The 115,170-nt window shown below is 41.3% G+C and overlaps 15 protein-coding genes and 1 pseudogene across 18 annotated transcripts in view; 15 read left to right on the top strand and 1 right to left on the bottom strand.

The window, feature by feature from the left end:
* Positions 1–2,192, bottom strand: part of LOC110002051 (disco-interacting protein 2 homolog C) — a 148,818-nt gene extending 146,626 nt beyond the window's left edge. Inside the window, exon 1 of one of the 4 annotated variants that reach the window (XM_065954442.1) lies at positions 1,895–2,192. In XM_065954442.1, the coding sequence (XP_065810514.1) occupies positions 1,895–2,171 (277 nt within the window). In that variant the 5' untranslated portion in view covers positions 2,172–2,192. The remainder of the gene's footprint in view (positions 1–1,894) is intronic. The other 3 variants (XM_065954443.1, XM_065954444.1, XM_065954445.1) reach the window with 3 other exon arrangements.
* Positions 2,193–3,912: 1,720 nt separating this feature from the next.
* Positions 3,913–6,359, top strand: LOC136179121 (tripartite motif-containing protein 16-like). The gene has a single exon (XM_065954487.1). The coding sequence runs from the start codon at positions 3,991–3,993 to the stop codon at positions 5,662–5,664; it is 1,674 nt and encodes a 557-aa protein (XP_065810559.1). The 5' UTR covers positions 3,913–3,990; the 3' UTR covers positions 5,665–6,359.
* Positions 6,360–9,718: 3,359 nt separating this feature from the next.
* On the top strand, positions 9,719–20,143 carry LOC109979348 (uncharacterized). Its single transcript, XM_065953379.1, has 5 exons — positions 9,719–11,516; positions 12,248–12,281; positions 15,001–15,209; positions 16,455–16,604; positions 17,637–20,143. The coding sequence occupies exons 1-5, from the start codon at positions 9,845–9,847 to the stop codon at positions 19,445–19,447; spliced, it is 3,876 nt and encodes a 1,291-aa protein (XP_065809451.1). The 5' UTR covers positions 9,719–9,844; the 3' UTR covers positions 19,448–20,143.
* Positions 20,144–22,897: 2,754 nt separating this feature from the next.
* On the top strand, positions 22,898–24,811 carry LOC136179125 (mammalian ependymin-related protein 1-like). Its single transcript, XM_065954492.1, has 2 exons — positions 22,898–23,144; positions 24,390–24,811. The coding sequence occupies exons 1-2, from the start codon at positions 22,913–22,915 to the stop codon at positions 24,581–24,583; spliced, it is 426 nt and encodes a 141-aa protein (XP_065810564.1). The 5' UTR covers positions 22,898–22,912; the 3' UTR covers positions 24,584–24,811.
* A 2,465-nt stretch (positions 24,812–27,276) lies between these two features.
* LOC109976259 (uncharacterized) lies at positions 27,277–39,263 on the top strand. The gene is made up of 5 exons (XM_065953378.1): positions 27,277–29,009; positions 29,741–29,774; positions 32,479–32,687; positions 33,922–34,071; positions 36,707–39,263. The coding sequence occupies exons 1-5, from the start codon at positions 27,338–27,340 to the stop codon at positions 38,566–38,568; spliced, it is 3,927 nt and encodes a 1,308-aa protein (XP_065809450.1). The 5' UTR covers positions 27,277–27,337; the 3' UTR covers positions 38,569–39,263.
* Positions 39,264–42,001: 2,738 nt separating this feature from the next.
* Positions 42,002–43,844, top strand: LOC109978289 (mammalian ependymin-related protein 1-like). Its single transcript, XM_065954494.1, has 2 exons — positions 42,002–42,283; positions 43,529–43,844. The coding sequence occupies exons 1-2, from the start codon at positions 42,052–42,054 to the stop codon at positions 43,720–43,722; spliced, it is 426 nt and encodes a 141-aa protein (XP_065810566.1). The 5' UTR covers positions 42,002–42,051; the 3' UTR covers positions 43,723–43,844.
* Positions 43,845–46,407: 2,563 nt separating this feature from the next.
* LOC136179120 (tripartite motif-containing protein 16-like) lies at positions 46,408–48,860 on the top strand. Its single transcript, XM_065954486.1, has one exon. The coding sequence runs from the start codon at positions 46,497–46,499 to the stop codon at positions 48,174–48,176; it is 1,680 nt and encodes a 559-aa protein (XP_065810558.1). The 5' UTR covers positions 46,408–46,496; the 3' UTR covers positions 48,177–48,860.
* A 2,584-nt stretch (positions 48,861–51,444) lies between these two features.
* Positions 51,445–54,588, top strand: LOC109979731 (mammalian ependymin-related protein 1-like). Its single transcript, XM_065953377.1, has 3 exons — positions 51,445–51,458; positions 51,701–51,909; positions 53,672–54,588. The coding sequence occupies exons 1-3, from the start codon at positions 51,445–51,447 to the stop codon at positions 53,863–53,865; spliced, it is 417 nt and encodes a 138-aa protein (XP_065809449.1). The 3' UTR covers positions 53,866–54,588.
* A 281-nt stretch (positions 54,589–54,869) lies between these two features.
* On the top strand, positions 54,870–61,210 carry LOC136178931 (uncharacterized). The gene is made up of 2 exons (XM_065953376.1): positions 54,870–56,667; positions 58,510–61,210. The coding sequence occupies exons 1-2, from the start codon at positions 54,989–54,991 to the stop codon at positions 60,449–60,451; spliced, it is 3,621 nt and encodes a 1,206-aa protein (XP_065809448.1). The 5' UTR covers positions 54,870–54,988; the 3' UTR covers positions 60,452–61,210.
* Positions 61,211–64,273: 3,063 nt separating this feature from the next.
* On the top strand, positions 64,274–76,342 carry LOC109976535 (uncharacterized). Its single transcript, XM_065953375.1, has 4 exons — positions 64,274–66,057; positions 69,580–69,788; positions 71,034–71,208; positions 73,706–76,342. Exons 1-4 carry the CDS (start codon positions 64,385–64,387, stop codon positions 75,648–75,650), a joined length of 4,002 nt encoding a protein of 1,333 aa, XP_065809447.1. The 5' UTR covers positions 64,274–64,384; the 3' UTR covers positions 75,651–76,342.
* A 2,780-nt stretch (positions 76,343–79,122) lies between these two features.
* Positions 79,123–81,097, top strand: LOC109977581 (mammalian ependymin-related protein 1-like). Its single transcript, XM_065954493.1, has 2 exons — positions 79,123–79,369; positions 80,615–81,097. The coding sequence occupies exons 1-2, from the start codon at positions 79,138–79,140 to the stop codon at positions 80,806–80,808; spliced, it is 426 nt and encodes a 141-aa protein (XP_065810565.1). The 5' UTR covers positions 79,123–79,137; the 3' UTR covers positions 80,809–81,097.
* Positions 81,098–83,559: 2,462 nt separating this feature from the next.
* LOC136179122 (tripartite motif-containing protein 16-like) lies at positions 83,560–85,968 on the top strand. The gene has a single exon (XM_065954489.1). It carries the CDS (start codon positions 83,603–83,605, stop codon positions 85,274–85,276), a length of 1,674 nt encoding a protein of 557 aa, XP_065810561.1. The 5' UTR covers positions 83,560–83,602; the 3' UTR covers positions 85,277–85,968.
* Positions 85,969–88,528: 2,560 nt separating this feature from the next.
* Positions 88,529–90,552, top strand: LOC109975952 (mammalian ependymin-related protein 1-like). Its single transcript, XM_065953374.1, has 3 exons — positions 88,529–88,542; positions 88,778–88,986; positions 90,232–90,552. Exons 1-3 carry the CDS (start codon positions 88,529–88,531, stop codon positions 90,423–90,425), a joined length of 417 nt encoding a protein of 138 aa, XP_065809446.1. The 3' UTR covers positions 90,426–90,552.
* Positions 90,553–93,182: 2,630 nt separating this feature from the next.
* On the top strand, positions 93,183–95,572 carry LOC136179123 (tripartite motif-containing protein 16-like). Its single transcript, XM_065954490.1, has one exon. It carries the CDS (start codon positions 93,204–93,206, stop codon positions 94,875–94,877), a length of 1,674 nt encoding a protein of 557 aa, XP_065810562.1. The 5' UTR covers positions 93,183–93,203; the 3' UTR covers positions 94,878–95,572.
* A 3,030-nt stretch (positions 95,573–98,602) lies between these two features.
* LOC136179119 (tripartite motif-containing protein 16-like) lies at positions 98,603–108,414 on the top strand (annotated as a pseudogene).
* A 2,790-nt stretch (positions 108,415–111,204) lies between these two features.
* On the top strand, positions 111,205–113,132 carry LOC109977386 (mammalian ependymin-related protein 1-like). Its single transcript, XM_029276058.2, has 2 exons — positions 111,205–111,437; positions 112,683–113,132. Exons 1-2 carry the CDS (start codon positions 111,266–111,268, stop codon positions 112,874–112,876), a joined length of 366 nt encoding a protein of 121 aa, XP_029131891.2. The 5' UTR covers positions 111,205–111,265; the 3' UTR covers positions 112,877–113,132.
* The last annotated feature ends 2,038 nt before the right edge of the window (positions 113,133–115,170 follow it).

Raw genomic sequence — 115,170 nt, 5'->3', positions numbered from 1 at the left:
CCCCCCCCCCCCCCCCCCCCCTGCAGTGGGTGGAAGGAGGAAAGGGATGATGCGTGGAAATCAAAAAATTAGGTCAAAGTCTGCGGGGACGCGGGAGAGCTTTGCATTCGGCTGCCGTCGTGCATTTACAACATCAGCTAAGCATGTAAATAATGCAACGGGGCATCTGACCCCATTCCCCCCCCCCCACCCCCACCACCCAGATGCACTTGTTTACATTCCAGCTCTGCTCAGCTTTTCACAATAAAACAAAAAAAGAGAAGGAATAAAGGAATGTGTGTCACCTTTCCCCCCCATCCTCCTCTCCTCTCTTTTCTCCTCCTCTCAGCTCAGATGCAGATCCCTCCTAACACCTACAGCAGCAGCAGCAGTGGAAACAGCAGAATGCAGCGTGTGCATTTGCAGTCAGCTGCTGAAATCACTTCCTCTCTCTCTCTCTCCTCCTGTGCCTTTTCATTCCTTCTTTCTTTCTTTCTTTCTTTCTTTCTTTCTTTCTTTCTCCTTACATGGCTGAGCTCTGCAAAGCGTCCAGACGGCATGAGAAACATGACACTATGATACTCTGCAGGCTGAGAGTGAGTCTGCAGCAATGTGACATATCAATCTGAAAAAGAAAAAGGAGGAGGAGGAGGAGGAGGAGGGCTAATGAGAAAATCAATAACAAGTCTGCTGTTCAGTATCTGGCAAAAAAAGAAGCCGACATGTGTTTGTGGAGTTATTGGAGAGAAGCTGGATTTTAACAGAAATCCTCCCCCCCCCCCCTCCACAAGCTGCAGGGTGTCATGTGAAAGCTGTGTCCCGCTAACAGCTGCACATAATCTCAGCAGCATGCATGCACGGTGCTCAAGCGGGAATTTCCAAACCGATCATGTAAAAACAGTAAAGCTCCTTATTGACGACCTGAAGAGATATATACGACTACAGAGCGCTCCTCTGATATTCCCACTGGGGGGCTTTAACGTCTCTCTGGAGCTCAATAGAGACTTCTTAAGTGTACTTTATGGGGCTGTTTATCTGCCATGATGGAAAGGACCCGAGTCCGCTGATCAATAAAAGCTGCTTAAATAACCAATTCAGCGTCAAATCTGCTAAATATTCAGAGTTTGGAGGTTTGCATTTGCTGTTTCATCATTTTATCTGAATACACTTGCCTCAGTTTTTCTAAGGCCCCTTAAGGTCCAAGTTTTTCTTTCTGATTTGGAGGACTCTAATTGACTTTTTTTCCAGGTTTGCAATTAGCAAAAAGAGGATTAGAGGTGCTCATTTGGGCTCCTAACAAGGAGACGTATTAGCAATGACTCAACAACAGTCTTTGATGTATCACAAAAAAAAGAATCCTGAGAAGTTTTGTGATTTTGTCCAGTACAGTGTAATGTTTGTAGGTTTGATTTCTGCATTGCATTGTAAAATCAGATGTGGAAAAAAAAGACTTCATAATGTGTCTCTAATGATGTTCTTGGAGACACACTGTGCAAAAGCTGCAGAGAACATCCAAATGTGCAACTGCAACATGACTCGCAGGTAACTTTTTCTTTCCGTTATCTCGACCTGAAGAGTCTTGAAGCTTAATTAGTTTCACTATCTCCCAAGATATACAAATAGAAAAAAGCATGAGAGTAAACTACAGCAGTACTTCCAAAACACGCCACATCTCCTGCATCCAAATCCCAGCTTCATAAAGCAGAGCAGGCAATGTGGCAGCATGTGTGTGAGTGTGTGTTTGACATGGAGACACACACTTGAACTTGAGCTGGTTGCAGAACCACCAGCACTCTCCCGTCGCAGCTCACACTCTGAGCCGGCTCGTCCGACCAGCAGAGGCCGAGCAGCAGCGACACAGACACCCGCAGGCAGCAGCGGGAGCTCCAAAACGAGGAAATCCAAGTCTACTCACCCTCCGATAACTCCAGCTCCAGCTCGGCCAGTCTGGCCCGCACCTCCGCAGGAAGCGGCACCGGGTCCCGGTCCGCCATTCCGCCGCAAGAAACCGACTTAAATCTCTGTTTCCCGTCTGTTTCCTCCTCTCTCCTCTCTCCAGGCTTCTCCTCAACCCCCAGAAATATCCAAAGTCGGTCAGACTGTATCCGTGTGTGTCGCACTGTGTGCGGCAGCGACGCTCTGAGCTCCCCGCTGACCTGCGCCAAGCTCTCCGAAGTGAGACAATTCTGCATCCGGTGTTTGAGTAAGACAATAAAAGCATCCTCACAGTGACGGAAGCAGAAACATCACACGTAGCTGTATCTGATTTTTAATTGTATGAAGATGATGTCTTCTTCTAACTTATCTCCTTTTTTTCTTCTCTTTCTCTTCTCCTCCTCTTCCACCTCCTTCTTCTGCTCCCAGATCTTTTTATTTCTTCTCATTCTTTTTCTCCTCCTCTCCCCTCTCCTCCTTCTTCTCGTCCTCTGTTTCCCTCTCACCCTCCTGCTTCTCCTCATCCTCCTTTTTCTTCTCCGTTTCCTTCTCACCCTCCTGATTCTCCTGCTTCTCCTGCTTCTTCTTCGTCTATGTCTTCATCTCTGTCATCTTTGTCTCCTTGTTATCCTCCTCTTCCCCCTCACCATTCTTTTCCTTCTCATCCTCATTTTTCTCCTTCTCTAATCTAAAAAAAACTGCTTCATGCTTTTATTTTGAAGGAAAAGTCAGCCGTCTTCCTCAGTGAATCTTGTTAAATATGGCTGACTTCATGCAGCTCGCAGGTGGAATTCACAATATGTGACTTTGGCCGAATGACAACATCTTAGACTTGACACTAAGAGGGATACAAAAAAAATGTAAATCCACTTTACAGATTTATTTTTCAGTGTTTATAGGCAAAATTCAAAACTGTGGATGATTTTTTCAATCTAACTGATTATATATCTGACCACCAGAGGGCGACAAATGCACATCTATCAATCTTTCTATCTGTCTGTCTATCTATCTATCTTTCTTTTGGTTAATTCAAATATACAGAAGCCTTATTTTGGCTTTTTTAAAGAGGACATATTACCCCCCTCCTCCACCTTTTCAAAGTCCCCTGTGGTCTAAATGAAACATCTGTTCTGTGCTTTGGTCAAAATATAACATGAATCAAGCACCAGAGGAGGTTTGTGACCCTGTATAAACCAGCTCTCTCAGAACGCTCCGTTTTGGTGTGTGTGTCTCTTTAATTGCAATGACCACCCCCCCCCCGCCCGCCCACCCTGTTGTAAGACCACAAACAAAGGACAAAAACACTGTACAAGTGGATTTTTCATAATGTGTCCCCTTTAAATTATTTTCAGGCATATTATTCTGTAATTGAGTCCTTTTTTTAACAGCATTTTTGTCATTATAAAGTTGACATTTATAAGTTATTTATTTCAAAACGATGATAATGTTGTTCAGCAGCAGCAGGATTGGATGAAAACGGGAAGCCTCTGCAGATGTGAACATGCTGCCATCTTGTGGATCTTCTCTCTCAGGACCAGTCGAGGCTGAAATTCTTTTTTAGGGTCAAACTTTATTTTAAAAGGTTTTTTTTACACTAACATGGCTTACAACATATAGTTCCAGTCAATCAAAATAAGAGGCTCTCTTATGATTCTCACGTTTCATACATCCAAACATTGAATCTGCATTTGATGTGTGTTTGAAAGTTACTTTCTAAAGATTGATTGAATTTGTGATTCTCAGAAAAGGTTCAAAGAAGAGTTCATCTTGTAAAATCTGAAAAGAGAAATGTTCTCTGTTGTAAACAAGTCTCTCTCTCTCTCTCACCGCTCCTCTTCCTGGAACGAAGCAGAGCTTGTTAACCTCTCCCTCTTCTTCCTGCTCTCAAACACAGCCAGCTCCACTCTGACTCTATATTTCCTTGTTCCCTCCCCTTTTGATCTACAAGTTGAGGATGGGTGTTACCAACAAGAGCTGACGTTCACTGAACAAACACATGCTGTGCAGATCAGAGGTGGAGCTAGTTTGATTTCTCAGGAAGAGAAACTCAGACAGTCGTTGTTACAGAGAGGAGAAATGGCACAGAAAGGAGTTCAGCTGGGTCAGGAAACCCTTTCTTGTTCGATCTGTCTGGATCTCCTGAAGGATCCGGCGACTATTCCCTGTGGACATAGTTACTGTATGAACTGTATTAAAAGCCACTGGGATAAAGAGGATGAGAAGACAATCTACAGCTGCCCTCAGTGTAGGCAGGACTTCACACCAAGGCCTGTCCTCAGGAAAAACACCATGTTGGCAGATTTAGTGGAGGAGCTGAAGAAGACTGGACTCCAAGCTGCTCCTGCTGATCACTGCTATGCTGGATCTGAAGATGTGGCCTGTGATGTCTGCACCGGGAGAAAACTGAAAGCCTGTAAGTCCTGTCTGCAGTGTTTGATCTCATTTTGTGAGAAACATCTTCAGCCTCATTATGAAATACCTGCTTATTCAAAACACAAGCTGGTGGAGCCCTCCAAGAAGCTCCAGGAGAACGTCTGCTCTCGTCATGATGAGGTGATGAAGATGTTCTGTCGGACTGATCAGCAGTCTATCTGTTATCTCTGCTCTGTGGACGAACACAAAGGTCATGACACAGTCTCAGCTGCAGCAGAAAGGAGCGAGAGGCAGAGAGAGCTCGAGGTGAGTCAGCAAAACATCAGGCAGAGAATCCAGGACAGAGAGAAAGATGTGAAGCTGCTCCAACAGGAGGTGGAGGCTATCAATGGCTCAGCTGATAAAACAGTGGGGAACAGTGAGAAGATCTTCACTGAGCTGATCCGTCTCATGGAGAAAAGACGCTCTGATGTGAAGCAGCAGGTCAGATCCCAGCAGCAAACTGAAGTGAGTCGAGTCAGAGAGCTTCAGGAGAAGCTGGAGCAGGAGATCACTGAGCTGAAGAGGAGAGACGCTGAACTGGAGAAGCTCTCAGACACAGAAGATCACAACCAGTTTCTACACGACTACCCCTCACTGTCACCACTCAGTGAATCTACACACTCATCCAGCATCAAGATCCGTCCTCTGAGGTTCTTTGAGGATGTGACAACGGCTGTGTCAGAAGTCAGAGATAAACTACAGGACCTCCTGAGAGAGAAATTGACAAACATCTCACAGACAGTGACTGAAGTGGATGTTTTACTGTCAGAACCAGAGCCCAAGACCAGAGCTGAGTTCTTAAAATATTCATGTGACATCACACTGGATCCAAACACAGCACACACACTGCTGTTATTATCTGATGGGAACAGAAAAGTAACAGCAATGAGAGAACGTCAGTCTTATTCTAGTCACCCAGACAGATTCACTGATTGGTGGCAGGTCCTGAGTAAAGAGAGTCTGACGGGACAATGTTACTGGGAGGTGGAGAGGAGAGGAAGAGGAGTTTATGTAGCAGTCACATACAAGAATATCAGCAGAGCAGGGCTCTCAGATGAATGTTTGTTTGGAGGTAATGACAAATCTTGGAGGTTAGATTGTTACAACAACAGTTATGACTTTTATTACAACAATGTCAGGACTCCTGTCTCAGGTCCTCGGTCCTCCAGAGTAGGAGTGTACCTGGATCACAGAGCAGGTATTCTGTCCTTCTACAGCATCTCTAAAACCATGACTCTCCTCCACAGAGTCCAGACCACATTCACTCAGCCTCTACATGCTGGACTCAGGTTTGTTTATGATGGAGTCTCTGCTGAGTTGTGTAAACTGAAATAGACAGAAGTCATTAAGGAGACAGATGTTTAACTTGCTGTGTTTTAAATCTTCAACTTGATTTTTATTCATGCTCGTTGCTGAGATCTGATCATCGTCACCTGTCAATCAAACTTTATGGGCGGTACTTTGACCTCTTCTCGTCTGTTCTGTCAATGTTTGAGTGTCTTTAAGTGACACTCCTTCCTGTGTCTGTTTAGCCGTGGACTCTTTCACTGCTCAGGATGACTTTTGTTCACCTGAACTGACATTTCTCTGAGTGAAAATATCAACTTCTCTCCGCTCTCCATGTTTGATTATTTGTATTCATACATTTATATGCTGTTGTTTCTGTTCTGATTCATGAGTCTGAAGAGAGAGAGCAGCAAACTTTTCTTTAATGTTGATTTTCTCTTCTCACCACTTTGTACATTTGTAGAAAATCTATAAAATCACACTTAAAGAAATGAGTTAGTCAGAATAAATGTTGTTGTTCATATTCAAAGTAAAGTAAAAAATGTCCTCTGAGGTGTTTTAAAAATGTAATCCTCCTGATTAAATCAATAAGGAGATAAATCATAGTTTTCTGTGAGTGGAGATCAAACAAACTGTGTGTATGAAGTGAATGTGTTCATGAAATGATTGAACAAGAGACATTGAACACACTTTACTTATTTGATGTGTAAACAAACTGAAGTTTGACATCCTGAATAAACACATGAACAAAATGTTTTCTTCTCGTCTTCATTGCAGGGTGTCGTAAGAAGCTGATGGAGAGTCAAACTCAGTCACTTTGTTCATGTGTTGGTGTTTAGAGCTGAAGAGCGTCCGTCACTCACTCTCTGTTCTTTCAGCTCTCCTCACTAAAAAAGATTTGCTTTTGAGGAATGAGCAGAGTTTTCTTTAACATTTTGACTTCTAAAAACATTTTGACAAACTTTTCTTTCCTATATTTCCAATGTGTCCTGAATGCAGCATCAGAATCAGAAGAATCAGAATCAGCTTTATTGGCCGCGTATGCTTTCACACTTAAGGAATTTGACTTCATTAAAACGATACTCTCAATGCACAAAAAGGACAACATTAATTTACAACAAGAAACACAATGTAAGCAAAGACTAACACGTACAAGGCTCGATGAGAGAATAGTGCAGTGTTGGGTCGAGCAAACATGCTGAGATAACTTATAATAAAATATATATATATGTAACAGATGGGTTAATTTACTTGAGGAAGAGTTGTAACAGTATTTACATTGAGCGGTGTGATTGATATCAAGGGAGGATAATAACACAGATGCCTTCCTGCAGAGAGTAGAAATCACCACAAGAGGGCGCCTTCATCCTGTTAACCAGAGATGTAAAGATCCACTTAAGCACCTGAACTCAGTTTGTGCAGAAGAGAGTGAGAAGAGGTCAAACTACTTAAAGTTATTCACTAATTCCCTCTGGTCTTCATTTATGTACATCTGTCCCTGGATTCTGCTGCCATTCTTCTCCATGTTACCAAGTGTATTTATGTCATTTCTAGTCAACAATACATTAAAAGACACAATCACCTGACAGGTCCAGAAAAACCTCTTCAAGATACAAAATAAAACCTGGATTGCTTTTAATCTGCAAAAATATTGCTGGTTCAGCAAGCAAATTTAACTTGTTGTAATGTTAGAAATATGAAGGTAGATATGTTGCAAAATAGGAGAGCTTGTAGAATGTGATGTGAGAAGTTGAAGGAAAAAAAAGTGAACATGTAAAAATGTTTACTGGTATAAAAAATCCACTACTTTTCTGTCGTGAATCTGCGCTGCTTGAGTTTTGCAACACATTTTGCGAGATGTCTGTAGAAAAACAAATTTGTACTTGTAGAAATACACAAATTCAAGGCAGGTAACGTGTGCATGTCCGTCCCTTAATTCCGTCGTAGCGGAAGCAAAACAAGGAACTTTAGTTCCACATAGAAACAGAAAGATTTTAACAGTGTTTTTAACCTTTTAGCTTAACATACATGAATTATTATTTATTTATTTATCAAATTCATGAAATGATGACTATATGAAATCATTTATGAGTCATGAACTTAAAGTTTTATGTAACAGCACTTCAAGTATAAACACTATAACGACTCAAGTTACTTTTAAGAAGAAACAAAATAATTCGCAAGGGATTGTGGGATAGGTAGTCAACAATAGTAGGACAAAAATTATGTATCAGTCTTGTATCTTTGCCTTTTTCTCAGTTTTTCGATGCCGTTTTGGCGCCGAATGAAATGTACTATAGTCAGGAGTATTGAGGTGGCTGGTCGTCTTGGTTTCAGTCACCAATCTCTTGATAAAATAATTTTGTGAAAAATCAATGGAGGATTTGAATGGGAAAATTTACTTCTGATTGGCCAATTCCCCCCACATGCAGACACACAGCGAGGGGAGGGGGGAGGAGGGAGGGGGAGGGGGAGGGGGCCTTTCTACAAGTACAAATTTGTTTTTCTACAGACATCTCGCAAAATGTGTTGCAAAACTCAAGCAGCGCAGATTCATGACAGAAAAGTAGTGGATTTTTTATACAAGTAAACATTTTTACATGTTCACTTTTTTTTCTTCAACTTCTCACATCACATTCTACAAGCTCTCCTATTTTGCAACATATCTACCTTCATGTAAAAGGTGTCATCAAGTCAAATTTGCATAAACATATTATTTTCACTTTTTACAAGCAGTTCAGACCTTTATTTATTTTTAGTTATATACCTTGAAATAAGATGTTTATCTGGACTTTTCAGGTGACAATGGTTTACAATAAGTGTATTGAGATACTTTGATGTTATCAGCCTTCTTAGTAAGATTTTAGTGTTAATAGAGGCCTCACTTGGAGACTGAACCAGCTTATTTCAGGCATTACAAAATAATATATTAAATAATTAAAAAGTCGAGTTTTCAGGGAAATAAAATACATTTTAACAAAATTAAACTGTGATAAAAGTAAACACAAAAAACTTTCATTCACTCAGGGATTTAGGGATTAGAGAGTCGCGTATAAGAAGTTCCTCTCTTCACTCAGAGCGATGGACGAGTGAGCGGCAAACCTACCGACATACATGAGAGAAAATAACAATAACCATTGTGACATCAACAGAAAAGACAGATGTAGATTGATAAAAGTAGAAATATAAGCTCAGAAAATGATAAAGAGTGAAATATAGAGTCATCATGGAGCGGTTATTTTTATATTTTAAATATAGCTAATAAATGTAAAGAAAAGGCAGGCGTGGTTAAAGCTCTCAACATGGGAACAAGAAGGTATGATTTAGAGCTGTAACATAAGCCCATCGTTCTTTCAGTAAGCGCCGGCTGTCACAGAAACAGCCTATGAGTCACTTAGTTACTGCTGGCTGCTGTTTTCTATTCTTGATTCTAATAAAATTTAATTCACTAACTAGTTACGACTCGCTTTTGCTGTTTGTGTGAGAAGCTTCAAATCAATGTGAGCATGAGAAGAATGCCAGTCTGTCCGTGGTCAGCCCCGCCCTGCATGCTCTGATCGTGACAGAGTGTGGAGGCGGGGAGCAGGCTTCAGTGTTGCATACATACAAGCAGAATATTTGAAGACAAGAGGAAGAATTGCATTTATCTGCACAGAGAGGGCTCATCGTCATCACAAGCTGCTTCAGAAAACACCGGTGGCAGCAAAGTGACGCCTGCACAGTAAGCATTACAAATACGATTCCCAGCATGCAACACAGACATTTATGAGTTTAATGAATGACTTTCATGAAGCCTGCATTGTACTTTCACAACAGAGCAACCTCTAGGCTGCTGTACAAACAACATGCAGTACTGGGGGCAGAAAGCCTTCTCCAAACCCTCCGATTCAAAGAAGAGTTCATCTTGTAAAATCTGAAATGAGAAGTGTTTTTAAAAGAGAAATGTTCTCTGTTGTAAACAAGTCTCTCTCTCTCTCACCGCTCCTCTTCTTGGAACGAAGCAGAGCTTGTTAACCTCTCCCTCTTCTTCCTGCTCTCAAACACAGCCAGCTCCACTCTGACTCTATATTTCCTTGTTCCCTCCCCTTTAGATCTACAAGTTGAGGATGGGTGTTACCAACAAGAGCTGACGTTCACTGAACAAACACATGCTGTGCAGATCAGAGGTGGAGCTAGTTTGATTTCTCAGGAAGAGAAACTCAGACAGTCGTTGTTACCGAGAGGAGAAATGGCACAGAAAGGAGTTCAGCTGGGTCAGGAAACCCTTTCTTGTTCGATCTGTCTGGATCTCCTGAAGGATCCGGTCACTGTTCCCTGTGGACATAGTTACTGTATGAACTGTATTAAAAGCCACTGGGATACAGAGGATGAGAAGACAATCTACAGCTGCCCTCAGTGTAGGCAGGACTTCACACCAAGGCCTGTCCTCGGGAAAAACACCATGTTAGCAGATTTAGTGGAGGAGCTGAAGAAGACTGGACTCCAAGCTGCTCCTGCTGATCACTGCTATGCTGGATCTGAAGATGTGGCCTGTGATGTCTGCACCGGGAGGAAACTGAAAGCCTGTAAGTCCTGTCTGCAGTGTCTGGCCTCTTACTGTGAGAAACATCTTCAGCCTCATTATGAAGTACCTGTCTTTAAGAAACACAAGCTGGTGGAGCCCTCCAAGAAGCTCCAGGAGAACGTCTGCTCTCGTCATAATGAGGTGATGAAGATGTTCTGTCGCACTGATCAGCAGTCTATCTGTTATCTCTGCTCTGTGGACGAACACAAAGGTCATGACACAGTCTCAGCTGCAGCAGAAAGGAGCGAGAGGCAGAGAGAGCTCGAGGTGAGTCGACAAAACATCCAGCAGAGAATCCAGGACAGAGAGAAAGATGTGAAGCTGCTCCAACAGGAGGTGGAGGCTATCAATGGCTCTGCTGATAAAACAGTGGGGAACAGTGAGAAGATCTTCACTGAGCTGATCCGTCTCATGGAGAAAAGACGCTCTGATGTGAAGCAGCAGGTCAGATCCCAGCAGCAAACTGAAGTGAGTCGAGTCAGAGAGCTTCAGGAGAAGCTGGAGCAGGAGATCACTGAGCTGAAGAGGAGAGACGCTGAACTGGAGAAGCTCTCAGACACAGAAGATCACAACCAGTTTCTACACGACTACCCCTCACTGTCACCACTCAGTGAATCTACACACTCATCCAGCATCAAGATCCGTCCTCTGAGGTTCTTTGAGGATGTGACAACGGCTGTGTCAGAAGTCAGAGATAAACTACAGGACCTCCTGAGAGAGAAATTGACAAACATCTCACAGACAGTGACTGAAGTGGATGTTTTACTGTCAGAACCAGAGCCCAAGACCAGAGCTGAGTTCTTAAAATATTCATGTGACATCACACTGGATCCAAACACAGCACACACACTGCTGTTATTATCTGATGGGAACAGAAAAGTAACAGCAATGAGAGAACGTCAGTCTTATTCTAGTCACCCAGATAGATTCACTGATTGGTGGCAGGTCCTGAGTAAAGAGAGTCTGACGGGACAATGTTACTGGGAGGTGGAGAGGAGAGGAAGAGGAGTTTATGTAGCAGTCACATACAAGAATATCAGCAGAGCAGGGCTCTCAGATGAATGTTTGTTTGGAGGTAATGACAAATCTTGGAGGTTAGATTGTTACAACAACAGTTATTACTTTTATTACAACAATGTCAGCACTCCTGTCTCAGGTCCTCAGTCCTCCAGAGTAGGAGTGTACCTGGATCACAGAGCAGGTATTCTGTCCTTCTACAGCATCTCTAAAACCATGACTCTCCTCCACAGAGTCCAGACCACATTCACTCAGCCTCTACATGCTGGACTCAGGTTTGTTTATGATGGAGTCTCTGCTGAGTTGTGTAAACTGAAATAGACAGAAGTCATTAAGGAGACAGATGTTTAACTTGCTGTGTTTTAAATCTTCAACTTGATTTTTATTCATGCTCGTTGCTGAGATCTGATCATCGTCACCTGTCAATCAAACTTTATGGGCGGTACTTTGACCTCTTCTCGTCTGTTCTGTCAATGTTTGAGTGTCTTTAAGTGACACTCCTTCCTGTGTCTGTTTAGCCGTGGACTCTTTCACTGCTCAGGATGACTTTTGTTCACCTGAACTGACATTTCTCTGAGTGAAAATATCAACTTCTCTCCGCTCTCCATGTTTGATTATTTGTATTCATACATTTATATGCTGTTGTTTCTGTTCTGATTCATGAGTCTGAAGAGAGAGAGCAGCAAACTTTTCTTTAATGTTGATTTTCTCTTCTCACCACTTTGTACATTTGTAGAAAATCTATAAAATCACACTTAAAGAAATGAGTTAGTCAGAATAAATGTTGTTGTTCATATTCAAAGTAAAGTAAAAAATGTCCTCTGAGGTGTTTTAAAAATGTAATCCTCCTGATTAAATCAATAAGGAGATAAATCATAGTTTTCTGTGAGTGGAGATCAAACAAACTGTGTGTATGAAGTGAATGTGTTCATGAAATGATTGAACAAGAGACATTGAACACACTTTACTTATTTGATGTGTAAACAAACTGAAGTTTGACATCCTGAATAAACACATGAACAAAATGTTTTCTTCTCGTCTTCATTGCAGGGTGTCGTAAGAAGCTGATGGAGAGTCAAACTCAGTCACTTTGTTCATGTGTTGGTGTTTAGAGCTGAAGAGCGTCCGTCACTCACTCTCTGTTCTTTCAGCTCTCCTCACTAAAAAAGATTTGCTGTTGAGGAATGAGCAGAGTTTTCTTTAACATTCTGACTTCTTCTTTCCTATATTTCCAATGTGTCCTGAATGCAGCATCAGAATCAGAAGAATCAGAATCAGCTTTATTGGCCGCGTATGCTTTCACACACAAGGAATTTGACTTCATTAAAACGATACTCTCAATGCACAAAAAGGACAACATTAATTTACAACAATAAACACAATGTAAGCAAAGACTAACACGTACAAGGCTCGATGAGAGAATAGTGCAGTGTTGGGTCGAGCAAATATGCTGAGATAACTTATAATAAAATATATATATATGTAACAGATGGGTTAATTTACTTGAGGAAGAGTTGTAACAGTATTTACATTGAGCGGTGTCATTGATATCAAGGGAGGATAATAATACAGATGCTTTCCTGCAGAGAGTAGAAATCACCACAAGAGGGCGCCTTCATCCTGTTAACCAGAGATGTAAAGATCCACTTAAGCACCTGAACTCAGTTTGTGCAGAAGAGAGTGAGAAGAGGTCAAACTACTTAAAGTTATTCACTAATTCCCTCTGTTCTTCATTTATGTACATCTGTCCCTGGATTCTGCTGCCATTCTTCTCCATGTTACCAAGTGTATTTATGTCATTTCTAGTCAACAATACATTAAAAGACACAATCACCTGACAGGTCCAGAAAAACCTCTTCAAGATACAAAATAAAACCTGGATTGCTTTTAATCTGCAAAAATATTGCTGGTTCAGCAAGCAAATTTAACTTGTTGTAATGTTAGAAATATGAAGGTAGATATGTTGCAAAATAGGAGAGCTTCTAGAATGTGATGTGAGAAGTTGAAGGAAAAAAAAGTGAACATGTAAAAATGTTTACTGGTATAAAAAATCCACTACTTTTCTGTCGTGAATCTGCGCTGCTTGAGTTTTGCAACACATTTTGCGAGATGTCTGTAGCAAAACAAATTTGTACTTGTGGAAATACACAAATTCAAGGCAGGTAACGTGTGCATGTCCGTCCCTTAATTCCGTCGTAGCGGAAGCAAAACAAGGAACTTTAGTGCCACATAGAAACAGAAAGATTTTAACAGTGTTTTTAACCTTTTAGCTTAACATACATGAATTATTATTTATTTATTTATCGAATTCATGAAATGATGACAATATGAAATCATTTATGAGTCATGAACTTAAAGTTTTATGTAACAGCACTTCAAGTATAAACACTATAACGACTCAAGTTACTTTTAAGAAGAAACAAAATAATTCGCAAGGGATTGTGGGATAGGTAGTCGACAATAGTAGGACAAAAAATTATGTACACAGTCTTGTATCTTTGCCTTTTTCTCAGTTTTTTCGATGCCGTTTTGGCGCCGAATTAAATGTACTATAGTCAGGAGTATTGAGGTGGCTGGTCGTCTTGGTTTCAGTCACCAATCTCTTGATAAAATAATTTTGTGAAAAATCAATGGAGGATTTGAATGGGAAAATTTACTTCTGATTGGCCAATTCCCCCCACATGCAGACACACAGCGAGGGGAGGGGGAGGGGGAGGGGGAGGGGGAGGGGGCCTTTCTACAAGTACAAATTTGTTTTTCTACAGACATCTCGCAAAATGTGTTGCAAAACTCAAGCAGCGCAGATTCACGACAGAAAAGTAGTGGATTTTTTATACCAGTAAACATTTTTACATGTTCACTTTTTTTCCTTCAACTTCTCACATCACATTCTACAAGCTCTCCTATTTTGCAACATATCTACCTTCATGTAAAAGGTGTCATCAAGTCAAATTTGCATAAACATATTATTTTCACTTTTTACAAGCAGTTCAGACCTTTATTTATTTTTAGTTATATATCTTGAAATAAGATGTTTATCTGGACTTTTCAGGTGACAATGGTTTACAATAAGTGTATTGAGATACTTTGATGTTATCAGCCTTCTTAGTAAGATTTTAGTGTTAATAGAGGCTTCACTTGGAGACTGAACCAGCTTATTTTAGGCATTACAAAATAATATATTAAATAATTAAAAAGTCGAGTTTTCAGGGAAATAAATACATTTTCACAAAATTAAACTGTGATAAAAGTAAACACAAAAAACTTTCATTCACTCAGGGATTTAGGGATTAGAGAGTCGTGTATAAGAAGTTCCTCTCTTCACTCAGAGCGATGGATGAGTGAGCGGCAAACCTACCGACATATATGAGAGAAAATAACAATAACCATCGTGATATCAACAGAAAAGACAGATGTAGATTGATAAAAGTAGAAATATAAGCTCAGAAAATGATAAAGAGTGAAATATAGAGTCATCATGGAGCGGTTATTTTTATATTGTAAATATAGCTAATAAATGTAAAGAAAAGGCAGGCCTGGTTAAAGCTCTCAACATGGGAACAAGAAGGTATGATTTAGAGCTGTAACATAAGCCCATCAATCAATTAGTCAAAAGAAATGAAGCCATACATTTTAATTAATTATAAAACATTCCAGATGTTTCAGATTTCAGCTTCTGAAATGCCAGGATTTCCTGATTTTCATGTATGATTAAATACTTTTTAGGTTTTGTTCTGTTTGTTTTGGCCAGAAGAAGACATTCAAAGATGTCACTCCTTCATTTTTCTCTTCCTCGGCTCCAGGTTCTTCGAGTACATCTTTTTGTACCAGAGCCTGGTGATGTTCCAGATCGACCAGAAGCCGAAGGACTGCTCAAAGATCGCTCTGACCGAGGCCTGGGATCCCTTCGACATCCCAGCCAACTCCACCTTCGAGGACCAGTACATCATCGGAGGCCCCGGGGACAACGTGGAGGTCCAGGAGTGGTCGGACAGGAAGCCGGCACGCCAACGTAAACCTGGTTTTTAAAATATTTTAAACACAACACCAGAAAGGACATGCACAGACAGAAAGTCATAATCAAAGAAATAAGTCAGTATTAACTGCCAGTGACAGGGATAGTCTCCCACTGTGAGGTGCATATGTGAACATCCAGGTCGAGAGAATATCCAGATCAGTCCTCCTGAAATGACGGCTTAGGGTGCAGCCAGCCTGACACCAAAATCAAACCTTCCAAATGACATAAAGTAGGTTTATCTGTGGTAAACACATTGTCACAATCCAGGCCATCAGTGGTGATGGCAATGGTGAATGTGTGGTGTTGTGGCTAAACAAAGACCACCAACCAAAGTGAGTGTTGACAAGAGAGAGAGAGAGAGAGACTAAGAAACCAGCTTATACACCAAGGCCCAGTCTGCCCAGGTGCATGACATCAAATGAACTGGCTCCGCCCCTTTCTACCTGAAGACAACCTGAGTGGGGAGAGGTACAAGACAACAGGAGGAGCACTGACACAGTCAGGGGTCGTCAGAACAGACTACGATCTTTTGCACTTCCATATCTGCTCAGTTTTTCAACACCTTGCGTTTAATGGAGGACATCTGTGTTAAAAACAGTTAAAGTCTTTCTATGTGATTATTCACACTTAAATATAAAATAAATCAAGTATCTGCTCTGAAAATAACTCTGTGAGTCATGACTGTCTACAATGGGTGTAACACCCGAGTCCCACTGTCTGTGATGTTTTCAGAGTTTTCAGAGTCCTACCTTCAGTTTGTTTACATCGCCGGGACGGCCGGCTGACTCCTCCCCTCGTGTATAAAAGTTGTTTAATTGAGGGACTAGAGAAAAGAAGAATAACATGCTGTACTCACTGCTTAACTGTGTTTCTAGATCACGCTCATTTCAGGTAAATTTACATGCAGTGTGAAGATACCAGCATAATAAAGATCGCTAGCATTAGCATGCTAACACAACAATGCAGCGCGAGTTGTTTTGGTTTCATGCTGGTGCTCAAGGGCGACACCTGCTGGATCAAAAAATCACATATAAAGCCTTTAAACATCTTTTAGATTCTGTGGGAACTTTAAAACACAAAGTGTCCGTGCTGCTTGAATCCAGTGTTTGTGTACGTTCTTCCTGAAGCTGCTTCACAATAAAAATGAAGCTTCATCAGATTTAAGGAGCAACTTCTGCTGGATATGAACCTCCAGTTCCTCTTAGAGCTGCTGTGACCTGTTTCTCGTCTCTCCACCAGATGAGACCTGGGTGGGCGTTTACACCCTGAAGGACTGCTACCCCGTGCAGGAGACCTACGTCAGGAACAGCAGCGTCACCACCTCCACCCGCTTCTTCAACCTGCAGCTGGGCATCAGCGACCCCGACGTCTTCACCCCGCCCAGCACCTGTCAATCAGCTCGGCCTGAGAGGATGTCGGAGTCCGGCTGCTGAATGCCCTCACCTTCAATCTTAGATACTTAAAAGGGATAATCTCGCTGAATTCTTCTGTTACATAAATGTCTGTGAGGTCACAATCGTTTGTCTGATGAGTTAACACAAGAAGAGTTTTTATTCAGCAAAGATCAAATTAATGACTTCTGACGATGAAACTGTTTAAATGCTCCTGTGACCGTTTGTTTTCCTGAGTTTGGAAGTTGTTTTTCCAGCTTTGGTGTGAATGCAGGATTAAACCAGTTCTTTCAGTAAGCGCCGGCTGTCACAGAAACAGCCTATGAGTCACTTAGTTGCTGCTGGCTGCTGTTTTCTATTCTTGATTCTAATAAAATTTAATTCACTAACTAGTTACGACTCGCTTTTGCTGTTTGTGTGAGAAGCTTCAAATCAATGTGAGCATGAGAAGAATGCCAGTCTGTCCGTGGTCAGCCCCGCCGTGCATGCTCTGAGCGTGACAGAGTGTGGAGGCGGGGAGCAGGCTTCAGTGTTGCATACATACAAGCAGAATATTTGAAGACAAGAGGAAGAATTGCATTTATCTGCACAGAGAGGGCTCATCGTCATCACAAGCTGCTTCAGAAAACACCGGTGGCAGCAAAGTGACGCCTGCACAGTAAGCATTACAAATACGTTTCCCAGCATGCAACACAGACATTTATGAGTTTAATGAATGACTTTCATGAAGCCTGCATTGCACTTTCACAACAGAGCAACCTCTAAGCTGCTGTACAAACAACATGCAGTACTGGGGGCAGAAAGCCTTCTCCAAACCCTCCGATTCAAAGAAGAGTTCATCTTGTAAAATCTGAAATGAGAAGTGTTTTTAAAAGAGAAATGTTCTCTGTTGTAAACAAGTCTCTCTCTCTCTCTCACCGCTCCTCTTCCTGGAATGAAGCACAGCTTGATAACCCCTCCCTCTTCTTCCTGCTCTCAAACACAGCCAGCCCCACTCTGACTCTATATTTCCTTGTTTCCTCCCCTTTAGATCTACAAGTTGAGGATGGGTGTTACCAACAAGAGCTGACGTTCACTGAACAAACACATGCTGTGCAGATCAGAGGTGGAGCTAGTTTGATTTCTCAGGAAGAGAAACTCAGACAGTCGTTGTTACAGAGAGGAGAAATGGCACAGAAAGGAGTTCAGCTGGGTCAGGAAACCCTTTCTTGTTCAATCTGTCTGGATCTCCTGAAGGATCCGGTGACTGTTCCCTGTGGACACAGTTACTGTATGAACTGTATTAAAAGCCACTGGGATAAAGAGGATGAGAAGACAATCTACAGCTGCCCTCAGTGTAGGCAGGACTTCACACCGAGGCCTGTCCTCAGGAAAAACACCATGTTAGCAGATTTAGTGGAGGAGCTGAAGAAGACTGGACTCCAAGCTGCTCCTGCTGATCACTGCTATGCTGGATCTGAAGATGTGGCCTGTGATGTCTGCACCGGGAGGAAACTGAAAGCCTGTAAGTCCTGTCTGCAATGTTTGATCTCATTTTGTGAGAAACATCTTCAGCCTCATTATGAAATACCTGCTTATTCAAAACACAAGCTGGTGGAGCCCTCCATGAAGCTCCAGGAGAACGTCTGCTCTCGTCATAATGAAGAGATGAAAGTATTTTGTCGGACTGATCAGCAGTCTATCTGTTATCTCTGTTTAATGGACGAACACAAAGGTCATGACACAGTCTCAGCTGCAGCAGAAAGGAGCGAGAGGCAGAGAGAGCTCAAGGTGAGTCGACAAAACATCCAGCAGAGAATCCAGGACAGAGAGAAAGATGTGAAGCTGCTCCAACAGGAGGTGGAGGCTATCAATGGCTCCGCTGATAAAACAGTGGGGAACAGTGAGAAGATCTTCACTGAGCTGATCCGTCTCATGGAGAAAAGACGCTCTGATGTGAAGCAGCAGGTCAGATCCCAGCAGCAAACTGAAGTGAGTCGAGTCAGAGAGCTTCAGGAGAAGCTGGAGCAGGAGATCACTGAGCTGAAGAAGAAAGACGCTGAACTGGAGAAGTTCTCACACACAGAAGATCACAACCAGTTTCTACAGGACTACCCCTCACTGTCACCACTCAGTGAATCTACACACTCATCCAGCATCAAGATCCGTCCTCTGAGGTACTTTGAGGATGTGACAGCGGCTGTATCAGAAGTCAGAGATAAACTACAGGACGTCCTGAGAGAGAAATGGACAAACATCTCACAGACAGTGACTGAAGTGGATGTTTTACTGTCAGAACCAGAGCCCAAGACCAGAGCTGAGTTCTTAAAATATTCATGTGACATCACACTGGATCCAAACACAGCAAACACACAGCTGTTATTATCTGATGAGAACAGAAAAGTAACATTAATGAGAGAACAACAGTCTTATTCTAGTCACCCAGACAGATTCACTAATTATCTTCAGGTCCTGAGTAAAGAGAGTCTGATGGGTCGTTGTTACTGGGAAGTGGAGTTGAGAGGAAATGTTTCTGTAGCAGTCACATACAAGAATATCAGCAGAGCAGGGCTCTCAAATGAATGTTTGTTTGGATGTAATGACAAATCTTGGGTGTTAGATTATTACAACAACAGTTATTACTTTTGTTACAACAATGTCTGCACTCCTGTCTCAGGTCCTGAGTCCTCCAGAGTAGGAGTGTACCTGGATCACAGAGCAGGTATTCTGTCCTTCTACAGCATCTCTGAAACCATGACTCTCCTCCACAGAGTCCAGACCACATTCACTCAGCCTCTACATGCTGGACTCAGGTTTGGTTGGTATCCTGGAGACTCTGCTGAGTTGTGTAAACTGAAATAGACAGAAGTCAGTAACGAGACAGATGTTTAACTTGCTGTGTTTTAAATCTTCAACTTGATTTTTACTCATGCTCGTTGCTGAGATCTGATCATGTTCACCTGTCAATCAAACTTTATGGGCGGTACTTTGACCTCTTCTCGTCTGTTCTGTAAATGTTTGAGTGTCTTTAAGTGACACTCCTTCCTGTGTCTGTTTAGCCGTGGACTCTTTCACTGCTCAGGATGACTTTTGTTCACCTGAACTGACATTTCTCTGAGTGAAAATATCAACTTCTCTCTGCTCTCCATGTTTGATTATTTGTATTCATACATTTATATGCTGTTGTTTCTGTTCTGATTCATGAGTCTGAAGAGAGAGCAGCAAACTTTTCTTTAATGTTGATTTTCTCTTCTCACCACTTTGTACATTTGTAGAAAATCTATAAAATCACACTTAAAGAAATGAGTTAGTCAGGATAAATGTTGTTGTTCATATTCAAAGTAAAGTAAAAAATGTCCTCTGAGGTGTTTTAAAAATGTAATCCTCCTGATTAAATCAATAAGGAGATAAATCATAGTTTTCTGTGAGTGGAGATCAAACAAACTGTGTGTATGAAGTGAATGTGTTCATGAAATGATTGAACAAGAGACATTGAACACACTTTACTTATTTGATGTGTAAACAAACTGAAGTTTGACATCCTGAATAAACACATGAACAAAATGTTTTCTTCTCGTCTTCATTGCAGGGTGTCGTAAGAAGCTGATGGAGAGTCAAACTCAGTCACTTTGTTCATGTGTTGGTGTTTAGAGCTGAAGAGCGTCCGTCACTCACTCTCTGTTCTTTCAGCTCTCCTCACTAAAAAAGATTTGCTGTTGAGGAATGAGCAGAGTTTTCTTTAACATTTTGACTTCTAAAAACATTTTGACAAACTTTTCTTTCCTATATTTCCAATGTGTCCTGAATGCAGCATCAGAATCAGAAGAATCAGAATCAGCTTTATTGGCCGCGTATGCTTTCACACTTAAGGAATTTGACTTCATTAAAACGATACTCTCAATGCACAAAAAGGACAACATTAATTTACAACAAGAAACACAATGTAAGCAAAGACTAACACGTACAAGGCTCGATGAGAGAATAGTGCAGCGTTGGGTCGAGCAAACATGCTGAGATAACTTATAATAAAATATATATATATATATATGTAACAGATGGGTTAATTTACTTGAGGAAGAGTTGTAACAGTATTTACATTGAGCGGTGTGATTGATATCAAGGGAGGATAATAATACAGATGCCTTCCTGCAGAGAGTAGAAATCACCACAAGAGGGCGCCTTCATCCTGTTAACCAGAGATGTTAAGATCCACTTAAGCACCTGAACTCAGTTTGTGCAGAAGAGAGTGAGAAGAGGTCAAACTACTTAAAGTTATTCACTAATTCCCTCTGGTCTTCATTTATGTACATCTGTCCCTGGATTCTGCTGCCATTCTTCTCCATGTTACCAAGTGTATTTATGTCATTTCTAGTCAACAATACATTAAAAGACACAATCACCTGACAGGTCCAGAAAAACCTCTTCAAGATACAAAATAAAACCTGGATTGCTTTTAATCTGCAAAAATATTGCTGGTTCAGCAAGCAAATTTAACTTGTTGTAATGTTAGAAATATGAAGGTAGATATGTTGCAAAATAGGAGAGCTTGTAGAATGTGATGTGAGAAGTTGAAGGAAAAAAAAGTGAACATGTAAAAATGTTTACTGGTATAAAAAATCCACTACTTTTCTGTCGTGAATCTGCGCTGCTTGAGTTTTGCAACACATTTTGCGAGATGTCTGTAGAAAAACAAATTTGTACTTGTAGAAATACACAAATTCAAGGCAGGTAACGTGTGCATGTCCGTCCCTTAATTCCGTCGGAGCGGAAGCAAAACAAGGAACTTTAGTTCCACATAGAAACAGAAAGATTTTAACAGTGTTTTTAACCTTTTAGCTTAACATACATGAATTATTATTTATTTATTTATCGAATTCATGAAATGATGACAATATGAAATCATTTATGACTCATGAACTTAAAGTTTTATGTAACAGCACTTCAAGTATAAACACTATAACGACTCAAGTTACTTTTAAGAAGAAACAAAATAATTCGCAAGGGATTGTGGGATAGGTAGTCAACAATAGTAGGACAAAAATTATGTACACAGTCTTGTATCTTTGCCTTTTTCTCAGTTTTGGCGCCGAATGAAATGTACTATAGTCAGGAGTATTGAGGTGGCTGGTCGTCTTGGTTTCAGTCACCAATCTCTTGATAAAATAATTTTGTGAAAAATCAATGGAGGATTTGAATGGGAAAACTTACTTCTGATTGGCCAATTCCCCCCACATGCAGACACACAGCGAGGGGAGGGGGGAGGGGGGAGGGGGAGGGGGCCTTTCTACAAGTACAAATTTGTTTTTCTACAGACATCTCGCAAAATGTGTTGCAAAACTCAAGCAGCGCAGATTCACGACAGAAAAGTAGTGGATTTTTTATACCAGTAAACATTTTTACATGTTCACTTTTTTTTCTTCAACTTCTCACATCACATTCTACAAGCTCTCCTATTTTGCAACATATCTACCTTCATGTAAAAGGTGTCATCAAGTCAAATTTGCATAAACATATTATTTTCACTTTTTACAACCAGTTCAGACCTTTATTTATTTTTAGTTATATACCTTGAAATAAGATGTTTATCTGGACTTTTCAGGTGACAATGGTTTACAATAAGTGTATTGAGATACTTTGATGTTATCAGCCTTCTTAGTAAGATTTTAGTGTTAATAGAGGCCTCACTTGGAGACTGAACCAGCTTATTTTAGGCATTACAAAATAATATATTAAATAATTAAAAAGTCGAGTTTTCAGGGAAATAAATACATTTTCACAAAATTAAACTGTGATAAAAGTAAACACAAAAAACTTTCATTCACTCAGGGATTTAGGGATTAGAGAGTCGTGTATAAGAAGTTCCTCTCTTCACTCAGAGCGATGGATGAGTGAGCAGCAAACCTACCGACATATATGAGAGAAAATAACAATAACCATCGTGACATCAACAGAAAAGACAGATGTAGATTGATAAAAGTAGAAATATAAGCTCAGAAAATGATAAAGAGTGAAATATAGAGTCATCATGGAGCGGTTATTTTTATATTTTAAATATAGCTAATAAATGTAAAGAAAAGGCAGGTCTGGTTAAAGCTCTCAACATGGGAACAAGAAGGTATGATTTAGAGCTGCAACATAAGCCCATCAATCAATTAGTCAAAAGAAATGAAGCCATACATTTTAATTAATTATAAAACATTCCAGATGTTTCAGATTTCAGATTCTGAAATGCGAGGAATTCCTGATTTTCATGTATGATTAAATACTTTTTAGGTTTTGTTCTGTTTGTTTTGGCCAGAAGAAGACATTCAAAGATGTCACTCCTTCATGTTTCTCTTCCTCGGCTCCAGGTTCTTCGAGTACATCTTTTTGTACCAGAGCCTGGTGATGTTCCAGATCGACCAGAAGACGAAGGACTGCTCAAAGATCGCTCTGACCGAGGCCTGGGATCCCTTCGACATCCCAGCCAACTCCACCTTCGAGGACCAGTACATCATCGGAGGCCCCGGGGACAACGTGGAGGTCCAGGAGTGGTCGGACAGGAAGCCGGCACGCCAACGTAAACCTGGTTTTTAAAATATTTTAAACACAACACCAGAAAGGACATGCACAGACAGAAAGTCATAATCAAAGAAATAAGTCAGTATTAACTGCCAGTGACAGGGATAGTCTCCCACTGTGAGGTGCATATGTGAACATCCAGGTCGAGAGAATATCCAGATCACTCCTCCTGAAATGACGGCTTAGGGTGCAGCCAGCCTGACACCAAAATCAAACCTTCCAAATGACATAAAGTAGGTTTATCTGTGGGAAACACATTGTCACAATCCAGGCCATCAGTGGTGATGGCAATGGTGAATGTGTGGTGTTGTGGCTAAACAAAGACCACCAACCAAAGTGAGTGTTGACAAGAGAGAGAGAGAGAGAGACTAAGAAACCAGCTTATACACCAAGGCCCAGTCTGCCCAGGTGCATGACATCAAATGAACTGGCTCCGCCCCTTTCTACCTGAAGACAACCTGAGTGGGGAGAGAGACAAGACAACAGGAGGAGCACTGACACAGTCAGGGGTCGTCAGAACAGACTACGATCTTTTGCACTTCCATATCTGCTCAGTTTTTCAACACCTTGCGTTTAATGGAGGACATCTGTGTTAAAAACAGTTAAAGTCTTTCTATGTGATTATTCACACTTAAATATAAAATAAATCAAGTATCTGCTCTGAAAATAACTCTGTGAGTCATGACTGTCTACAATGGGTGTAACACCCGAGTCCCACTGTCTGTGATGTTTTCAGAGTTTTCAGAGTCCTATCTTCAGTTTGTTTACATCGCCAGGACGGCCGGCTGACTCCTCCCCTCGTGTATAAAAGTTGTTTAATTGAGGGACTAGAGAAAAGAAGAATAACATACTGTACTCACTGCTTAACTGTGTTTCTAGATCACGCTCATTTCAGGTAAATTTACATGCAGTGTGAAGATACCAGCATAATAAAGATCGCTAGCATTAGCATGCTAACACAACAATGCAGCGCGAGTTGTTTTGGTTTCATGCTGGAGCTCAAGGGCGACATCTGCTGGATCAAAAAATCACATATAAAGCCTTTAAACATCTTTTAGATTCTGTGGGAACTTTAAAACACAAAGTGTCCGTGCTGCTTGAATCCAGTGTTTGTGTACGTTCTTCCTGAAGCTGCTTCACAATAAAAATGAAGCTTCATCAGATTTAAGAAACAACTTCTGCTGGATATGAACCTCCAGTTCCTCTTAGAGCTGCTGTGACCTGTTTCTCGTCTCTCCACCAGATGAGACCTGGGTGGGCGTTTACACCCTGAAGGACTGCTACCCCGTGCAGGAGACCTACGTCAGGAACAGCAGCGTCACCACCTCCACCCGCTTCTTCAACCTGCAGCTGGGCATCAGCGACCCCGACGTCTTCACCCCGCCCAGCACCTGTCAATCAGCTCGGCCTGAGAGGATGTCGGAGTCCGGCTGCTGAATGCCCTCACCTTCAATCTTAGATACTTAAAAGGGATAATCTCGCTGAATTCTTCTGTTACATAAATGTCTGTGAGGTCACAATCGTTTGTCTGATGAGTTAACACAAGAAGAGTTTTTATTCAGCAAAGATCAAATCAATGACTTCTGACGATGAAACTGTTTAAATGCTCCTGTGACCGTTTGTTTTCCTGAGTTTGGAAGTTGTTTTTCCAGCTTTGGTGTGAATGCAGGATTAAACCAGTTCTTTCAGTAAGCGCCGGCTGTCACAGAAACAGCCTATGAGTCACTTACCGTATTTTCTGCACTATAAGGCGCACTTAAAAGCCTTTAATTTTCTCAAAAAACGACAGTGCGCCTTATAATCCGGAGCGCCTTATATATGGATCAATTGGTTAATTGGTTGATCCATACTGGTTGTACACGGCGCTCAGCGACACTGACTCAGATAATGACGAGAGGGAGCCGGGCATGTTGGATGCCGTACTCGCCCAACTGTTCAATTCGGACACTGAAGAAGAAGAATTCGAGGGATTCGTGGACGGGGAATGAACTGAAAAAGTGAGCTTTACGTGTTATACGTAACTGAACAATGTTGAGTTATGCACTAACGCAGGGGTGCCCAACCTTTTTTGAACCAAGATCTACTTTTAAAGTTACCAGTCTGCCGAGATCTACCAGTCCACATAGTGAGCCATAGCCTTTACCAACAGCCTACAAACGCATTTAATACTCACACAACAAACAGAAAATAATAAATGAGAGTTCTGTAAAAAATAATGCAGACTACAGACTACAGCAGGCTGCTGTGAGATGATTTTACTTTTGTTAAATTAGCTGCAGACACGGTGAGAGTGAACGGAGTAAAGTCCAACCGACTGTTTGACCGGGTCACGTGTGTTCCCACCTCGGTCCGTACGGATCACGGATCAACTGTGTGCTGTAGCACTAAAAGTGAAAAGTAAAAAAGTTCGCGTGGTGGCTGGCGCTCCAGTGCAAGTGTGTGTGTGTGTGTGTGTGTGTGTGTGTGTGTGTGTGTGTGTGTGTGTGCGTGTGCGCTGTTTGTTGGTGTGTCTCGTGCCCCGCGATGCTCACAGTCATGACAGCAGAGAGGAGCAGAGAAAAGTAGCTGCAGCTTCATCAAATGCGCTTAATACTCGTAGCATAGTTTCTATATATGACTTTTTGGTAAAACATTTACCCCCCGGTTTTACCTGCACGTCATTGCGCATGCCTGCACTCTCTCTTGCGCGCTCTCTCGCTCCCTCGCTCGCTCTCTCATGCACGTAGCAATTTCATGAATAAATGACAAATTAAATACACACAGGTCGGAAGTATACTTGGGCTCCCAACACAGGTATCGTGTGTGGGAAACAGTGCAATGAGATGAAATTGAAATCACTTTTCTATTTTACAATTGTATTTTATATTGACTAAACATCTCGCGATCGACTGAGAATCAGTCAGCGATCTACCTGTCGATCGCGATCGACTGTTTGGGCACCCCTGCACTAACGTTTGAATTAGCGGTATCAGACTGTGTTTCTTTTACGTGTTTACAACTGAACAAGGCTGGGAGATATTGTGAATATGCACATTAACGTTTGAACAACGTTGAGTTATTGTGAATGCACTACGTATAAAACTACGTTTTGAGAGTTAAGAGAAACGTCAAAGAAATAATTTATTATTTGGGGAAATCGTCTTATGTACTTTTGTTTTTGTAGTTTTATACGTTACGTTTTATACGTATTTATATTTATATATTCACAATATCTCCCAGCCTTGTTCAGTTGTAAACACGTTCTATTCTATGCGCCTTATAATCCGGTGCGCCCTATATATGAAAACAGTTCTAAAATAGGCCATTCATTGAAGGTGCACCTTATAATCCGGTGCGCTTTATAGTGCGGAAAATACGGTAGTTACTGCTGGCTGCTGTTTTCTATTCTTGATTCTAATAAAATTTAATTCACTAACTAGTTACGACTCGCTTTTGCTGTTTGTGTGAGAAGCTTCAAATCAATGTCAATCAATGAGAAGAATGCCAGTCTGTCCGTGGTCAGCCCCGCCCTGCATGCTCTGAGCGTGACAGAGTGTGGAGGCGGGGAGCAGGCTTCAGTGTTGCATACATACAAGCAGAATATTTGAAGACAAGAGGAAGAATTGCATTTATCTGCACAGAGAGGGCTCATCGTCATCACAAGCTGCTTCAGAAAACACCGGTGGCAGCAAAGTGACGCCTGCACAGTAAGCATTACAAATACGTTTCCCAGCATGCAACACAGACATTTATGAGTTTAATGAATGACTTTCATGAAGCCTGCATTGCACTTTCACAACAGAGCAACCTCTAAGCTGCTGTACAAACAACATGCAGTACTGGGGGCAGAAAGCCTTCTCCAAACCCTCCGATTCAAAGAAGAGTTCATCTTGTAAAATCTGAAATGAGAAGTGTTTTTAAAAGAGAAATGTTCTCTGTTGTAAACAAGTCTCTCTCTCAAACCGCTCCTCTTCCTGGAACGAAGCAGAGCTTGATAACCTCTCCCTCTTCTTCCTGCTCTCAAACACAGCCAGCTCCACTCTGACTCTATATTTCCTGGTTCCCTCCCCTTTAGATCTACAAGTTGAGGATGGGTGTAACCAACAAGACCTGACGTTCACTGAACAAACACATGCTGTGCAGATCAGAGGTGGAGCTAGTTTGATTTCTCAGGAAGAGAAACTCAGACAGTCGTTGTTACAGAGAGGAGAAATGGCACAGAAAGGAGTTCAGCTGGGTCAGGAAACCCTTTCTTGTTCGATCTGTCTGGATCTCCTGAAGGATCCGGCGACTATTCCCTGTGGACACAGTTACTGTATGAACTGTATTAAAAGCCACTGGGATAAAGAGGATGAGAAGACAATCTACAGCTGCCCTCAGTGTAGGCAGGACTTCACACCGAGGCCTGTCCTCAGGAAAAGCACCATGTTAGCAGTTTTAGTGGAGGAGCTGAAGAAGACTGGACTCCAAGCTGCTCCTGCTGATCACTGCTATGCTGGACCTGATGATGTGGCCTGTGATGTCTGCACCGGGAGGAAACTGAAAGCCCGTAAGTCCTGTCTGCAGTGTCTGGCCTCTTACTGTGAGAAACATCTTCAGCCTCATTATGAAGTACCTCCATTAAAGAAACACAAGCTGGTGGAGCCCTCCAAGAAGCTCCAGGAGAACGTCTGCTCTCGTCATGATGAGGTGATGAAGATGTTCTGTCGTACTGATCAGCAGTCTATCTGTTATCTCTGCTCTGTGGACGAACACAAAGGTCATGACACAGTCTCAGCTGCAGCAGAAAGGAGCGAGAGGCAGAGAGAGCTCGAGGTGAGTCAACAAAACATCAGGCAGAGAATCCAGGACAGAGAGAAAGATGTGAAGCTGCTCCAACAGGAGGTGGAGGCTATCAATGGCTCCGCTGATAAAACAGTGGGGAACAGTGAGAAGATCTTCACTGAGCTGATCCGTCTCATGGAGAAAAGACGCTCTGATGTGAAGCAGCAGGTCAGATCCCAGCAGCAAACTGAAGTGAGTCGAGTCAGAGAGCTTCAGGAGAAGCTGGAGCAGGAGATCACTGAGCTGAAGAAGAAAGATGCTGAACTGGAGAAGCTCTCACACACAGAAGATCACAACCAGTTTCTACACGACTACCCCTCACTGTCACCACTCAGTGAATCTACACACTCATCCAGCATCAAGATCCGTCCTCTGAGGTACTTTGAGGATGTGACAGCGGCTGTGTCAGAAGTCAGAGATAAACTACAGGACCTCCTGAGAGAGAAATTGACAAACATCTCACAGACAGTGACTGAAGTGGATGTTTTACTGTCAGAACCAGAGCCCAAGACCAGAGCTGAGTTCTTAAAATATTCATGTGACATCACACTGGATCCAAACACAGCACACACAGGGCTGTTATTATCTGATGAGAACAGAAAAGCAACAGCAATGTTAGAACAACAGTCTTATTCTAGTCACCCAGACAGATTCACTGATTGCTGTCAGGTCCTGAGTAAAGAGAGTCTGATGGGTCGTTGTTACTGGGAAGTGGAGTTGAGAGGAAATGTTTGTGTAGCAGTCACATACAAGAATATCAGCAGAGCAGGAAACTCAGATGAATGTTGGTTTGGATGTAATGATAAATCTTGGAGGTTAGGTTGTTACAACAACAGTTATGACTTTTGTTACAACAATGTCAGGACTCCTGTCTCAGGTCCTCAGTCCTCCAGAGTAGGAGTGTACCTGGATCACAGAGCAGGTATTCTGTCCTTCTACAGCATCTCTGAAACCATGACTCTCCTCCACAGAGTCCAGACCACATTCACTCAGCCTCTACATGCTGGACTCTGGTTATATTATTCTCCTGGAGACTCTGCTGAGTTGTGTAAACTGAAATAGACAGAAGTCATTAATGAGACAGATGTTTAACTTGCTGTGTTTTAAATCTTCAACTTGATTTTTATTCATGCTCGTTGCTGAGATCTGATCATGGTCACCTGTCAATCAAACTTTATGGGCGGTACTTTGACCTCTTCTCGTCTGTTCTGTAAATGTTTGAGTGTCTTTAAGTGACACTACTTCCTGTGTCTGTTTAGCCGTGGACTCTTTCACTGCTCAGGATGACTTTTGTTCACCTGAACTGACATTTCTCTGAGTGAAAATATCAACTTCTCTCCGCTCTCCATGTTTGATTATTTGTATTCATACATTTATATGCTGTTGTTTCTGTTCTGATTCATGAATCTGAAGAGAGAGAGCAGCAAACTTTTCTTTAATGTTGATTTTCTCTTCTCACCACTTTGTACATTTGTAGAAAATCTATAAAATCACACTTAAAGAAATGAGTTAGTCAGAATAAATGTTGTTGTTCATATTCAAAGTAAAGTAAAAAATGTCCTCTGAGGTATTTTAAAAATGTAATCCTCCTGATTAAATCAATAAGGAGATAAATCATAGTTTTCTGTGAGTGGAGATCAAACAAACTGTGTGTATGAAGTGAATGTGTTCATGAAATGATTGAACAAGAGACATTGAACACACTTTACTTATTTGATGTGTAAACAAACTGAAGTTTGACATCCTGAATAAGCACATGAACAAAATGTTTTCTTCTCGTCTTCATTGCAGGGTGTCGTAAGAAGCTGATGGAGAGTCAAACTCAGTCACTTTGTTCATGTGTTGGTGTTTAGAGCTGAAGAGCGTCCGTCACTCACTCTCTGTTCTTTCAGCTCTCCTCACTAAAAAAGATTTGCTTTTGAGGAATGAGCAGAGTTTTCGTTACCATTTTGACTTCTAAAAACATTTTGACAAACTTTTCTTTCCTATATTTCCAATGTGTCCTGAATGCAGCATCAGAATCAGAAGAATCAGAATCAGCTTTATTGGCCGCGTATGCTTTCACACTTAAGGAATTTGACTTCATTAAAACGATACTCTCAATGCACAAAAAGTACAACATTAATTTACAACAAGAAACACAATGTAAGCAAAGACTAACACGTACAAGGCTCGATGAGAGAATAGTGCAGTGTTGGGTCGAGCAAACATGCTGAAATAACTTATAATAAAATATATATATATGTAACAGATGAGTTCATTTACTTGAGGAAGAGTTGTAACAGTATTTACATTGAGCGGTGTGATTGATATCAAGGGAGGATAATAATACAGATGCCTTCCTGCAGAGAGTAAAAATCACCACAAGAGGGCGCCTTCATACTGTTAACCAGAGATGTAAAGATCCACTTAAGCACCTGAACTCAGTTTGTGCAGAAGAGAGTGAGAAGAGGTCAAACTACTTAAAGTTATTCACTAATTCCCTCTGGTCTTCATTTATGTACATCTGTCCCTGGATTCTGCTGCCATTCTTCTCCATGTTACCAAGTGTATTTATGTCATTTCTAGTCAACAATACATTAAAAGCCACAATCACCTGACAGGTCCAGAAAAACCTCTTCAAGATACAAAATAAAACCTGGATTGCTTTTAATCTGCAAAAATATTGCTGGTTCAGCAAGCAAATTTAACTTGTTGTAATGTTAGAAATATGAAGGTAGATATGTTGCAAAATAGGAGAGCTTGTAGAATGTGATGTGAGAAGTTGAAGGAAATGAATTTTCTGTCGTGAATCTGCGCTGCTTGAGTTTTGCAACACATTTTGCAAGATGTCTGTAGAAAAACAAATTTGTACTTGTGGAAATACACAAATTCAAGGCAGGTAACGTGTGCATGTCCGTCCCTTAATTCCGTCGTAGCGGAAGCAAAACAAGGAACTTTAGTGCCACATAGAAACAGAAAGATTTTAACAGTGTTTTTAACCTTTTAGCTTAACATACATGAATTATTATTTATTTATTTATCGAATTCATGAAATGATGACAATATGAAATCATTTATGACTCATGAACTTAAAGTTTTATGTAACAGCACTTCAAGTATAAACACTATAACGACTCAAGTTACTTTTAAGAAGAAACAAAATAATTCGCAAGGGATTGTGGGATAGGTAGTCAACAATAGTAGGACAAAAAATGATGTACACAGTCTTGTATCTTTGCCTTTTTCTCAGTTTTTCGATGCCGTTTTGGCGCCGAATTAAATGTACTATAGTCAGGAGTATTGAGGTGGCTGGTCGTCTTGGTTTCAGTCACCAATCTCTTGATAAAATAATTTTGTGAAAAATCAATGGAGGATTTGAATGGGAAAATTTACTTCTGATTGGCCAATTCCCCCCACATGCAGACACACAGCGAGGGGAGGAGGGAGGGGGAGGGGGAGGGGGGAGGGGGAGGGGGCCTTTCTACAAGTACAAATTTGTTTTTCTACAGACATCTCGCAAAATGTGTTGCAAAACTCAAGCAGCGCAGATTCACGACAGAAAAGTAGTGGATTTTTTATACAAGTAAACATTTTTACATGTTCACTTTTTTTTCTTCAACTTCTCACATCACATTCTACAAGCTCTCCTATTTTGCAACATATCTACCTTCATGTAAAAGGTGTCATCAAGTCAAATTTGCATAAACATATTATTTTCACTTTTTACAAGCAGTTCAGACCTTTATTTATTTTTAGTTATATATCTTTAAATAAGATGTTTATCTGGACTTTTCAGGTGACAATGGTTTACAATAAGTGTATTGAGATACTTTGATGTTATCAGCCTTCTTAGTAAGATTTTAGTGTTAATAGAGGCCTCACTTGGAGACTGAACCAGCTTATTTCAGGCATTACAAAATAATATATTAAATAATTAAAAAGTCGAGTTTTCAGGGAAATAAATACATTTTCACAAAATTAAACTGTGATAAAAGTAAACACAAAAAACTTTCATTCACTCAGGGATTTAGGGATTAAAGGGTCGCGTATAAGAAGTTCCTCTCTTCACTCAGAGTGATGGACGAGTGAGCGGCAAACCTACCGACATATATGAGAGAAAATAACAATAACCATCATGATATCAACAGAAAAGACAGATGTAGATTGATAAAAGTAGAAATATAAGCTCAGAAAATGATAAAGAGTGAAATATAGAGTCATCATGGAGCGGTTATTTTTATATTTTAAATATAGCTAATAAATGTAAAGAAAAGGCAGGCCTGGTTAAAGCTCTCAACATGGGAACAAGAAGGTATGATTTAGAGCTGCAACATAAGCCCATCAATCAATTAGTTGAAAGAAATGAAGCCATACATTTTAATTAATTATAAAACATTCCAGATGTTTCAGATTTCAGATTCTGAAATGCCAGGATTTCCTGATTTTCATGTATGATTAAATACTTTTTAGGTTTTGTTCTGTTTGTTTTGGCCAGAAGAAGACATTCAAAGATGTCACTCCTTCATGTTTCTCTTCCTCGGCTCCAGGTTCTTCGAGTACATCTTTTTGTACCAGAGCCTGGTGATGTTCCAGATCGACCAGAAGACGAAGGACTGCTCAAAGATCGCTCTGACCGAGGCCTGGGATCCCTTCGACATCCCAGCCAACTCCACCTTCGAGGACCAGTACATCATCGGAGGCCCCGGGGACAACGTGGAGGTCCAGGAGTGGTCGGACGGGAAGCCGGCACGCCAACGTAAACCTGGTTTTTAAAATATTTTAAACACAACACCAGAAAGGACATGCACAGACAGAAAGTCATAATCAAAGAAATAAGTCAGTATTAACTGCCAGTGACAGGGATAGTCTCCCACTGTGAGGTGCATATGTGAACATCCAGGTCGAGAGAATATCCAGATCACTCCTCCTGAAATGACGGCTTAGGGTGCAGCCAGCCTGACACCAAAATCAAACCTTCCAAATGACATAAAGTAGGTTGATCTGTGGTAAACACATTGTCACAATCCAGGCCATCAGTGGTGATGGCAATGGTGAATGTGTGGTGTTGTGGCTAAACAACGACCACCAACCAAAGTGAGTGTTGACAAGAGAGAGAGAGACTAAGAAACCAGCTTATACACCAAGGCCCAGTCTGCCCAGGTGCATGACATCAAATGAACTGGCTCCGCCCCTTTCTACCTGAAGACAACCTGAGTGGGGAGAGAGACAAGACAACAGGAGGAGCACTGACACAGTCAGGGGTCGTCAGAACAGACTACGATCTTTTGCACTTCCATATCTGCTCAGTTTTTCAACACCTTGCGTTTAATGGAGGACATCTGTGTTAAAAACAGTTAAAGTCTTTCTATGTGATTATTCACACTTAAAAATAAATCAAGTATCTCCTCTGAAAATAACTCTGTGAGTCATGACTGTCTACAATGGGTGTAACACCCGAGTCCCACTGTCTGTGATGTTTTCAGAGTTTTCAGAGTCCTATCTTCACTTTGTTTACATCGCCGGGACGGCCGGCTGACTCCTCCCCTCGCATATAAAAGTTGTTTAATTGAGGGACTAGAGAAAAGAAGAATAACATACTGTACTCACTGCTTAACTGTGTTTCTAGATCACGCTCATTTCAGGTAAATTTACATGCAGTGTGAAGATACCAGCATAATAAAGAACGCTAGCATTAGCATGCTAACACAACAATGCACCGTGAGTTGTTTTGGTTTCATGCTGGTGCTCAAGGGCGACATCTGCTGGATCAAAAAATCACATATAAAGCCTTTAAACATCTTTTAGATTCTGTGGGAACTTTAAAACACAAAGTGTCCGTGCTGCTTGAATCCAGTGTTTGTGTACGTTCTTCCTGAAGCTGCTTCACAATAAAAATGAAGCTTCATCAGATTTAAGAAACAACTTCTGCTGGATATGAACCTCCAGTTCCTCTTAGAGCTGCTGTGACCTGTTTCTCGTCTCTCCACCAGATGAGACCTGGGTGGGCGTTTACACCCTGAAGGACTGCTACCCCGTGCAGGAGACCTACGTCAGGAACAGCAGCGTCACCACCTCCACCCGCTTCTTCAACCTGCAGCTGGGCATCAGCGACCCCGACGTCTTCACCCCGCCCAGCACCTGTCAATCAGCTCGGCCTGAGAGGATGTCGGAGTCCGGCTGCTGAATGCCCTCACCTTCAATCTTAGATACTTAAAAGGGATAATCTCGCTGAATTCTTCTGTTACATAAATGTCTGTGAGGTCACAATCGTTTGTCTGATGAGTTAACACAAGAAGAGTTTTTATTCAGCAAAGATCAAATTAATGACTTCTGACGATGAAACTGTTTAAATGCTCCTGTGACCGTTTCTTTTCCTGAGTTTGGAAGGTTTCCAGCTTTGGTGTGAATGCAGGATTAAACCAGTTCTTTCAGTAAGCGCCGGCTGTCACAGAAACAGCCTATGAGTCACTTACCGTATTTTCTGCACTATAAGGCGCACTTAAAAGCCTTTAATTTTCTCAAAAAACGACAGTGCGCCTTATAATCCGGAGCGCCTTATATATGGATCAATTGGTTAATTGGTTGATCCATACTGGTTGTACACGGCGCTCAGCGACACTGACTCGGATAATGACGAGAGGGAGCCGGGCATGTTGGATGCCGTACTCGCCCAACTGTTCAATTCGGACACTGAAGAAGAAGAATTCGAGGGATTCGTGGACGGGGAATGAACTGAAAAAGTGAGCTTTACGTGTTATACGTAACTGAACAATGTTGAGTTATGCACTAACGCAGGGGTGCCCAACCTTTTTTGAACCAAGATCTACTTTTAAAGTTACCAGTCTGCCGAGATCTACCAGTCCACATAGTGAGCCATAGCCTTTACCAACAGCCTACAAACGCATTTAATACTCACACAACAAACAGAAAATAATAAATGAGAGTTCTGTAAAAAATAATGCAGACTACAGACTACAGCAGGCTGCTGTGAGATGATTTTGCTTTTGTTAAATTAGCTGCAGACACGGTGAGAGTGAACGGAGTAAAGTCCAACCGACCGTTTGACCGGGTCACGTGGGTTCCCACCTCGGTCCGTACGGATCACGGATCAACTGTGTGCTGTAGCACTAAAAGTAAAAAGTAAAAAAGTTCGCGTGGTGGCTGGCGCTCCAGTGCAAGTGTGTGTGTGTGTGTGTGTGTGTATGTGTGTGTGTGTGTGTGTGTGTGCGTGTGCGCTGTTTGTTGGTGTGTCTCGTCCCCCGCGATGCTCACAGTCATGACAGCAGAGAGGAGCAGAGAAAAGTAGCTGCAGCTTCATCAAATGCGCTTAATACTCGTAGCATAGTTTCTATATATGACTTTTTGGTAAAACATTTAGCCCAACCCGGTTTTACCTGCACGTCATTGCGCATGTCTGCACTCTCTCTTGCGCGCGCTCTCTCTCTCTCTCGCTCCCCCGCTCGCTCTCTCGCTCGCTCTCATGCACGCGGCATTTTCATGAATAAATGAAAAATTAAATACACACAGGTCGGAAGTATACTTGGGCTCCCAACACAGGTACCGTGTGTGGGAAACAGTGCAATGAGATGAAATTGAAATCACTTTTCTATTTTACAATTGTATTTTATATTGACAAAACATCTCGCGATCGACTGAGAATCAGTCAGCGATCTACCTGTCGATCGCGATTGACTGTTTGGGCACCCCTGCACTAACGTTTGAATTAGCGGTATCAGACTGTGTTTCTTTTACGTGTTTACAACTGAACAAGGCTGGGAGATATTGTGAATATGCACATTAACGTTTGAACAACGTTGAGTTATTGTGAATGCACTACGTATAAAACTATGTTTTGAGAGTTAAGAGAAACGTCAAAGAAATAATTTATTATTTGGGGAAATCGTCTTATGTACTTGTGTTTTTGTAGTTTTATACGTTACGTTTTATACGTATTTATATTTATATATTCACAATATCTCCCAGCCTTGTTCAGTTGTAAACACGTTCTATTCTATGCGCCTTATAATCCGGTGCGCCCTATATATGAAAACAGTTCTAAAATAGGCCATTCATTGAAGGTGCGCCTTATAATCCGGTGTGCCTTATAGTGCGGAAAATACGGTAGTTACTGCTGGCTGCTGTTTTCTATTCTTGATTCTAATAAAATTTAATTCACTAACTAGTTACGACTCACTTTTGCTGTTTGTGTGAGAAGCTTCAAATCAATGTCAATCAATGAGAAGAATGCCAGTCTGTCCGTGGTCAGCCCCGCCCTGCATGCTCTGAGCGTGACAGAGTGTGGAGGCGGGGAGCAGGCTTCAGTGTTGCATACATACAAGCAGAATATTTGAAGACAAGAGGAAGAATTGCATTTATCTGCACAGAGAGGGCTCATCGTCATCACAAGCTGCTTCAGAAAACACCGGTGGCAGCAAAGTGACGCCTGCACAGTAAGCATTACAAATACGATTCCCAGCATGCAACACAGACATTTATGAGTTTAATGAATGACTTTCATGAAGCCTGCATTGCACTTTCACAACAGAGCAACCTCTAAGCTGCTGTACAAACAACATGCAGTACTGGGGGCAGAAAGCCTTCTCCAAACCCTCCGATTCAAAGAAGAGTTCATCTTGTAAAATCTGAAATGAGAAGTGTTTTTAAAAGAGAAATGTTCTCTGTTGTAAACAAGTCTCTCTCTCTCTCACCGCTCCTCTTCCTGGAATGAAGCAGAGCTTGTTAACCCCTCCCTCTTCTTCCTGCTCTCAAACACAGCCAGCTCCACTCTGACTCTATATTTCCTTGTTTCCTCCCCTTTAGATCTACAAGTTGAGGATGGGTGTTACCAACAAGAGCTGACGTTCACTGAACAAACACATGCTGTGCAGATCAGAGGTGGAGCTAGTTTGATTTCTCAGGAAGAGAAACTCAGACAGTCGTTGTTACAGAGAGGAGAAATGGCACAGAAAGGAGTTCAGCTGGGTCAGGAAACCCTTTCTTGTTCGATCTGTCTGGATCTCCTGAAGGATCCGGTCACTGTTCCCTGTGGACATAGTTACTGTATGAGCTGTATTAAAAGCCACTGGGATAAAGAGGATGAGAAGACAATCTACAGCTGCCCTCAGTGTAGGCAGGACTTCACACCGAGGCCTGTCCTCAGGAAAAGCACCATGTTAGCAGATTTAGTGGAGGAGCTGAAAAAGACTGGACTCCAAGCTGCTCCTGCTGATCACTGCTATGCTGAATCTGAAGACGTGGCCTGTGATGTCTGCACCGGGAGGAAACTGAAAGCCTGTAAGTCCTGCCTGCAATGTTTGATCTCATTTTGTGAGAAACATCTTCAGCCTCATTATGAAATACCTGCTTATTCAAAACACAAGCTGGTGGAGCCCTCCAAGAAGATCCAGGAGAACGTCTGCTCTCGTCATAATGAAGAGATGAAAGTATTTTGTCGAACTGATCAGCGGTCTATCTGTTATCTCTGTTTAATGGACGAACACAAAGGTCATGACACAGTCTCAGCTGCAGCAGAAAGGCAAGAGAAGCAGAGAGAGCTTGAGGTGAGTCGACAAAACATCCAGCAGAGAATCCAGGACAGAGAGAAAGATGTGAAGCTGCTCCAACAGGAGGTGGAGGCTATCAATGGCTCCGCTGATAAAACAGTGGGGAACAGTGAGAAGATCTTCACTGAGCTGATCCGTCTCATGGAGAAAAGACGCTCTGATGTGAAGCAGCAGGTCAGATCCCAGCAGCAAACTGAAGTGAGTCGAGTCAGAGAGCTTCAGGAGAAGCTGGAGCAGGAGATCACTGAGCTGAAGAGGAGAGACGCTGAACTGGAGAAGCTCTCAGACACAGAAGATCACAACCAGTTTCTACACGACTACCCCTCACTGTCACCACTCAGTAAATCTACACACTCATCCAGCATCAAGATCCGTCCTCTGAGGTACTTTGAGGATGTGACAGCAGCTGTGTCAGAAGTCAGAGATAAACTACAGGACGTCCTGAGAGAGAAATGGACAAACATCTCACAGACAGTGACTGAAGTGGATGTTTTACTGCCAGAACCAGAACCAGAGCCCAAGACCAGAGCTGAGTTCTTAAAATATTCATGTGACATCACACTGGATCCAAACACAGCAAACACACAGCTGTTATTATCTGATGAGAACAGAAAAGTAACAGTAATGAGTGAACATCAGTCTTATTCTAGTCACCCAGACAGATTCACTGATTGGTGGCAGGTCCTGAGTAAAGAGAGTCTGATGGGACGTTGTTACTGGGAAGTGGAGTTGAGAGGAGAGGGAGTTTGTGTAGCAGTCACATACAAGAATATCAGCAGAGCAGGGGACTCAGATGAATGTTTGTTTGGATGTAATGACAAATCTTGGAGGTTAGATTGTTACAGCAACAGTTATGACTTTTGTTACAACAGTGTCAGCACTCCTGTCTCAGGTCCTGAGTCCTCCAGAGTAGGAGTGTACCTGGATCACAGAGCAGGTGTTCTGTCCTTCTACAGCATCTCTGAAACCATGACTCTCCTCCACAGAGTCCAGACCACATTCACTCAGCCTCTTCATGCTGGACTCTGGTTTGTTTATGATGGAGCCTCTGCTGAGTTGTGTAAACTGAAATAGACAGAAGTCATTAACGAGACAGATGTTTAACTTGTTGTGTTTTAAATATTCAACTTGATTTTTATTCACGCTCGTTGCTGAGATCTGATCATCGTCACCTGTCAATCAAACTTTATGGGCGGTACTTTGACCTCTTCTCGTCTGTTCTGTAAATGTTTGAGTGTCTTTAAGTGACACTCCTTCCTGTGTCTGTTTAGCCGTGGACTCTTTCACTGCTCAGGATGACTTTTGTTCACCTGAACTGACATTTCTCTGAGTGAAAATATCAACTTCTCTCCGCTCTCCATGTTTGATTATTGGTATTCATACATTTATATGCTGTTGTTTCTGTTCTGATTCATGAGTCTGAAGAGAGAGAGCAGCAAACTTTTCTTTAATGTTGATTTTCTCTTCTCACCACTTTGTACATTTGTAGAAAATCTATAAAATCACACTTAAAGAAATGAGTTAGTCAGAATAAATGTTGTTGTTCATATTCAAAGTAAAGTAAAAAATGTCCTCTGAGGTGTTTTAAAAATGTAATCCTCCTGATTAAATCAATAAGGAGATAAATCATAGTTTTCTGTGAGTGGAGATCAAACAAACTGTGTGTATGAAGTGAATGTGTTCATGAAATGATTGAACAAGAGACATTGAACACACTTTACTTATTTGATGTGTAAACAAACTGAAGTTTGACATCCTGAATAAACACATGAACAAAATGTTTTCTTCTCGTCTTCATTGCAGGGTGTCGTAAGAAGCTGATGGAGAGTCAAACTCAGTCACTTTGTTCATGTGTTGGTGTTTAGAGCTGAAGAGCGTCCGTCACTCACTCTCTGTTCTTTCAGCTCTCCTCACTAAAAAAGTTTTGCTTTTGAGGAATGAGCAGAGTTTTCGTTACCATTTTGACTTCTAAAAACATTTTGACAAACTTTTCTTTCCTATATTTCCAATGTGTCCTGAATGCAGCATCAGAATCAGAAGAATCAGAATCAGCTTTATTGGCCGCGTATGCTTTCACACTTAAGGAATTTGACTTCATTAAAACGATACTCTCAATGCACAAAAAGGACAACATTAATTTACAACAAGAAACACAATGTAAGCAAAGACTAACACGTACAAGGCTCGATGAGAGAATAGTGCAGTGTTGGGTCGAGCAAACATGCTGAGATAACTTATAATAAAATATATATATGTAACAGATGGGTTAATTTACTTGAGGAAGAGTTGTAACAGTATTTACATTGAGCGGTGTGATTGATATCAAGGGAGGATAATAATACAGATGCTTTCCTGCAGAGAGTAGAAATCACCACAAGAGGGCGCCTTCATCCTGTTAACCAGAGATGTAAAGATCCACTTAAGCACCTGAACTCAGTTTGTGCAGAAGAGAGTGAGAAGAAGTCAAACTACTTAAAGTTATTCACTAATTCCCTCTGGTCTTCATTTATGTACATCTGTCCCTGGATTCTGCTGCCATTCTTCTCCATGTTACCAAGTGTATTTATGTCATTTCTAGTCAACAATACATTAAAAGACACAATCACCTGACAGGTCCAGAAAAACCTCTTCAAGATACAAAATAAAACCTGGATTGCTTTTAATCTGCAAAAATATTGCTAATGCAGCAAGCAAATTTAACTTGTTGTAATGTTAGAAATATGAAGGTAGATATGTTGCAAAATAGGAGAGCTTGTAGAATGTGATGTGAGAAGTTGAAGGAAAAAAAAAGTGAACATGTAAAAATGTTTACTGGTATAAAAAATCCACTACTTTTCTGTCGTGAATCTGCGCTGCTTGAGTTTTGCAACACATTTTGCGAGATGTCTGCAGAAAAAAAAATTTGTACTTGTAGAAATACACAAATTCAAGGCAGGTAACGTGTGCATGTCCGTCCCTTAATTCCGTCGTAGCGGAAGCAAAACAAGGAACTTTAGTGCCACATAGAAACAGAAAGATTTTAACAGTGTTTTTAACCTTTTAGCTTAACATACATGAATTATTATTTATTTATTTATCAAATTCATGAAATGATGACAATATGAAATCATTTATGAGTCATGAACTTAAAGTTTTATGTAACAGCACTTCAAGTATAAACACTATAACGACTCAAGTTACTTTTAAGAAGAAACAAAATAATTCGCAAGGGATTGTGGGATAGGTAGTCAACAATAGTAGGACAAAAATTATGTACACAGTCTTGTATCTTTGCCTTTTTCTCAGTTTTTTCGATGCCGTTTTGGCGCCGAATTAAATGTACTATAGTCAGGAGTATTGAGGTGGCTGGTCGTCTTGGTTTCAGTCACCAATCTCTTGATAAAATAATTTTGTGAAAAATCAATGGAGGATTTGAATGGGAAAATTTACTTCTGATTGGCCAATTCCCCCCACATGCAGACACACAGCGAGGGGAGGGGGGAGGAGGGAGGGGGAGGGGGCCTTTCCACAAGTACAAATTTGTTTTTCTACAGACATCTCGCAAAATGTGTTTAAAAACTCAAGCAGCGCAGATTCACGACAGAAAAGTAGTGGATTTTTTATACCAGTAAACATTTTTACATGTTCACTTTTTTTTCTTCAACTTCTCACATCACATTCTACAAGCTCTCCTATTTTGCAACATATCTACCTTCATGTAAAAGGTGTCATCAAGTCAAATTTGCATAAACATATTATTTTCACTTTTTACAAGCAGTTCAGACCTTTATTTATTTTTTAGTTATATACCTTGAAATAAGATGTTTATCTGGACTTTTCAGGTGACCATGGTTTACAATAAGTGTATTGAGATACTTTGATGTTATCAGCCTTCTTAGTAAGATTTTAGTGTTAATAGAGGCCTCACTTGGAGACTGAACCAGCTTATTTCAGGCATTACAAAATAATATATTAAATAATTAAAAAGTCGAGTTTTCAGGGAAATAAAATACATTTTCACAAAATTAAACTGTGATAAAAGTAAACACAAAAAACTTTCATTCACTCAGGGATTTAGGGATTAGAGAGTCGCGTATAAGAAGTTCCTCTCTTCACTCAGAGTGATGGACGAGTGAGCGGCAAACCTACCGACATACATGAGAGAAAATAACAATAACCATCGTGATATCAACAGAAAAGACAGATGTAGATTGATAAAAGTAGAAATATAAGCTCAGAAAATGATAAAGAGTGAAATATAGAGTCATCATGGAGCGGTTATTTTTATATTTTAAATATAGCTAATAAATGTAAAGAAAAGGCAGGCGTGGTTAAAGCTCCCAACATGGGAACAAGAAGGTATGATTTAGAGCTGCAACATAAGCCCATCAATCAATGAGTCAAAAGAAATTAAGCCATACATTTTAATTAATTATAAAACATTCCAGATGTTTCAGATTTCAGCTTCTGAAAAGCGAGGAATTCCTGATTTTCATGTATGATTATAAATTAAATACTTTTTAGGTTTTGTTCTGTTTGTTTTGGCCAGAAGAAGACATTCAAAGATGTCACTCCTTCATGTTTCTCTTCCTCGGCTCCAGGTTCTTTGAGTACATCTTTTTGTACCAGAGCCTGGTGATGTTCCAGATCGACCAGAAGACGAAGGACTGCTCAAAGATCGCTCTGACCGAGGCCTGGGATCCCTTCGACATCCCAGCCAACTCCACCTTCGAGGACCAGTACATCATCGGAGGCCCCGGGGACAACGTGGAGGTCCAGGAGTGGTCGGACAGGAAGCCGGCACGCCAACGTAAACCTGGTTTTTAAAATATTTTAAACACAACACCAGAAAGGACATGCACAGACAGAAAGTCATAATCAAAGAAATAAGTCAGTGTTAACTGCCAGTGACAGGGATAGTCTCCCACTGTGAGGTGCATATGTGAACATCCAGGTCGAGAGAATATCCAGATCACTCCTCCTGAAATGACGGCTTAGGGTGCAGCCAGCCTGACACCAAAATCAAACCTTCCAAATGACATAAAGTAGGTTGATCTGTGGTAAACACATTGTCACAATCCAGGCCATCAGTGGTGATGGCAATGGTGAATGTGTGGTGTTGTGGCTAAACAAAGACCACCAACCAAAGTGAGTGTTGACAAAAGAGAGAGAGAGAGAGACTAAGAAACCAGCTTATATACCAAGGCCCAGTCTGCCCAGGTGCATGACATCAAATGAACTGGCTCCGCCCCTTTCTACCTGAAGACAACCTGAGTGGGGAGAGGTACAAGACAACAGGAGGAGCACTGACACAGTCAGGGGTCGTCAGAACAGACTACGATCTTTTGCACTTCCATATCTGCTCAGTTTTTCAACACCTTGCGTTTAATGGAGGACATCTGTGTTAAAAACAGTTAAAGTCTTTCTATGTGATTATTCACACTTAAATATAAAATAAATCAAGTATCTGCTCTGAAAATAACTCTGTGAGTCATGACTGTCTACAATGGGTGTAACACCCGAGTCCCACTGTCTGTGATGTTTTCAGAGTTTTCAGAGTCCTATCTTCAGTTTGTTTACATCGCCGGGACGGCCTGCTGACTCCTCCCCTCGTGAATAAAAGTTGTTTAATTGAGGGACTAGAGAAAAGAAGAATAACATACTGTACTCACTGCTTAACTGTGTTTCTAGATCACGCTCATTTCAGGTAAATTTACATGCAGTGTGAAGATACCAGCATAATAAAGATCGCTAGCATTAGCATGCTAACACAACAATGCACCGTGAGTTGTTTTGGTTTCATGCTGGTGCTCAAGGGCGACATCTGCTGGATCAAAAAATCACATATAAAGCCTTTAAACATCTTTTAGATTCTGTGGGAACTTTAAAACACAAAGTGTCCGTGCTGCTTGAATCCAGTGTTTGTGTACGTTCTTCCTGAAGCTGCTTCACAATAAAAATGAAGCTTCATCAGATTTAAGAAACAACTTCTGCTGGATATGAACCTCCAGTTCCTCTTAGAGCTGCTGTGACCTGTTTCTCGTCTCTCCACCAGATGAGACCTGGGTGGGCGTTTACACCCTGAAGGACTGCTACCCCGTGCAGGAGACCTACGTCAGGAACAGCAGCGTCACCACCTCCACCCGCTTCTTCAACCTGCAGCTGGGCATCAGCGACCCCGACGTCTTCACCCCGCCCAGCACCTGTCAATCAGCTCGGCCTGAGAGGATGTCGGAGTCCGGCTGCTGAATGCCCTCACCTTCAATCTTAGATACTTAAAAGGGATAATCTCGCTGAATTCTTCTGTTACATAAATGTCTGTGAGGTCACAATCGTTTGTCTGATGAGTTAACACAAGAAGAGTTTTTATTCAGCAAAGATCGAATTAATGACTTCTGACGATGAAACTGTTTAAATGCACCTGTGACCGTTTGTTTTCCTGAGTTTGGAAGTTGTTTTTCCAGCTTTGGTGTGAATGCAGGATTAAACCAGTTCTTTCAGTAAGCGCCGGCTGTCACAGAAACAGCCTATGAGTCACTTACCGTATTTTCCGCACTATAAGGCGCACTTAAAAGCCTTTAATTTTCTCAAAAAACGACAGTGCGCCTTATAATCCGGAGCGCCTTATATATGGATCAATTGGTTAATTGGTTGATCCATACTGGTTGTACACGGCGCTCAGCGACACTGACTCGGATAATGACGAGAGGGAGCCGGGCATGTTGGATGCCGTACTCGCCCAACTGTTCAATTCGGACACTGAAAAAGAAGAATTCGAGGGATTCGTGGACGGGGAATGAACTGAAAAAGTGAGCTTTACGTGTTATACGTAACTGAACAATGTTGAGTTATGCACTAACGCAGGGGTGCCCAACCTTTTTTGAACCAAGATCTACTTTTAAAGTTACCAGTCTGCCGAGATCTACCAGTCCACATAGTGAGCCATAGCCTTTACCAACAGCCTACAAACGCATTTAATACTCACACAACAAACAGAAAATAATAAATGAGAGTTCTGTAAAAAATAATGCAGACTACAGACTACAGCAGGCTGCTGTGAGATGATTTTGCTTTTGTTAAATTAGCTGCAGACACGGTGAGAGTGAACGGAGTAAAGTCCAACCGACTGTTTGACCGGGTCACGTGTGTTCCCACCTCGGTCCGTACAGATCAACTGTGTGCTGTAGCACTAAAAGTAAAAAGTAAAAAGGTTCGCGTGGTGGCTGGCGCTCCAGTGCAAGTGTGTGTGTGTGTGTGTGTGTGTGTGTATGTGTGTGTGTGTGTGTGTGTGTGTGCGTGTGCGCTGTTTGTTGGTGTGTCTCGTCCCCCGCGATGCTCACAGTCATGACAGCAGAGAGGAGCAGAGAAAAGTAGCTGCAGCTTCATCAAATGCGCTTAATACTCGTAGCATAGTTTCTATATATGACTTTTTGGTAAAACATTTACCCCCCCGGTTTTACCTGCACGTCATTGCGCATGCCTGCACTCTCTCTTGCGCGCGCTCTCTCTCTCTCTCGCTCCCCCGCTCGCTCTCTCGCTCGCTCTCATGCACGCGGCATTTTCATGAATAAATGAAAAATTAAATACACACAGGTCGGAAGTATACTTGGGCTCCCAACACAGGTACCGTGTGTGGCAAACAGTGCAATGAGATGAAATTGAAATCACTTTTCTATTTTACAATTGTATTTTATATTGACAAAACATCTCGCGATCGACTGAGAATCAGTCAGCGATCGACCTGTCGATCGCGATCGACTGTTTGGGCACCCCTGCACTAACGTTTGAATTAGCGGTATCAGACTGTGTTTCTTTTACGTGTTTACAACTGAACAAGGCTGGGAGATATTGTGAATATGCACATTAACGTTTGAACAACGTTGAGTTATTGTGAATGCACTACGTATAAAACTATGTTTTGAGAGTTAAGAGAAACGTCAAAGAAATAATTTATTATTTGGGGAAATCGTCTTATGTACTTGTGTTTTTGTAGTTTTATACGTTACGTTTTATACGTATTTATATTTATATATTCACAATATCTCCCAGCCTTGTTCAGTTGTAAACACGTTCTATTCTATGCGCCTTATAATCCGGTGCGCCCTATATATGAAAACAGTTCTAAAATAGGCCATTCATTGAAGGTGCGCCTTATAATCCGGTGTGCCTTATAGTGCGGAAAATACGGTAGTTACTGCTGGCTGCTGTTTTCTATTCTTGATTCTAATAAAATTTAATTCACTAACTAGTTACGACTCACTTTTGCTGTTTGTGTGAGAAGCTTCAAATCAATGTCAATCAATGAGAAGAATGCCAGTCTGTCCGTGGTCAGCCCCGCCCTGCATGCTCTGAGCGTGACAGAGTGTGGAGGCGGGGAGCAGGCTTCAGTGTTGCATACATACAAGCAGAATATTTGAAGACAAGAGGAAGAATTGCATTTATCTGCACAGAGAGGGCTCATCGTCATCACAAGCTGCTTCAGAAAACACCGGTGGCAGCAAAGTGACGCCTGCACAGTAAGCATTACAAATACGATTCCCAGCATGCAACACAGACATTTATGAGTTTAATGAATGACTTTCATGAAGCCTGCATTGCACTTTCACAACAGAGCAACCTCTAAGCTGCTGTACAAACAACATGCAGTACTGGGGGCAGAAAGCCTTCTCCAAACCCTCCGATTCAAAGAAGAGTTCATCTTGTAAAATCTGAAATGAGAAGTGTTTTTAAAAGAGAAATGTTCTCTGTTGTAAACAAGTCTCTCTCTCTCTCACCGCTCCTCTTCCTGGAATGAAGCAGAGCTTGTTAACCCCTCCCTCTTCTTCCTGCTCTCAAACACAGCCAGCTCCACTCTGACTCTATATTTAGTGGTTCCCTCCCCTTTAGATCTACAAGTTGAGGATGGGTGTTACCAACAAGAGCTGACGTTCACTGAACAAACACATGCTGTGCAGATCAGAGGTGGAGCTAGTTTGATTTCTCAGGAAGAGAAACTCAGACAGTCGTTGTTACCGAGAGGAGAAATGGCACAGAAAGGAGTTCAGCTGGGTCAGGAAACCCTTTCTTGTTCGATCTGTCTGGATCTCCTGAAGGATCCGGTGACTGTTCCCTGTGGACATAGTTACTGTATGAACTGTATTAAAAGCCACTGGGATAAAGAGGATGAGAAGACAATCTACAGCTGCCCTCAGTGTAGGCAGGACTTCACACCGAGGCCTGTCCTCAGGAAAAGCACCATGTTAGCAGATTTAGTGGAGGAGCTGAAAAAGACTGGACTCCAAGCTGCTCCTGCTGATCACTGCTATGCTGAATCTGAAGACGTGGCCTGTGATGTCTGCACCGGGAGGAAACTGAAAGCCTGTAAGTCCTGCCTGCAATGTTTGATCTCATTTTGTGAGAAACATCTTCAGCCTCATTATGAAATACCTGCTTATTCAAAACACAAGCTGGTGGAGCCCTCCAAGAAGATCCAGGAGAACGTCTGCTCTCGTCATAATGAAGAGATGAAAGTATTTTGTCGAACTGATCAGCGGTCTATCTGTTATCTCTGTTTAATGGACGAACACAAAGGTCATGACACAGTCTCAGCTGCAGCAGAAAGGCAAGAGAAGCAGAGAGAGCTCGGAGTGAGTCGACAAAACATCCAGCAGAGAATCCAGGACAGAGAGAAAGATGTGAAGCTGCTCCAACAGGAGGTGGAGGCTATCAATGGCTCCGCTGATAAAACAGTGGGGAACAGTGAGAAGATGTTCACTGAGCTGATCCGTCTCATGGAGAAAAGACGCTCTGATGTGAAGCAGCAGGTCAGATCCAAGCAGCAAACTGAAGTGAGTCGAGTCAGAGAGCTTCAGGAGAAGCTGGAGCAGGAGATCACTGAGCTGAAGAGGAGAGACGCTGAACTGGAGAAGCTCTCAGACACAGAAGATCACAACCAGTTTCTACACGACTACCCCTCACTGTCACCACTCAGTGAATCTACACACTCATCCAGCATCAAGATCCGTCCTCTGAGGTACTTTGAGGATGTGACAGCAGCTGTGTCAGAAGTCAGAGATAAACTACAGGACGTCCTGAGAGAGAAATGGACAAACATCTCACAGACAGTGACTGAAGTGGATGTTTTACTGCCAGAACCAGAACCAGAGCCCAAGACCAGAGCTGAGTTCTTAAAATATTCATGTGACATCACACTGGATCCAAACACAGCAAACACACAGCTGTTATTATCTGATGAGAACAGAAAAGTAACAGTAATGAGTGAACATCAGTCTTATTCTAGTCACCCAGACAGATTCACTGATTGGTGGCAGGTCCTGAGTAAAGAGAGTCTGATGGGACGTTGTTACTGGGAAGTGGAGTTGAGAGGAGAGGGAGTTTGTGTAGCAGTCACATACAAGAATATCAGCAGAGCAGGGGACTCAGATGAATGTCTGTTTGGATGTAATGACAAATCTTGGAGGTTAGATTGTTACAGCAACAGTTATGACTTTTGTTACAACAGTGTCAGCACTCCTGTCTCAGGTCCTGAGTCCTCCAGAGTAGGAGTGTACCTGGATCACAGAGCAGGTGTTCTGTCCTTCTACAGCATCTCTGAAACCATGACTCTCCTCCACAGAGTCCAGACCACATTCACTCAGCCTCTTCATGCTGGACTCTGGTTTGTTTATGATGGAGCCTCTGCTGAGTTGTGTAAACTGAAATAGACAGAAGTCATTAACGAGACAGATGTTTAACTTGCTGTGTTTTAAATCTTCAACTTGATTTTTATTCACGCTCGTTGCTGAGATCTTATCGTCGTCACCTGTCAATCAAACTTTATGGGCGGTACTTTGACCTCTTCTCGTCTGTTCTGTAAATGTTTGAGTGTCTTTAAGTGACACTCCTTCCTGTGTCTGTTTAGCCGTGGACTCTTTCACTGCTCAGGATGACTTTTGTTCACCTGAACTGACATTTCTCTGAGTGAAAATATCAACTTCTCTCCGCTCTCCATGTTTGATTATTTGTATTCATACATTTATATGCTGTTGTTTCTGTTCTGATTCATGAGTCTGAAGAGAGAGCAGCAAACTTTTCTTTAATGTTGATTTTCTCTTCTCACCACTTTGTACATTTGTAGAAAATCTATAAAATCACACTTAAAGAAATGAGTTAGTCAGAATAAATGTTGTTGTTCATATTCAAAGTAAAGTAAAAAATGTCCTCTGAGGTGTTTTAAAAATGTAATCCTCCTGATTAAATCAATAAGGAGATAAATCATAGTTTTCTGTGAGTGGAGATCAAACAAACTGTGTGTATGAAGTGAATGTGTTCATGAAATGATTGAACAAGAGACATTGAACACACTTTACTGATTTGATGTGTAAACAAACTGAAGTTTGACATCCTGAATAAACACATGAACAAAATGTTTTCTTCTCGTCTTCATTGCAGGGTGTCATAAGAAGCTGATGGAGAGTCAAACTCAGTCACTTTGTTCATGTGTTGGTGTTTAGAGCTGAAGAGTGTCTGTCACTCAATCTCTGTTCTTTCAGCTCTCCTCACTAAAAAAGATTTGCTGTTGAGGAATGAGCAGAGTTTTCGTTAACATTTTGACTTCTAAAAACATTTTGACAAACTTTTCTTTCCTATATTTCCAATGTGTCCTGAATGCAGCATCAGAATCAGAAGAATCAGAATCAGCTTTATTGGCCGCGTATGCTTTCACACTTAAGGAATTTGACTTCATTAAAACGATACTCTCAATGCACAAAAAGGACAACATTAATTTACAACAAGAAACACAATGTAAGCAAAGACTAACACGTACAAGGCTCGATGAGAGAATAGTGCAGTGTTGGGTCGAGCAAACATGCTGAAATAACTTATAATAAAATATATATATATGTAACAGATGGGTTAATTTACTTGAGGAAGAGTTGTAACAGTATTTACATTGAGCGGTGTGATTGATATCAAGGGAGGATAATAATACAGATGCCTTCCTGCAGAGAGTAGAAATCACCACAAGAGGGCGCCTTCATCCTGTTAACCAGAGATGTAAAGATCCACTTAAGCACCTGAACTCAGTTTGTGCAGAAGAGAGTGAGAAGAGGTCAAACTACTTAAAGTTATTCACTAATTCCCTCTGGTCTTCATTTATGTACATCTGTCCCTGGATTCTGCTGCCATTCTTCTCCATGTTACCAAGTGTATTTATGTCATTTCTAGTCAACAATACATTAAAAGACACAATCACCTGACAGGTCCAGAAAAACCTCTTCAAGATACAAAATAAAACCTGGATTGCTTTTAATCTGCAAAAATATTGCTGGTTCAGCAAGCAAATTTAACTTGTTGTAATGTTAGAAATATGAAGGTAGATATGTTGCAAAATAGGAGAGCTTGTAGAATGTGATGTGAGAAGTTGAAGGAAAAAAAAAGTGAACATGTAAAAATGTTTACTGGTATAAAAAATCCACTACTTTTCTGTCGTGAATCTGCGCTGCTTGAGTTTTGCAACACATTTTGCGAGATGTCTGTAGAAAAACAAATTTGTACTTGTGGAAATACACAAATTCAAGGCAGGTAACGTGTGCGCACCGTACATGTCCGTCCCTTAATTCCGTCGTAGCGGAAGCAAAACAAGGAACTTTAGTGCCACATAGAAACAGAAAGATTTTAACAGTGTTTTTAACCTTTTAGCTTAACATACATGAATTATTATTTATTTATTTATCGAATTCATGAAATGATGACAATATGAAATCATTTATGAGTCATGAACTTAAAGTTTTATGTAACAGCACTTCAAGTATAAACACTATAACGACTCAAGTTACTTTTAAGAAGAAACAAAATAATTCGCAAGGGATTGTGGGATAGGTAGTCAACAATAGTAGGACAAAAATTATGTATCAGTCTTGTATCTTTGCCTTTTTCTCAGTTTTTCGATGCCGTTTTGGCGCCGAATTAAATGTACTATAGTCAGGAGTATTGAGGTGGCTGGTCGTCTTGGTTTCAGTCACCAATCTCTTGATAAAATAATTTTGTGAAAAATCAATGGAGGATTTGAATGGGAAAATGTACTTCTGATTGGCCAATTCCCCCCACATGCAGACACACAGCGAGGGGAGGGGGGAGGAGGGAGGGGGAGGGGGAGGGGGAGGGGGCCTTTCTACAAGTACAAATTTGTTTTTCTACAGACATCTCGCAAAATGTGTTGCAAAACTCAAGCAGTGCAGATTCACGACAGAAAAGTAGTGGATTTTTTATACCAGTAAACATTTTTACATGTTCACTTTTTTTTCTTCAACTTCTCACATCACATTCTACAAGCTCTCCTATTTTGCAGCATATCTACCTTCATGTAAAAGGTGTCATCAAGTCAAATTTGCATAAACATATTATTTTCACTTTTTACAAGCAGTTCAGACCTTTATTTATTTTTAGTTATATACCTTGAAATAAGATGTTCATCTGGACTTTTCAGATGACAATGGTTTACAATAAGTGTATTGAGATACTTTGATGTTATCAGCCTTCTTAGTAAGATTTTAGTGTTAATAGAGGCCTCACTTGGAGACTGAACCAGCTTATTTTAGGCATTACAAAATAATATATTAAATAATTAAAAAGTCGAGTTTTCAGGGAAATAAAATACATTTTCACAAAATTAAACTGTGATAAAAGTAAACACAAAAAACTTTCATTCACTCAGGGATTTAGGAATTAGAGAGTCGTGTATAAGAAGTTCCTCTCTTCACTCAGAGTGATGGACGAGTGAGCGGCAAACCTACCGACATACATGAGAGAAAATAACAATAACCATCGTGATATCAACAGAAAAGACAGATGTAGATTGATAAAAGTAGAAATATAAGCTCAGAAAATGATAAAGAGTGAAATATAGAGTCATCACAGAGCGGTTATTTTTATATTTTAAATATAGCTAATAAATGTAAATAAAAGGCAGGCGTGGTTAAAGCTCTCTACATGGGAACAAGAAGGTATGATTTAGAGCTGTAACATAAGCCCATCAATCAATTAGTTGAAAGAAATGAAGCCATACATTTTAATTAATTATAAAACATTCCAGATGTTTCAGATTTCAGCTTCTGAAATGCGAGGAATTCCTGATTTTCATGTATGATTATAAATTAAATGCTTTTTAGGTTTTGTTCTGTTTGTTTTGGCCAGAAGAAGACATTCAAAGATGTCACTCCTTCATTTTTCTCTTCCTCGGCTCCAGGTTCTTCGAGTACATCTTTTTGTACCAGAGCCTGGTGATGTTCCAGATCGACCAGAAGACGAAGGACTGCTCAAAGATCGCTCTGACCGAGGCCTGGGATCCCTTCGACATCCCAGCCAACTCCACCTTCGAGGACCAGTACATCATCGGAGGCCCCGGGGACAACGTGGAGGTCCAGGAGTGGTCGGACAGGAAGCCGGCACGCCAACGTAAACCTGGTTTTTAAAATATTTTAAACACAACACCAGAAAGGACATGCACAGACAGAAAGTCATAATCAATTAATCAATTTTTATTTGTATAGCGTGAACTCATAACAAGTGTTATCTCGAGACACTTTACAAAAAGCAGGTAAAAGACCTTACTCATTGTTATGTTACAAGAAGCAGGTAAAAGACCTTACTCATTGTTATGTTACAAAAAGCAGGTAAAAGACCTTACTCATTGCTATGTTACAAAAAGCAGGTAAAAGACCTTACTTATTGCTATGTTACAAGAAGCAGGTAAAAGACCTTACTCATTGTTATGTTACAAGAAGCAGGTAAAAGACCTTACTCATTGCTATGTTACAAAAAGCAGGTAAAAGACCTTACTTATTGCTATGTTACAAAAAGCAGGTAAAAGACCTTACTGATTGTTATGTTACAAAAAGCAGGTAAAAGACCTTACTCATTGTTATGTTACAAGAAGCAGGTAAAAGACCTTACTTATTGTTATGTTACAGATCGTTAAAGATCCGGTCTATCCATCATGAGCACTTTAGAAAAGCAGCAAAAGTTACAGTGGTAAGAAAAAACTGTCTTATTAAAAGGCAGAAATCTTCGGCCGGATCCCTGGCTCACGACGAAACAGCCTTCACAGGCCTAGACTGCACCGGGCTTGGAAAGGGATAGAGGGAGAGATGGGATAAGAGATGGCGATTCCAGAGGAGAGGAGCCTGATAACTGAAGGCTTTACCCCCCATAGTACACTTGGAGACTGTAGGTACCACTAGCAGACCTGCATTCTGGGACCGTAATGTTCTCGAGGGACAGTACGGCACTAGTAGCTCCTTCAGGTAAGATGGTGCCTGGCCATTTAGAGCTTTGTAAGTGAAAAGAAGGATCTTGAATTCTATTCTAGACTGTATAGGGAGCCAGTGCAGAGAAGCCAACACAGGAGTGATGTGGTCCCATTTCCTGGTTCTGGTCAGTACACGAGCTGCAGCGTTCTGGACTAGTTGAAGAGTCTTTCGAGATCCACCAGAGCACCCTGACAAAAGAGAATTACAATAATCCAGTCTGGAGGTAACAAATGCATGAACTAGTTTTTTTGCACTATTTTGTGACAGGATATTCCTGATCTTGGATATATAATAATCAAATAAATAAGTCAGTATTAACCGCCAGTTTCAGCTCATATTTGGTCTCCACCAACTAATAAACGTGATTTAAAAAAAGTCTTTGGCTTCAATCTAGACGATTATCAAAACTGAACTGATTTTCAAAACCACAGACATAAAGACAGTTTCAACCCATATTTAACATTATAATTCTGATATATGATTCTGACATGATTGACAGGTTGGTATAACGGTTTGTCAAGAGGCTTAAAACCCGCCTCAGCTCCAGCTCTTAGCCTGTCGTTAGGTTGACTGAAAGTTAGGCTGAGACAGGATTTCCAACATGGCGGCTGCTGCTGATGAGCCTCCGGAGCCCCCTGCTGTAACAGGGTGACGTCACTCAGGCTTCATCCATTAATATTTACAGTGTATGTGTTATTCCACAAACACAAGATCTCACAGAAACTCTTGTGATCAAACAGATTAAAAACTAATTTGGAGGACGGTCAAGACGTTATAAAGGCACACGTGTTGTTGCCATAATTTAAAAAGCTGCTCAGTTGTGTTTGTCTTCCGTTCCAACTTCTGCTGGATATGAACCTCCAGTTCCTCTTAGAGCTGCTGTGACCTGTTTCTCGTCTCTCCACCAGATGAGACCTGGGTGGGCGTTTACACCCTGAAGGACTGCTACCCCGTGCAGGAGACCTACGTCAGGAATAGCAGCGTCACCACCTCCACCCGCTTCTTCAACCTGCAGCTGGGCATCAGCGACCCCGACGTCTTCACCCCGCCCAGCACCTGTCAATCAGCTCGGCCTGAGAGGATGTCAGAGTCCGGCTGCTGAATGCCCTCACCTTCAATCTTAGATACTTAAAAGGGATAATCTCGCTGAATTCTTCTGTTACATAAATGTCTGTGAGATCACAATCGTTTGTCTGATGAGTTAACACAAGAAGAGTTTTTATTCAGCTATGATCTAATTAATGACTTCTGACGATGAAACTGTTTAAATGCTCCTGTGACCGTTTGTTTTCCTGAGTTTGGAAGTTGTTTTTCCAGCTTTGGTGTGAATGCAGGATTAAACCAGTTCTTTCAGTAAGCGCCGGCTGTCACAGAAACAGCCTATGAGTCACTTAGTTGCTGCTGGCTGCTGTTTTCTATTCTTGATTCTAATAAAATTTAATTCACTAACTAGTTACGACTCGCTTTTGCTGTTTGTGTGAGAAGCTTCAAATCAATGTGAGCATGAGAAGAATGCCAGTCTGTCCGTGGTCAGCCCCGCCCTGCATGCTCTGAGCGTGACGGAGTGTGGAGGCGGGGAGCAGGCTTCAGTGTTGCATACATACAAGCAGAATATTTGAAGACAAGAGGAAGAATTGCATTTATCTGCACAGAGAGGGCTCATCGTCATCACAAGCTGCTTCAGAAAACACCGGTGGCAGCAAAGTGACGCCTGCACAGTAAGCATTACAAATACGTTTCCCAGCATGCAACACAGACATTTATGAGTTTAATGAATGACTTTCATGAAGCCTGCATTGCACTTTCACAACAGAGCAACCTCTAGGCTGCTGTACAAACAACATGCAGTACTGGGGGCAGAAAGCCTTCTCCAAACCCTCCGATTCAAAGAAGAGTTCATCTTGTAAAATCTGAAATGAGAAGTGTTTTTAAAAGAGAAATGTTCTCTGTTGTAAACAAGTCTCTCTCTCTCTCACCACTCCTCTTCCTGGAACGAAGCAGAGCTTGTTAACCCCTCCCTCTTCTTCCTGCTCTCAAACACAGCCAGCTCCACTCTGACTCTATATTTCCTTGTTTCCTCCCCTTTAGATCTACAAGTTGAGGATGGGTGTTACCAACAAGAGCTGACGTTCACAGAACAAACACATGCTGTGCAGATCAGAGGTGGAGCTAGTTTGATTTCTCAGGAAGAGAAACTCAGACAGTCGTTGTTACCGAGAGGAGAAATGGCACAGAAAGGAGTTCAGCTGGGTCAGGAAACCCTTTCTTGTTCGATCTGTCTGGATCTCCTGAAGGATCCGGTCACTGTTCCCTGTGGACATAGTTACTGTATGAACTGTATTAAAAGCCACTGGGATAAAGAGGATGAGAAGACAATCTACAGCTGCCCTCAGTGTAGGCAGGACTTCACACCGAGGCCTGTCCTCAGGAAAAGCACCATGTTAGCAGTTTTAGTGGAGGAGCTGAAGAAGACTGGACTCCAAGCTGCTCCTGCTGATCACTGCTATGCTGGATCTGAAGATGTGGCCTGTGATGTCTGCACCGGGAGGAAACTGAAAGCCTGTAAGTCCTGTCTGCAGTGTTTGATCTCATTTTGTGAGAAACATCTTCAGCCTCATTATGAAGTACCTGTCTTTAAGAAACACAAGCTGGTGGAGCCCTCCAAGAAGCTCCAGGAGAACATCTGCTCTCGTCATGATGAGGTGATGAAGATGTTCTGTCATACTGATCAGCAGTCTATCTGTTATCTCTGCTCTGTGGACGAACACAAAGGTCATGACACAGTCTCAGCTGCAGCAGAAAGGAGCGAGAAGCAGAGAGAGCTGGAGGTGAGTCGACAAAACATCCAGCAGAGAATCCAGGACAGAGAGAAAGATGTGAAGCTGCTCCAACAGGAGGTGGAGGCTATCAATGGCTCAGCTGATAAAACAGTGGGGAACAGTGAGAAGATCTTCACTGAGCTGATCCGTCTCATGGAGAAAAGACGCTCTGATGTGAAGCAGCAGGTCAGATCCAAGCAGCAAACTGAAGTGAGTCGAGTCAGAGAGCTTCAGGAGAAGCTGGAGCAGGAGATCACTGAGCTGAAGAGGAGAGACGCTGAACTGGAGAAGCTCTCACACACAGAAGATCACAACCAGTTTCTACACGACTACCCCTCACTGTCACCACTCAGTGAATCTACACACTCATCCAGCATCAAGATCCGTCCTCTGAGGTTCTTTGAGGATGTGACAGCAGCTGTGTCAGAAGTCAGAGATAAACTACAGGACGTCCTGAGAGAGAAATGGACAAACATCTCACAGACAGTGACTGAAGTGAATGTTTTACTGTCACAACCAGAACCAGAGCCCAAGACCAGAGCGGAGTTCTTAAAATATTCATGTGACATCACACTGGATCCAAACACAGCATACAAATTCCTTTTATTATCTGATGAGAACAGAAAAGTAACATTAATGACAGAACAACAGTCTTATTCTAGTCATCCAGACAGATTCACTTATTGGTGGCAGGTCCTGAGTAAAGAAAGTCTGATGGGTCGTTGTTACTGGGAAGTGGAGAGGAGAGGAGAGGGAGTTTGTGTAGCAGTCACATACAAGAATATCAGCAGAGCAGGGAGCTCAGATGAATGCTGGTTTGGAGGTAATGACAAATCTTGGAGGTTAGATTGTTACAACAACAGTTATGACTTTTGTTACAACGATGTCAGCACTCCTGTCTCAGGTCCTGAGTCCTCCAGAGTAGGAGTGTACCTGGATCACAGAGCAGGTATTCTGTCCTTCTACAGCATCTCTGAAACCATGACTCTCCTCCACAGAGTCCAGACCACATTCACTCAGCCTCTTCATGCTGGACTCAGGTTTGTTTATGATGGAGTCTCTGCTGAGTTGTGTAAACTGAAATAGACAGAAGTCATTAACGAGACAGATGTTTAACTTGCTGTGTTTTAAATCCTAAACTTGATTTTTATTCACGCTCGTTGCTGAGATCTTATCGTGGTCACCTGTCAATCAAACTTTATGGGCAGTACTTTGACCTCTTCTCGTCTGTTCTGTCAATGTTTGAGTGTCTTTAAGTGACACTCCTTCCTGTGTCTGTTTAGCCGTGGACTCTTTCACTGCTCAGGATGACTTCTGTTCACCTGAACTGACATTTCTCTGAGTGAAAATATCAACTTCTCTCCGCTCTCCATGTTTGATTATTGGTATTCATACATTTATATGCTGTTGTTTCTGTTCTGATTCATGAGTCTGAAGAGAGAGAGCAGCAAACTTTTCTTTAATGTTGATTTTCCCTTCTCACCACTTTGTACATTTGTAGAAAATCTATAAAATCACACTTAAAGAAATGAGTTAGTCAGAATAAATGTTGTTGTTCATATTCAAAGTAAAGTAAAAAATGTCCTCTGAGGTGTTTTAAAAATGTAATCCTCCTGATTAAATCAATAAGGAGATAAATCATAGTTTTCTGTGAGTGGAGATCAAACAAACTGTGTGTATGAAGTGAATGTGTTCATGAAATGATTGAACAAGAGACATTGAACACACTTTACTGATTTGATGTGTGAACAAACTGAAGTTTGACATCCTGAATAAACACATGAACAAAATGTTTTCTTCTCGTCTTCATTGCAGGGTGTCGTAAGAAGCTGATGGAGAGTCAAACTCAGTCACTTTGTTCATGTGTTGGTGTTTAGAGCTGAAGAGCGTCCGTCACTCACTCTCTGTTCTTTCAGCTCTCCTCACTAAAAAAAAACTAACACGTACAAGGCTCGATGAGAGAATAGTGCAGTGGTGGGTCGAGCAAACATGCTGAGATAACTTATAATAAAATATATATATATGTAACAGATGGGTTAATTTACTTGAGGAAGAGTTGTAACAGTATTTACATTGAGCGGTGTGATTGATATCAAGGGAGGATAATAATACAGATGCTTTCCTGCAGAGAGTAGAAATCACCACAAGAGGGCGCCTTCATACTGTTAACCAGAGATGTTAAGATCCACTTAAGCACCTGAACTCAGTTTGTGCAGAAGAGAGTGAGAAGAAGTCAAACTACTTAAAGTTATTCACTAATTCCCTCTGGTCTTCATTTATGTACATCTGTCCCTGGATTCTGCTGCCATTCTTCTCCATGTTACCAAGTGTATTTATGTCATTTCTAGTCAACAATACACTAAAAGACACAATCACCTGACAGGTCCAGAAAAACCTCTTCAAGATACAAAATAAAACCTGGATTGCTTTTAATCTGCAAAAATATTGCTAATGCAGCAAGCAAATTTAACTTGTTGTAATGTTAGAAATATGAAGGTAGATATGTTGCAAAATAGGAGAGCTTGTAGAATGTGATGTGAGAAGTTGAAGGAAAAAAAAGTGAACATGTAAAAATGTTTACTGGTATAAAAAATCCACTACTTTTCTGTCGTGAATCTGCGCTGCTTGAGTTTTGCGACACATTTTGCGAGATGTCTGTAGAAAAACAAATTTGTACTTGTAGAAATACACAAATTCAAGGCAGGTAACGTGTGCGCACCGTACATGTCCGTCCCTTAATTCCGTCGTAGCGGAAGCAAAACAAGGAACTTTAGTTCCACATAGAAACATTCTATGTTGTACAAACAACATGCAGTACTGGGGGCAGAAAGCCTTCTCCAAACCCTCCGATTCAAAGAAGAGTTCATCTTGTAAAATCTGAAATGAGAAGTGTTTTTAAAAGAGAAATGTTCTCTGTTGTAAACAAGTCTCTCTCTCTCTCACCGCTCCTCTTCCTGGAATGAAGCACAGCTTGTTAACCTCTCCCTCTTCTTCCTGCTCTCAAACACAGCCAGCTCCACTCTGACTCTATATTTCCTTGTTTCCTCCCCTTTAGATCTACAAGTTGAGGATGGGTGTTACCAACAAGAGCTGACGTTCACTGAACAAACACATGCTGTGCAGATCAGAGGTGGAGCTAGTTTGATTTCTCAGGAAGAGAAACTCAGACAGTTGTTGTTACCGAGAGGAGAAATGGCGCAGAAAGGAGTTCAGCTGGGTCAGGAAACCCTTTCTTGTTCGATCTGTCTGGATCTCCTGAAGGATCCGGTCACTGTTCCCTGTGGACATAGTTACTGTATGAACTGTATTAAAAGCCACTGGGATAAAGAGGATGAGAAGACAATCTACAGCTGCCCTCAGTGTAGGCAGGACTTCACACCGAGGCCTGTCCTCAGGAAAAACACCATGTTGGCAGATTTAGTGGAGGAGCTGAAGAAGACTGGACTCCAAGCTGCTCCTGCTGATCACTGCTATGCTGGATCTGAAGATGTGGCCTGTGATGTCTGCACCGGGAGGAAACTGAAAGCCTGTAAGTCCTGTCTGCAGTGTCTAGCCTCTTACTGTGAGAAACATCTTCAGCCTCATTATGAAGTACCTGTCTTTAAGAAACACAAGCTGGTGGAGCCCTCCAAGAAGCTCCAGGAGAACGTCTGCTCTCGTCATGATGAGGTGATGAAGATGTTCTGTCGGACTGATCAGCAGTCTATCTGTTATCTCTGCTCTGTGGACGAACACAAAGGTCATGACACAGTCTCAGCTGCAGCAGAAAGGAGCGAGAGGCAGAGAGAGCTCGAGGTGAGTCGACAAAACATCCAGCAGAGAATCCAGGACAGAGAGAAAGATGTGAAGCTGCTCCAACAGGAGGTGGAGGCTATCAATGGCTCAGCTGATAAAACAGTGGGGAACAGTGAGAAGATCTTCACTGAGCTGATCCGTCTCATGGAGAAAAGACGCTCTGATGTGAAGCAGCAGGTCAGATCCAAGCAGCAAACTGAAGTGAGTCGAGTCAGAGAGCTTCAGGAGAAGCTGGAGCAGGAGATCACTGAGCTGAAGAGGAGAGACGCTGAACTGGAGAAGCTCTCAGACACAGAAGATCACAACCAGTTTCTACAGGACTACCCCTCACTGTCACCACTCAGTAAATCTACACACTCATCCAGCATCAAGATCCGTCCTCTGAGGTACTTTGAGGATGTGACAGCGGCTGTGTCAGAAGTAAGAGATAAACTACAGGATGTCCTGAGAGAGAAATGGACAAACATCTCACAGACAGTGACTGAAGTGGATGTTTTACTGTCAGAACCAGAACCAGAGCCCAAGACCAGAGCTGAGTTCTTAAAATATTCACGTGACATCACACTGGATCCAAACACAGTAAACACAGAGCTGTTATTATCTGATGAGAACAGAAAAGTAACAACGAGTGAAGAACAGTCTTATTCTAGTCACCCAGACAGATTCACTGATTGGTGGCAGGTCCTGAGTAAAGAGAGTCTGATGGGTCGTTGTTACTGGGAAGTGGAGAGGAGAGGAGAGGGAGTTTGTGTAGCAGTCACATACAAGAATATCAGCAGAGCAGAGAGGTCATATGAATGCTGGTTTGGAGGTAATGATAAATCTTGGAGGTTAGATTGTTACAGCAACAGTTATGACTTTTATTACAACAATGTCTGCACTCCTGTCTCAGGTCCTCAGTCCTCCAGAGTAGGAGTGTACCTGGATCACAGAGCAGGTATTCTGTCCTTCTACAGCATCTCTAAAACCATGACTCTCCTCCACAGAGTCCAGACCACATTCACTCAGCCTCTTCATGCTGGACTCAGGTTTGTTTATAATGGATCCACTGCTGAGTTGTGTAAACTGAAATAGACAGAAGTCATTAACGAGACAGATGTTTAACTTGCTGTGTTTTAAATCTTCAACTTGATTTTTACTCATGCTCGTTGCTGAGATCTGATCATCGTCACCTGTCAATCAAATTTTATGGGCGGTACTTTGACCTCTTCTCGTCTGTTCTGTCAATGTTTGAGTGTCTTTAAGTGACACTCCTTCCTGTGTCTGTTTAGCCGTGGACTCTTTCACTGCTCAGGATGACTTTTGTTCACCTGAGCTGACATTTCTCTGCGTGAAAATATCAACTTCTCTCCGCTCTCCATGTTTGATTATTGGTATTCATACATTTATATGCTGTTGTTTCTGTTCTGATTCATGAGTCTGAAGAGAGAGCAGCAAACTTTTCTTTAATGTTGATTTTCTCTTCTCACCACTTTGTACATTTGTAGAAAATCTATAAAATCACACTTAAAGAAATGAGTTAGTCAGAATAAATGTTGTTGTTCATATTCAAAGTAAAGTAAAAAATGTCCTCTGAGGTGTTTTAAAAATGTAATCCTCCTGATTAAATCAATAAGGAGATAAATCATCGTTTTCTGTGAGTGGAGATCAAACAAACTGTGTGTATGAAGTGAATGTGTTCATGAAATGATTGAACAAGAGACATTGAACACACTTTACTTATTTGATGTGTGAACAAACTGAAGTTTGACATCCTGAATAAACACATGAACAAAATGTTTTCTTCTCGTCTTCATTGCAGGGTGTCGTAAGAAGCTGATGGAGAGTCAAACTCAGTCACTTTGTTCATGAGTTGGTGTTTAGAGCTGAAGAGCGTCCGTCACTCACTCTCTGTTCTTTCAGCTCTCCTCACTAAAAAAAGACTAACATGTACAAGGCTCGATGAGAGAATAGTGCAGTGTTGGGTCGAGCAAACATGCTGAGATAACTTATAATAAAATATATATATATGTAACAGATGGGTTAATTTACTTGAGGAAGAGTTGTAACAGTATTTACATTGAGCGGTGTGATTGATATCAAGGGAGGATAATAATACAGATGCCTTCCTGCAGAGAGTAGAAATCACCACAAGAGGGCGCCTTCATCCTGTTAACCAGAGATGTAAAGATCCACTTAAGCACCTGAACTCAGTTTGTGCAGAAGAGAGTGAGAAGAGGTCAAACTACTTAAAGTTATTCACTAATTCCCTCTGGTCTTCATTTATGTACATCTGTCCCTGGATTCTGCTGCCATTCTTCTCCATGTTACCAAGTGTATCTATGTCATTTCTAGTCAACAATACATTAAAAGACACAATCACCTGACAGGTCCAGAAAAACCTCTTCAAGATACAAAATAAAACCTGGATTGCTTTTAATCTGCAAAAATATTGCTGGTTCAGCAAGCAAATTTAACTTGTTGTAATGTTAGAAATATGAAGGTAGATATGTTGCAAAATAGGAGAGCTTGTAGAATGTGATGTGAGAAGTTGAAGGAAAAAAAAGTGAACATGTAAAAATGTTTACTGGTATAAAAAATCCACTACTTTTCTGTCGTGAATCTGCGCTGCTTGAGTTTTGCAACACATTTTGCGAGATGTCTGTAGAAAAACAAATTTGTACTTATAGAAATACACAAATTCAAGGCAGGTAACGTGTGCATGTCCGTCCCTTAATTCCGTCGTAGCGGAAGCAAAACAAGGAACTTTAGTGCCACATAGAAACAGAAAGATTTTAACAGTGTTTTTAACCTTTTAGCTTAACATACATGAATTATTATTTATTTATTTATCGAATTCATGAAATGATGACAATATGAAATCATTTATGAGTCATGAACTTAAAGTTTTATGTAACAGCACTTCAAGTATAAACACTATAACGACTCAAGTTACTTTTAAGAAGAAACAAAATAATTCGCAAGGGATTGTGGGATAGGTAGTCAACAATAGTAGGACAAAAATTATGTACACAGTCTTGTATCTTTGCCTTTTTCTCAGTTTTTTCGATGCCGTTTTGGCGCCGAATTAAATGTACTATAGTCAGGAGTATTGAGGTGGCTGGTCGTCTTGGTTTCAGTCACCAATCTCTTGATAAAATAATTTTGTGAAAAATCAATGGAGGATTTGAATGGGAAAATTTACTTCTGATTGGCCAATTCCCCCCACATGCAGACACACAGCGAGGGGAGGGGGAGGGGGAGGGGGAGGGGGAGGGGGCCTTTCCACAAGTACAAATTTGTTTTTCTACAGACATCTCGCAAAATGTGTTGCAAAACTCAAGCAGCGCAGATTCACGACAGAAAAGTAGTGGATTTTTTATACCAGTAAACATTTTTACATGTTCACTTTTTTTTCTTCAACTTCTCACATCACATTCTACAAGCTCTCCTATTTTGCAACATATCTACCTTCATGTAAAAGGTGTCATCAAGTCAAATTTGCATAAACATATTATTTTCACTTTTTACAAGCAGTTCAGACCTTTATTTATTTTTAGTTATATACCTTGAAATAAGATGTTTATCTGGACTTTTTAGGTGACCATGGTTTACAATAAGTGTATTGAGATACTTTGATGTTATCAGCCTTCTTAGTAAGATTTTAGTGTTAATAGAGGCCTCACTTGGAGACTGAACCAGCTTATTTCAGGCATTACAAAATAATATATTAAATAATTAAAAAGTCGAGTTTTCAGGGAAATAAATACATTTTAACAAAATTAAACTGTGATAAAAGTAAACACAAAAAACTTTCATTCACTCAGGGATTTAGGGATTAAAGGGTCGTGTATAAGAAGTTCCTCTCTTCACTCAGAGCGATGGATGAGTGAGCGGCAAACCTACCGACATACATGAGAGAAAATAACAATAACCATCGTGATATCAACAGAAAAGACAGATGTAGATTGATAAAAGTAGAAATATAAGCTCAGAAAATGATAAAGAGTGAAATATAGAGTCATCATGGAGCGGTTATTTTTATATTTTAAATATAGCTAATAAATGTAAAGAAAAGGCAGGCCTGGTTAAAGCTCTCAACATGGGAACAAGAAGGTATGATTTAGAGCTGCAACATAAGCCCATCGTTCTTTCAGTAAGCGCCGGCTGTCACAGAAACAGCCTATGAGTCACTTAGTTACTGCTGGCTGCTGTTTTCTATTCTTGATTCTAATAAAATTTAATTCACTAACTAGTTACGACTCGCTTTTGCTGTTTGTGTGAGAAGCTTCAAATCAATGTGAGCATGAGAAGAATGCCAGTCTGTCCGTGGTCAGCCCCGCCCTGCATGCTCTGAGCGTGACAGAGTGTGGAGGCGGGGAGCAGGCTTCAGTGTTGCATACATACAAGCAGAATATTTGAAGACAAGAGGAAGAATTGCATTTATCTGCACAGAGAGGGCTCATCGTCATCACAAGCTGCTTCAGAAAACACCGGTGGCAGCAAAGTGACGCCTGCACAGTAAGCATTACAAATACGTTTCCCAGCATGCAACACAGACATTTATGAGTTTAATGAATGACTTTCATGAAGCCTGCATTACACTTTCACAACAGAGCAACCTCTAAGCTGCTGTACAAACAACATGCAGTACTGGGGGCAGAAAGCCTTCTCCAAACCCTCCGATTCAAAGAAGAGTTCATCTTGTAAAATCTGAAATGAGAAGTGTTTTTAAAAGAGAAATGTTCTCTGTTGTAAACAAGTCTCTCTCTCTCTCACCGCTCCTCTTCCTGGAACGAAGCAGAGCTTGATAACCTCTCCCTCTTCTTCCTGCTCTCAAACACAGCCAGCTCCACTCTGACTCTATATTTCCTTGTTTCCTCCCCTTTAGATCTACAAGTTGAGGATGGGTGTTACCAACAAGAGCTGACGTTCACTGAACAAACACATGCTGTGCAGATCAGAGGTGGAGCTAGTTTGATTTCTCAGGAAGAGAAACTCAGACAGTCGTTGTTACAGAGAGGAGAAATGGCACAGAAAGGAGTTCAGCTGGGTCAGGAAACCCTTTCTTGTTCGATCTGTCTGGATCTCCTGAAGGATCCGGTCACTGTTCCCTGTGGACATAGTTACTGTATGAACTGTATTAAAAGCCACTGGGATAAAGAGGATGAGAAGACAATCTACAGCTGCCCTCAGTGTAGGCAGGACTTCACACCGAGGCCTGTCCTCGGGAAGAGCACCATGTTGGCAGTTTTAGTGGAGGAGCTGAAGAAGACTGGACTCCAAGCTGCTCCTGCTGATCACTGCTATGCTGAATCTGAAGACGTGGCCTGTGATGTCTGTACCGGGAGGAAACTGAAAGCCTGTAAGTCCTGTCTGCAGTGTTTGATCTCATTTTGTGAGAAACATCTTCAGCCTCATTATGAAATACCTGCTTATTCAAAACACAAGCTGGTGGAGCCCTCCAAGAAGCTCCAGGAGAACGTCTGCTCTCATCATGATGAGGTGATGAAGATGTTCTGTCGGACTGATCAGCAGTCTATCTGTTATCTCTGCTCTGTGGACGAACACAAAGGTCATGACACAGTCTCAGCTGCAGCAGAAAGGAGCGAGAAGCAGAGAGAGCTCGAGGTGAGTCGACAAAACATCCAGCAGAGAATCCAGGACAGAGAGAAAGATGTGAAGCTGCTCCAACAGGAGGTGGAGGCTATCAATGGCTCCGCTGATAAAACAGTGGGGAACAGTGAGAAGATCTTCACTGAGCTGATCCGTCTCATGGAGAAAAGACGCTCTGATGTGAAGCAGCAGGTCAGATCCCAGCAGCAAACTGAAGTGAGTCGAGTCAGAGAGCTTCAGGAGAAGCTGGAGCAGGAGATCACTGAGCTGAAGAGGAAAGATGCTGAACTGGAGAAGCTCTCACACACAGAAGATCACAACCAGTTTCTACACGACTACCCCTCACTGTCACCACTCAGTGAATCTACACACTCATCCAGCATCAAGATCCGTCCTCTGAGGTACTTTGAGGACGTGACAGCAGCTGTGTCAGAAGTCAGAGATAAACTACAGGACGTCCTGAGAGAGAAATGGACAAACATCTCACAGACAGTGACTGAAGTGGATGTTTTACTGTCAGAACCAGAACCAGAGCCCAAGACCAGAGCTGAGTTCTTAAAATATTCATGTGACATCACACTGGATCCAAACACAGCACACACACTGCTGTTATTATCTGATGAGAACAGAAAAGCAACAGTAATGTTAGAACATCAGTCTTATTCTAGTCACCCAGACAGATTCACTAATTGGTGTCAGGTCCTGAGTAAAGAGAGTCTGATGGGACGTTGTTACTGGGAAGTGAAGAGGAGAGGAAGAGGAGTTTATGTAGCAGTCACATACAAGAATATCAGCAGAGCAGGGGGCTCATGTGAATGTTTGTTTGGAGGTAATGATAAATCTTGGAGGTTAGATTGTAACAACAACAGTTATTACTTTTATTACAACAGTGTCAGCACTCCTGTCTCAGGTCCTTGGTCCTCCAGAGTAGGAGTGTACCTGGATCACAGAGCAGGTATTCTGTCCTTCTACAGCATCTCTGGAACCATGACTCTCCTCCACAGAGTCCAGACCACATTCACTCAGCCTCTTCATGCTGGACTCTTTGTTTTTCCTTTTGGATCGACTGCTGAGTTGTGTAAACTGAAATAGACAGAAGTCATTAAGGAGACAGATGTTTAACTTGCTGTGTTTTAAATCTTCAACTTGATTTTTATTCACGCTCGTTGCTGAGATCTGATCATCGTCACCTGTCAATCAAACTTTATGGGCGGTACTTTGACCTCTTCTCGTCTGTTCTGTCAATGTTTGAGTGTCTTTAAGTGACACTCCTTCCTGTGTCTGTTTAGCCGTGGACTCTTTCACTGCTCAGGATGACTTCTGTTCACCTGAACTGACATTTCTCTGCGTGATAAATATCAACTTCTCTCCGCTCTCCATGTTTGATTATTTGTATTCATACATTTATATGCTGTTGTTTCTGTTCTGATTCAGGAGTCTGAAGAGAGAGAGCAGCAAACTTTTCTTTAATGTTGATTTTCTCTTCTCACCACTTTGTACATTTGTAGAAAATCTATAAAATCACACTTAAAGAAATGAGTTAGTCAGAATAAATGTTGTTGTTCATATTCAAAGTAAAGTAAAAAATGTCCTCTGAGGTGTTTTAAAAATGTAATCCTCCTGATTAAATCAATAAGGAGATAAATCATAGTTTTCTGTGAGTGGAGATCAAACAAACTGTGTGTATGAAGTGAATGTGTTCATGAAATGATTGAACAAGAGACATTGAACACACTTTACTGATTTGATGTGTGAACAAACTGAAGTTTGACATCCTGAATAAACACATGAACAAAATGTTTTCTTCTCGTCTTCATTGCAGGGTGTCGTAAGAAGCTGATGGAGAGTCAAACTCAGTCACTTTGTTCATGTGTTGGTGTTTAGAGCTGAAGAGCGTCTGTCACTCAATCTCTGTTCTTTCAGCTCTCCTCACTAAAAAAGATTTGCTGTTGAGGAATGAGCAGAGTTTTCGTTAACATTTTGACGTCTAAAAACATTTTGACAGACTTTTCTTTCCTGTATTTCCAATGTGTCCTGAATGCAGCATCAGAATCAGAAGAATCAGAATCAGCTTTATTGGCCGCGTATGCTTTCACACTTAAGGAATTTGACTTCATTAAAACGATACTCTCAATGCACAAAAAGGACAACATTAATTTACAACAAGAAACACAATGTAAGCAAAGACTAACACGTACAAGGCTCGATGAGAGAATAGTGCAGTGTTGGGTCGAGCAAACATGCTGAGATAACTTATAATAAAATATATATATATATATGTAACAGATGAGTTCATTTACTTGAGGTAGAGTTGTAACAGTATTTACATTGAGCGGTGTGATTGATATCAAGGGAGGATAATAATACAGATGCCTTCCTGCAGAGAGTAGAAATCACCACAAGAGGGCGCCTTCATCCTGTTAACCAGAGATGTAAAGATCCACTTAAGCACCTGAACTCAGTTTGTGCAGAAGAGAGTGAGAAGAGGTCAAACTACTTAAAGTTATTCACTAATTCCCTCTGGTCTTCATTTATGTACATCTGTCCCTGGATTCTGCTGCCATTCTTCTCCATGTTACCAAGTGTATTTATGTCATTTCTAGTCAACAATACATTAAAAGACACAATCACCTGACAGGTCCAGAAAAACCTCTTCAAGATACAAAATAAAACCTGGATTGCTTTTAATCTGCAAAAATATTGCTGGTTCAGCAAGCAAATTTAACTTGTTGTAATGTTAGAAATATGAAGGTAGATATGTTGCAAAATAGGAGAGCTTGTAGAATGTGATGTGAGAAGTTGAAGGAAAAAAAAGTGAACATGTAAAAATGTTTACTGGTATAAAAAATCCACTACTTTTCTGTCGTGAATCTGCGCTGCTTGAGTTTTGCAACACATTTTGCGAGATGTCTGTAGAAAAACAAATTTGTACTTGTAGAAATACACAAATTCAAGGCAGGTAACGTGTGCATGTCCGTCCCTTAATTCCGTCGTAGCGGAAGCAAAACAAGGAACTTTAGTGCCACATAGAAACAGAAAGATTTTAACAGTGTTTTTAACCTTTTAGCTTAACATACATGAATTATTATTTATTTATTTATCGAATTCATGAAATGATGACAATATGAAATCATTTATGAGTCATGAACTTAAAGTTTTATGTAACAGCACTTCAAGTATAAACACTATAACGACTCAAGTTACTTTTAAGAAGAAACAAAATAATTCGCAAGGGATTGTGGGATAGGTAGTCAACAATAGTAGGACAAAAAATTATGTACACAGTCTTGTATCTTTGCCTTTTTCTCAGTTTTTTCGATGCCGTTTTGGCGCCGAATTAAATGTACTATAGTCAGGAGTATTGAGGTGGCTGGTCGTCTTGGTTTCAGTCACCAATCTCTTGATAAAATAATTTTGTGAAAAATCAATGGAGGATTTGAATGGGAAAATTTACTTCTGATTGGCCAATTCCCCCCACATGCAGACACACAGCGAGGGGAGGGGGAGGGGGAGGGGGAGGGGGAGGGGGCCTTTCCACAAGTACAAATTTGTTTTTCTACAGACATCTCGCAAAATGTGTTGCAAAACTCAAGCAGCGCAGATTCACGACAGAAAAGTAGTGGATTTTTTATACCAGTAAACATTTTTACATGTTCACTTTTTTCCTTCAACTTCTCACATCACATTCTACAAGCTCTCCTATTTTGCAACATATCTACCTTCATGTAAAAGGTGTCATCAAGTCAAATTTGCATAAACATATTATTTTCACTTTTTACAAGCAGTTCAGACCTTTATTTATTTTTAGTTATATATCTTGAAATAAGATGTTTATCTGGACTTTTCAGGTGACAATGGTTTACAATAAGTGTATTGAGATACTTTGATGTTATCAGCCTTCTTAGTAAGATTTTAGTGTTAATAGAGGCCTCACTTGGAGACTGAACCAGCTTATTTCAGGCATTACAAAATAATATATTAAATAATTAAAAAGTCGAGTTTTCAGGGAAATAAAATACATTTTCACAAAATTAAACTGTGATAAAAGTAAACACAAAAAACTTTCATTCACTCAGGGATTTAGGGATTAAAGGGTCGCGTATAAGAAGTTCCTCTCTTCACTCAGAGCGATGGACGAGTGAGCGGCAAACCTACCGACATACATGAGAGAAAATAACAATAACCATCGTGACATCAACAGAAAAGACAGATGTAGATTGATAAAAGTAGAAATATAAGCTCAGAAAATGATAAAGAGTGAAATATAGAGTCATCATGGAGCGGTTATTTTTATATTTTAAATATAGCTAATAAATGTAAAGAAAAGGCAGGCCTGGTTACAGCTCTCAACATGGGAACAAGAAGGTATGATTTAGAGCTGCAACATAAGCCCATCAATCAATTAGTTGAAAGAAATGAAGCCATACATTTTAATTAATTATAAAACATTCCAGATGTTTCAGATTTCAGCTTCTGAAATGCGAGGAATTCCTGATTTTCATGTATGATTATAAATTAAATACTTTTTAGGTTTTGTTCTGTTTGTTTTGGCCAGAAGAAGACATTCAAAGATGTCACTCCTTCATTTTTCTCTTCCTCGGCTCCAGGTTCTTCGAGTACATCTTTTTGTACCAGAGCCTGGTGATGTTCCAGATCGACCAGAAGACGAAGGACTGCTCAAAGATCGCTCTGACCGAGGCCTGGGATCCCTTCGACATCCCAGCCAACTCCACCTTCGAGGACCAGTACATCATCGGAGGCCCCGGGGACAACGTGGAGGTCCAGGAGTGGTCGGACAGGAAGCCGGCACGCCAACGTAAACCTGGTTTTTAAAATATTTTAAACACAACACCAGAAAGGACATGCACAGACAGAAAGTCATAATCAAAGAAATAAGTCAGTGTTAACTGCCAGTGACAGGGATAGTCTCCCACTGTGAGGTGCATATGTGAACATCCAGGTCGAGAGAATATCCAGATCACTCCTCCTGAAATGACGGCTTAGGGTGCAGCCAGCCTGACACCAAAATCAAACCTTCCAAATGACATAAAGTAGGTTTATCTGTGGTAAACACATTGTCACAATCCAGGCCATCAGTGGTGATGGCAATGGTGAATGTGTGGTGTTGTGGCTAAACAAAGACCACCAACCAAAGTGAGTGTTGACAAGAGAGAGAGAGAGAGAGACTAAGAAACCAGCTTATATACCAAGGCCCAGTCTGCCCAGGTGCATGACATCAAATGAACTGGCTCCGCCCCTTTCTACCTGAAGACAACCTGAGTGGGGAGAGGTACAAGACAACAGGAGGAGCACTGACACAGTCAGGGGTCGTCAGAACAGACTACGATCTTTTGCACTTCCATATCTGCTCAGTTTTTCAACACCTTGCGTTTAATGGAGGACATCTGTGTTAAAAACAGTTAAAGTCTTTCTATGTGATTATTCACACTTAAATATAAAATAAATCAAGTATCTGCTCTGAAAATAACTCTGTGAGTCATGACTGTCTACAATGGGTGTAACACCCGAGTCCCACTGTCTGTGATGTTTTCAGAGTTTTCAGAGTCCTATCTTCACTTTGTTTACATCGCCGGGACGGCCGGCTGACTCCTCCCCTCGCATATAAAAGTTGTTTAATTGAGGGACTAGAGAAAAGAAGAATAACATACTGTACTCACTGCTTAACTGTGTTTCTAGATCACGCTCATTTCAGGTAAATTTACATGCAGTGTGAAGATACCAGCATAATAAAGATCGCTAGCATTAGCATGCTAACACAACAATGCACCGTGAGTTGTTTTGGTTTCATGCTGGTGCTCAAGGGCGACATCTGCTGGATCAAAAAATCACATATAAAGCCTTTAAACATCTTTTAGATTCTGTGGGAACTTTAAAACACAAAGTGTCCGTGCTGCTTGAATCCAGTGTTTGTGTACGTTCTTCCTGAAGCTGCTTCACAATAAAAATGAAGCTTCATCAGATTTAAGAAACAACTTCTGCTGGATATGAACCTCCAGTTCCTCTTAGAGCTGCTGTGACCTGTTTCTCGTCTCTCCACCAGATGAGACCTGGGTGGGCGTTTACACCCTGAAGGACTGCTACCCCGTGCAGGAGACCTACGTCAGGAACAGCAGCGTCACCACCTCCACCCGCTTCTTCAACCTGCAGCTGGGCATCAGCGACCCCGACGTCTTCACCCCGCCCAGCACCTGTCAATCAGCTCGGCCTGAGAGGATGTCGGAGTCCGGCTGCTGAATGCCCTCACCTTCAATCTTAGATACTTAAAAGGGATAATCTCGCTGAATTCTTCTGTTACATAAATGTCTGTGAGGTCACAATCGTTTGTCTGATGAGTTAACACAAGAAGAGTTTTTATTCAGCAAAGATCAAATTAATGACTTCTGACGATGAAACTGTTTAAATGCTCCTGTGACCGTTTGTTTTCCTGAGTTTGGAAGTTGTTTTTCCAGCTTTGGTGTGAATGCAGGATTAAACCAGTTCTTTCAGTAAGCGCCGGTTGTCACAGAAACAGCCTATGAGTCACTTACCGTATTTTCCGCACTATAAGGCGCACTTAAAAGCCTTTAATTTTCTCAAAAAACGACAGTGCGCCTTATAATCCGGAGCGCCTTATATATGGATCAATTGGTTAATTGGTTGATCCATACTGGTTGTACACGGCGCTCAGCGACACTGACTCGGATAATGACGAGAGGGAGCCGGGCATGTTGGATGCTGTACTCGCCCAACTGTTCAATTCGGACACTGAAAAAGAAGAATTCGAGGGATTCGTGGACGGGGAATGAACTGAAAAAGTGAGCTTTACGTGTTATACGTAACTGAACAATGTTGAGTTACGCACTAACGCAGGGGTGCCCAACCTTTTTTGAACCAAGGTCTACTTTTAAAGTTACCAGTCTGCCGAGATCTACCAGTCCACATAGTGAGCCATAGCCTTTACCAACAGCCTACAAACGCATTTAATACTCACACAACAAACAGAAAATAATAAATGAGAGTTCTGTAAAAAATAATGCAGACTACAGACTACAGCAGGCTGCTGTGAGATGATGTTGCTTTTGTTAAATTAGCTGCAGACACGGTGAGAGTGAACGGAGTAAAGTCCAACCGACTGTTTGACCGGGTCACGTGTGTTCCCACCTCGGTCCGTACGGATCAACTGTGTGCTGTAGCACTAAAAGTAAAAAGTAAAAAGGTTCGCGTGGTGGCTGGCGCTCCAGTGCAAGTGTGTGTGTGTGTGTGTGTGTGTGTGTGTGTGTGTGTGTGTGTGTGTGTGTGCGTGTGCGCTGTTTGTTGGTGTGTCTCGTCCCCCGCGATGCTCACAGTCATGACAGCAGAGAGGAGCAGAGAAAAGTAGCTGCAGCTTCATCAAATGCGCTTAATACTCGTAGCATAGTTTCTATATATGACTTTTTGGTAAAACATTTACCCCCCGGTTTTACCTGCACGTCATTGCGCATGCCTGCACTCTCTCTCTCTCTCTCTCTCTCGCTCGCTCTCTCGTGCACGCAGCAATTTCATGAATAAATGAAAAATTAAATACACACAGGTCGGAAGTATACTTGGGCTCCCAACACAGGTACCGTGTGTGGGAAACAGTGCAATGAGATGAAATTGAAATCACTTTTCTATTTTCCAATTGTATTTTATATTGACAAAACATCTCGATCGACTGAGAATCAGTCAGCGATCTACCTGTCGATCGCGATCGACTGTTTGGGCACCCCTGCACTAACGTTTGAATTAGCGGTATCAGACTGTGTTTCTTTTACGTGTTTACAACTGAACAAGGCTGGGAGATATTGTGAATATGCACATTAACGTTTGAACAACGTTGAGTTATTGTGAATGCACTACGTATAAAACTACGTTTTGAGAGTTAAGAGAAACGTCAAAGAAATAATTTATTATTTGGGGAAATCGTCTTATGTACTTTTGTTTTTGTAGTTTTATATGTTACGTTTTATACGTATTTATATTTATATATTCACAATATCTCCCAGCCTTGTTCAGTTGTAAACACGTTCTATTCTATGCGCCTTATAATCCGGTGCGCCCTATATATGAAAACAGTTCTAAAATAGGCCATTCATTGAAGGTGCGCCTTATAATCCGGTGCGCCTTATAGTGCGGAAAATACGGTAGTTACTGCTGGCTGCTGTTTTCTATTCTTGATTCTAATAAAATTTAATTCACTAACTACTTACGACTCGCTTTTGCTGTTTGTGTGAGAAGCTTCAAATCAATGTCAATCAATGAGAAGAATGCCAGTCTGTCCGTGGTCAGCCCCGCCCTGCATGCTCTGAGCGTGACAGAGTGTGGAGGCGGGGAGCAGGCTTCAGTGTTGCATACATACAAGCAGAATAAATGAAGACATGAGGAAGAATTGCATTTATCTGCACAGAGAGGGCTCATCGTCATCACAAGCTGCTTCAGAAAACACCGGTGGCAGCAAAGTGACGCCTGCACAGTAAGCATTACAAATACGTTTCCCAGCATGCAACACAGACATTTATGAGTTTAATGAATGACTTTCATGAAGCCTGCATTGCACTTTCACAACAGAGCAACCTCTAGGCTGCTGTACAAACAACATGCAGTACTGGGGGCAGAAAGCCTTCTCCAAACCCTCCGATTCAAAGAAGAGTTCATCTTGTAAAATCTGAAATGAGAAGTGTTTTTAAAAGAGAAATGTTCTCTGTTGTAAACAAGTCTCTCTCTCTCTCACCGCTCCTCTTCCTGGAACGAAGCAGAGCTTGTTAACCCCTCCCTCTTCTTCCTGCTCTCAAACACAGCCAGCTCCACTCTGACTCTATATTTAGTGGTTCCCTCCCCTTTAGATCTACAAGTTGAGGATGGGTGTTACCAACAAGAGCTGACGTTCACTGAACAAACACATGCTGTGCAGATCAGAGGTGGAGCTAGTTTGATTTCTCAGGAAGAGAAACTCGGACAGTCGTTGTTACAGAGAGGAGAAATGGCACAGAAAGGAGTTCAGCTGGGTCAGGAAACCCTTTCTTGTTCAATCTGTCTGGATCTCCTGAAGGATCCGGTGACTGTTCCCTGTGGACATAGTTACTGTATGAACTGTATTAAAAGCCACTGGGATAAAGAGGATGAAAAGACAATCTACAGCTGCCCTCAGTGTAGGCAGGACTTCACACCGAGGCCTGTCCTCAGGAAAAGCACCATGTTAGCAGATTTAGTGGAGGAGCTGAAAAAGACTGGACTCCAAGCTGCTCCTGCTGATCACTGCTATGCTGAATCTGAAGATGTGGCCTGTGATGTCTGCACCGGGAGGAAACTGAAAGCCTGTAAGTCCTGCCTGCAGTGTTTGATCTCATTTTGTGAGAAACATCTTCAGCCTCATTATGAAATACCTGCTTATTCAAAACACAAGCTGGTGGAGCCCTCCAAGAAGATCCAGGAGAACGTCTGCTCTCGTCATAATGAAGAGATGAAAGTATTTTGTCGAACTGATCAGCAGTCTATCTGTCTCCTCTGTTTAATGGACGAACACAAAGGTCATGACACAGTCTCAGCTGCAGCAGAAAGGCAAGAGAAGCAGAGAGAGCTCGGAGTGAGTCGACAAAACATCCAGCAGAGAATCCAGGACAGAGAGAAAGATGTGAAGCTGCTTCAACAGGAGGTGGAGGCTATCAATGGCTCTGCTGATAAAACAGTGGGGAACAGTGAGAAGATCTTCACTGAGCTGATCCGTCTCATGGAGAAAAGACGCTCTGATGTGAAGCAGCAGGTCAGATCCCAGCAGCAAACTGAAGTGAGTCGAGTCAGAGCGCTTCAGGAGAAGCTGGAGCAGGAGATCACTGAGCTGAAGAGGAAAGATGCTGAACTGGAGAAGTTCTCACACACAGAAGATCACAACCAGTTTCTACAGGACTACCCCTCACTGTCACCACTCAGTGAATCTACACACTCATCCAGCATCAAGATCCGTCCTCTGAGGTACTTTGAGGATGTGACAGCGGCTGTGTCAGAAGTCAGAGATAAACTACAGGACGTCCTGAGAGAGAAATGGACAAACATCTCACAGACAGTGACTGAAGTGGATGTTTTACTGTCAGAACCAGAGCCAGAGCCTAAGACCAGAGCGGAGTTCTTAAAATATTCATGTGACATCACACTGGATCCAAACACAGCACACACACTGCTGTTATTATCTGATGAGAACAGAAAAGTAACATTAATGACAGAACAACAGTCTTATTCTAGTCATCCAGACAGATTCACTGGATGGTGTCAGGTCCTGAGTAAAGAGAGTCTGATGGGTCGTTGTTACTGGGAAGTGGAGTGGAGAGGAAGAGGAGTTTGTGTAGCAGTCACATACAAGAATATCAGCAGAGCAGGGAGCTCAGATGAATGTAGGTTTGGAGGTAATGACAAATCTTGGATGTTAGATTGTAACAACAACAGTTATGACTTTTGTTACAACAATGTCAGCACTCGTGTCTCAGGTCCTCGGTCCTCCAGAGTAGGAGTGTACCTGGATCACAGAGCAGGTATTCTGTCCTTCTACAGCATCTCTAAAACCATGACTCTCCTCCACAGAGTCCAGACCACATTCACTCAGCCTCTACATGCTGGACTCAGGTTAGATTATTATGGAGACTCTGCTGAGTTGTGTAAACTGAAATAGACAGAAGTCATTAACGAGACAGATGTTTAACTTGCTGTGTTTTAAATCTTCAACTTGATTTTTATTCATGCTCGTTGCTGAGATCTGATCATCGTCACCTGTCAATCAAACTTTATGGGCGGTACTTTGACCTCTTCTCGTCTGTTCTGTCAATGTTTGAGTGTCTTTAAGTGACACTCCTTCCTGTGTCTGTTTAGCCGTGGACTCTTTCACTGCTCAGGATGACTTCTGTTCACCTGAACTGACATTTCTCTGCGTGAAAATATCAACTTCTCTCCGCTCTCCATGTTTGATTATTGGTATTCATACATTTATATGCTGTTGTTTCTGTTCTGATTCATGAGTCTGAAGAGAGAGCAGCAAACTTTTCTTTAATGTTGATTTTCTCTTCTCACCACTTTGTACATTTGTAGAAAATCTATAAAATCACACTTAAAGAAATGAGTTAGTCAGAATAAATGTTGTTGTTCATATTCAAAGTAAAGTAAAAAATGTCCTCTGAGGTGTTTTAAAAATGTAATCCTCCTGATTAAATCAATAAGGAGATAAATCATAGTTTTCTGTGAGTGGAGATCAAACAAACTGTGTGTATGAAGTGAATGTGTTCATGAAATGATTGAACAAGAGACATTGAACACACTTTACTTATTTGATGTGTAAACAAACTGAAGTTTGACATCCTGAATAAACACATGAACAAAATGTTTTCTTCTCGTCTTCATTGCAGGGTGTCGTAAGAAGCTGATGGAGAGTCAAACTCAGTCACTTTGTTCATGTGTTGGTGTTTAGAGCTGAAGAGCGTCCGTCACTCACTCTCTGTTCTTTCAGCTCTCCTCACTAAAAAAGATTTGCTTTTGAGGAATGAGCAGAGTTTTCGTTAACATTTTGACTTCTAAAAACATTTTGACAACTTTTCTTTCCTATATTTCCAATGTGTCCTGAATGCAGCATCAGAATCAGAAGAATCAGAATCAGCTTTATTGGCCGCGTATGCTTTCACACACAAGGAATTTGACTTCATTAAAATGATACTCTCAATGCACAAAAAGGACAACATTAATTTACAACAAGAAACACAATGTAAGCAAAGACTAACACGTACAAGGCTCGATGAGAGAATAGTGCAGTGTTGGGTCGAGCAAACATGCTGAGATAACTTATAATAAAATATATATATATGTAACAGATGGGTTAATTTACTTGAGGAAGAGTTGTAACAGTATTTACATTGAGCGGTGTGATTGATATCAAGGGAGGATAATAACACAGATGCTTTCCTGCAGAGAGTAGAAATCACCACAAGAGGGCGCCTTCATCCTGTTAACCAGAGATGTAAAGATCCACTTAAGCACCTGAACTCAGTTTGTGCAGAAGAGAGTGAGAAGAGGTCAAACTACTTAAAGTTATTCACTAATTCCCTCTGGTCTTCATTTATGTACATCTGTCCCTGGATTCTGCTGCCATTCTTCTCCATGTTACCAAGTGTATTTATGTCATTTCTAGTCAACAATACATTAAAAGACACAATCACCTGACAGGTCCAGAAAAACCTCTTCAAGATACAAAATAAAACCTGGATTGCTTTTAATCTGCAAAAATATTGCTGGTTCAGCAAGCAAATTTAACTTGTTGTAATGTTAGAAATATGAAGGTAGATATGTTGCAAAATAGGAGAGCTTGTAGAATGTGATGTGAGAAGTTGAAGGAAAAAAAAGTGAACATGTAAAAATGTTTACTGGTATAAAAAATCCACTACTTTTCTGTCGTGAATCTGCGCTGCTTGAGTTTTGCAACACATTTTGCGAGATGTCTGTAGAAAAACAAATTTGTACTTGTAGAAATACACAAATTCAAGGCAGGTAACGTGTGTGCACCGTACATGTCCGTCCCTTAATTCCGTCGTAGCGGAAGCAAAACAAGGAACTTTAGTTCCACATAGAAACAGAAAGATTTTAACAGTGTTTTTAACCTTTTAGCTTAACATACATGAATTATTATTTATTTATTTATCAAATTCATGAAATGATGACAATATGAAATCATTTATGAGTCATGAACTTAAAGTTTTATGTAACAGCACTTCAAGTATAAACACTATAACGACTCAAGTTACTTTTAAGAAGAAACTAAATAATTCGCAAGGGATTGTGGGATAGGTAGTCAACAATAGTAGGACAAAAATTATGTACACAGTCTTGTATCTTTGCCTTTTTCTCAGTTTTTTCGATGCCGTTTTGGCGCCGAATTAAATGTACTATAGTCAGGAGTATTGAGGTGGCTGGTCGTCTTGGTTTCAGTCACCAATCTCTTGATAAAATAATTTTGTGAAAAATCAATGGAGGATTTGAATGGGAAAATTTACTTCTGATTGGCCAGTTCCCCCCACATGCAGACACACAGCGAAGGGAGGGGGGAGGGGGAGGGGGAGGGGGCCTTTCTACAAGTACAAATTTGTTTTTCTACAGACATCTCGCAAAATGTGTTGCAAAACTCAAGCAGCGCAGATTCACGACAGAAAAGTAGTGGATTTTTTATACCAGTAAACATTTTTACATGTTCACTTTTTTTTCTTCAACTTCTCACATCACATTCTACAAGCTCTCCTATTTTGCAACATATCTACCTTCATGTAAAAGGTGTCATCAAGTCAAATTTGCATAAACATATTATTTTCACTTTTTACAAGCAGTTCAGACCTTTATTTATTTTTAGTTATATATCTTGAAATAAGATGTTTATCTGGACTTTTCAGGTGACAATGGTTTACAATAAGTGTATTGAGATACTTTGATGTTATCAGCCTTCTTAGTAAGATTTTAGTGTTAATAGAGGCCTCACTTGGAGACTGAACCAGCTTATTTTAGGCATTACAAAATAATATATTAAATAATTAAAAAGTCGAGTTTTCAGGGAAATAAATACATTTTCACAAAATTAAACTGTGATAAAAGTAAACACAAAAAACTTTCATTCACTCAGGGATTTAGGGATTAGAGAGTCGCGTATAAGAAGTTCCTCTCTTCACTCAGAGTGATGGACAAGTGAGCGGCAAACCTACCGACATACATGAGAGAAAATAACAATAACCATCGTGACATCAACAGAAAAGACAGATGTAGATTGATAAAAGTAGAAATATAAGCTCAGAAAATGATAAAGAGTGAAATATAGAGTCATCATGGAGCGGTTATTTTTATATTTTAAATATAGCTAATAAATGTAAAGAAAAGGCAGGCGTGGTTAAAGCTCTCAACATGGGAACAAGAAGGTATGATTTAGAGCTGTAACATAAGCCCATCAATCAATTAGTCAAAAGAAATGAAGCCATACATTTTAATTAATTATAAAACATTCCAGATGTTTCAGATTTCAGCTTCTGAAATGCGAGGAATTCCTGATTTTCATGTATGATTATAAATTAAATACTTTTTAGGTTTTGTTCTGTTTGTTTTGGCCAGAAGAAGACATTCAAAGATGTCACTCCTTCATGTTTCTCTTCCTCGGCTCCAGGTTCTTCGAGTACATCTTTTTGTACCAGAGCCTGGTGATGTTCCAGATCGACCAGAAGACGAAGGACTGCTCAAAGATCGCTCTGACCGAGGCCTGGGATCCCTTCGACATCCCAGCCAACTCCACCTTCGAGGACCAGTACATCATCGGAGGCCCCGGGGACAACGTGGAGGTCCAGGAGTGGTCGGACAGGAAGCCGGCACGCCAACGTAAACCTGGTTTTTAAAATATTTTAAACACAACACCAGAAAGGACATGCACAGACAGAAAGTCATAATCAAAGAAATAAGTCAGTATTAACTGCCAGTGACAGGGATAGTCTCCCACTGTGAGGTGCATATGTGAACATCCAGGTCGAGAGAATATCCAGATCACTCCTCCTGAAATGACGGCTTAGGGTGCAGCCAGCCTGACACCAAAATCAAACCTTCCAAATGACATAAAGTAGGTTTATCTGTGGTAAACACATTGTCACAATCCAGGCCATCAGTGGTGATGGCAATGGTGAATGTGTGGTGTTGTGGCTAAACAAAGACCACCAACCAAAGTGAGTGTTGACAAGAGAGAGAGAGAGAGAGACTAAGAAACCAGCTTATATACCAAGGCCCAGTCTGCCCAGGTGCATGACATCAAATGAACTGGCTCCGCCCCTTTCTACCTGAAGACAACCTGAGTGGGGAGAGGTACAAGACAACAGGAGGAGCACTGACACAGTCAGGGGTCGTCAGAACAGACTACGATCTTTTGCACTTCCATATCTGCTCAGTTTTTCAACACCTTGCGTTTAATGGAGGACATCTGTGTTAAAAACAGTTAAAGTCTTTCTATGTGATTATTCACACTTAAATATAAAATAAATCAAGTATCTGCTCTGAAAATAACTCTGTGAGTCATGACTGTCTACAATGGGTGTAACACCCGAGTCCCACTGTCTGTGATGTTTTCAGAGTTTTCAGAGTCCTATCTTCACTTTGTTTACATCGCCAGGACGGCCGGCTGACTCCTCCCCTCGTGTATAAAAGTTGTTTAATTGAGGGACTAGAGAAAAGAAGAATAACATACTGTACTCACTGCTTAACTGTGTTTCTAGATCACGCTCATTTCAGGTAAATTTACATGCAGTGTGAAGATACCAGCATAATAAAGATCGCTAGCATTAGCATGCTAACACAACAATGCACCGCGAGTTGTTTTGGTTTCATGCTGGTGCTCAAGGGCGACATCTGCTGGATCAAAAAGTCACATATAAAGCCTTTAAACATCTTTTAGATTCTGTGGGAACTTTAAAACACAAAGTGTCCGTGCTGCTTGAATCCAGTGTTTGTGTACGTTCTTCCTGAAGCTGCTTCACAATAAAAATGAAGCTTCATCAGATTTAAGAAACAACTTCTGCTGGATATGAACCTCCAGTTCCTCTTAGAGCTGCTGTGACCTGTTTCTCGTCTCTCCACCAGATGAGACCTGGGTGGGCGTTTACACCCTGAAGGACTGCTACCCCGTGCAGGAGACCTACGTCAGGAACAGCAGCGTCACCACCTCCACCCGCTTCTTCAACCTGCAGCTGGGCATCAGCGACCCCGACGTCTTCACCCCGCCCAGCACCTGTCAATCAGCTCGGCCTGAGAGGATGTCGGAGTCCGGCTGCTGAATGCCCTCACCTTCAATCTTAGATACTTAAAAGGGATAATCTCGCTGAATTCTTCTGTTACATAAATGTCTGTGAGGTCACAATCGTTTGTCTGATGAGTTAACACAAGAAGAGTTTTTATTCAGCAAAGATCAAATTAATGACTTCTGACGATGAAACTGTTTAAATGCTCCTGTGACCGTTTGTTTTCCTGAGTTTGGAAGTTGTTTTTCCAGCTTTGGTGTGAATGCAGGATTAAACCAGTTCTTTCAGTAAGCGCCGGCTGTCACAGAAACAGCCTATGAGTCACTTACCGTATTTTCCGCACTATAAGGCGCACTTAAAAGCCTTTAATTTTCTCAAAAAACGACAGTGCGCCTTATAATCCGGAGCGCCTTATATATGGATCAATTGGTTAATTGGTTGAGCCATACTGGTTGTACACGGCGCTCAGCGACACTGACTCGGATAATGACAAGAGGGAGCCGGGCATGTTGGATGCCGTACTCGCCCAACTGTTCAATTCGGACACTGAAAAAGAAGAATTCGAGGGATTCGTGGACGGGGAATGAACTGAAAAAGTGAGCTTTACGTGTTATACGTAACTGAACAATGTTGAGTTATGCACTAACGCAGGGGTGCCCAACCTTTTTTGAACCAAGATCTACTTTTAAAGTTACCAGTCTGCCGAGATCTACCAGTCCACATAGTGAGCCATAGCCTTTACCAACAGCCTACAAACGCATTTAATACTCACACAACAAACAGAAAATAATAAATGAGAGTTCTGTAAAAAATAATGCAGACTACAGACTACAGCAGGCTGCTGTGAGATGATTTTGCTTTTGTTAAATTAGCTGCAGACACGGTGAGAGTGAACGGAGTAAAGTCCAACCGACCGTTTGACCGGGTCACGTGGGTTCCCACCTCGGTCCGTACGGATCACGGATCAACTGTGTGCTGTAGCACTAAAAGTAAAAAGTGGCTGGCGCTCCAGTGTGTGTGTGTGTGTGTGTGTGTGTGTGTGTGTGTGTGTGTGTGTCTGTGTGTGTGTGTGTGTGTGTGTGTGTGTATGTGTGTGTGTGTGTGTGTGTGCGCGTGCGTGAGCGCGTGCGCGTGCGCGTGCGCGTGTGCGCTGTTTGTTGGTGTGTCTCGTGCCCCGCGATGCTCACAGTCATGACAGCAGAGAGGAGCAGAGAAAAGTAGCTGCAGCTTCATCGAATGCGCTTAATACTCGTAGCATAGTTTCTATATATGACTTTTTGGAAAAACATTTACCCCCCCCCGGTTTTACCTGCACGTCATTGCGCATGCCTGCACTCTCTCTCGCTCGCTCTCTCATGCACGTAGCAATTTCATGAATAAATGAAAAATTAAATACACACAGGTCGGAAGTATACTTGGGCTCCCAACACAGGTATCGTGTGTGGGAAACAGTGCAATGAGATGAAATTGAAATCACTTTTCTATTTTCCAATTGTATTTTATATTGACAAAACATCTCGCGATCGACTGAGAATCAGTCAGCGATCTACCTGTCGATCGCGATCGACTGTTTGGGCACCCCTGCACTAACGTTTGAATTAGCGGTATCAGACTGTGTTTCTTTTACGTGTTTACAACTGAACAAGGCTGGGAGATATTGTGAATATGCACATTAACGTTTGAACAACGTTGAGTTATTGTGAATGCACTACGTATAAAACTACGTTTTGAGAGTTAACAGAAACGTCAAAGAAATTATTTATTATTTGGGGAAATCGTCTTATGTACTTTTGTTTTTGTAGTTTTATACGTTACGTTTTATACGTATTTATATTTATATATTCACAATATCTCCCAGCCTTGTTCAGTTGTAAACACGTTCTATTCTATGCGCCTTATAATCCGGTGCGCCCTATATATGAAAACAGTTCTAAAATAGGCCATTCATTGAAGGTGCGCCTTATAATCCGGTGTGCCTTATAGTGCGGAAAATACGGTAGTTACTGCTGGCTGCTGTTTTCTATTCTTGATTCTAATAAAATTTAATTCACTAACTAGTTACGACTCACTTTTGCTGTTTGTGTGAGAAGCTTCAAATCAATGTGAGCATGAGAAGAATGCCAGTCTGTCCTTGGTCAGCCCCGCCGTGCATGCTCTGAGCGTGACAGAGTGTGGAGGCGGGGAGCAGGCTTCAGTGTTGCATACATACAAGCAGAATATTTGAAGACAAGAGGAAGAATTGCATTTATCTGCACAGAGAGGGCTCATCGTCATCACAAGCTGCTTCAGAAAACACCGGTGGCAGCAAAGTGACGCCTGCACAGTAAGCATTACAAATACGTTTCCCAGCATGCAACACAGACATTTATGAGTTTAATGAATGACTTTCATGAAGCCTGCATTGCACTTTCACAACAGAGCAACCTCTAGGCTGCTGTACAAACAACATGCAGTACTGGGGGCAGAAAGCCTTCTCCAAACCCTCCGATTCAAAGAAGAGTTCATCTTGTAAAATCTGAAATGAGAAGTGTTTTTAAAAGAGAAATGTTCTCTGTTGTAAACAAGTCTCTCTCTCTCACACCGCTCCTCTTCCTGGAACGAAGCAGAGCTTGATAACCTCACCCTCTTCTTCCTGCTCTCAAACACAGCCAGCTCCACTCTGACTCTATATTTCCTTGTTTCCTCCCCTTTAGATCTACAAGTTGAGGATGGGTGTTACCAACAAGAGCTGACGTTCACTGAACAAACACATGCTGTGCAGATCAGAGGTGGAGCTAATTTGATTTCTCAGGAAGAGAAACTCAGACAGTCGTTGTTACAGAGAGGAGAAATGGCACAGAAAGGAGTTCAGCTGGGTCAGGAAACCCTTTCTTGTTCGATCTGTCTGGATCTCCTGAAGGATCCGGTCACTGTTCCCTGTGGACATAGTTACTGTATGAAGTGTATTAAAAGCCACTGGGATACAGAGGTTGAGAAGAGAGTCTACAGCTGCCCTCAGTGTCGGCAGGACTTCACACCGAGGCCTGTCCTGGGGAAAAGCACCATGTTAGCAGATTTAGTGGAGGAGCTGAAGAAGACTGGACTCCAAGCTGCTCCTGCTGATCACTGCTATGCTGGATCTGAAGATGTGGCCTGTGATGTCTGCACCGGGAGGAAACTGAAAGCCCGTAAGTCCTGTCTGCAGTGTCTGGCCTCTTACTGTGAGAAACATCTTCAGCCTCATTATGAAGTACCTCCATTAAAGAAACACAAGCTGGTGGAGCCCTCCAAGAAGCTCCAGGAGAACGTTTGCTCTCGTCATAATGAGGAGATGAAAGTATTTTGTCGTACTGATCAGCAGTCTATCTGTCTCCTCTGTTTAATGGACGAACACAAAGGTCATGACACAGTCTCAGCTGCAGCAGAAAGGAGCGAGAGGCAGAGAGAGCTCGAGGTGAGTCAGCAAAACATCAGGCAGAGAATCCAGGACAGAGAGAAAGATGTGAAGCTGCTCCAACAGGAGGTGGAGGCTATCAATGGCTCCGCTGATAAAACAGTGGGGAACAGTGAGAAGATGTTCACTGAGCTGATCCGTCTCATGGAGAAAAGACGCTCTGATGTGAAGCAGCAGGTCAGATCCCAGCAGCAAACTGAAGTGAGTCGAGTCAGAGAGCTTCAGGAGAAGCTGGAGCAGGAGATCACTGAGCTGAAGAGGAGAGATGCTGAGATGAAGAAGCTGTCACACACAGAAGATCACAACCAGTTTCTACACGACTACCCCTCACTGTCACCACTCAGTGAATCTACACACTCATCCAGCATCAAGATCCGTCCTCTGAGGTACTTTGAGGATGTGACAGCGGCTGTGTCAGAAGTCAGAGATAAACTACAGGACCTCCTGAGAGAGAAATGGACAAACATCTCACAGACAGTGACTGAAGTGGATGTTTTACTGCCAAAACCAGAGTACATGACCAGAGCTGAGTTCTTAAAATATTCATGTGACATCACACTGGATCCAAACACAGCACACACACAGCTGTTATTATCTGATGGGAACAGAAAAGTAACAGTAATGAGAGAACAACAGTCTTATTCTAGTCACCCAGACAGATTCACTGATTGGTGGCAGGTCCTGAGTAAAGAAAGTCTGAGTGGTCGTTGTTACTGGGAGGTGGAGAGGAGAGGAGAGGGAGTTTGTGTAGCAGTCACATACAAGAATATCAGCAGAGCAGGGGGCTCAGATGAATGCTGGTTTGGAGGTAATGATAAATCTTGGAGGTTAGATTGTTACAGCAACAGTTATGACTTTTGTTACAACAATGTCAGCACTCCTGTCTCAGGTCCTGAGTCCTCCAGAGTAGGAGTGTACCTGGATCACAGAGCAGGTATTCTGTCCTTCTACAGCATCTCTAAAACCATGACTCTCCTCCACAGAGTCCAGACCACATTCACTCAGCCTCTACATGCTGGACTCAGGTTTGTTTATGATGGAGCCTCTGCTGAGTTGTGTAAACTGAAATAGACAGAAGTCATTAAGGAGACAGATGTTTAACTTGCTGTGTTTTAAATATTCAACTTGATTTTTACTCATGCTCGTTGCTGAGATCTGATCATCGTCACCTGTCAATCAAACTTTATGGGCGGTACTTTGACCTCTTCTCGTCTGTTCTGTAAATGTTTGAGTGTCTTTAAGTGACACTCCTTCCTGTGTCTGTTTAGCCGTGGACTCTTTCACTGCTCAGGATGACTTTTGTTCACCTGAACTGACATTTCTCTGAGTGAAAATATCAACTTCTCTCCTCTCTCCATGTTTGATTATTTGTATTCATACATTTATATGCTGTTGTTTCTGTTCTGATTCATGAGTCTGAAGAGAGAGCAGCAAACTTTTCTTTAATGTTGATTTTCTCTTCTCACCACTTTGTACATTTGTAGAAAATCTATAAAATCACACTTAAAGAAATGAGTTAGTCAGAATAAATGTTGTTGTTCATATTCAAAGTAAAGTAAAAAATGTCCTCTGAGGTGTTTTAAAAATGTAATCCTCCTGATTAAATCAATAAGGAGATAAATCATAGTTTTCTGTGAGTGGAGATCAAACAAACTGTGTGTATGAAGTGAATGTGTTCATGAAATGATTGAACAAGAGACATTGAACACACTTTACTTATTTGATGTGTAAACAAACTGAAGTTTGACATCCTGAATAAACACATGAACAAAATGTTTTCTTCTCGTCTTCATTGCAGGGTGTCGTAAGAAGCTGATGGAGAGTCAAACTCAGTCACTTTGTTCATGTGTTGGTGTTTAGAGCTGAAGAGCGTCCGTCACTCACTCTCTGTTCTTTCAGCTCTCCTCACTAAAAAAGATTTGCTTTTGAGGAATGAGCAGAGTTTTCTTTAACATTTTGACTTCTAAAAACATTTTGACAAACTTTTCTTTCCTATATTTCCAATGTGTCCTGAATGCAGCATCAGAATCAGAAGAATCAGAATCAGCTTTATTGGCCGCGTATGCTTTCACACTTAAGGGATTTGACTTCATTAAAACGATACTCTCAATGCACAAAAAGTACAACATTAATTTACAACAAGAAACACAATGTAAGCAAAGACTAACACGTACAAGGCTCGATGAGAGAATAGTGCAGTGTTGGGTCGAGCAAACATGCTGAAATAACTTATAATAAAATATATATATGTAACAGATGGGTTAATTTACTTGAGGAAGAGTTGTAACAGTATTTACATTGAGCGGTGTGATTGATATCAAGGGAGGATAATAACACAGATGCCTTTCTGCAGAGAGTACAAATCACCACAAGAGGGCGCCTTCATCCTGTTAACCAGAGATGTAAAGATCCACTTAAGCACCTGAACTCAGTTTGTGCAGAAGAGAGTGAGAAGAGGTCAAACTACTTAAAGTTATTCATTAATTCCCTCTGGTCTTCATTTATGTACATCTGTCCCTGGATTCTGCTGCCATTCTTCTCCATGTTACCAAGTGTATTTATGTCATTTCTAGTCAACAATACATTAAAAGACACAATCACCTGACAGGTCCAGAAAAACCTCTTCAAGATACAAAATAAAACCTGGATTGCTTTTAATCTGCAAAAATATTGCTGGTTCAGCAAGCAAATTTAACTTGTTGTAATGTTAGAAATATGAAGGTAGATATGTTGCAAAATAGGAGAGCTTGTAGAATGTGATGTGAGAAGTTGAAGGAAAAAAAAGTGAACATGTAAAAATGTTTACTGGTATAAAAAATCCACTACTTTTCTGTCGTGAATCTGCGCTGCTTGAGTTTTGCAACACATTTTGCGAGATGTCTGTAGAAAAACAAATTTGTACTTGTGGAAATAAACAAATTCAAGGCAGGTAACGTGTGCTTGTCCGTCCCTTAATTCCGTCGTAGCGGAAGCAAAACAAGGAACTTTAGTTCCACATAGAAACAGAAAGATTTTAACAGTGTTTTTAACCTTTTAGCTTAACATACATGAATTATTATTTATTTATTTATCGAATTCATGAAATGATGACAATATGAAATCATTTATGAGTCATGAACTTAAAGTTTTATGTAACAGCACTTCAAGTATAAACACTATAACGACTCAAGTTACTTTTAAGAAGAAACAAAATAATTCGCAAGGGATTGTGGGATAGGTAGTCAACAATAGTAGGACAAAAATTATGTACACAGTCTTGTATCTTTGCCTTTTTCTCAGTTTTTTCGATGCCGTTTAGGCGCCGAATGAAATGTACTATAGTCAGGAGTATTGAGGTGGCTGGTCGTCTTGGTTTCAGTCACCAATCTCTTGATAAAATAATTTTGTGAAAAATCAATGGAGGATTTGAATGGGAAAATTTACTTCTGATTGGCCAATTCCCCCCACATGCAGACACACAGCGAGGGGAGGAAGGGGGAGGGAGGGGGAGGGGGAGGGGGAGGGGGCCTTTCCACAAGTACAAATTTGTTTTTCTACAGACATCTCGCAAAATGTGTTGCAAAAGTCAAGCAGCGCAGATTCACGACAGAAAAGTAGTGGATTTTTTATACCAGTAAACATTTTTACATGTTCACTTTTTTTTCTTCAACTTCTCACATCACATTCTACAAGCTCTCCTATTTTGCAACATATCTACCTTCATGTAAAAGGTGTCATCAAGTCAAATTTGCATAAACATATTATTTTCACTTTTTACAAGCAGTTCAGACCTTTATTTATTTTTAGTTATATACCTTGAAATAAGATGTTTATCTGGATTTTTTAGGTGACAATGGTTTACAATAAGTGTATTGAGATACTTTGATGTTATCAGCCTTCTTAGTAAGATTTTAGTGTTAATAGAGGCCTCACTTCTGAACCAGCTTATTTTAGGCATTACAAAATAATATATTAAATAATTAAAAAGTCGAGTTTTCAGGGAAATAAATACATTTTCACAAAATTAAACTGTGATAAAAGTAAACACAAAAAACTTTCATTCACTCAGGGATTTAGGGATTAAAGGGTCGCGTATAAGAAGTTCCTCTCTTCACTCAGAGTGATGGATGAGTGAGCGGCAAACCTACCGACATACATGAGAGAAAATAACAATAACCATCGTGATATCAACAGAAAAGACAGATGTAGATTGATAAAAGTAGAAATATAAGCTCAGAAAATGATAAAGAGTGAAATATAGAGTCATCATGGAGCGGTTATTTTTATATTTTAAATATAGCTAATAAATGTAAAGAAAAGGCAGGCGTGGTTAAAGCTCTCAACATGGGAACAAGAAGGTATGATTTAGAGCTGTAACATAAGCCCATCAATCAATTAGTCAAAAGAAATGAAGCCATACATTTTAATTAATTATAAAACATTCCAGATGTTTCAGATTTCAGATTCTGAAAAGCGAGGAATTCCTGATTTTCATGTATGATTAAATACTTTTTAGGTTTTGTTCTGTTTGTTTTGGCCAGAAGAAGACATTCAAAGATGTCACTCCTTCATTTTTCTCTTCCTCGGCTCCAGGTTCTTCGAGTACATCTTTTTGTACCAGAGCCTGGTGATGTTCCAGATCGACCAGAAGACGAAGGACTGCTCAAAGATCGCTCTGACCGAGGCCTGGGATCCCTTCGACATCCCAGCCAACTCCACCTTCGAGGACCAGTACATCATCGGAGGCCCCGGGGACAACGTGGAGGTCCAGGAGTGGTCGGACAGGAAGCCGGCACGCCAACGTAAACCTGGTTTTTAAAATATTTTAAACACAACACCAGAAAGGACATGCACAGACAGAAAGTCATAATCAAAGAAATAAGTCAGTATTAACTGCCAGTGACAGGGATAGTCTCCCACTGTGAGGTGCATATGTGAACATCCAGGTCGAGAGAATATCCAGATCACTCCTCCTGAAATGACGGCTTAGGGTGCAGCCAGCCTGACACCAAAATCAAACCTTCCAAATGACATAAAGTAGGTTTATCTGTGGTAAACACATTGTCACAATCCAGGCCATCAGTGGTGATGGCAATGGTGAATGTGTGGTGTTGTGGCTAAAAAAAGACCACCAACCAAAGTGAGTGTTGACAAGAGAGAGAGAGAGAGAGACTAAGAAACCAGCTTATATACCAAGGCCCAGTCTGCCCAGGTGCATGACATCAAATGAACTGGCTCCGCCCCTTTCTACCTGAAGACAACCTGAGTGGGGAGAGAGACAAGACAACAGGAGGAGCACTGACACAGTCAGGGGTCGTCAGAACAGACTACGATCTTTTGCACTTCCATATCTGCTCAGTTTTTCAACACCTTGCGTTTAATGGAGGACATCTGTGTTAAAAACAGTTAAAGTCTTTCTATGTGATTATTCACACTTAAATATAAAATAAATCAAGTATCTGCTCTGAAAATAACTCTGTGAGTCATGACTGTCTACAATGGGTGTAACACCCGAGTCCCACTGTCTGTGATGTTTTCAGAGTTTTCAGAGTCCTACCTTCAGTTTGTTTACATCGCCGGGACGGCCGGCTGACTCCTCCCCTCGTGTATAAAAGTTGTTTAATTGAGGGACTAGAGAAAAGAAGAATAACATACTGTACTCACTGCTTAACTGTGTTTCTAGATCACGCTCATTTCAGGTAAATTTACATGCAGTGTGAAGATACCAGCATAATAAAGATCGCTAGCATTAGCATGCTAACACAACAATGCAGCGTGAGTTGTTTTGGTTTCATGCTGGAGCTCAAGGGCGACATCTGCTGGATCAAAAAATCACATATAAAGCCTTTAAACATCTTTTAGATTCTGTGGGAACTTTAAAACACAAAGTGTCCGTGCTGCTTGAATCCAGTGTTTGTGTACGTTCTTCCTGAAGCTGCTTCACAATAAAAATGAAGCTTCATCAGATTTAAGAAACAACTTCTGCTGGATATGAACCTCCAGTTCCTCTTAGAGCTGCTGTGACCTGTTTCTCGTCTCTCCACCAGATGAGACCTGGGTGGGCGTTTACACCCTGAAGGACTGCTACCCCGTGCAGGAGACCTACGTCAGGAACAGCAGCGTCACCACCTCCACCCGCTTCTTCAACCTGCAGCTGGGCATCAGCGACCCCGACGTCTTCACCCCGCCCAGCACCTGTCAATCAGCTCGGCCTGAGAGGATGTCGGAGTCCGGCTGCTGAATGCCCTCACCTTCAATCTTAGATACTTAAAAGGGATAATCTCGCTGAATTCTTCTGTTACATAAATGTCTGTGAGGTCACAATCGTTTGTCTGATGAGTTAACACAAGAAGAGTTTTTATTCAGCAAAGATCTAATTAATGACTTCTGACGATGAAACTGTTTAAATGCTCCTGTGACCGTTTGTTTTCCTGAGTTTGGAAGTTGTTTTTCCAGCTTTGGTGTGAATGCAGGATTAAACCAGTTCTTTCAGTAAGCGCCGGCTGTCACAGAAACAGCCTATGAGTCACTTACTGTATTTTCCGCACTATAAGGCGCACTTAAAAGCCTTTAATTTTCTCAAAAAACGACAGTGCGCCTTATAATCCGGAGCGCCTTATATATGGATCAATTGGTTAATTGGTTGATCCATACTGGTTGTACACGGCGCTCAGCGACACTGACTCGGATAATGACGAGAGGGAGCCGGGCATGTTGGATGCCGTACTCGCCCAACTGTTCAATTCGGACACTGAAGAAGAAGAATTCGAGGGATTCGTGGACGGGGAATGAACTGAAAAAGTGAGCTTTACGTGTTATACGTAACTGAACAATGTTGAGTTATGCACTAACGCAGGGGTGCCCAACCTTTTTTGAACCAAGATCTACTTTTAAAGTTACCAGTCTGCCGAGATCTACCAGTCCACATAGTGAGCCATAGCCTTTACCAACAGCCTACAAACGCATTTAATACTCACACAACAAACAGAAAATAATAAATGAGAGTTCTGTAAAAAATAATGCAGACTACAGACTACAGCAGGCTGCTGTGAGATGATTTTGCTTTTGTTAAATTAGCTGCAGACACGGTGAGAGTGAACGGAGTAAAGTCCAACCGACTGTTTGACCGGGTCACGTGTGTTCCCGCCTCGGTCCGTACGGATCACGGATCAACTGTGTGCTGTAGCACTAAAAGTAAAAAGTAAAAAGGTTCGCGTGGTGGCTGGCGCTCCAGTGCAAGTGTGTGTGTGTGTGTGTGTGTGTGTGTGTGTGTGTGTGTGTGTGTGTGTGTGCGTGTGCGCTGTATGTTGGTGTGTCTCGTCCCCCGCGATGCTCACAGTCATGACAGCAGAGAGGAGCAGAGAAAAGTAGCTGCAGCTTCATCGAATGCGCTTAATACTCGTAGCATAGTTTCTATATATGACTTTTTGGTAAAACATTTACCCCCCGGTTTTACCTGCACGTCATTGCGCATGCCTGCACTCTCTCTCTCTTGCGCGCTCTCTCTCTCGCTCGCTCGCTCTCTCGTGCACGCAGCAATTTCATGAATAAATGAAAAATTAAATACACACAGGTCGGAAGTATATTTGGGCTCCCAACACAGGTATCGTGTGTGGGAAACAGTGCAATGAGATGAAATTGAAATCCCTTTTCTATTTTACAATTGTATTTTATATTGACAAAACATCTCGCGATCGACTGAGAATCAGTCAGCGATCTACCTGTCGATCGCGATCTACCTGTCGATCGCGATCGACTGTTTGGGCACCCCTGCACTAACGTTTGAATTAGCGGTATCAGACTATGTTTCTTTTACGTGTTTACAACTGAACAAGGCTGGGAGATATTGTGAATATGCACATTAACGTTTGAACAACGTTGAGTTATTGTGAATGCACTACGTATAAAACTACGTTTTGAGAGTTAAGAGAAACGTCAAAGAAATAATTTATTATTTGGGGAAATCGTCTTATGTACTTTTGTTTTTGTAGTTTTATACGTTACGTTTTATACGTATTTATATTTATATATTCACAATATCTCCCAGCCTTGTTCAGTTGTAAACACGTTCTATTCTATGCGCCTTATAATCCGGTGCGCCCTATATATGAAAACAGTTCTAAAATAGGCCATTCATTGAAGGTGCGCCTTATAATCCGGTGCGCTTTATAGTGCGGAAAATACGGTAGTTACTGCTGGCTGCTGTTTTCTATTCTTGATTCTAATAAAATTTAATTCACTAACTACTTACGACTCGTTTTTGCTGTTTGTGTGAGAAGATTCAAATCAATGTGAGCATGAGAAGAATGCCAGTCTGTCCGTGGTCAGCCCCGCCCTGCATGCTCTGATCGTGACAGAGTGTGGAGGCGGGGAGCAGTCTTCAGTGTTGCATACATACAAGCAGAATATTTGAAGACAAGAGGAAGAATTGCATTTATCTGCACAGAGAGGGCTCATCGTCATCACAAGCTGCTTCAGAAAACACCGGTGGCAGCAAAGTGACGCCTGCACAGTAAGCATTACAAATACGTTTCCCAGCATGCAACACAGACATTTATGAGTTTAATGAATGACTTTCATGAAGCCTGCATTGCACTTTCACAACAAAGCAACCTCTAGGCTGCTGTACAAACAACATGCAGTACTGGGGGCAGAAAGCCTTCTCCAAACCCTCTGATTCAAAGAAGAGTTCATCTTGTAAAATCTGAAATGAGAAGTGTTTTTAAAAGAGAAATGTTCTCTGTTGTAAACAAGTCTCTCTCTCTCTCACCGCTCCTCTTCCTGGAACGAAGCAGAGCTTGTTAACCCTTCCCTCTTCTTCCTGCTCTCAAACACAGCCAGCTCCACTCTGACTCTATATTTCCTTGTTTCCTCCCCTTTAGATCTACAAGTTGAGGATGGGTGTAACCAACAAGAGCTGACGTTCACTGAACAAACACATGCTGTGCAGATCAGAGGTGGAGCTAGTTTGATTTCTCAGGAAGAGAAACTCAGACAGTCGTTGTTACAGAGAGGAGAAATGGCGCAGAAAGGAGTTCAGCTGGGTCAGGAAACCCTTTCTTGTTCGATCTGTCTGGATCTCCTGAAGGATCCGGTGACTGTTCCCTGTGGACATAGTTACTGTATGAACTGTATTAAAAGCCACTGGGATAAAGAGGATGAGAAGACAATCTACAGCTGCCCTCAGTGTAGGCAGGACTTCACACCGAGGCCTGTCCTCAGGAAAAACACCATGTTAGCAGATTTAGTGGAGGAGCTGAAGAAGACTGGACTCCAAGCTGCTCCTGCTGATCACTGCTATGCTGGATCTGAAGATGTGGCCTGTGATGTCTGCACCGGGAGGAAACTGAAAGCCTGTAAGTCCTGTCTGCAGTGTTTGATCTCATTTTGTGAGAAACATCTTCAGCCTCATTATGAAATACCTGCTTATTCAAAACACAAGCTGGTGGAGCCCTCCATGAAGCTCCAGGAGAACGTCTGCTCTCGTCATAATGAAGAGATGAAAGTATTTTGTCGGACTGATCAGCAGTCTATCTGTTATCTCTGTTTAATGGACGAACACAAAGGTCATGACACAGTCTCAGCTGCAGCAGAAAGGAGCGAGAGGCAGAGAGAGCTCAAGGTGAGTCGACAAAACATCCAGCAGAGAATCCAGGACAGAGAGAAAGATGTGAAGCTGCTCCAACAGGAGGTGGAGGCTATCAATGGCTCCGCTGATAAAACAGTGGAGAACAGTGAGAAGATCTTCACTGAGCTGATCCGTCTCATGGAGAAAAGACGCTCTGATGTGAAGCAGCAGGTCAGATCCCAGCAGCAAACTGAAGTGAGTCGAGTCAGAGAGCTTCAGGAGAAGCTGGAGCAGGAGATCACTGAGCTGAAGAGGAAAGATGCTGAACTGGAGAAGTTCTCACACACAGAGGACCACAACCAGTTTCTACACGACTACCCCTCACTGTCACCACTCAGTGAATCTACACACTCATCCAGCATCAAGATCCGTCCTCTGAGGTTCTTTCAGGATGTGACAGCGGCTGTGTCAGAAGTCAGAGATAAACTACAGGACGTCCTGAGAGAGAAATGGACAAACATCTCACAGACAGTGACTGAAGTGGATGTTTTACTGTCAGAACCAGAGAACATGACCAGAGCTGAGTTCTTAAAATATTCATGTGACATCACACTGGATCCAAACACAGCACACACACTGCTGTTATTATCTGATGAGAACAGAAAAGCAACAGCAATGTTAGAACAACAGTCTTATTCTAGTCACCCAGACAGATTCACTAATAGGTGTCAGGTCCTGAGTAAAGAGAGTCTGAGTGGTCGTTGTTACTGGGAAGTGGAGTGGAGAGGATATGGAGTTTGTGTAGCAGTCACATACAAGAATATCAGCAGAGCAGGAAACTCAGATGAATGTTTGTTTGGAGGTAATGACAAATCTTGGAGGTTAGATTGTTACAACAACAGTTATAACTTTTGTTACAACAATGTCTGCACTCCTGTCTCAGGTCCTGAGTCCTCCAGAGTAGGAGTGTACCTGGATCACAGAGCAGGTATTCTGTCCTTCTACAGCATCTCTGAAACCATGACTCTCCTCCACAGAGTCCAGACCACATTCACTCAGCCTCTACATGCTGGACTCAGGTTAGATTATTATGGAGACTCTGCTGAGTTGTGTAAACTGAAATAGACAGAAGTCATTAACGAGACAGATGTTTAACTTGCTGTGTTTTAAATCTTCAACTTGATTTTTACTCATGCTCGTTGCTGAGATCTGATCATCGTCACCTGTCAATCAAACTTTATGGGCGGTACTTTGACCTCTTCTCGTCTGTTCTGTAAATGTTTGAGTGTCTTTAAGTGACACTCCTTTCTGTGTCTGTTTAGCCGTGGACTCTTTCACTGCTCAGGATGACTTTTGTTCACCTGAACTGACATTTCTCTGCGTGAAAATATCAACTTCTCTCCGCTCTCCATGTTTGATTATTTGTATTAATACATTTATATGCTGTTGTTTCTGTTCTGATTCATGAGTCTGAAGAGAGAGCAGCAAACTTTTCTTTAATGTTGATTTTCTCTTCTCACCACTTTGTACATTTGTAGAAAATCTATAAAATCACACTTAAAGAAATGAGTTAGTCAGAATAAATGTTGTTGTTCATATTCAAAGTAAAGTAAAAAATGTCCTCTGAGGTGTTTTAAAAATGTAATCCTCCTGATTAAATCAATAAGGAGATAAATCATAGTTTTCTGTGAGTGGAGATCAAACAAACTGTGTGTATGAAGTGAATGTGTTCATGAAATGATTGAACAAGAGACATTGAACACACTTTACTTATTTGATGTGTAAACAAACTGAAGTTTGACATCCTGAATAAACACATGAACAAAATGTTTTCTTCTCGTCTTTATTGCAGGGTGTCGTAAGAAGCTGATGGAGAGTCAAACTCAGTCACTTTGTTCATGTGTTGGTGTTTAGAGCTGAAGAGCGTCCGTCACTCACTCTCTGTTCTTTCAGCTCTCCTCACTAAAAAAGATTTGCTTTTGAGGAATGAGCAGAGTTTTCTTTAACATTTTGACTTCTAAAAACATTTTGACAGAGTTTTCTTTCCTATATTTCCAATGTGTCCTGAATGCAGCATCAGAATCAGAAGAATCAGAATCAGCTTTATTGGCCGCGTATGCTTTCACACTTAAGGAATTTGACTTCATTAAAACGATACTCTCAATGCACAAAAAGTACAACATTAATTTACAACAAGAAACACAATGTAAGCAAAGACTAACACGTACAAGGCTCGATGAGAGAATAGTGCAGTGTTGGGTCGAGCAAACATGCTGAGATAACTTATAATAAAATATATATATATGTAACAGATGGGTTAATTTACTTGAGGTAGAGTTTTAACAGTATTTACATTGAGCGGTGTGATTGATATCAAGGGAGGATAATAACACAGATGCTTTCCTGCAGAGAGTAGAAATCACCACAAGAGGGCGCCTTCATCCTGTTAACCAGGGATGTAAAGATCCACTTAAGCACCTGAACTCAGTTTGTGCAGAAGAGAGTGAGAAGAGATCAAACTACTTAAAGTTATCAGCTAATTCCCTCTGATCTTTATTCATATACATCTGTCCCTGGATTCTGCTGCCATTCTTCTCCATGTTACCAAGTGTATCTATGTAATTTCTAGTCAACGATACACTCACTAAAAGCCACAATCACCTGACAGGTCCAGAAAAACCTCTTCGATATACAAAATAAAACCTGGATTGCTTTTAATCGGTAAAAATATTGCTGGTTCAGCAAGCAAATTTAACTTGTTGTAATGTTAGAAATATGTCATCAAGTCATATTTGCATAAACATATTATTTTCAAGCATTTCAGATCTTTATTTTTCAGTTATATATCTTGAAATAAGATGTTTATCTGGATTTTTCAGGGTGATTTTTTTGCAGTATTGAGGCCTCACTTGGAGACTGAACACGTTTGTATTAGGCCATTAAAAAGGGAAATAAAATATGTTTTTACAAAATTAAACTGTGATAAAAGAAACAAAAAGACAAACTTTTATTCTCTGAGGGATTTAGGGATCAGAGGGTCGCGATTAAGAAATTCATAGTTGGTTGTCATAGTTACAACTGTTTTCGAAGGCGGAAGAGTCCTAAAGAATGTGCCTTTGTTCATTTGTTTTTTAATTGATGTTAGATACTCAGGTTATGTCTAAATTTAAAGATTAAAAAATGAGGCATTAATTAGGACAATTTTTGACTTCCATATCTTTGGTAACTGAGACAACCAACAGCAGACGCAATTTTCTTTAAAATCTTCAGTTAACAGGGTCACTTTTAAAACCATAACACGGGTAATACTGGTAATACTTCACGTTTGGTGACGTTTTAATGAGCTCAACATTTTAAATAACTAAATTTATTGAAGTTAATTTTTAATTCTGTATATAATTCATGATTTAAAATACGATGTTATTGAGAATTAATGCAGTAAGAAAAATAGACTTGGTACTGAATATTGAGGATTTTATATAATATTGTGTACTAAATGAAAAGAACTTGTGAAGGATATAAAAAAAGACATTTATGTGACTGATTTCATAAACTACAATAAGATGTTTTCACACAAAAATTAAGACTGTATTTATTTACACAATAAATAGGGAGTCATACAAAAGAGGGGAGGGTGGGCTAAACGAAAATATAGAAATAACGAAAGAAGAAGAAAACTAAGGAAGGAGGGGTTGCAGACTTCAACATAAGGTACATCATGGAGTCCTGAAGTTCTCTGACAAACATTAAACAAATAATAATCAGGGATTTCTGTTATAATAACAAGAACATTTCGGAACTTTCTGTCCACAAAAAGGCGTCTTCAGTGGTAAACTAGATGGAGCTAAAATATAAGATTCTAGGAGAAACTAGGACAACTCAACTAACGACTCCCATGCGACCATCCTTGATGATTAGCCTACTAATTATCCACAGAGTCGTTTACACCCCCGGTCATCTGTGGGTCATCAGGACCACATATTCCAAGGTGGTACTGGGGCTTCAGTTGTTTTGAGAGATAATTTAAAAAAGCCTTGTACTGCTTTGAAGAAGGTGCAGATCCTGGACAGGAGGGTTGCTTAAGAAGTCATCTATGTTAAAGGTGCACTATGGAGTTTTGGTAGAGAAATGGGAAAGCTGGAGGAGAAATTTACAGATTCTGTGGTATATGTTCATAACTCTATATATATACTGTCCTCAGAGGACTGTTTGAAGAAATGCTCTGCAAGAAGTTATGTTGGTGGGCCTGCAACAGTGAAACCGTAACTCTCCTGGTAGCTTTTTAGTTCCAAAAGGCGTTCCAGGGACCCATTTTTCATTTGAATTAAGTTTGTGTATTCAGTTCAGAAAATATGAAATATTTTTTTAACTTCTCCAACTTTCAAAATTCACGACCAAATACATAGTGCACCTTTAAGGTTGAAACCCCATCCCTTAACAAAGGTGGTGGTCTGAGACACCATCTATAACCAACCTACAATGCTGTTCTTAATTATCTCTCAAAACAACTGAAGCCCCAGTAACACCTTGGAATAAGTGACCCTGATGACCCACAGGTGACCGGGGGTTGTTTACACCTCAAGGCAAAACTAGGACGACTCAGCTAAAGACTCCCATGTGACCATCCTCCATCATTATCATTCTAATGATCCACAGAGGTTTATATTCTAGCTCCTTCTACTGGTTAGTTTACAACTGAAAAAGCCTTTTTGAGGAGAGGTCAGGCGTCTTCAAGACTTTCAACCAAGTCCAATTCCTTTGGATCAAGTTACGATTTTCCTTTTCTACTGAGTTGGTCTGAGGTACTTCATCCAGAATCGATTGCTTCTGTCTGCGCCGCTGTACCAGGGGAACACGTGGTTTTTCCCTCAGACTCCTAACATCTGTTGATGAGTAAACATCACCGACCCACTCTGGATTATTTCTCCACTTTTTCAAGGTATGTTTATGGTTACAAACTCAGCTAATATGTCTGTAATTATTTAAAAGTAAAGAGCTTCCTGACGATGTTATTTTAGTGTTTGAGTGAGAGAGTGTTAAGTTGTGAACAGTAAGTTTGCTAGCCTGTGCTCCGTGCCAGAACACACACACACACACACACACACACACACACACACACACACACACACACACACACACACATACACACACACACACACAGGACAGATGTTAAAGTGTCTTCAGATTTAAGCTTCAGCTCGGCAGAACAATGTTATAAAACGTTTTTATCCGAGTTAACACAAGTTACAGTTTACCTGGGCCCGTTTCAGAAAGCAGGTTTTGTGCAAACACTGAGTAAGTTAACCCTGAAACGAGGGAAACTCAAGAAAGAGGGGTAACTCCAGTAACTTTACCTATGAGTCAGTTGATATGGTAACTGAGTTACTATGGTAACTGAATCTGTGAACATCACCTGTTCGGGAGCAGGGCTGCATCCAAATTACCAAGTACCTCTTCAATCTGTCAGTAGACAGTACCTACTATCTGCTGTATGCTGTTTAGTACCTACTATCTGCTGTATACTGTTTAGTACCTACTATCTGCTGTGTACTGTTTAGTACCTACTATCAGCTGTGTACTGTTTAGTACCTACTATCTGCTGTATACTGTTTAGTACCTACTATCAGCTGTGTACTGTTTAGTACCTACTATCTGCTGTATACTGTTTAGTACCTACTATCAGCTGTATACTGTTTAGTACCTACTATCAGCTGTGTACTGTTTAGTACCTACTATCTGCTGTGTACTGTTCAGTACCTACTATCTGCTGTATACTGTTTAGTACCTACTATCTGCTGTATACTGTTTAGTACCTACTATCCGTGCTGTATACTGTTTAGTACCTACTATCTGCTGTATACTGTTTAGTACCTACTATCTGCTGTAAACTGTTTAGTACCTACTATCTGCTGTAAACTGTTTAGTACCTACTATCTGCTGTATACTGTTTAGTACCTACTATTCAGTAGGCAGATAATTGTTCCCACTTCATCTGAGTCATTCAGTAAGGAAGTGACGTAATTTACGTTACCCGAACCGGCCGCAACCACCTGTTTTTAATTTTAATTTTTAATTTTTAGCTTTATTCAAGAAGAGTAATGCCCATACAGTGAGGTAAACAAAAACAATATCACAATGTAAATCAAGTAAAAGACAGATTAAATAACTAAATAACATACAGTACAGGAAAGTACAAATGAAAGACAGTAATATACAGAATATAAAGTAAAATAAACCAATAAAGACACATTTAAATAGTGAAATCATTATTTAAATAGAGGGGGAAAGGTTTTATAATAATGCAGATGTAACAGGTGTTAAAATGCTTTGTCAAAATTATTTATAATTCACCAAAAGGCCGTCCTTTAAGTCAAATTTGCATGTTGTCATCTTTTTCAAATATGAATATTTTTATATGCACTTTTGTATTTTATTTTGGAGTTTGTTTTGTTTTGGCGGTCTGCTGTGATGATGTCACATCCTGTAGATTCGCGCTTCTCTCCTCAGACCCCGCTGAGGAGAGGCGAGTGTTTTCATGTGCTCCAGTTCATAAAGTGTTAAAACACGGGGAAAACATGCTAAATAGTGGTTCAACTATACTTCGTTAGGCTCACAGATGTTTTAATAACATGTTAACTGTTGGTTAATGTATTTGAAGAGTTTTATTTGTCGTACAGCACTTAGTTTGTATATGCTAATCAGGCGAACTAGAGCATCCGTGTGGTTTCTCCTTCCCTTTAAAGGTGTACGTGTTGAAGCCCAGTCGTATGAAGTTGCTGTACTGAATGTATTTTATTTTACACAGGTATGTGAGCTCTTTCTTTGTTCTTGTTGTTTACAGATATATTTGATCACAAATGATTTTGTTATTTTAATATAACGTGAAGTGTACAGTATAAGAAGATTAGTTTAGCTGTACATTTTCGGCTTTGACAAAAACACAAAATTGCCACTGTTGAGTAAGAAATAAGATGAAATACAATTTATACTTTTTATTTAGTTTTTGTTCTCGTTTATAAAAGAAGGTCTCAGCACACCGGTATGCATTGTGTCAGACGGCCTGAGACCCCGCTGAGGAGAGGTGTGCATGTTGAAGCCCAGTCGTATGAAGTTGCTGTGCTGAATGTATTTTATTTTACACAGGCAGATGGTGTGAAAATACATTTTATCCAGTTGGCAAGGAAGTTTTTGGTCTTCGTCTCATCATGCACAACACAACACAGAGACATTTTAGTAGCATACGGAGTGTCAGGACAGACTGGCTACACAGACATTTGTTATATTTTCTGTTGTTAATTAAAAGTAGTGATTTCAGTCTGGACTTTAACTCTAGATTAAAAATTGATTCAATTAATCCACGCTTGTTTGTTTTGATTTGGAGGCGGACGTGAAGTGATGATTTACGTTTAATTTTGCACAGCATTGTGGGTGGTAAAATACAATTCATTTCCTAAAAGCACACATCCGATCCATACTGCATGAAACCCGGAAGTTAGTATCCTACAATTCTACAATTCACTTAGCAGACGCTTTTATCCAAAGCGACGTACATCAGAGTGAGAACAACACAAGCAAGGAGCTAGAAAAAAGGGAACAATGTCAGTAAGAGCAAACGATCAGCTTTGAGTCTGATTGGACACACAGGGGCTGACAGGAAGTGACCAGAGGCAAAGCACAACATTGAGGGCAGTTCTTGAGAGCTCTAATCAGTAAAGAAACCATCTTATAAGTCATCGTTATCAAACAAAAACAATCGTGACAACCAACATCATCATCAATGATATCGAAACCATCATCATTAAGTTAGTAGGTATTCATGAAAGAGCTGGGTCTTTAGCTTTTTCTTAAAGGTTCAGAGGGACTCTGCAGATTGAATGGAGTTTGGAAGTTCATTCCACCACCGGGGGGCAACAGAGGAGAAGAGTCTAGTCAGAGACTTAGGACCCTGTTGTGAAGGTTGGATCAGACGCCTTTCATTGGCAAAGCGTAGTGGACAATAATCGATGCGTGATATCACAAGAGCAGTACCAGGAGCTGTGTAGCATGTTCTGACAGGTAAGGTCTGATCTTCCTGATGTTGTACAGGGCAAATCGACATGACCGGGCAATCGAGGCTACTTGAACCTTAAAAGTTAGCTGGTCATCAATCATGACACCCAGGTTCCGGGCAGACTTTGTGGGCATGAGTTTGGTTGTTTCAAGCTGGATATTGATCTGTGGTTGCATAGAGGGACTGGCTGGGATGACAAGGAGCTCAGTCTTTGAAAGATTGAGTTGAAGGTGCAGTTCACTCATCCATTTAGAGATATCAGCAAGGCATGATGAGATTCTTGCAGAAACTGTAACATAGTCTGGCGGGAATGACAGGAAGAGCTGGGTATCGTCAGCATAGCAGTGGTATGAGAAGCCATAAGAGCGGATTATTGAACCAAGTGAGCTTGTGTATATGGAGAAGGGGACCAAGCACTGACTCTTGAGGTACCCCTGTGGATAAGCTGTGCGCTTTGGACACTTCTCCCTTCCACAACACTCTAAAGCAGGGGCGTCAAACTCAAATAGACAGTGGGCCGAAATTAAAAACTGGGTCCATGTCGAGGGCCGTGCATATTCAATATTTATTGAAATAAAGTTATAATGTATTTTTTCACATGTAAACATGAACTTAAGTTTTACTTAAACGTATTGAATCTGAAACAAGTAGCCCAAAGCTAAGGCCTAGTTATTGCCTAAACACAGATCCATTTTCAAAATAAAAGAAACATCAGTGGCATTCATTTCTTATGCCTTTCTTTCTATTTGCAGCTTTTCCAATAACTTCCAATAAAAACATTTCACATCCACAGGCCAACAAACGGCCAAAAACGAATTTCCTTCAATGAAGATCCAAACATACAACTATAAACAGACCATGCCTTGCAGTAGCAAGAGAAAAGTGCAAAAAGGAAACCAAGGCACATAGAATCTCAGTTTACTGCACTCTGATGCTCTGCTCTAATGCCTGAGCTAGATACTTGACATCTCATCTTAGATACAATTTCATCAATGTTCGGGGTCAGGCTCTGAGCTGAGGAAATCCTCAGGATTGAGTGAAGGTGTTCATCAGTAAGTCGACTCCTATGTGATGTTTTGTTCATCTTCAAAGAGAAAAGTTGTTCACACAGGTATGTGCTGCCAAACATAGAGAGCATTTGAGCAGCTTGGGTGCGCAGCTGGGGCATTGTGTCAGGGATGAAACGTGGAAACTGTGCAGCGCCCACAGAGACATACTTTGCCTTGAGTGTGTCACTACAGATGTGTCGCTGCTCTCATCCACAGCAAGGGAGTATGCGATGAAATCTTTTCCCTTTCCCATCAGCTGTTGTTGTAGATTGGTGGCAAGCTTACATACACGATCAGCAACGGTGTTTCTGCTCAGGCTCACATTTAAAAATGCTTGCCTTTTATCGGGGCAAACGACGTCGCAAACTTTTATCATGCAGTTTTTGACAAATTCTCCCTCGGTAAAGGGCCGGGCTGATTTAGCAATCTCTGCTCCCACAATATAACTAGCCGTTACAGCTGCCTCACTTTGTGATTTGGCTTTTGCGAACATAGTCTGCTGTGACACCAGACTTCTTTTCAACTCCTCTACCTTCTGCAGCTTCTGTTTCATGTTCAGATGTCTGTACTTCCCTTGGTGTCTCGTTTTATAGTGCCGTCTTAAATTATATTCTTTCATTACAGCCACATTGGCTCCGCACACAAGACAAACAACTTTGCCCTTTATATCCGTAAACATATATTCTGCCTCCCATCTCTCTTGAAACCCCCTGTTTTCAAAGTCCACCTTTCGTTTGGCCATCGTTGGGGGAGAGGGACAGGCTGCTAGCTAAACTTCAGGTGACTAAACTGCATGAGGCTGCTGAAGAGTGACAGATGGGGGGAGGAGAGGAAAGAGGCAAGGGCTCTCACACAGCACTGGCTACCAACGCCGTGTGCATTGTGGGACTTAAAGTATTAGCGGTGCGTGTGACATACCGACGGGCTAACTCTCATAGACATTAGATATTATCTGGCGGGCCAAATAAAATTACACGGCGGGCCGGATTTGGCCTGCGGGCCTTGAGTTTGACATGTGTGCTCTAAAGGATCGCCCAGAGAGGTAGGACACGAACCAGCAGAGGGCAGATCCTGAGATGCCAAGTTCAGAGAGCGTGGATAGGAGGATTTGATGGTTGACTGTGTCAAAGGCAGCAGACAGGTCTAGCAGTAGTAGAACTGAGGACTGACCCGCAGCTCGTAGCGATTCTGTTACTGACAGTAGTGTAGTTTCAGTAGAGTGGCCCCGCTTAAAGTCTGACTGATTTGGGTCAAACAGATCGTTTCTGGACAGGAACTCAGAGACTTGCTTAAAGACTGTGCGCTCAAGTATTTTTGACAGAAAGGGCAGAAGAGAAACCGGTCTGTAGTTTTCAACCTGGGCTGGGTTTAGTGTGGGTTTTTTGAGCAGAGGGGTGACCCGAGCTTGCTTGAATGCGGTGGGGAACACACCCGTTGACAGAGAGGAGTTGATGATATGCTTAAGTGCAGCATTAAGCGGAGAGGAAATGGTCTGCAGGAGGCTTGATGGTATTGGGTCCAGAGGACAGGTGGTGGGCCGAGAGTCTAGCGCAAGCTTAGAGACTTCATCCTCAGTTAGAGAGGAGAATGAGTCGAGTGAGGCACTTTTGGTTGGTGCCTTTGGGCTGAGTTGGTCAGGCTCAGAAAACTGGTTACTGATGGTTGCAACCTTTTCAGTAAAATACGAGGCAAACATGTCTGGTGTGAACAGACCGGAGGGTGGAGGAGGAGGTGGTTGAAGCAGTGAGTTAAAAGCAGAAAACATTTTTCTTGTATCTGTGGCATTGCATATCTTGTTCTGATAATATGTTGTCTTGGCCGTTTTCAGGCTGGAGTAGAATGAGACATGTCTTGGCTTATAGTCATTGAGGTCAGCGGACTGTTCGGATTTTTGCCATTTTCTCTCTGCTGACCTCAGCCCTGCTCTTTGCTCTCTTATGACTTCTGTGAGCCATGGGCTAGGGTGGGTTTTGCGAGCGGGTTTGGACACCAGAGGGCAGAGCTTGTTCAGAGATGAGGCTAGTGAGGCTAGTAAGAGTTTATTGAATTTCCAGGTATTAGAAATGAGGATACCTGTACCACCTCCACGTCCAACAGAGAGGGGTGTGTGTGAGAACACTGTGTCAACAGAAAGAGCAGCTGGTGTGACTGTATTTTCTGGATCCAGGTTTCAGTAAGGGCAAGTGCCTGAATGTCTGACATTTTTGCAAGTGCTTGGATGAATTCAGTTTTATTCACAGCAGATTGACAGTTCCAGAGGCCAAAAGTAAATGAAGGGTGGGTAGAAGAGGCTTTCTTAAGCAAAGCCAAGTTGTTAAGATTTCATTGTCTATGACAGATGTGTCTTTTCCTGTTCCCATGAATGACAGAGATTTCTTGTAGCACATGTTGCGTTTAGCAGATGATCAGAGAAAATAGGCAAAGCCGTAGTCGTGGATGCCCGGGACCTTCCTAGTTTTCAGATCAGAGCTTGTTCAGTATCCATACTGAAATGTTCAGTATACTGCTGCGGACCCAAACGATGCATACTGAATGACCACGAAAGTTCAGTATACTGAAACTCCCTATTGAAAAGTACGCACTGCCTACTGAACTGTGGCTATTCGGAAACGGCCCCTGAGTTTCTCAACGTCTCCTCCCCCTTTCAGAGCCAGAAAAGACATTTCATTTCCTCATTCTTTCATTCAGTCCATATCACGCGTGTTAGTTAAAATTCACAGTTTGTCTGAATAAAAATCCACGATAACAGATAGCTGTGACTAAACTAAATCAGCTTGTATTAAAGTAATTTTTTATTTATATTTATTCAGTCGTCATTGTAAATTAACTGCAGGGTTGCAAACAGGTCCTTTGGGGTTCAGAGTTGCAACAATGCATCTAAAATACACATTTTTATCTTAAATTACATTCATAGTGCTTCAAGGACTTTATCATAAAAGTAAGATCTGTGTGATGATGAATAATATCCCCCCTCCATTCTTCCTGCTCTCAAACACAGCCAGCTGTACACTGACCATATATTTCTTTGTTCCCTCCTTCAGATCTACAGTGTGAGGATGGATGTGACCAACAAGAGCTGACGTTCACTGCTCAAACACATGTTGTGTAGATCAGAGGTCCAACTAGTTACAGTTCTAAGGAGTGAAGGACGATTGTAAAAAAACGAATTCATCACCAAGAGGAGAAATGGCGCAGAAAGGAATTCAGCTGGGTCAGGAATCCCTTTCTTGTTCGATCTGTCTGGATCTCCTGAAGGATCCGGTGACTGTTCCCTGTGGACACAGCTACTGCATGAGGTGCATTAAAAGACACTGGGACGAAGAAGACAACAAGAGAATGTACAGCTGCCCTCAGTGTAGGCAGGACTTCACACAGAGGCCTGTTCTCGGGAAAAACACAGTTTTAGCAGATTTAGTTTAGGAGAAGAAGAAGACTGGACTCCAAGCTGCTCCTGCTGATCACTGCTATGCTGGACCTGAAGATGTGGCCTGTGATGTCTGCACCAGGAGAAAACGTAAAGCTCTTATGTCGTGTCTGCAGTGTCTGGCCTCTTACTGTGAGAAACATCTTCAGCCTCATTATGAAGTACCTCCATTAAAGAAACACAAGCTGATGGAGCCGTCCAAGAAGCTCCAGGAGAACGTCTGCTCTCGTCATGATGAGGTGATGAAGATGTTCTGTCGCACTGATCAGCAGTCTATCTGTTATCTCTGCTCTGTGGATGAACACAAAGGTCACGACACAGTCTCAGCTGCAGCAGAAAGGAGCGAGAGGCAGAGAGAGCTCGGGGTGAGTCGACAGAACATCCAGCAAAGTATCGAGGACGGAGAGAAAGATGTGAAGCTGCTCCAACAGGAGGTGGAGGCTATCAATGGCTCCGCTGATAAAACAGTAGGGAACAGTGAGAAGATCTTCACTGAGCTGATACGTCTCATGGAGAAAAGACGCTCTGATGTGAAGCAGCAGGTCAGATCCCAGCAGCAAACTGAAGTGAGTCGAGTCAGAGAGCTTCAGGGGAAACTGGAGCAGGAGATCACTGAGCTGAAGAGGAAAGATGCTGAACTGGAGAAGCTCTCAGACACAGAAGATCACAACCAGTTTCTACACGACTACCCCTCACTGTCACCACTCAGTGAATCTACACACTCATCCAGCATCAAGATCCGTCCTCTGAGGTTCTTTGAGGATGTGACAGCAGCTGTGTCAGAAGTCAGAGATAAACTACAGGACGTCCTGAGAGAGAAATGGACAAACATCTCACAGACAGTGACTGAAGTGAATGTTTTACTGTCAGAACCAGAACCAGAGCCCAAGACCAGAGCTGAGTTCTTAAAATATTCATGTGACATCACACTGGATCCAAACACAGCATACAAATTCCTTTTATTATCTGATGAGAACAGAAAAGCAACAGTAATGTTAGAACAACAGTCTTATTTTCGTCACCCAGACAGATTCACTGATCATGATCAGGTCCTGAGTAAAGAGAGTCTGAGTGGTCGTTGTTACTGGGAAGTGAAGAGGAGAGGAAGAGGAGTTTGTGTAGCAGTCACATACAAGAATATCAGCAGAACAGGGCTCTCAGATGAATGTCTGTTTGGATGTAATGACAAATCTTGGGCGTTAGATTGTGACAACAACAGTTATAACTTTTGGTACAACGATGTCAGCACTCCTGTCTCAGGTCCTGAGTCCTCCAGAGTAGGAGTGTACCTGGATCACAGAGCAGGTATTCTGTCCTTCTACAGCATCTCTGGAACCATGACTCTCCTCCACAGAGTCCAGACCACATTCACTCAGCCTCTACATGCTGGATTCTGTTTTTTTGGGATTCCTGGAGTCTCTGCTGAGTTGTGTAAACTGAAATAGACAGAAGTCATTAACGAGACAGATGTTTAACTTGCTGTGTTTTAAATCCTAAACTTGATTTTTATTCACGCTCGTTGCTGAGATCTTATCGTGGTCACCTGTCAATCAAACTTTATGGGCGGTACTTTGACCTCTTCTCGTCTGTTCTGTCAATGTTTGAGTGTCTTTAAGTGACACTCCTTTCTGTGTCTGTTTAGCCGTGGACTCTTTCACTGCTCAGGATGACTTTTGTTCACCTGAACTGACATTTCTCTGTGTGAAAATATCAACGTCTCTCCGCTCTCCATGTTTGATTATTTGTATTCATACATTTATATGCTGTTGTTTCTGTTCTGATTCATGAGTCTGAAGAGAGAGAGCAGCAAACTTTTCTTTAATGTTGATTTTCTCTTCTCACCACTTTGTACATTTGTAGAAAATCTATAAAATCACACTTAAAGAAATGAGTTAGTCAGAATAAATGTTGTTGTTCATATTCAAAGTAAAGTAAAAAATGTCCTCTGAGGTGTTTTAAAAATGTAATCCTCCTGATTAAATCAATAAGGAGATAAATCATAGTTTTCTGTGAGTGGAGATCAAACAAACTGTGTGTATGAAGTGAATGTGTTCATGAAATGATTGAACAAGAGACATTGAACACACTTTACTTATTTGATGTGTAAACAAACTGAAGTTTGACATCCTGAATAAACACATGAACAAAATGTTTTCTTCTCGTCTTCATTGCAGGGTGTCGTAAGAAGCTGATGGAGAGTCAAACTCAGTCACTTTGTTCATGTGTTGGTGTTTAGAGCTGAAGAGCGTCCGTCACTCACTCTCTGTTCTTTCAGCTCTCCTCACTAAAAAAGATTTGCTTTTGAGGAATGAGCAGAGTTTTCTTTAACATTTTGACTTCTAAAAACATTTTGACAAACTTTTCTTTCCTATATTTCCAATGTGTCCTGAATGCAGCATCAGAATCAGAAGAATCAGAATCAGCTTTATTGGCCGCGTATGCTTTCACACTTAAGGAATTTGACTTCATTAAAACGATACTCTCAATGCACAAAAAGGACAACATTAATTTACAACAAGAAACACAATGTAAGCAAAGACTAACACGTACAAGGCTCGATGAGAGAATAGTGCAGTGTTGGGTCGAGCAAACATGCTGAGATAACTTATAATAAAATATATATATATGTAACAGATGGGTTAATTTACTTGAGGAAGAGTTGTAACAGTATTTACATTGAGCGGTGTGATTGATATCAAGGGAGGATAATAATACAGATGCCTTCCTGCAGAGAGTAGAAATCACCACAAGAGGGCGCCTTCATCCTGTTAACCAGAGATGTAAAGATCCACTTAAGCACCTGAACTCAGTTTGTGCAGAAGAGAGTGAGAAGAGGTCAAACTACTTAAAGTTATTCACTAATTCCCTCTGGTCTTCATTTATGTACATCTGTCCCTGGATTCTGCTGCCATTCTTCTCCATGTTACCAAGTGTATTTATGTCATTTCTAGTCAACAATACATTAAAAGACACAATCACCTGACAGGTCCAGAAAAACCTCTTCAAGATACAAAATAAAACCTGGATTGCTTTTAATCTGCAAAAATATTGCTAATGCAGCAAGCAAATTTAACTTGTTGTAATGTTAGAAATATGAAGGTAGATATGTTGCAAAATAGGAGAGCTTGTAGAATGTGATGTGAGAAGTTGAAGAAAAAAAAAGTGAACATGTAAAAATGTTTACTGGTATAAAAAATCCACTACTTTTCTGTCGTGAATCTGCGCTGCTTGAGTTTTGCAACACATTTTGCGAGATGTCTGTAGAAAAACAAATTTGTACTTGTGGAAATACACAAATTCAAGGCAGGTAACGTGTGCGCACCGTACATGTCCGTCCCTTAATTCCGTCGTAGCGGAAGCAAAACAAGGAACTTTAGTGCCACATAGAAACAGAAAGATTTTAACAGTGTTTTTAACCTTTTAGCTTAACATACATGAATTATTATTTATTTATTTATCGAATTCATGAAATGATGACAATATGAAATCATTTATGACTCATGAACTTAAAGTTTTATGTAACAGCACTTCAAGTATAAACACTATAACGACTCAAGTTACTTTTAAGAAGAAACAAAATAATTCGCAAGGGATTGTGGGATAGGTAGTCAACAATAGTAGGACAAAAATTATGTACACAGTCTTGTATCTTTGCCTTTTTCTCAGTTTTTTCGATGCCGTTTTGGCGCCGAATTAAATGTACTATAGTCAGGAGTATTGAGGTGGCTGGTCGTCTTGGTTTCAGTCACCAATCTCTTGATAAAATAATTTTGTGAAAAATCAATGGAGGATTTGAATGGGAAAACTTACTTCTGATTGGCCAATTCCCCCCACATGCAGACACACAGCGAGGGGAGGGGGGAGGGGGGGAGGGGGAGGGGGCCTTTCCACAAGTACAAATTTGTTTTTCTACAGACATCTCGCAAAATGTGTTGCAAAACTCAAGCAGCGCAGATTCACGACAGAAAAGTAGTGGATTTTTTATACCAGTAAACATTTTTACATGTTCACTTTTTTTTCTTCAACTTCTCACATCACATTCTACAAGCTCTCCTATTTTGCAACATATCTACCTTCATGTAAAAGGTGTCATCAAGTCAAATTTGCATAAACATATTATTTTCACTTTTTACAACCAGTTCAGACCTTTATTTATTTTTAGTTATATACCTTGAAATAAGATGTTTATCTGGACTTTTCAGGTGACAATGGTTTACAATAAGTGTATTGAGATACTTTGATGTTATCAGCCTTCTTAGTAAGATTTTAGTGTTAATAGAGGCCTCACTTGGAGACTGAACCAGCTTATTTTAGGCATTACAAAATAATATATTAAATAATTAAAAAGTCGAGTTTTCAGGGAAATAAATACATTTTCACAAAATTAAACTGTGATAAAAGTAAACACAAAAAACTTTCATTCACTCAGGGATTTAGGGATTAGAGAGTCGTGTATAAGAAGTTCCTCTCTTCACTCAGAGCGATGGATGAGTGAGCAGCAAACCTACCGACATATATGAGAGAAAATAACAATAACCATCGTGACATCAACAGAAAAGACAGATGTAGATTGATAAAAGTAGAAATATAAGCTCAGAAAATGATAAAGAGTGAAATATAGAGTCATCATGGAGCGGTTATTTTTATATTTTAAATATAGCTAATAAATGTAAAGAAAAGGCAGGTCTGGTTAAAGCTCTCAACATGGGAACAAGAAGGTATGATTTAGAGCTGCAACATAAGCCCATCAATCAATTAGTCAAAAGAAATGAAGCCATACATTTTAATTAATTATAAAACATTCCAGATGTTTCAGATTTCAGATTCTGAAATGCGAGGAATTCCTGATTTTCATGTATGATTAAATACTTTTTAGGTTTTGTTCTGTTTGTTTTGGCCAGAAGAATACATTCAAAGATGTCACTCCTTCATTTTTCTCTTCCTTGGCTCCAGGTTCTTCGAGTACATCTTTTTGTACCAGAGCCTGGTGATGTTCCAGATCGACCAGAAGACGAAGGACTGCTCAAAGATCGCTCTGACCGAGGCCTGGGATCCCTTCGACATCCCAGCCAACTCCACCTTCGAGGACCAGTACATCATCGGAGGCCCCGGGGACAACGTGGAGGTCCAGGAGTGGTCGGACAGGAAGCCGGCACGCCAACGTAAACCTGGTTTTTAAAATATTTTAAACACAACACCAGAAAGGACATGCACAGACAGAAAGTCATAATCAAAGAAATAAGTCAGTATTAACTGCCAGTGACAGGGATAGTCTCCCACTGAGAGGTGCATATGTGAACATCCAGGTCGAGAGAATATCCAGATCACTCCTCCTGAAATGACGGCTTAGGGTGCAGCCAGCCTGACACCAAAATCAAACCTTCCAAATGACATAAAGTAGGTTGATCTGTGGGAAACACATTGTCACAATCCAGGCCATCAGTGGTGATGGCAATGGTGAATGTGTGGTGTTGTGGCTAAACAAAGACCACCAACCAAAGTGAGTGTTGACAAGAGAGAGAGAGAGAGAGACTAAGAAACCAGCTTATACACCAAGGCCCAGTCTGCCCAGGTGCATGACATCAAATGAACTGGCTCCGCCCCTTTCTACCTGAAGACAACCTGAGTGGGGAGAGAGACAAGACAACAGGAGGAGCACTGACACAGTCAGGGGTCGTCAGAACAGACTACGATCTTTTGCACTTCCATATCTGCTCAGTTTTTCAACACCTTGCGTTTAATGGAGGACATCTGTGTTAAAAACAGTTAAAGTCTTTCTATGTGATTATTCACACTTAAATATAAAATAAATCAAGTATCTGCTCTGAAAATAACTCTGTGAGTCATGACTGTCTACAATGGGTGTAACACCCGAGTCCCACTGTCTGTGATGTTTTCAGAGTTTTCAGAGTCCTATCTTCAGTTTGTTTACATCGCCAGGACGGCCGGCTGACTCCTCCCCTCGTGTATAAAAGTTGTTTAATTGAGGGACTGGACAAAAGAAGAATAACATACTGTACTCACTGCTTAACTGTGTTTCTAGATCACGCTCATTTCAGGTAAATTTACATGCAGTGTGAAGATACCAGCATAATAAAGATCGCTAACATTAGCATGCTAACACAACAATGCAGCGCGAGTTGTTTTGGTTTCATGCTGGAGCTCAAGGGCGACATCTGCTGGATCAAAAAATCACATATAAAGCCTTTAAACATCTTTTAGATTCTGTGGGAACTTTAAAACACAAAGTGTCCGTGCTGCTTGAATCCAGTGTTTGTGTACGTTCTTCCTGAAGCTGCTTCACAATAAAAATGAAGCTTCATCAGATTTAAGAAACAACTTCTGCTGGATATAAACCTCCAGTTCCTCTTAGAGCTGCTGTGACCTGTTTCTCGTCTCTCCACCAGATGAGACCTGGGTGGGCGTTTACACCCTGAAGGACTGCTACCCCGTGCAGGAGACCTACGTCAGGAACAGCAGCGTCACCACCTCCACCCGCTTCTTCAACCTGCAGCTGGGCATCAGCGACCCCGACGTCTTCACCCCGCCCAGCACCTGTCAATCAGCTCGGCCTGAGAGGATGTCGGAGTCCGGCTGCTGAATGCCCTCACCTTCAATCTTAGATACTTAAAAGGGATAATCTCGCTGAATTCTTCTGTTACATAAATGTCTGTGAGGTCACAATCGTTTGTCTGATGAGTTAACACAAGAAGAGTTTTTATTCAGCAAAGATCAAATTAATGACTTCTGACGATGAAACTGTTTAAATGCTCCTGTGACCGTTTGTTTTCCTGAGTTTGGAAGTTGTTTTTCCAGCTTTGGTGTGAATGCAGGATTAAACCAGTTCTTTCAGTAAGCGCCGGTTGTCACAGAAACAGCCTATGAGTCACTTACTGTATTTTCTGCACTATAAGGCGCACTTAAAAGCCTTTAATTTTCTCAAAAAACGACAGTGCGCCTTATAATCCGGAGCGCCTTATATATGGATCAATTGGTTAATTGGTTGATCCATACTGGTTGTACACGGCGCTCAGCGACACTGACTCGGATAATGACGAGAGGGAGCCGGGCATGTTGGATGCCGTACTCGCCCAACTGTTCAATTCGGACACTGAAGAAGAAGAATTCGAGGGATTCGTGGACGGGGAATGAACTGAAAAAGTGAGCTTTACGTGTTATACGTAACTGAACAATGTTGAGTTATGCACTAACGCAGGGGTGCCCAACCTTTTTTGAACCAAGATCTACTTTTAAAGTTACCAGTCTGCCGAGATCTACCAGTCCACATAGTGAGCCATAGCCTTTACCAACAGCCTACAAACGCATTTAATACTCACACAACAAACAGAAAATAATAAATGAGAGTTCTGTAAAAAATAATGCAGACTACAGACTACAGCAGGCTGCTGTGAGATGATTTTGCTTTTGTTAAATTAGCTGCAGACACGGTGAGAGTGAACGGAGTAAAGTCCAACCGACTGTTTGACCGGGTCACGTGTGTTCCCACCTCGGTCCGTACGGATCACGGATCAACTGTGTGCTGTAGCACTAAAAGTAAAAAGTAAAAAAGTTCGCGTGGTGGCTGGCGCTCCAGTGCAAGTGTGTGTGTGTGTGTGTGTGTGTGTGTGTGTGTGTGTGTGTGTGTGTGTGTGTGTGCGTGTGCGCTGTATGTTGGTGTGTCTCGTGCCCCGCGATGCTCACAGTCATGACAGCAGAGAGGAGCAGAGAAAAGTAGCTGCAGCTTCATCAAATGCGCTTAATACTCGTAGCATAGTTTCTATATATGACTTTTTTGTAAAACATTTACCCCCCCCGGTTTTACCTGCACGTCATTGCGCATGCCTGCACTCTCTCTTGCGCGCGCTCTCTCTCTCTCGCTCTCGTGCACGCAGCAATTTCATGAATAAATGACAAATTAAATACACACAGGTCGGAAGTATACTTGGGCTCCCAACACAGGTATCGTGTGTGGGAAACAGTGCAATGAGATGAAATTGAAATCACTTTTCTATTTTACAATTGTATTTTATATTGACAAAACATCTCGATCGACTGAGAATCAGTCAGCGATCTACCTGTCGATCGCGATCGACTGTTTGGGCACCCCTGCACTAACGTTTGAATTAGCGGTATCAGACTGTGTTTCTTTTACGTGTTTACAACTGAACAAGGCTGGGAGATATTGTGAATATGCACATTAACGTTTGAACAACGTTGAGTTATTGTGAATGCACTACGTATAAAACTACGTTTTGAGAGTTAAGAGAAACGTCAAAGAAATAATTTATATAATAATATAATCGTCTTATGTACTTGTGTTTTTGTAGTTTTATACGTATTTATATTTATATATTCACAATATCTCCCAGCCTTGTTCCGTTGTAAACACGTTCTATTCTATGCGCCTTATAATCCGGTGCGCCCTATATATGAAAACAGTTCTAAAATAGGCCATTCATTGAAGGTGCGCCTTATAATCCAGTGCGCCTTATAGTGCGGAAAATACGGTAGTTACTGCTGGCTGCTGTTTTCTATTCTTGATTCTAATAAAATTTAATTCACTAACTAGTTACGACTCGCTTTTGCTGTTTGTGTGAGAAGCTTCAAATCAATGTCAATCAATGAGAAGAATGCCAGTCTGTCCGTGGTCAGCCCCGCCCTGCATGCTCTGATCGTGACAGAGTGTGGAGGCGGGGAGCAGGCTTCAGTGTTGCATACATACAAGCAGAATATTTGAAGACAAGAGGAAGAATTGCATTTATCTGCACAGAGAGGGCTCATCGTCATCACAAGCTGCTTCAGAAAACACCGGTGGCAGCAAAGTGACGCCTGCACAGTAAGCATTACAAATACGTTTCCCAGCATGCAACACAGACATTTATGAGTTTAATGAAT

The sequence above is a fragment of the Labrus bergylta genome, chromosome 4 (genome assembly GCF_963930695.1).
Source record: "Labrus bergylta chromosome 4, fLabBer1.1, whole genome shotgun sequence".
In the NCBI taxonomy this organism is placed as follows: domain Eukaryota; kingdom Metazoa; phylum Chordata; class Actinopteri; order Labriformes; family Labridae; genus Labrus; species Labrus bergylta.
This window is presented reverse-complemented; position numbering and strand designations above follow the sequence as displayed.

Coding starts and splice junctions, on each gene's coding strand:
- LOC109975952 (XM_065953374.1), top strand. Junction 88,987..90,231: donor CAGGAAGCCGGCACGCCAAC/GTAAACCTGGTT, acceptor TCTCTCCACCAG/ATGAGACCTGGGTGGGCGTT.
- LOC136179125 (XM_065954492.1), top strand. CDS start 22,913: ATGTTTCTCTTCCTCGGCTCCAGGTTCTTCGAGTACATCTTTTTGTAC. Junction 23,145..24,389: donor CAGGAAGCCGGCACGCCAAC/GTAAACCTGGTT, acceptor TCTCTCCACCAG/ATGAGACCTGGGTGGGCGTT.
- LOC136179123 (XM_065954490.1), top strand. CDS start 93,204: ATGGCGCAGAAAGGAGTTCAGCTGGGTCAGGAAACCCTTTCTTGTTCG.
- LOC109976259 (XM_065953378.1), top strand. CDS start 27,338: ATGGCACAGAAAGGAGTTCAGCTGGGTCAGGAAACCCTTTCTTGTTCG. Junction 29,010..29,740: donor TGAGTTGTGTAAACTGAAAT/AGACAGAAGTCA, acceptor TCTTCATTGCAG/GGTGTCGTAAGAAGCTGATG. Junction 29,775..32,478: donor CTGATGGAGAGTCAAACTCA/GTCACTTTGTTC, acceptor CCTCGGCTCCAG/GTTCTTCGAGTACATCTTTT.
- LOC109976535 (XM_065953375.1), top strand. CDS start 64,385: ATGGCACAGAAAGGAGTTCAGCTGGGTCAGGAAACCCTTTCTTGTTCG. Junction 66,058..69,579: donor ACTGCTGAGTTGTGTAAACT/GAAATAGACAGA, acceptor CCTCGGCTCCAG/GTTCTTCGAGTACATCTTTT. Junction 69,789..71,033: donor CAGGAAGCCGGCACGCCAAC/GTAAACCTGGTT, acceptor TCTCTCCACCAG/ATGAGACCTGGGTGGGCGTT.
- LOC109977386 (XM_029276058.2), top strand. CDS start 111,266: ATGTTCCAGATCGACCAGAAGACGAAGGACTGCTCAAAGATCGCTCTG. Junction 111,438..112,682: donor CAGGAAGCCGGCACGCCAAC/GTAAACCTGGTT, acceptor TCTCTCCACCAG/ATGAGACCTGGGTGGGCGTT.
- LOC109979348 (XM_065953379.1), top strand. CDS start 9,845: ATGGCACAGAAAGGAGTTCAGCTGGGTCAGGAAACCCTTTCTTGTTCG. Junction 12,282..15,000: donor CTGATGGAGAGTCAAACTCA/GTCACTTTGTTC, acceptor CCTCGGCTCCAG/GTTCTTCGAGTACATCTTTT. Junction 15,210..16,454: donor CAGGAAGCCGGCACGCCAAC/GTAAACCTGGTT, acceptor TCTCTCCACCAG/ATGAGACCTGGGTGGGCGTT.
- LOC136179122 (XM_065954489.1), top strand. CDS start 83,603: ATGGCACAGAAAGGAGTTCAGCTGGGTCAGGAAACCCTTTCTTGTTCG.
- LOC136179121 (XM_065954487.1), top strand. CDS start 3,991: ATGGCACAGAAAGGAGTTCAGCTGGGTCAGGAAACCCTTTCTTGTTCG.
- LOC136179120 (XM_065954486.1), top strand. CDS start 46,497: ATGGCACAGAAAGGAGTTCAGCTGGGTCAGGAAACCCTTTCTTGTTCG.
- LOC109977581 (XM_065954493.1), top strand. CDS start 79,138: ATGTTTCTCTTCCTCGGCTCCAGGTTCTTCGAGTACATCTTTTTGTAC. Junction 79,370..80,614: donor CAGGAAGCCGGCACGCCAAC/GTAAACCTGGTT, acceptor TCTCTCCACCAG/ATGAGACCTGGGTGGGCGTT.
- LOC109978289 (XM_065954494.1), top strand. CDS start 42,052: ATGTTTCTCTTCCTCGGCTCCAGGTTCTTTGAGTACATCTTTTTGTAC. Junction 42,284..43,528: donor CAGGAAGCCGGCACGCCAAC/GTAAACCTGGTT, acceptor TCTCTCCACCAG/ATGAGACCTGGGTGGGCGTT.
- LOC109979731 (XM_065953377.1), top strand. Junction 51,910..53,671: donor CAGGAAGCCGGCACGCCAAC/GTAAACCTGGTT, acceptor TCTCTCCACCAG/ATGAGACCTGGGTGGGCGTT.
- LOC136178931 (XM_065953376.1), top strand. CDS start 54,989: ATGGCACAGAAAGGAGTTCAGCTGGGTCAGGAAACCCTTTCTTGTTCG. Junction 56,668..58,509: donor GAGTTGTGTAAACTGAAATA/GACAGAAGTCAT, acceptor GTTGTAAACAAG/TCTCTCTCTCTCTCACCGCT.